Source organism: Ambystoma mexicanum, chromosome 2q (assembly GCF_040938575.1).
Source record: "Ambystoma mexicanum isolate Mex_15411 chromosome 2q, UKY_AmexF1_1, whole genome shotgun sequence".
Taxonomy (NCBI): domain Eukaryota; kingdom Metazoa; phylum Chordata; class Amphibia; order Caudata; family Ambystomatidae; genus Ambystoma; species Ambystoma mexicanum.
In genome coordinates, this window is record NC_090924.1 from 169332347 (window position 1) to 169476525 (window position 144179).

A 144179-nucleotide genomic window follows, 5' to 3' on the forward strand; every position below is an offset into this window, starting at 1 on the left:
TTTATTGTGCTTTGCTATATTCTTTTCTACTAACAGAGTATTGAAAAAGCATTAAATACAAACAGCATTGGCCAGAAAATCTGGTGAAATGGAAGCAAAATTCATGTTATACTCCGTCCAAACTTTTCCCATAATTTCATCCAATTACCCGCGATCCTGTCAGCAAAAGTTACATACAATTTACTTTTCACTAATAGGTTACATTGATTTTTATCTATAAGGGCGAGGTTGTGCTCCAGGGCTTTTGCATCAAAGTTCTCTCCCCACAGCTACACTAACATGTTTGTAAATTGTAATTGTCAATATTGGTTAAGGTTGTTGTTTTTGTCCTATTGTTGAGCAGAGAGTGTGGGGAATGTTCCTCTCACTGCCATTGACCAGCAGCACAGAAGGGCTACGGGAGCACATATCAGAAAGTTGACACATTATGCGTTCCTCTGAGTGAGAACTCAGGGGGAGAATAATGTTCTGATTCACAGCGGATATTCCAGTGGGGTTTTGCGATTATAAAACGCTTCTTTGAATTAGGCCCCAAGGACCAGTCTCAAGACCATTTGGGTAAAGTGCATACAGCTTTTATGACTGGGGCAAACAGAAGGGCAGCTACAGCACTCTAAAGCCATTCAATGCTTGATCAGAAAAAGTCAAAGGAAACATGTCAAATTTCGTTTGATTGTAGCAAATCCATCATTTCGTCCAGTAATGTTCAAGTGATGGTCAAATGACTGCTATTATTAAAGCACAAATTATTGACAAATATTGGGCTGCACTCACTCCATCAGGATCCGACAAGGCTCCATTATTATGGGTCAGGAAAAAGAGGCTACCACAGTGCAGGCTTATACAGGGGCTACCAAAGTGCAGGCTTATACAGGGACTACCACAGTGCAGGCTTATACAGGGGCTAACCACAGTGCAAGCTTATACAGGGGCTACCACAGTGCAGGCTTATACAGGGGCTACCACAGTGCAGGCTTATACAGGGAATACCACAGTGCAGGCTTATACAGGGGCTAACCACAGTGCAAGCTTATACAGGGGCTACCACAGTGCAGGATTATACAGGGGCTACCACACTGCAGGCTTATACAGGGGCTATCACAGTGCAGGCTTATACAGGGGCTACCGCAGTGCAGGCTTATACAGGGGCTAACCACAGTGCAGGCTTATACAGGGGCTAACCACAGTGCAGGCTTATACAGGGGATATCACAGTGCAGGCTTATACAGGGGATATCACAGTGCAGGCTTATACAGGGTCTACCACAGTGCAGGATTATATAGGGGCTACCACAGTGCAGGCTTATACAGGGGATATCACAGTGCAGGCTTATACAGGGGCTACCACAGGGGCTATCACAGTGCAGGCTTATACAGGGGCTACCACAGTGCAGGATTATATAGGGGCTACCACCGTGCAGGCTTATACAGGGGCTAACCACAGTGCAGGCTTATACAGGGGCTACCACAGTGCAGGATTATACAGGGGCTACCACAGTGCAGGCTTATACAGGGGCTAACCACAGTGCAGGCTTATACAGGGGCTAACCACAGTGCAGGCTTATACATGGGCTACCACAGTGAAGGTTTAAACAGGGGCTACCACAGTGCAGGCTTATACAGGGGCTAACCACAGTGCAGGCTTATACAGGGGATATCACAGTGCAGGCCTATACAGGGGCTACCACAGGGGCTATCACAGTGCAGGCTTATACATGGGCTACCACAGTGAAGGTTTAAACAGGGGCTACCACAGTGCAGGCTTATACAGGGGCTACCACAGGGGCTATCACAGTGCAGGCTTATACAGGGGCTACCACAGTGCAGGATTATATAGGGGCTACCACAGTGCAGGCTTATACAGGGGCTACCACAGTGCAGGATTATATAGGGGCTACCACAGTGCAGGCTTATACAGGTGCTACCACAGTGCAGGCTTATACAGGGGCTATCACAGTGCAGGCTTATACAGGGGCTACCACAGTGCAGGCTTATGCAGGGGCTAACCACAGTGCAGGCATGCAGGCTAATAAACACTGAGCAGACATGCTCCCAGTTTTCTAACACTAACTTAAAACAGCAGCCATGTTGTTAGTACTGGCAATGAGTAAAGAACTCTGAAGCATGAAAAACAATATTTGATCCCATAAACCGAGATGCATTAACACGTGCACTGAGAATATCAAACGTTAAACGCATCCCCTATCCACACGTTACAAAAAGTGCACAAGTTAAGAAAGATGTTAAAAAAGTTCAAAATACAAAATTGTAGATCTCGACTCTGCTGATCCTTTAAATTTGCAGAGGTCCATGCAAATATGCATATGTTGATGAAAACAAAGTGCAAAGGTGATTATTCCATTTACATGTGAGTTTCCGTAGTTGGAGATTCAAGTTGCCTTTCAGATTGCAAAGGGGATTCCCTCAAAACTGAAGTACACACATACGTGCAGTTTCTGAACTGTAGACATTTCCAAAATGTTTAGACATGGAATAAGAGATGTAATGGTCATGAATTGTGTGGATGTGTTTCGAATGATATATTATTAATATGCATATAACCAACCTACGTTGTGCCACATGGCCAAGCAAGCAGATACATTGCGTGGTACAAGAGGCAATTAACCATCAGAATCATCCAGTATTTTTTAGACTGCTAATATTGAACAAACAGCTTAGGTTGATCTGCAAAATAGCATGCTGAACAAGGGCCAGGCTTACACAAATCAACCAAGCGCTTGGTATGCCAGGTTGAGCCTTCTAGATTGGGTCTGGGACTTGTGAATCAACTGTAAAACTTGTTGCCAGTTGTTGGTAATTTATGATACATGATTAAATCCCCCAATATCAATGTCAATCCTACATTTCATGTTAACATCTTCCAGTGAGCAGAAACAATATTATAAATGTACTGCCGTTGATTACTACCACTCGCAATTAAACAAGGATGTGAGGAGCACTCCAGTGGCACTTTGCGGTGTTCGGAGGACCGCATAATAGATATTTTACATTAAGGGAGTATGTCCTAGCCAAGAAAATATAACCTGCGCAAGTAAGCGAGAAACTGCTATAGGAGAAGTAGGGATGTGGTTTGATGCATTTTAACAATGGATTTCTCCCGCTCTGTTTCGTACTAAGGATACAGCAAATAATGAGAAATGTTTTGATTTAAATGGCCCATTTTCTGACAAGGCAAACAGTTGCGCAGTGTGGTGCTGACTGTGGCTGTGTGCACTGATCTAGTGACATCCAACTTGTTGTAAATGGACTGGATGCATACATGCAAGAAACCTTTGCAGCAATTCAGGAAAAAGGAGCACAAGTAATGTTGTCTTGCCCTGAAGAAGGCCTGGCCATAGCTTTATTGGCTTTGCTGGCCAAAACTTAAGTTGGCGATAAGTTAGTGGAAACAAAACAGTGCTGATTAACTCTGTTGAAAAGGCAATTGTAGTCACGCCTTCAATATGATTATGAAGAGAGTTAAACAAACTTGTTTTACAGAGGTCTAGATGAGTTTGTGGTGTTTACTTGTCTTATATGTTGCAGAGTGCCTTTTGACGTATATGTGATATGTTTCTTGTCAGTGATTGATGGTCAAATATCATTGCACTATGCACTTTCGTTTGTGTTTAAGTCACAATGAAATATTGCTATGGATTGTATTACTATGGACACATTTTTATCAAAGAATATTTTAATAAGAGTTAACAATATAAAAAATATACAACCTCTTTTGAGATAAATGATCTTTTCAGGAACCATATTTAGTTTTGTATAACCCATTGACTCAGGAACGCTCCTCCTTCTAAAGGAACATACAAGCAATTTCTTGTGTTCTTTACATTTCGCGTTGGCAGAAACCGCTTCTTTTAAGAAAAGGACCTTATCAGAATGGTATGCTCTTGGACAATTGGCGCAGAGGAACACTCTGAAAATAGAAAGTTGAATGACAAGCTGTTAGATTATGAAAGGCAGTAGTACTCAAATTCCTATTTTATAAACAGATCTCAAGTATTATTAGCTTCATTGTTGTTAAGCTCTTTATAATGCTATTAAGGGGCCAGCACAAACAACAAACAAAAGGTCTGTGGTACAAATCTAGAACGTTGCCCACAGATGTAAATAAGACAAATGCCCATGTAAATAAGACAAATGCCCAGACCTGACGCACGTCCTCTCCCACTAAGTCATAAGAAGGTTTGTTGAGAAGGGCAAACACTGGCCCCCGAAACTGTACCCTGCACTTTTAAATAATAATAAGCATCAAACAGAAAAAACATTGTTGAGCAAAATTAGTGAAGACATCTTCAACAGCATGTCATTGAGCCATGATAGGTTGCAGACAGTGGGTTGAGAAAGGTTACCGAGGATTGAAGTCTCAGACAGTAAGAAATGCAGGCCTAACTCGAAGTGCCATAAAAGTCAGCCTTTCTCCCATGTTGTTTGTTTTTATACGTGTGTCCCTCATATTAGTGGGCAAGTGAAAGACTTTTTTACGAGCGCGATAGAAATAAAATATCAATATATATCAAGGAGGTCACCAAAAACATATGTAAAACATTCCCTGCCATCTCCCTGTTCCAGCAATGATGGGGCATTTGTATCTTATGGTTCTTTGGGAGGATGTATAGGACAGAACAGCGGGAGAAGGAAAACTGATCATTGCAGAAGACCACCTCCCCCTGATTGTGTTGTATTTTCGAAAGCAGCAATAGCATTTAGGTGTCTGTGGGCCTCATTACACGGTAGGCGGTAACCATGGCGCTATTAGCGCCATGGTTGCCGCCGGTATTTTACCGTGTCCGCCTTGGTGTATGGCGGAATTACCGCCCTACTCCAAGGTGAGCGGGGGCGGTAATTCCCCATTCACCATGGCTCTTCCCCATTCCCATTTTTGCCCCCATAGGGCATAATGGGAATGGGGAAGGTGTTAATTACGGTACCGCAAATTGCGGTACCGTAATTAGCTCCGAGGTCCCTTTGCGGCACCCTACTTTAACGGCTGGTAAAACCAGCCGTTAAAGTCAGGTCCCGCAAAGGGAACTCGTAGTAAGGCGGTAGGGGTTTACCGGTACCGGTAAACCCATACCGCCTACCGTGTAATGAGGCCCTGTATCTTTTGCCTGGGAGAAACCGTAGCATGTGCATCATTTCAAGCTTTGGAGGTGTTATAGTGTCGATCCTTCTAAGATGAAGTGGTTTGAAGGCACTTTCTTTCATCTTGCATGTATCATGGTTTCCATGGGACACGCAGTTTGTGCTCCCCAAAAGCAGAGATTTCGCGTTCAAATGGATCAGTAAACAACTGTCTGAAAGCGGGAAATAGCAGAGACATGGCAACATGGTACACCTAGCAGCAACCTTACATTTCCCACATATTAATGCATTGCAGCACAGAGATCTAGAACACACTCGGAATCCAGTGAGGGTAGTTGCACAGATCAGAGGGTGTGGGGGCAGCTTTTGGTCAAGGGAATCAGCAGCAGGTATGACAAAAACAGCCTTTTAAGGAATAGACTCACAGACGCTATATGCATGTGACTGGCCTGTCTGATGAGCAGGCACTGAAGGCCTTCTGACTAGAGAGAAGCAGCATTATATACATGTCGATATAATTGAATCAAATTTGATGCCCCAAGATACATTTTGTACTTCAACATTCCCATTGGTTGAGCTACTTGTTCTACACTTCTGTGTCCCTGAGTACTTCTGAGGTAGCGTCACAATGACATCTAGCACGTTGCATTTAGCCTTTTCCGGTGCTTCGCAGAAGATGGTGACAGCCATTTTGAAATGGCTGAACATTTTCATTGTGTTTTCTAAAACCGTTGTGGTGCTTATCTAGATCAAAAGAGTGGTTGATGAATCATTGCCCAATGTTGTTGTAGATGTTTACGGAACACATGTCTGGTTTGTGCTATTCATTATTTGGAGCAGACCATCCAGAACAGAAATCTGCAACACTAAGTAAATCTTCTTATACAAGGGGAATTCGCCAGAATCTACCTATGATGGCTCCATCATGGATAGCTGCCTTCCTGAATTTATGAGCGTTTTTATGAATTTAAGCGATAAACGTGAAATAATTTCACAAATGTACTTCATACAAATGTCTGGTCCAGTGTGACAAAAGCAGCGATAGTTCCGTCATAAAATGAAGCGTGCTCCTTGATTATAAAACATTCTGTGACATACATGTTTTTAAGAATGGGTGTGGACTGGTCAATATTGCAATTGTAAGAAGAGTTGTCACTGAAATAATAGGTGCTGACTTGTTTTCTCAGAATGCCTCTTGTTGATTACACAGCAACGTGACACCGTTTAAGGTATGAATACCTACTTCACTTCACATGTGACAGTGCAAAGCCTTGGCTCATGAACCCAATAGTTAAGATATGCCATATTGAGAAATTAAGATAATGGGCCTGAATAATGAATGATTTGCGCACTGAAAATTTACTTTGCATACTTCTCACCACGCAAAACTCGTTTTCCCGATTCATGGATCAGACTTAGCATCAGGGTAGTTGCTAGGTCTGGAACAGACCCGGGGCTATGCTGATGTCAGAACTGTTGGGACTGGGGGCTAGCTAGTCTTTTGGCTGTAGCGCCTGAGATTCTATCCAGCGATACAACCAAAAGATCGGGGGGTATAGCCCCCATAGCCCCCCCTAGCAACGCCCCTGCTTAGCGTATATTTCCGGGGCTTTGCTTGGGTCTATCACGTCTTTGCGTGCGGTCGAGCCGTTTGTACGACACTCCAAGTAAAGTGTGTTAGAGCCCTACGCAAATAAATGAATGGCAGGCAGAACATGCATATTCCCCATTCTGCCGGCAAAATGAGGAGTAATGTCGGCATGTTGAGGGACGAGCCATGCAGTGAAATTGCGTGCCCAGTCAAGAGCAAACCTAACCGAATACATGGAACTCAACTCGCAACCTCATGTTGGAAAAAGCTACATGCAAACCTTGTGGACTTACCACCACAAGATAGGAAGAGCAGAGCACTGTACGCATTGGATGCAATGCACAAAGGTGGGGTTAACATAGCAATTTAAGGGTGACGGCACATAGCTGAGGTGCTACTTGGAGATAGGGGTGATCGTAGGCAGATTAGCAGAGTGCAGTCTTGAATTACAGGGGTTCGTAAGTGGTTAAATATGTGATAAAAACGGTGTCCCAAATGAAAGGCTCCTCGCTGCAGAGCTATCCCTGCCCAGCCATCACAAGCAAAAATAATATTAACACCCTTGCTCCTGCCTCAACCAACTTTCTCATTTAATCCTTCTCCCACGAGAGAAGTGCCTCTTGACCCTAGGAAAGCCATCATTGTCTCAGGAGGATAGCTCGAGTGCAACGTGCTCGCCTTGAAAGCAAAACGACACAGAACAACATGGGTTCGATCCCCGGGTCTGCACTTAGAAACCTCTGGGTATTAAGCGCGTTATAAATAACATATCATATCATTGTGCCCACCCTGAAAAAATAATTAGTGGGCCCTTCAGCACTGGCAAACTATCGACCAAATAAATAATGAATTCATGGGGAAGTTCGTGGATCGTGGAACAATGTCTGCAAAATAGCTCAGGGACTACAGCAAACCATAGAGTCTCCTACACAACTTCCAGTCGGGGGTTACACACACAGGCCCTTATTCATGGAATTTATATGCATGTAAAATGGGGATTTGCGTGGCATTCTGCCCGCAAATCCCTGTTTGACTAATCGGGATTTGCTGGCAGAATGGCACACAAATCCCTGTTTTACACGCAAATAATTCCATGAATCAGGCTACCGTACAAAGCACAGAATCTGCATGGATACCTTTTTCCGATCATGTACGGATCCTTACTATCCATGGCATACAAAACCTTGCCAGCAGGACTTTCTTTTTTTAAAAATAAGTTTGACTGCCGCCCTTGACATGGTGAATCACATTACACTGCTCCTAAGACTACAGCACTGCATGGGCATGCAATTTCTAGCGCTGCAGGACAGAACCTCTCAGGCTCCAAACCCTTCACCACTACATTTGGTATCCCCCAAAGCTTAGCCATTTCTTGACTTCATGCCTCTTTTACCTGAAACCTCTTGCAGACATACTAGAGCTCTTCAGTATTGTTCCCCAGTGGATGCTGATACACAAATCAGCTTAAAGTCGAAAAGCCTAGACAACTAGTTTATTTATTTATTTACATTTTTATAACGCGCCACACACCCGTAGGTCTCAGGGCGCACAGAACATCACTAGGGGCCTGATTCCTCTGCCCTCACCCATTTGCCTGGCCTCCCTCCATGCACCCTATCCCCACACCTTTCCCTGAAGCTACAACCCTTGGCATCTTCTTCGACTGCAAACCCTCCTTCTGCAGGCAGGTCCAGGAATGTTCAAATCAGCTCACTTCTACCTGCACATGCTCAAACGATGCTGCCCTCTTTGAATATGCACCAGAACCCAGACGTTACCAGGGTGATGGTCTTGGAAAGGCTTGACTATTGCCACAAATTATACCTGGGCATTTCACAAAATACCTCATCCGCATCCTTCAGCTTATCCAGAACCATGTAGCCAGGCACATTCCTACACTTAAAGTGCTTGCTCAGATCAAACCAGCCTTGGAGACTTGGGCCTCATTACAAGTTTGGTGGTATCTCAGAGGTAAATCTGCCCAGATACCACCACCAAACTGTATTACTGTTACTGCCACTTGGTCCGGCGGTATTACCAGAGATATAGCGGCATATATCTCTGGTGGAAACTACTTCTAGGATTTTGTCCCACATGCAGGTTTGTGTGATAAAGAACAATATTTTGGCATAAGTGCAGTATGACCGGTAAACAGCAGAGGCTGTTTATTGCTTTCAGGGATCTAAACGCTGCCTTCAACACTATTAACTGATCCAATCTCTGTCACCAGATTTAGGTGTACATAATGTTCAGATCTAAGCAATTCATGATTTGTATTCTTCAAACATGATGGATGTACATTTTGGATATCTGACCTGCTCACTAAGACCTTTCCATCACCAAAGGGGTGGTGAGGTGTTTCAGCCTCCTTATGCTTAAATAAATAATAAAATAATAAAAGCACCATCTTTAAAAGGTCTTTCCACCTCCAAAAGGGTCTTCAACTGGGCTGAGAGTACCATCGAGCTCATAACAACTAGAGGCACTCATTACATCTGCCCACGTCTCCTGCTGCTAATCTGAGAATGTCTCCCTCCATCCAGCCTGCTTTCCTCAGACACTGCACCAGCAACAATTGACTGACAGGATGGCCAGGACTCCACCTCCCGGCCATCCCTGATCAATAGCTGCAGGATGGTGCTCCCACTTCCCCTTCCCACGCACCATTGGATGCTCCTCACCACTTCCATTACTTGGTCCAGTAAACGGCAAACAGCTGATGGCCAACCTCCAAACTTTCCTCCAGCTTCTTTGCCTTTTCACCTTGAGCTATTGCTTTGCTGTGTCCTGCTTCTTGCTTGAGAGTGCCAAGTGTGTCTTGGCTCAGCCCCACTCTCACCATACACTGCTCTTACAATCTCTTCCTTTCTCTTCTACTCCTCTTGTCAGTCTCATTTGCACAAAACCATGTCAACTCTCTTCCTATCACTATCATCTCTTTTCCTCGATGTCGCCCCTGTTCTCCCTCACCCACTCTTGCTATTCACAAAACCACCAACCCTAACGTTCATCACACTTCCTCTTCTTGCATCTGCCCCCAATGCCTCTGTACTTCACAGACTCAACATGAGTATGCTTCTACATCTCACTCTCGTTATAGTGCCCTTTTGAATGCACAATCTGGCTTTAACAAGTCTTGCTTTACCTCCTACATCCTTCTTTCCCATTCTACCTCTTGTGACCTGATTCTCCTTACAGAAACCTACTGGCAGGGGTGGCGGTGTAGGCCTGTTTGCACCTTCCAAACTTCCTATCTCTCCTACTCCCCTATCTCCTGCTAGTTCTCCCTATTTTGAATCCACTTCCTCCACAATCACTGCTCCGTATTGGCATTCAAATCCAACTCTCTGTTGTCTACCTGTTCCCACTGGCCAATTTATTGACGGTCTCTCTCAAGTAATTGACTCACTTCCTCCCATCATCATCTCATTATGGGCCTCATTAAGAGCATGCCGATCCGGAAATAAGGGTTCCAGTAGCAACGTACCGGCACCCTTTCCAGACCAGCAGACTACAACTCTGCCTGCCGGAGCAGATGCACCCAGCAGGTCTGACTTGCCGGGCGCATCGTCCCCGGTAGGCAGGGTTGCCATGGAAGCACCGGCACCGCTGACAACGGTGCCAGTGTTTCCGTGCACCTATTCCTGTGGAGTCCTATGGGACTCAATGCAAATGGGGCCCACCATTTTCCGCAGTATGATATCCTGGTGGCACCGGGATCTCAGGCAGCGGAAACAGTGTTATGGGTTTGGTGGCAACACGCCATTGGTACCGGTGGATTAGCGCCAACCTCATAATGACGCTCTCTTCTCTCTCTACTGCTCTATCCAATGAGTTTAGCTCTTTTCTATTTAACCACTCGCTCTCTTCTTTCCACTCTCTGGCCACCCATTCAAATGATAAACCTCTTGACTTTATTCTCATATACATGCAACTCTCTGCCTCTAATATCTCCACAGGCCCTTCTCCCTCTGATCATTCATCATCTTTGCCTCAATCTCCACTCCTGCTTCCACCAACTCTCTGTATCTATCACTTCCATAACCAAGCACAAGTTTCCCTCCTCCAAATTCCCTACCTGCCTCTATGACCTACACCACTCTTTATTCTCCATTGCAAAATTCACTGTTTCATCGAGTGATAAAGGATTCACTAACCTTACCACTGGTCTTAATGCCCCCATCTCTTCTGACTTCCCTCTTACTACATTCACTCATAAACCATCCCCTCCAGTGCCATGGATTGCCCCTACCATCTGCATCCTTAAAACAACAATGAAGAAAAACCTTCATACTTGTCAAAGATCTGGACACTCCTCGAATCTCTAACACTACCTGACTGCTCTTCAAAACTACTCCTATGCTCTCGACTCTGCCAAGCAGGACTTCAATCTCTCTTAAGTGCCTCCAAAAAACAGTTCCCTCACCTGCTAAATCCTCTCCTATCTCCTCTACTCTTTCTGCTAATGATCTATCTCTCTATTTTGCTTCACAAATTTCCAACATGCAAATTACGTTGTATCCCCCACCTGCTCAATTTTTTCTATCTACCACCTCTACCATCCTTTCCTGCGACAATATCTTCTTTGACCCCACTAACCCTGATGAGATTCATGACTTGCTCCTCAGGGATAACCCTTGATGTACCCCCATCAACCCTCTAGCCTCACACATACTGAAACATATAGCTCCCAGTAATGCTTCATATCTTACTCCCCTCTTCTACTCCTCTCTTAACAGTACCACTTTTCCATATATTTGGCTAACTGAAATCCTTATTCTTAAGAAACCTTGCCTGGATCCAAACTGCCCTGCCAACGTTTGTCCTGTCTTTCTTCTATCTCACTATTCTAAAATCCTAGAGTGTGCCGTTTTCAACCGGCTAACTGAGTTCCTTGAAACACAAAACCTCCAGGATCCTCTTTAATGTGGCTTCCAACCTGTGCACTCTACTGAGTCAGCTCTCCTCAATGTCAGCAACTACATCTTTTCCACTCGTCATGCTAGCCGTTCATCTATTCTTAAACTTGTCAACCTCTCTGCTGTCTTCGATACCGTTAACCATTCTAACCATCTCTCAACACTATCTCTCCTAGGCATCAGGGACAAGACCCTTGCTTGGTCTGCTTCACAACTCACCCTCGGACACCTGCAGGTGTTCTGGAACAGCCTTTCGTCTGCACTCACCCTCTTACTGTTGGTGTTCTGCAAGGGTCAGCTATGGGTCCACTCCTCTTCATTCTCTATACCTCTGCTCTTAGAACCTTGACCTCCTCCCATGGTTTCTCCTATCAATTCTTTGCTGATGACACTCACATCTTCCTCTCCTTTCCCTCCTTATCTGAGCTATGGTCAAAAATGTCTAAATGTCCACTATCAAATACTAGATGATATCTCACTTGCTCCGGCTCAACTCCACCAAGACTGAATTTCTCTACTTCCCATCCAAACAGGCTATATCTTTCTCTTCCTCTCTTCCATTCTTCTCTCCTAACTACCTTCAGGACTCTGCTTCTGCTCGCAGCCTTGGTGTTGTCTTTGACCCATCTCACAACTTCTTGTTCTTTATCTCCAAATCTGCCACTGCAGTCAAACTTAATTTCCTCAACATCAGTAAAATACTGATGAGCATCTAATTTCTTCTTTAGTACCTAATTTCTTCTTTAGCACTCTCTCAGTCTGACAAATGAGCCAGTCTATTCTATGGCCTTCCCAACTATGCTTTTTCACCTCTAGACAAAATCCTCATCTTTGCTGTCTGTACACTCTTCGTCCTTCCCCACTTCACCTCCACCTCCCCAGTCTATTGTCAGTTAGGCTGGTTATCTATGAGAAAGAAGGCAAAGTAAAATCGAATTCTCATCATCTTCAAAATTATACACAGACTTGCCCACCACTACCTATCAGCCCATTTCACTCCATAGTCTCCCCCCTCAATCACTACGATGATCTTGGGCTCACTTCTTGCCTCTTCTTGTGCCCCTTGAGCTCCCTCTCATTTCCTCTCTCTTCCTCTTCTTGCTCCCTTACTCTGGAATGCTCTTCCTCTCCCTCTATGCACTACTCCCACTCCATCTGCATTTAAATCCAGCCTTCTAGATCTCCTCCTTTCTGAAGAACCACTTGCATAGCCTTCTATGCCACCACATCTCCCTGTTCTCTCTATAAAAACTCCACGTCACTTATCCCTCAGCCCTTCATCCTAAAAGTTAGCATTTCTTCTACCATCCCAATCCTATATCATGCTCTACTGTCCATGTCTATGGTACACGTTTCTACTGCCCTTACATTATCTGGTATTACATCCACATCCTCTCACCCATTGATAAGGGCCCTGCTCCTCTGCACTGTAAACAATGTTAAACAGTTTTGGACGAATTTTTGTTCCAAAAATACATTATTTTTTTGCTTTAATTGGATTGATTTGGTCCTCTCAAGTATTAATAGGATGTCACAAACAAAAGATTGAAGATCACCTTCAGAGACAATGGACCTCATTACGAGTCTGCCAGTCTGGAAATAAGGGTGCTAGTAGCAATGTACCGGCACCCTTTCTGGACTGGCAGACTCCAACTATGTCTGCCGGTGCAGATGCACTCGGCAGTGGCAGGTCTGACTTGCCCGGGTGGATCGGCCCCTGTAGTCAGGGTTGCCATGGAAGCACTGGCACCACTATGGGACTCCACGGGAGGATGGGGCACAACATTTTCCACCGCCTGATATCCGGCATGCCAGGACTTGTAAGGTCCCAGTGGCACCGGGATCTCAGGCGGCGGAAACAGTGTTACGGAGTTGGCGGCAACCCGCGGGTGGCACTGATGGATTACCGCCAACCTAGACTACGGCCTTAGAGGCCTCCGGACCCGTGCAGATGCCATTGTTCCAGGCGCTGCACAGGTAAGTAATGGCCCCGCACGAGACCCTCCAGGGCCCGCTCATTGCAGCATCAGAGGCCCGGTGTGCCTCCTGGTACCGGCGCCCACGTGGTCCCAGCTCCCTGTTCCCCCATCGGCTTCCCCCTATCCCTCCCCTCCCTCCTCCCACCTCCCAGACCGCCCCCGTTCCTTGATTGGCCCAAAGGCCGTGTTTACTACGGCCTTAGAGGCCGCCGGACCCGTGCAGACGCCATTGTTCCAGGCACTGCACAGGTAATTAATGGCCCCGCACGAGACCCTCCAGGGCCCACTCATTGCAACATCAGAGGCCCGGTGTGCCTCCTGGTACCGGTGCCCACGTGGTCCTAGCTCCCTGTTCCCCCATTGGCGTCCACCTATCCCTCCCCTCCCTCCTCCCGCCTCCCAGACCGCCCTCATTCCTTGATTGGCCCAAAGGCCATGTTTACTACGGCCTTAGAGGCCGCCGGACCCGTGCAGACGCCATTGTTCCAGGCGCTGCACAGGTAAGTAATGGCCCAGCACAAGACCCTCCAGGGCGCGCTCATTGCAACATCAGAGGCCCGGTGTGCCTCCTGGTACCGGCGTCCATGTGGTCCCAGCTCCCTGTTCACCCATCGGCTTCTTCCTATCCCTCCCCTCCCACCTCCCGCCTCCCGCACCGCCCCCGTTCCTTGATTGTGCCCAACGGCCGTGTTTACTACGGCCTTAGAGGCCGCCGGACCCGTGCAGACGCCATTGTTCCAGGCGCCGCACAGGTAAGTAATGGCCCCGCACGAGACCCTCCAGGGCCCGCTCATTGCAACATCAGAGGCCCGGTGTGCCTCCTGGTACCGGCTCCCACGTGGTCCCAGCTCCCTGTTCCCCCATCGGCTTCCCCCTATCCCTCCCCTCCCTCCTTCCGCCTCCCAGACCACCCCCTCACCCTGATTGGCTCATTCTACACTATTAAAGCCATCTCCCCATGGCAGCCCTCTGCCCGGCAGCCCCTGCGGCGAAGGACCCCAAGGCAAAGGGCGGCTCCTACAGTGGCGGCTCCAAGATGTATCTGCAGGTGTCCGCAGGGGACGCCAAGGAGGCCTGCAGCCAACAGACACCAACAAAAAACTGTGACTGTGGCATGGGTGGGGAGTAGAGCAATCACTCTACTCCAGAAAACCCCGCCACTCTATCTTACCTACCAATAACATAGAGTGCCATAATACTAGCATGTCCACTCTTAGACGGAACTGTGAATGTTAGCATGCCCACTCTTAGACGGAATTGTGATTGTTAGAATGTCCACTCTTAGACGGAACTGTGAATGTTAGCATGTTAACTCTTAGACAGAATTGTGATTGTTAGCATGTCCACTCTTAGACGGAACTGTGAATGTTAGCATGTCCACTCTTAGACGGAATTGTGATTGTTAGCATGTCCACTCTTAGACGGAACTGTGAATGTTAGCATGTCCACTCTTAGACGGAATTGTGATTGTTAGCATGTCCACTCTTAGACGGAACTGTGAATGTTAGCATGTCCACTCTTAGACGGAACTGTACATGTTAGCATGCCCACTCTTAGACGGAACTGTGAATGTTAGCATGTCCACTCTTAGACGGAATTGTGATTGTTAGCATGTCCACTCTTAGACGGAACTGTGAATGTTAGCATGTCCACTCTTAGACGGAACTGTGAATGTTAGCATGTCCACTCTTAGATGGAACTGTGAATGTTAGCATGTCCACTCTTAGACGGAATTGTGATTGTTAGCATGTCCACTCTTAGACGGAATTGTGAATATTAGCATGTCCACTCTTGGATAGAAGCACCAAATCTAGACAGAAGTGTGATTGTTAGCATATGCCACACTTAGATGAATTCTCAAATTTAGCCTGAGCCAAATCTAGACAGAAGTGTGATTCTTAGCATGTGCCACACTTAGATGGAATTCTCAAATTTGGCCTGCGCCAAATCTAGACGGAACTGTGATTGTTAGCATGTCCACTCTTAGACGGAACTGTGAATGTTAGCATGTCCACTCTTAGACGGAACTGTGAATGTTAGCATGTCCACTCTTAGATGGAACTGTGAATGTTAGCATGTCCACTCTTAGACGGAACTATGAATGTTAGCATGTCCACTCTTGGACGGAATTGTGATTGTTAGCATGTCCACTCTTGGACGGAATTGTGATTGTTAGCATGTCCACTCTTAGACGCAATTGTGAATATCAGCATGTCCACTCTTAGACGGAATTGTGATTGTTAGCATGTCCACTCTTAGACGGAATTGTGAATATTAGCATGTCCACTCTTGGATAGAAGCACCAAATCTAGACAGAAGTGTGATTGTTAGCATATGCCACACTTAGATGAATTCTCAAATTTAGCCTGAGCCAAATCTAGACAGAAGTGTGATTCTTAGCATGTGCCACAATTAGATGGAATTCTCAAATTTGGCCTGTGCCAAATCTAGACAGAAGTGTGATTGTTAGCATATGCCACACCTAAATGGAGTTCTCAAGTTCGGCCTGCGCCAAATCTAGACGGAGATGTGATTGTTAGCATGTATCACACTCAGATGGAACTTCAGAAATGTGATTGTTAGCATATGCCACACTTAGATGAATTCTCAAATTTAGCCTGAGCCAAATCTAGACAGAAGTGTGATTCTTAGCATGTGCCACAATTAGATGGAATTCTCAAATTTGGCCTGCGCCAAATCTAGACAGAAGTGTGATTGTTAGCATATGCCACACCTAAATGGAGTTCTCAAGTTCGGCCTGCGCCAAATCTAGACGGAGATGTGATTGTTAGCATGTATCACACTCAGATGGAACTTCAGAAATGTGATTGTTAGCATATGCCACACTTAGATGGAATTCCCAAGTTTAGCCTGCGCCAAATCTAGACAGAAATGTGAAGGTTAGCATATATCACACTTAGATGGAATTTCAGAAATGTGATTGTTAGCATTTGTAACTCTTAGCATGCACCACACTTAGAATTGTGAACCTAGCTTGTGCGGCATCCAGATAGAAATGTGACTGTTAGCATGTACCGGACCTAGATGGAATCCCACAATTGCAAGGACAGCAATGCCAACTAACCAACCAACTAACAATTCCATTCCTCTGCATACACCTCTCAAACTATAACCAAACACAACCACAAGCCTTAAACGCAGCTTTCCGCACAAACTTCACAACAACGCAACAACAAAACAAACCACACATAGACTTGCACAACAGCACACGACGACTACGGACCATAAAACACCCCAAGCCCAGCCGACGGACCCACCGGGCTGAGGCTGCCAACAGCACATCACTGCTCTCTTGCACTTTTCCAGCTTACTCCCACTAACCCACCCCCTCTCCTCCCCTTTTTCAGAGCCGCCAGAGCGCCAGGGGACCACTTCGGTGGTGATAGTGCGCGGTACAAATGTCCTTTAACATTAACATTAACATTAACCTCGTAATGATTCCCACCACTGCAGAATATAGTCTTCATCACCAGCTAAACAATCATGATGATTTCTGTAAGCAACATAACCTGTTAGGGAATGTGGCAAAATAAAAAGTCATGGACATGTGTCTCAAATAATCTTTTAGATTTATTGCTAACATTTAGGCAAGATATGCTTGAGCAAATAATTGTCTTCGACTATCTTTGGTTAAGATTCTTTAATTCCTTATTATGGCAACACAAGTTAGCAAAGGCTGACCGCTGATTATCAGAGGCCACCCATGGGCTTGCCTGTTTTAGTTGCAATATGAGGATAACATTGTGCACCTGATCTTTATAGTGAAGGACTTGCAATATCTCCTGTGCCCAAATCAGGGAAAGCATGTTTTTGATTAATCTTTTAAATATCCTTGTCTCAACCTGTAATTACCTTATTTAGCAACACATAGGTGTAATAACAATTGAGATATGATGGGCACCATTCCATATTTGTTATGGGAATAGATCTGCTGACACTTCTTAACTCATTAGAGATGTCCTTACAGACATCTTGTCATCTAAAGGAAAAAGGCATGCAGGACCCCTTGGATATGTAATGTCAAAAATATGTTTTGGCTGTCAAGATCTTGACATGCATGACTGCCCTTACCAAAGTCCTGTTTACACACTACTTATCTGTTGAAGTCACAATGGACCTGTACCCAATATTATATGTCCTATGTCTTATGTTCCCAACAATGATATTTCTTTACAAAGTTGAGGTTTAAATTAGCTCCCAGTAAAACAATGTTTCTATCAAGGTGCAATGGAGGCTAAGATCTCTATTACTAGCAACTTCCTAGAAACAGCTGAACATATTCTGCAATATTGTCATTTGCATTCAGTAGCAAGTTGACACTGTCGAAGACCCCTTCTGCTAAACCTTAAGCAACATAAGTGGGATGGAGCATGTATCTTCTTTTTGCAAATGAAAGATTAAGATTTTGTTTATACCGTTTCCAAATGAATTGTGACAGACAGATGGATGTGTGCTAGACTGAGAACTTCTTGGGCAGACTTGCTGGTGAAGAGGAAGTGTCGAGTATTGCCCCCACTCCAGTTGCCCCACTCCCATTGCCTGGTGCATTCACACCAAAGTATGTGACGTCTGAAGAACAGTTAAATCAGCAGAGAGCAGCACATGGGCTCTGCCCAGTACCTATCAATGTAACAGCACCTATTAATATACCGACACCTAGGGAAACCTGGACAGTAAGGTATCCATTAAAAAAGCCATACCTACATTCAAAACAATATGGCGGTTGTCTGAATAAAATATTCGAAGAAGCAAAAAAGACAATGAAGGAAGATGAACGGTGACGTCATAAGAAATCGAACTGACGCACATATAGAATATATAATGACCTGAGAATACTGACAAGAGACAGGGAGATACCACGGATAAGTAACATCTTGGGTTCAAGATGAAGAAACATATGCCACATACATGATGAAGATATTTAGTTAATTTAAATGTGTACAGATGCATTAACTGCAAGGGGCAAAGAAATTGTGAAGCTAGCCTATGCTAAATAGTCAATATATTGCGGCAAGCGCCAACGTTTACAAGTATATACTTCAAGAAGCACTTTATATATGAATACAAATCCACTATGCACATGAGCAGAATTAAACAAAGGTTACAAAAGGCCTCAAATGGAGTGTGTTGCAGCAAGAAAATCAAGAATCGAGACAGAGCAAATCTCAGCTAAGGATAACCATGCCAAGAAGCCAAGGTCTTATCTGGCTGGAATGGGCTGGCATTGGATACAATTAAGGAGAAAATAGAACAGAGGATCCTGTTCAGAAAGGTCAAGATAAGCCACAGATGTCAGAGAACTGGTAGAATTAAATCAAATATATGAAACGACACTGAGAAAGGGCGATTTCAAGGTGTCCAGACACGTGACAAAGACAGGCTGGAAGAGTGAGACTTTCACACCAACGCATGGATCCCTGCCATGTCCATACTCCTTAAAAGTTCTCAGTGCACAGAGCAGACTCAAGACCTAACTACAAAGAAGTAATTGACACATGACTACTGAGGTGATGATTGATAGTAGCATAATTGGTGGGAAGCTGGGGTGCAGACAAGCTTCTCTGCTCCTCGATGTTCTTTCTGCGTGCTGCTAGACGTAGGTGGAAAAGTATGAGTGGGGTTGATGCCAACCCAATCATAGTGGACCATGTAATCTAGGGTTCTATAGTGAGTAGAGCCAATGGGACGTCGTACTTTTAGTGACGTTCATAGTGGCCATTTTAAAGGGAGGGCTTAGTTGCCCCACCTGACATTGATTATCCAATCCCCTCTCCCTGTTACCATATATAGATACAGTACCTATATTAAGTAACCTTCCTATAACCAATCACGTTGCATGTTAGGTTTTTAAGGTTACCACGTAGAATGACGTTAGTACGTGCACAGGTTGTACATATTGTGTTTTTTCTGAAAGTAGAAAGAGCGAGAAGATCGAGCGATTGCTGATGTTCGTTGTACTCCCCGTTTTATGAACTTGTCATTAAACGGACTCACTTTGCCAAACTATTGAGTTGTCTTGATTATTTGAGTATGAAGCTGCATCCCCATCTATCTCGAGGGTACTGCTCCTCATCTTAAAGGGCTGTTTTGGAGATCATCCAGTTCACTGGTAAAATGCTCTATTTTTGAGTTTGTTGTACTGAACTAGTGTGGTGATTATTATTATTTTTTATCTTTGTGTTTTATGCATGATTAATGGTGTTTTTACATGTTTGATGATTTTGGCAGAATAAACATTGATTAATTAATTCAATGTGAACATAGACCAATATGTATTAAAACATTTTCAGGAAAGAAACTTTGAGTTCTTTCATGGAGATAAAGAGGGCTTTTTAAAGGGCCTTTCAGTGTATTGGGGGTGTCAGATAGTAGCAAGCCTGATCAGCTCTTGATGGGAGTGAATCTCTTGGTCTTTTGATGGTTCGTGATCGATCCAACAAGTGTATCACAAGAATCGCTTTCCTACACACGGTATGTGCTTGACGTTGTTGCAGACTTCAGAACATGGCCTCTGGCGAGCATCAATGCTGGGTTTTGGAAACAGGTTTAGAGTTTTCATGCAGTCTCCAATATGTGATGAGTACATTATCGACTTGGTGCATCTTGACTCGAGGTCGAAGAGGGTTTAATTTCCTGCCTACTTAAAGTGGATGTTTGCATCTGTATGACATGCCTTAGAAATAGCTTCCATGGGTAGTGGCATGGGCCATAGTGGACCTTCTGTGAGCTTAGAATCTGTTTTCTCCTCACATATGCAATCTGAAAGAAATCCCATGCTCGAGCTGGAAGCAGAAAAAACTCCTGATGTTCTGCCGTTGTATGGCATATATTATTTAGTGACACATCATGAAGGATGGATGTTTGTGGTCGCTAACAGTATTTATGTGATATGACTTTAAAAAAACAAGTTGAATCACATTTCTTCAATGCCCTACTCATCAAATACCACCCGGCATACTCCTCTCCCATGCTCTCACCCATCAAATCATATTTCCTCGAATCCCCTAAACCTTCCCTTACTCTCTGTGCCACCTTGTGCTCCCTAATGGTGTATTTCACCCCCATATACCCTCCCTTATCCACCCACCTCCCTACCATATGTGAACATAATGTTGGGCTTTGCACCCATGTCCACAGCCCTGTGGCCCAGCACACACAATGCCCACTGAACTGCAATCTACTCAACCCACCCCTAAGCCCTCTAACAGCACCTAATGCACCCAACCCCACTCCCGTCCACCCAATCTCCTTACCAGCCCTTCCCCAGCACACCCTGCTTCACTTACTGGGTTTTTGCACAGTTAATGCTGGTTAAATAAAGTGGACAACAAGTTTGTTTATCCAGTATTCAATGCGCAGATCAGACGGTTGCCCATGGGCTCAGTCCATCTTTGCCAAATATGAGCATAACTCACTAATAATATCCAGTATTGAAAATAAGAATGGGAGCCCCACTACTGAGAACAAACGTGGGTCAAATACCTTTGAACCCATAGGCCCTTTAAGACGAAGTAACAGTATCTGAGATGGATGGGGATGCAGATCTCACTCATACATCAATAAACAGACCGACTCAGGAAGCTGGCAAAACATAACTGTTTTTTAATTGCAATTGTCTAAAACAGGGAGATTAACAGATGCCGCACAAATATTCACTCAAAGCATTTAATAAAAAACCATTCTTTTATAGCAGAACCTTGTCATTACTGATGTCATATCACGTGGCAAAATAAGAAAACCTAAAATGGACTGTGGTAGGCTTAAAGGAAACTATATACTTTCCATGGGGTATGGAATCGTGATTGGATGTCTAGGTCAGGTGTACAGCTATGCCCACCCCTACTGCAAGTGATTTTCTGCATCATGAAAATACACTGGGCCTCATTACGACCCAGGCGGTAAGTTACCCCCTGGGTCGTACCCTTACCACCATGGTGTAAACTACGTTTACACCATGGTGGATGGCGGATTTACCGCCACATTCCAAGGTGAGTGGGGCAGTAAATCCCCATTTCCCATTTACCCTTCCCCATTCCCATTTTTGCCCCATAGGGCATAATGGGAGTGGGGAAGGCGCTAATTACGCCACCGTAAATTACGGTGGCGTAATTAGCACCATAATCCCTTAGCGCCATGGTTTTTAACGCCTGCAAAAAGCAGGCGTTAATTTCACCATGGCGCTAAAGGACCTTGTAATCAGGCGTTAAGGGTTGGCGCCGTTTACGGTGCCGTTAACCCCTTAACGCCTGATTCGTAATGAGGCCCACTATGTTTTATTGACTTTCAAACTATAGGGCTCTCTGCTACGTGGCCCTCTACAATTGGTTGGCACTTGTGTACGCTCCTGGAACATACCACTCGCTAGCAGCACACAATCTGGTACCCCAGGTGCTGGTGGGTTGGCCTAACCAAGCCTCCCCACCCAATGAACCCAACATCCATCATCACTCCTGCAGTCTGCCTTTCAATTAGTCCTTTGAACTCCGCCTTGCAAAGTATCACTGTGCCTGAGAATAAAAGGGAGTGAGAGCCTGGCCTTATCTTCTGGTCTCGGTGTAGCTCTCCCAAAGTCTATTAACATCTGACCATGTGACAGGCAACCGTGTTTTGAGCTCCTTCTTTGCATTTAACACTATTAAATTAATAAAACCTAGCACTTCTAGTGTTTTTCCATTACACCTCAACAAGAACACGTCTTGCTTCTCACGTTCATTGTATCTCCTCTCATAGAACACCAGGTTCTTGGTGGCCCCAACTCTTGACACTGAGCCACGCAAGCCTTCTTGAATCTTCCTTCAGCATCAGCTGTTTTATTCAACTGCGCCACACTTTGAGCCCTGCTATTCATGGCGTCTTAGCTTGCTAAAATGTGTCGTGGAACATCCAGATTCTATACACACTTATATAACACATCATTATCATTATTATTATATATTTTGGCAGCACTGCCTGCAGTCCATTCAATATGTATTGCCAGCCTTATGTTTACTTAGTCTACGTGCGTTACTGCATCTGTACAATTATAAAACGGTTTTGCATTTTCGTCAGTGCTTCTCCTTTCGTGCAGTTTTCATTTTGCTCCCAAAATGTTGCTCAATTCTTTACTTTGCCATCAGATTCTGTAAGCTTTATATACTCTCTTTATTGACATCTATTCTAGGTGCATCATTTCTGCCTCATGTGATGTCACCAGTCTTCTCTTTCATTCATCTTCACACTTCTTCTGGAACTTCCTGCAGAAGAACGTCATTTCTTCGTGGATACATCATATAGGGTTTTCTTAATGGATACCTTGTTTCAAGGTCACTTGACGGTATAGGTACCATTACTGGCATTGCGCATGTCAAAATTTCCAGCTGCCAACAATAGGAAAAATGGGGGCGGGACTGATGGTAGAGGTACTTGGCTCCTCCTCTACACCTTGTTCTATGGAATTTCTTCCACTCAGGAGGGTCCACAACCGCGTTTTAGCTCATTGCACTCTACACAGAGGAGAAGTATCAGTTTGCATTTCAGTTTTTGTCCCACCCAAAAGGGCAGTCCAGCCCGACTAGGCCAAAACACGTGTCTAGGGTTGGTGTTGGAATTCTTGTTCAGAGGAGAATTCCCTAGCATTTTGGTGCTGAACTGCCCAAGAGGGTGGGACCAGAGTGATATGCAAATGGTTATTTCTCCTCTGTGAAAAGTACAATGAGCTAAAACATGGTTGTAGATCCTCCAGAGTAGGCAGCTACCCATAAAACAGGTTATTTGGCTGTGTTTGTTCTCAGTAGAGGCGCTCCCAGACCTTTTTGAATGCTATTCAGTAGTTAACAGATTGATCCATTATGAAATGTTGTTGTTGACTGTGTATTGATGTCATAAAATGTGCAGCTTTTTAAATGAAACATAGAATCTTCTATCATGACAGAATAGTTCAAGATGTGACATGATAGTTTATTTATATAGCGCCTATACACAATGTGTCTCAAAGCGCTTCAAGGCAAGGGAGGAAACAAGCGAAAATACAATGACATTCTTACAGGCCATGAACAGTAAGGATGTAAAATTAATTATCATACTCAGCCTTACGATATTTTAGATAGTGCAAGAGCTAAGAGATAGATAAGGAGGGGATGGGGAGAGTGGGAAGGAAATGGAAACAGACGGACGACTACCGTACTAGGCCTGATCAAATTTCTGGTAGAGCACGAGAACAACAAAAGGTGAGTGAGAGGGGTGCGGAAAGGTAGGGGAGGAACAAAACAAGCGACTATCGCACTAGGCCTGGCAACATTTCAGATAGTGCTGGGGGGCAGGGGGAGTAAGGAGAGGCTCATGTGCGCATGTTACAAAATAACTACTGCTCTGCATGAGTACAGGGAAGAGTATTGACTAACATGCCTACTCCGCCATGCACTTCAACTAAGCAAGCAGTGATCCCAATCATAAAAGTAAAACAGACACAGCCCGAAAGGGTACACCTGATTCTCCTCTTTTGCTAAGGTGGCCGAGGGCAGGCTATACTCTTTGGAAAGGGTGTGAGCTGAAACAGTTGCAACACAAACAACAATAATACAGTAGAAACAACCAAGGTTATATAAAAATAAGAACTTTAATAAAACCCAATAATGCAAACAATTAATGAAAACACTAAAGACCCACCCCTGTAAATGAAATACAAAGAATGCAGACTTTGAGATCGAAGGTGACACTCTGGGTGAAAGCAGGGATGCAGGCAATCGATTGGAGCAGCAAATGTCTAAAGTACTTCAAGGTTTCTTATAAGACTCTAGGGCCCTTAAAGGTCCACTGAACATTCCTATATTACATGTTTTGGAAACAGAACAGCATTGAGCCAGGCTTCTTGGTGCTTTTCTACAATCAAGGCGGTCTCGAGACAATAAAGTTGTTTTGCTCCAGTGGTGAGTTGGTGTCCAGTTGGCTTCAAGACGGAGCTGTCTATGGATTCATTTGGTGCTCGAGACAGGTTAAGTTATGGTTCCCAGCAGGACCATTCAGGAGTTGTTATGGGTTGAAATGATTCATCAACTGTGTTATGTCAGCAATTTAGCTTAGCATGTTGATGGCTTCCACCAAGTCGGGTCAGCTTACAAGTCGGGTCGAGATGTTGCTTCTGTTGGGTTGTGTTGGGTTGTGTTGGCACTCGGGATATGGCGAGTTGGGTGAATCCACAGTAATAATCTTCTGTCTTCACATCTACGTCCAAGGACTTTGAAATAGACTGTATCTCCAACAGAATTCCACGTTGCTCCTTCTCATAGTGCATTCCAAAGATGAATCAACTAAGGGCAGGGTCCCCCCACGACCCTTATAAACACAATCGAATGGAGCAGATTGGTCCAAAGAAAGCCTGTTGTCAGGGCTCCATTACAGGCTGCAGTGTCCTTTGCCTTCTGATATCACACCAAGAGTGCTTTGTCTTCAGGAAGTGGAACCCCTCTCTTGGTCTAACCCTCTTTCTGGGCTACTTTAAGTCACCCTCTTCGCATGTCTGCCACTACAATAGGACTACAGTGATCAGCATCCTGGTGTGACAGTGGCTTTTTTATGCCAGGACTCTCTTTGAAGCACTGATTCCTGGGGGACCTTCAGCTGAGTGTGCATGTGCCCTGGAAGAAGGTGTTTGCCTTCCTCAGAGCATACAAGAAGTAGCATGGGCAGGGTTCTACATGGATGTTGTGGGACACCAAAGCCATGAGTGAGTTACCTCACCAAGCTCATACTAATATGACAACCAAATGCTGTGGCTGCATTATAGTTTGATCCCAGCAGCCACCATGCCATAACCAGGCTTGGCTTATATGTACAGCTTAACGTGACATGAGGCTGATTAGGCTACACAATTATAATGTTTCTAATGAAAGGTGCAGACAATTGAAAAGCTACCTCTGCCTGTTGGAATTTTCTGTCCAGCCACTGTCAGAATTGCACATATGAACTTTGAACCTACCCTGCTCCCAATTCATAGAGGTCAGGAGGCAGTCACAGCAAAGGCACACTAGGGCCTATGATTTTCGAATGGAAAGGTGGTTTGATCGAGAGATTCTGATGCTTTCCTCCTAACACCTCCTTCTGTCTTCTGTAACACCATACCTTGTGTCAAGTCTTTGGCCTGCTGGAAGCTCAGCAAGGCTGATGCCCTAGAGTTGATGACCACAACCTGACACCCCCCTAGTGAAACAGCTTGGGACACACTGGGTAAGAGTGTGTCTCCATATAGGACCACAAAGGGGTGGGCTATTTAAGAGTGCCCTTTGATGACCCACTTCTAGTCTGGAGTATTGGAATAGCTTCTTCCTGTGGGAAAGAGAGAACAGTGATCAGCACTTGGACATATGATGTACACAAATTCTTCCCCTCCAGTGACCTTCAATTACCTTAACGTATTTCTGAAGTCTAGATGGGTTTCCAAGCCGTGTTACTCCATTCGTGCTGGTAGATGGTAAGAAGAGTTGCTTCACTCTTTTTGCTTTCTTTGGATGGGTTGAGTTGATGGAACTAAACCGGGCACTCTACAGGCCACCCATGATTCTTTGCTTTAGTGCCGATTGGCTATGCTGAAATTCAATTTCGAAGGTGCTATCAGGAGCTTATCTGTTAGAATCTCAAAAGTGGTGAGTAGTTTCATGTGCTTTCCTATGTTATAAAGTCTCAGTTTGATGTTGCTTATCAGGAGGTGTATGGCTAGTATCATAACCGCAGGTGGTAACTAGTTCCATGCATTTTTTCTATGTTATGGAATAAGCTCTCTTAGGTATCAACATTAACCTGGATGTGCAGATTCATGCAAATATCAGGTTAGCTGTCTTTGTTCAAAATGTGTTTCCCCATACTATTATCTTATCCTAGTCAGGTTTTGGCAGTGAAAGGTTGAAATCAGAATCGACAATTCAGCTGGATGACAGCAGGCTCAATTATGTAGTTGGAGGTGATGGAATTGGAGCCGTATCGATGGTGCAGCAGAACTTGATGGTCCAGAGAGGAACAGCAACTAACATGTTTTCTGGCATAGGAGCTATTGCCAAGTATGTGCTAAAAGTGGATGGAGCCTTTTATCCCACAAGAACAACTACAAAAACCCAGTGACTGTCTGGGTATTGTCTGGGTATTGCAGTTGTTCCCCTTGTAACTGCTTCAGTACATGTTAGGGCAGTTGATAATTGCTTGGAAACCCCTTTGTGGCTCCTGTCCCTGGTGGAGGTGCCTGATCCTTTCTTGGTGTGTGACTACCTGCACTAGCGCCAAGCCCCTTATGGTGTTTTACTCTACCATTCCTAACTATTGCTTCCTGATATCTTCCTCCTTTGACTCTTGATGTCTCCCTCCTCCCAATTCCTGATGGCTCCCTCTTGCGATCTCCTCAGGTCTCCCTCCTGCCACCCCTGGGTGTGTCTTCTCGCTCTTTTGTATCCAGCTTCCTCCTTACAACTCAGACTCTCTCCAAACTCCTTCCACTGTTTCCTTACTGAATGGCCAACTTGCTCCAAACTCCAGCAACATCCACTTCCTCTGAACACCCACACCTTCCCTTTTAGCGGGTCCTCCCATTGGGCCATTCTGGGTGTTAGGGCTCGTGTGTGTGTCACCTTATTGCGCTGCCATGTGGTTAGGTGTTGTGAAATTGCTTTACTCCCACAGGTGTAGCAAATGTCTGGTCATGTAATTCGAGAGGTGATAAGACTGTTTCCTTTAGAAGCCATGCCATCATCTTTGATTTCTTATCTGTGTGAGTCTGCAGCACAACCCACGGTTAGGATTGTCAGTGCTTCAAAGTGAGGTTGGGACTTGTAGTCTGGGTTGGGGACAGCATGATGTCGAAGGTCTCCTGGAAGGCACTTAAAAGGCCAGTACCAATTCTGTCCTGCATGTGACATACCAACCCCATTTTTCTTATTTTTTATTGTGATATAGCTGACATGTTTCGGTTTTACACATAGAAAAATACAGACAATAAAGCATTTAATTCCTAATGCATTAGAAAGAGTATTAAAAAAACAAAACAAATCCCAAGTAAAATCGCATAAGTCAAACAACATATACATTCCACCAATTATCAAAAATAATAAACATTATATTCCGATTATTTAAATGTGATAAAACCCACAGTTTGTAAAACCTTTAAAAGTTCAATCGTAAGGCATCTTTCATGGCCCGCTATTAACCTTTCGAGAAGGAATTCATTGATAGCCAATCCATATTCGTTACAAAAGTGCCCAGTAACTTCTTTCTGATTTCTTGTGTGCCCCTGCAGACAATGAGGAGATGATAGAGCGTTTGAACAACATTATCCCCACAGAGAGCACACCCCGTATTTCTCATCACAGACTTATCTCGTATTGACTAAATCTCCCCTGTCTCAATCAGATTGAGCCTTAGTCTTAGAAATTCAGATCTCATTGCTTGATTCGGGAAACAGGTCAAATAGTTTGCAAAGAAAACCCTGGGTTTATCGAAATTGATAATGAGCTGTCAATCTTCAAAGCTTGCATTTGTTCAATAGTTAATATCCAATCTGCATGAGCCAAGGCGAGCTTCACACCAACAGGATTGTCCACCAATTCCTGAATGGATCGATCTTAAGTTTCCAGAAGTTGTACTCCACAGCCATGCAATTTTGAGAGAACCAAACTAATATCATTGTTTAAATCTGTAAAAAGATCCTCATACATAGGGCCTCATCACGACTTTGGCAGTAACCCTTAAATCCGGCAGTAGCGCTATTACCACTGGATTTAAGGGTCCGCCAAATCAGGACTTCGGTGGACTCTTAGCTGGGGGGAAATCCGGCGAAAATCCACTGGCAGTATTAGCGTGAAAATTCCCCATTGAGCCCAATGGGGAATGGGGCATTCCCGAATGGGCTCAATGGGGAATGGGGATTAATATTACCGCCAAACTCGTGATCCGGCGCTATTAGCGCCAGGGAGTTTGGCGGTAGGGCTAATACCGCTGGCGGTAAAACCGCCGGCGTTACCGCCCAAGTCGTGATGAGGCCCATAGAGTACTTAACCAGAGTCAGTATTGATCTTAGTAAGGTTAGATTTTTCCAATCCAGGGACATCGTTAACGATTGCAGTCCCAACTTATTCCTCAGACTAACTATGGGACAACTCATAGGTTAATGCAATACCTGTTCCCATATGTTGACTTCATAACACGCCCAATTTATCTTCTGTGAATGATAAAATACTTCCACTCCATATAGCAAAGACGGGATCACCTTTGCTTTATAAAAATCTATCAATGGACGAATTAAGAATTTACAGTAGGTACTATGGATTTTCCTCATTTGTGCAATTAACAGGATCATTTTAAGATTTAAGTCTGCTTCCAGAGCACTATGTGTTTGAAATGTGCAGAACCTAAAAACCAGATAGGTCAGTTCAGTTACCACCAGAATCACCTGACCATTAATCATTCATTTATCACTGGGTCTGGCCTTATGAAATTTTTTGAAAATCAGTATCTTGGATTTTGCTGGATTAACCTGGAGCTAATTCAGGTCAGCATACTGACCAAAAGCAGACAAAAGGCATTGCAATCCTCTTGGAGTATAGTCCTACTGGACAATATCGACTGCATAGGCTATCCAAGAAGCAGATTTCTTATGTATTTTCGGGCCGACAAATGCGTGTCCTGCCAAAGCCTGGGCCAGATCTGCCAAGTAGAGGTTAAAGAGGCAGGAGACTAAAGTGTACCCCTGCCTCACACCTCTTTCAGCAATGGTTACCTCACCAGTTGGTTACTGCCTGAGCAAGCCGCCGAACACGAAATGGAAGAGGAGACCGAGATCGTGGAAGCAGATGAGGCGTGCAATTGTGACGCCTCTGAGACGGATACAGCATTAAGACAACCAATAGTGCTGGAAGATTCAGCAATTAAAGTAGCTGCCATTATGGAAAACAAAAGGGAGACGAAAGGAAGTCGTATATGCCTGATCAAGAATATATATCAGAGTAAGAATAACAAATGGCTATCACGCTCCGAACTCTTGACAAGACTTTACTCTGTTCCACAATTACGAGTGCCCAAATCAGATGACTTTCAATTTGTGGAACCCTTGAAAGGCCCAAATCCTAATGTTTCTGCGTTACACTGTAAATTCTTAGCCACTGCTGAATTGCTAAGAAGTTATAAGGAGGAATTAAAAACAGTGGACGTGGACGTGGAAGTGGATGCCAATCTAAATGAAATTGATCTGAGTTGTCCGGAGGAAGTGGCAGCTATCTCTTTGGCAACAGCAGCTTGCCCGATTATTCCAAAGGACAAGAAGTTAGAAGCAGCGGATGTCCAGCAAGTGTTAAAATGGTTGGTAGATGCTCTTCCCGAGATTATATCGAAACAATGAGATCTATCCATCTTCTCTTGGAACACTCTGGGCTTTGCGCATCTTCTCTCATCGGAGGGCTCTATGAAACTGCTGGACAAATGTAGCTGCTTCTGTCTACAAGAGACATGGGCCATAGACCCCCTGATGTTAGATGGCTATAAATTGTACCATTCGGCTGCCAAAAGAGGAGAAAAAGGCAGGCCTTTTGGCGGACTGATCACAGGGGTGACTAATACTTTGGGCTCGAAACAGATTGACTGTAATCTCGAAAGCAATATGCTTGCAGTTGAAGTGATCCTTGATGGTAAGGACCCTATGGCCTCATTCCTGCTGGTAAACCTATATAATCCACCTGGGTCAAAACTAAGTGAACAATTGCAAGACTCGCTTCAAGATCTTCTGGCGAATTGGTTGCCCATAACCACTGACACAGGGATAAATGTTGTTGGAGACTTTAACTGCCATATGACAGGGCGGGAGTGTAAAATGTTGAATCTTAAATTGAAAGAAATCGGAACCATGGTTCACAATAAAAAAGTCCCTGAGGGTAGTGTATGGGAATTTCTGTTTGAGTCCTGGGATATGGTAATGCTCAACGGCAGAACTATTAGTGACCATCCTGGGCAACATACATGGTCAAATGGCAGCTCCTTTAGTACATTGGATTATGTATTTGTATGCCCTAGGTTCCAAGCACATGTGGAAGATGTGACAGTTATTCCCAATGAATGGAGCAACCATGCGGCTCTAAAATGTGGATTGTGTACTCCCAGAGAACAGCTCCTACCCAGTAATCTAGGTATGGTGAAAACCAACAACACGGGTACTAGGATTTCCTGGTCGGTTAAAAATATATCACTTGCCACTGAAGTTCTGGGGGCAGTAGAATCCAACTTGTTGCCTAATCTTAACGCGATGTCCATCGACTCCATAGAGGATTGGATTTATAATTTTGTAGGTAAACACGCAGCAGTACCTATGGGGTGGATGTTGGCCCCTAAGGGGAAAAAACTGCCATTTGATAAAATAATCAGAGATATGAAACGAAATCTCAGAGCAGAGTTAAGAAAAGCCAAAAAAACAATGGCCCTGGGAGAAGGATATTTTATAAAGATCAGGGAGATTAAAAATAGGTACCGGTCAGCTATTAAGGCTAAAAAAAGGGTAGACAAGGCACTCTCTTGGCAAAGATTGGTCAAGACCATATGCGAAGGAAAGAGCCGGATCATTTGGTCCATCTTGGGTGAGGCACGAGGTGCTCAGAAGGGGGCTTTAGTCAACCCCATTGAAGCTAGAGTGTGGGTAAAATTCCTGGAAAATAGAAATATTAAGGATGAGGAACTAACAACATTGGGCAGTCCCCCTTTAGAGGCCCCGTTTTCTATCTCACATGAACTCATCTTGAATAAAATTAAAGAGATAAAATCTTCTCGTGCACCGGGTCCTAACGGACTGGCCAATGTAGTTATGAAAGCATACCCTGAATTTTGGGCGAGTTTGTTGGGCATATTATTTGAGAAAGTTCTAAATCAGGAAAAATACCCCACTCTTGGCAAACGGCAATATTAATCCCTGTGTTTAAAAAGGGAAATAGACTTGACCCAAGTAATTATAGACTGCTCTCAATGCTAGACGTCACAGGGAAGATATTTGCCTTATTTCTATTGCATGAGCTACAATCATGGGCTGAGGGTTCTGGGGTACTGTCGAAATTCCAAAGTGGGTTTAGACAGGGATATGCTACATCCCATAATATTATGGTAATGGATATTTTACAAACCAGAGCACTAAAAGGAGGGGCGGCTCCGCTCTACGCCCTATGTATAGACTTCACAGTGGCTTTTGATTCCATACCTAGAAGCCGATTGCGGAGAAAATTGCAATTAATGGGATGTCCGGATGGTTTAATTTATTACCTAAGATCATTACATCAAAACAACTCAGTCAAATTAAAGCTAGATCAAGAAGGTCATACAACAGAAAAGGTCGTTCAAAATAGGGGAGTAAAACAAGGTTGCGTCACAGCACCTTTAATATACAATCTATATGTCTATGATATACCCGAAGCAATAACTGTTGCTAGCAACTGCCCCCCTAAAATAGGTAAAGCCACTTGTCCCATATTAGCGTAGGCAGATGATCTGGTGATACTAGATTATACCATCAGCGGGATGCGTAGATCAGCGGTTGCACTATGGGAGTATGCAGAGGAGAATGGCCTTAGTATTAACCTAGGAAAAACGAAGGTCATGAGATATTCTAAAAAGAAGATATCTCGTGTACAACTTAAAGTAGGCTTGGTGAACATCTCTTATGTTCCCCAGTACCACTATCTGGGCATAGACTTTGAAGTCCTTGGAGACTATGTGGCCTGCAAAGCTTCACGTAGCACCAGAGCGGCACAATTGACTGCCCTGTTCTATAGGTTTACTGTTAAACAGGGTGGTTTTACATTGTGGGGTACACGCAAACTTTATGTACAAGCGTTTGCCCCTGCCATAATCTATAGATTGGAAGCACTCCTTGAGTCTGACCTAAAGTGGTTACAGGTGATAGAAGGCAAAATTTGGCATTGTATTCTTGGCCTACCTTCCTGTGTCTCTATGGCCATTGTTACATTAGAACTCGGCCTGACTTCATTAAAGGCATTAGTATTAAAGAAGCGGGCCTCGTTATATCTAAAAATGACCCGTGACACAAGCAATGGATTATTAACAGCTGTCTATCAAGAAATGGCTAAGGAGCACTTGGTTTGCTCAACCACTGATCAGATGATTAAGCTGTTTCGTGAAATAGGTTGGCAAAATAGGGATGGTTGCTACTCAGAGGAAGAAAATAGAGCGCTGAGCAAACGCATAGATCTCTGGGACTGGTTAGAGAATTTTGAACATTTTAGGAGCCTGAGAAGCTATCAATTTGTGCCATACAGATTATATGAGTTTGGGAATCCCTAGAGATATTTGAACATCTGCCCATCAGCCAGACTCAGACGGATTATCCTACTACTCAGACTGGAGCAACTACCTACAATAATGATTACGGGGAGAAAAGATAGGATTGCTGTCGAACTACGAATATGCCGCTTATGTAAAATTCAAGATCAGCTGGAGACGGCAAAGCATCTCTTTACTAAATGCCCAGTGAAGGCCAATACATTCATTCCCCTCCTTGAGAGCCATGTCCATGAAACCAGTTACATTAAGGACGATCTGCTCTGGCATCATTGTATGAATTCCAACAGTATGCACTTGTTGACAGCATTATATACCATCTGGCTGATAGTTGAAGCTAGATTGGGCATAACTCTGTAGGTGATCATCTCAAGCTATGTATGCAGCTGAATGTATGCAATTTATGTGGCTAGATTTTATATGTTAGTTTTCTGTATGTATATCTAGCTATGTATTTGGAATATGTATTAATTGAATATGTTATTTCTTTTTAAGGTTTGTGTAAAGTTTATAATTTAAACTATAACACAATAAATAATTATATGTTGAAACTTCACATGACAGGTCCCCCTGAGCATTCAGCCAAACACGAAAAGTTGATTCTTGATTCAATGCCACTAATATGGCTAGTAGACCTTTCAGAATGTCCCACCGATGGAGCTTGGCCCAGAGCCGTTCCCTACTAATTGTATCAAACGCTCAAGATAAATCCAGCCAAGCTCCATACAGGGTACGCCCATCTATGCTCACCGATTTTTCAGCAACCACTGACACCACCAGCCCATTAAGAAAAGTAGAGTGACCTCTGCAGAAGCCCATTTGTTCCTTTTGAAAGAATGCTCTCCTTCTGAATCCATGCTTTCAAATGTCTAAGTATTACAGCTGCAAATATCTTCACATCTGCATCTTGTAGATGGGAATCATAGTAGCTGTCTTCCATGAAAGGGGAATTTTTGAGAACATCAGGATTTCCACAAAAACAATCAAGAGAACTGGGGCCCATGGGTCAATATTAGATTTGAAAACTGAGTTAGTTAGACTGTTGGGTCCAGGGGCTCTAGATGCTCTAGATGGTGATGATTTTTTTATCAAATCTACCAGCACTTCTCTATCGAAAGACAGTTGCCAAGGAACTGATAGATCATCCTTCCTCTCCTCCTGTGATTTCCTCTTAAATATAAGCTAAACATACTCTGTGCAGCCTCCTAGATGATATTGCTCTGAAAATCCCTTTGATGCTGATTCAAATTATTAATTAAACTCCAGAAATTGCAGGAGTTCTTACAAAAAAGTGTATTCAGCATTGCTTCTCCATCTTGCAGATGGTGTAGAAACATACATACGGGACCAGTTCCTATAGTTGTTTTGCAGTAATTCTACCTGTGTTTTGTACTCCAGATTCAATAACTGTTTATATTTTAGCTCTTTAATCTCCTTCCTTAAGATTCTCTTTCTTTACCGGTTTCTTCATCGAATACATGTTCATCATGTTTACTACTAAAAGTGTGCTGCGGTTCTGGCTGATTCAGGTCCCACAACCCCAGTGATATAATTTTTTAACCGGGGAGGTCCCCGGGCCCAACGGTCAACGCACTCTATTTTTAAAAAATAAGGCAGAGGGTTTCATCTCAATCATTACTGCTCACAAGCAGGTTATTTTCATACCATATGGATTTTCAAACTCATAATAAAATGGAATGTCAGAACGGGTCGTGTAACAAGGTCTGTAGCAATCAAAGTTACTGCATGTGGTATCCTAAGAAATCTGCACTCCTTCTGACTTTTTGTCTGGTAGCATAGTGAATGTATTATGGGCATGCAGTTTTTCATATTCAGTACATACAAAACATCTGGTAATTACATTAAACCAATTCATTTACATCTGTGGGTCAGGAATTGATATGCACATGGGGTAAGAATGAGAGCATCAGATAAATGCTCACATTCTCCAGCACTTTAGCGCCCCCAGCACCTGTTTGGTGCTAAAGTGAAGAAGATGTGCTAGGCAGTGGGTCTTGAGCTGAGGGGGCAAACATGTTTTCAGCTCCACCTTTATGTGGAAATATATTTAATTTTGAGAAGGTATTTACACCCCTGATGCGGTGCATGCACGTTTATGATCATAATAATTTCCGTCATTACAAACAGGCAATGAGCCTCCTGGCTTTGAACCGTGTGCATTCAAGTGACCAACATTAATGTGATGCTGGGCAAATCTCCTAATCTTCCTTAGTAAAAGTGTGTACAGTTATGCAAATATGCAGGAACCAACTACAAAGTCTGGCTTCTAGCAATGCCCCACTTACATATTCTGTCATCACATCCTGATATTTACAATCTGCTCTCAAGAAGCATCTACAGCAACACATGTGTTCTGTAATGATGTCTAGATCTCCTTAAAAAGAGGCTGCTGCCATATACAACCTGTGCATAAAAATAGCCACGACATTGTCTATGACGTGGAACCCAGAGAGGAATGCCCTAAATATACTTGTAACTGATTTCTCATATAACCGCTAGCCCCATATTTACCGTTATAAGGACCTGCCCAGTATACTACAAGTGCCATTAATATATTTGAAGGCACTCCTTCTTAAAACAAATTCCTTAGGTCTGCTGAAGCCACTGAGCATATGGCCATTTTAATAACTTGCATGCAATGGATGGGGATGCCGAATAACTCTGACACCAAATAATCGAACCGACACATGAAGATGGCAAATGTGCTGTTTTATTAATAATTATCTAAAACAGGGAGTTTCTCACAAAAACATCCTTATATGCAGAAAATATGTCAGACCTGACGTCATATTACGTGGCAAATAATAGAAAATCTATCAAAGTCTGTGATAGGATTAAGGGGAACATCTAAGTATACATTGCATTGGAACTAGGATTGTGTTTGGCTGCCCACTGTCAGGTGGACAACTTATGCCTACCTCTAAAAACATGTTATCTTGAACACTGTTAAATACACAGTTTATCATTGGTCTTTAAATGATAAGGCCCTTCCGTATACTGCCCTCTATAATTGGTCAGCACGCTCATGCCATGTCTGGAACATTCGGGTCCCTTAGCAGCACATAAGCTCAGACCCAGGTGCCAGGAGGTGGACTTGACTTTACCTCCCCACCCAATTAGCCCAACATCTCTCATCACCCATGCCTTCTGCTATGAAGATTGTCTTTGAACTTGGCCTTGCAAAGTATTCTTGTCTCTGGGTATATATGGGTGTGCGAGCACTCACTATCATTTTTCTAGACCTCCACACTCAACTCTTTTTCCATCCTTGGTTCACGTGACAGGAGACCACGATTTGGTCCATTTTGCAGCATTTAAATGTTTGAAATGAATAAAAATTGGCATGCTTGGTGTTCTTTCTTTGCACCTTAACAAGGGATGATTCAGCTTTGCACGTTGACTGCCTTCAAGAATAGATATTATTCTTGCTGCAATACAGTTCTCGCCTTTTCTCTCCATGGGTCCTGGCTTGCTAAATTCATGACACTGATGTCCAGTTTCCATACAATGGCGGCTTTGTCTGCAGTCTATTGCCTACGTATAGTCAGCTTCTAAGATTACTTAATCTACTTGCATTACAGCATCTGTACAGTTATTGAACGGCTTGCATCTCCTGCAATGCTTTGCACACATGCAATCTTCCTTTTGTATATGAAAGTGTACATGATTCTTAACTTCGTCATCAGTTTCTGTAAGGTCCATGCATTCTCTTCTGCCAGTATTCACAGGGCGTCACACTCACCTTTTGCGACGTCACCAGCTCATCTTTTTGCTCCTTTTCATATTCCTTCAGGGAGATCCTCCCTCAGATTATCATCTCTTTGGGGATACATTTGGTAGGACTATCTCAGTGGGTACCTTCTTTCGAATACTCGCCGTGGTATGGTCACAACTGCTGGTGTTAAGCATGGCACAATCTTCCAACATATAGGAGGTAGGCGGCGTGATTTCCTGCATAGGCATGTAACTGCTCCTCTACATTCCCCCCTCTGGTCGAGTCCTCGTCCACCTTCTCAATTGTCTCCACATCTTGATATTGTCTCTTGAAAACGTGCTTCTTTGGAGTCCAGATTTTCATCACCCCCCTCAGCGTGGCAGCTGATCTGACATGCTCATCTACACTCCAGGTCATGTAGTTGCACTGTCCATTCAGATTACAATAGACCCATTGTCCCATGTACTTCATATGATTCTTTGGAATCAGGAACTTTGTTCCTTCAGGTGCTACAATGCTGGCCTTTATGTATTTTCTGACATCTTCATCAGTCAATTCCTTGGGTCCAAACCCAGATTCGACTTCGATCCTGATCTTCATTCCTACTGCTTTCTATACCATCTTCTTGGATTGGGTGATCACTATCCTGATTACACAGAATCCAAACATCACCATCACCAATATTGCTCCAAGAAACTTGAAGATGGTTGCCATCCACGGCAGAATCCATGAAAATATGGAAGCAAACCAACTGTCATCCTTAATGTCCTCTGTCTCGTCATCCATCTTGTTATGCAGGTTCGTTAGTAACGTTATGGCCTCCGTCATGGTCCCATTCTCATCACCGTGAGAAGGTATGAAGTATGAATGTGCAACATGATGGCCCAATTTTGGTGCCAACTCCTCCTTCCAACGCTTTGATCATATCAAGGACATATCTGTTCTGCAGGGTCATTAGTTGTATGGCCGTCAGCTATTCCTTGATAGCATTGAATCCCTTTATGGTGGTGTTAATTGTCTGCAGAAGCTCCCATTTCGTAATCTGCAACCACTTGGCATTGACCATCGTCTGGATCCCAGGCCAGGCATGACTATAGTTGTAAACATTGAAGCAGTCTTGCTGAACAACCTGTGTTCATAAGGGATGAAGTTTTATGCTTCTATTGACTTGGCAGAGAAGTAATTATCTCTTCTGGTTCGATTGAGAAATTCAAGCGATCTTTTTCTCAAAGGGAATTTACTTTTGGAAATTCTCCAATGTTCAGGTCACTCTGAGGAATCACTAATGCTAGAACATGGATGAGCACCAAGGAGCATGATCCCACCCAATCCTTGGGTAACTTCTTGTAGGCCCTAGGCCCACAAGCCCGATATCGATCCATGAGGACAGCTGTCCCTTCTCCCATCCTGGAAACATCAACTGTAGTTTTGCAGTCTTTGTTATCTCCCACACGATTCTATCCATGTCTTCTGAAGCACAATGTCACATTCGCCCATGGGATCACAACCATTGGACCTGATTCATCATCTACCCATGTCAGTAGTTTGGCATGTTTAGCCCATGACTTCAAACATCCATTGTTCACTCTCTGCACCTCTTGCACATATTCTGACTTCAGTAGATGAGCTGCACAGGACATCAGTCCTCCTCCCCATCCCTTCTTGGACTTCACTCATCCATAGACTAAGACTTGAGTTCATTCTCAACATCCAGGCAATCCAACTATTTCTGTTACATCAGGGCATACATCAGGGCAATTTGTTCTCTTCATGTCTTCAATGGCTACCTCTCCCTGTCCTGCTGCAGGATACACAAGCATCTTGCTCTTCCATCCAGGTTCCCTTTCCATCTGTGTAGTCTTGATATAATCATCCTGGAATGGAAACAACAATTCCGATCTCCATCATAAAGTGGTCCAACTTACCTGAAATCATTCTCTGGTCATACATGGCAAGATGAATGAGGCACCTGCCATTGTGTTCTGGGAATTCTATGCAGATGAAAGTTTTCACTGTATTCATGGCACAGGGGATGAGAGCGAAGATGTAGCAACTCTCCTTAGATGTTTTTTCCCGTATTTCCCTGATGTGCTGGTACCACATGTCATTACCAAAGTGTGCTGCGTTGTCGAGATAGGTACTTATATCCTCAATATCTTCCTTTGCATCTCTCCTGTGTCTTTTATAAGTCTTGTACCATTTATGAAGTATATCGAAGGAAGTTCCCATAGTAGGAAGAACCATTGGGGCCTCTACCACAGTGGAAGAACTAACATGATAGAGACTGTGAAAAATGAGGAACAGAAACACAAAGAGAATAATCGTATAGGCATATAGTATGCACAAAAACATAGGCATCCATTTTCTGCACCATCCTGGTACTTGTTGCACTTGTTCATTCTCTAGAACCTTGCCGGCTTCTACATTTCTCATCTTTAATACAATCATCACATTTCTTTATAGTTGCAACTGTAAAATCTGCTCAGTTATTGCAATGAGAAGCCTTCTTATCACTGGGCCATTTTTAGGATCCTGTAAAAAAGTACAAATATCAATGTCTCTTCTGACAAGAGCAGGATAAGCTTGAAGTATGAACACAAAGACGGCAAACACAAACCGATGAACATCACTGTCAGTAAATGCCATGTGTTTAATTGCTTAAAACAGGTATTCACCACAAAACGAATCTGGATACTGATCGTGTCTCCAATTTCTGATCAAGAACTGACATTTAGGCATAACTTTGATGCTTCGATGTGTTTCTAAAAATTCATTTTCAAAATTCCTGAAATTCTCGGCAAGTCTTTGCACTCCTGCTAAAATATCTATAAGGAGTGTCCACTGAATTTTAGTTCAATAAAAAATCTGTATTATCAGCTGGTTTCTTCATCGTCCTTCTTCGTCATCCATCGAGTCTGCACACACTGAAATTCTTCTTCGTGCCTTGCTTCTGGATCATCATTCTCACCTTTATAGGCTTTTATGTCACAGGTGAAGCCAATCACGTCTTCCTTGGACCTTTACAGCTGACGGTGTTATATTCTCAATGCAAAAGGGACCATTGAATGGTGGCTCATGCCACTTTCCAGTAAAGTTTTTAATGAGAACTAGGTCTCCAACATATAACTTAGGTGCCGATAGTAGTTGAAATGCGTTGATTGTTGAATTGTCTTCTTATGTGTTCTGGGACCCCATGCGCTTGACTTTATCCGCTTGACTTTATCCGAAATGAGAGAAATTCTAGAGGTCATACATGTCAAAGTCATGCATCTCATCATCTAAGGTTTTAGATACACTCTGGGCATCACTCTTACTTCTAGATGGAGGAGTGAGGGGCCCACCTTAAGTATTTTGGAATCCACCTCCTCTTCCTCTATAGCCTATACCTCTGCCTCGTTGCACAAACCCATATCCACCTTGATCCATCGGGCGCTGATTACTCACATATGAGGCACCCATTGCTTTATGCATTGCCAGCCTTCTGAACTTGTCAATACTGCCCCTTCTATGGCAAATGTAGATAAATTCTTCTGAACTAACTTGGCTTCCTCGAATTTCCTAGTCTCATCTTTCTTCCCATTTTTCTTTTGTAATAACCAACAATGGTGTACTATCATCATCTGTATCTCAGCCCATGGTTTTGCTTTGATCCCTACTTGGTTTTTCATCTGTCTCTGCAATGGCTCAGGCAACCTCTGGCATAAAATGTGGTAAAATAATGCCACTGTCTTTTCCCACAGCTTGCGAGATTCAAGTTGCCATTCTCCTGAATATCCTGATGTAAGCAATAGAGTCTTCATCTTCCTTCATCTTATGTGTCATAATTGCACCCATATCTGATGTATCATGGTACTGTACCCTGAGAGCCCTCCACACGTCTGCTCTACAATTATTAAACAGCGCTCCATCGTGCCTGTGTTTTGTGCTGTCACACTTGAATATCCTGCTCTCCTCCATATGTCATCAGCCCTTTCCCCAAGAATAGCTGCCAGGAGACCTTTTATGTCCCCTATAGCCAACGTGTTTCCTTCTGTCATTTTTTCTAATTCGTATATCCATTTCCCAGTCAAACTCGGGAGTGTACACCTTAAAGTGTCCTTGTCCATCTGCGGCCATGGGATATACTGTGGTCTTGCTCCCCCTTTTTCCAATAAGGGAAACTGTGTGAACCCCAACCCAGAGTTGGCTCCCATCATTAGTCTATCCATGGCAGGACAATCATCCCTGTCTGTCTCCTTGTCGGTGACAACCTTAACCTGCTCACATATGGCGGCGATTCTCCCTTCTCAGAATATGATCGTCTTCGGGGAAACTCTAGATATGCTATGGGATCTGGCGTCCTATCCTTAGGTTGTTCCAGATCCGACCATCTTACTTCTTTATCCATTTGCAGGCTTCCTTCAGGGGCGCACGCGCTCCCTCCTTCTACCCCAAGACTGAATTCCCTTTCCTCGTCTGACATGTCTTTGCCCCAACTAGTGTGACTATTATCTTCCTCGCCTTTGTCTATTTTCAGTCTGCTTAAAGACAATGGAATTTCTTCTTCGCTTCATGATTGAAATTCTAGGGATTGATCCCTCTTGCCTCGAATTCCATACTTGCTACCTTCCTCTAATTCTTAATAGGCTTTATCGATCTTTTCTCCAATGCAGTTGCCATTGCTTCCTTCATCAGAGAAAACTCTTCTATTCTGTCCCATCATATTTCGGGGCTTGGCCCTACTGATTCCTTACTAATGAGACTGGTATCAAGACCCTGCTGTCTTCTTCATCATTCTATTCCTTCATCTAGTTCTTTTCCCTTTCTCGCATCCCTTCTAATTCTTTCTCCCTCTTGCCTTTGTTCTTCTCTCCTTACTCCTTCCCTTCTTTCCTTTTCTTCCCTTTGTCTCTCTAATTGTTTGTCCCTTAGTCTTTGCGCTACCTCCTCTTCTCTTTTCCTTTGTCTTCTGTCCCTATCTTCTATCACTCTGTCTATTGTCATACTTTCTTTGTTCTTCTACATGTTCTTTTTTATCTTGCTCCTCCTGTTATATCTCTTCTCGTCGCTCCTTACTCTTCCTTTTCTGCTCGTCTTCTTTCAATCTCTTCTATCGTTCCTTGTCGTTTCTTTCTTGTTCGCCCTTATCTTCTCTTTGCCTAACTTCCTCAATGCTTTTCCCATCTATTTTAAGTAATATCTGTCCTCCCATCTAATCGTTCTGCACGAGTGCTATCTCGTCAGCTTTATCCTTCTCTCCTTTCCATCTCTCAATCTCACTGTCTATTTCTGTCGACAGATTTGATTGCTCTCTCCTTTTTTTTGTCTTGTATGATCTTATAAATCTCTTCTTTTCTCTTATTCTCCTCTGGACTAACATTGCAACTATAAGCGAGAGTTTGTATATTGGATTACTATACCCTGTGGCCGCTTTCAACTCCTTTAAAGGATATAACCCTATTTCTTCTGTACTAGCACCTTTTACTTTGGGTGAGGTAAGGGGAGCTGAGGGCTTAACACCTTCCTCTTTACTCTGACTAAGCATCCACTCCTCAGGTAGCGAATCTTCCCTTTCTTCTTGGAACATTTTCCAGAGCTCCAGAATCGCAAATCTTTTCTCTTATTTCTTCCCCGTGTATGCAGCGTGCAAGTATGTAGTCATGTGTTGCAATACCACTTTTGACAATGATCCTCTTTGTGGCCACGGCATGAACATTTTATCTGCTGTGCCTTTCACCAATTCCGAACCATACTGTTTGAGCTTGGGCATATACTTTGGTAACGTTTTACATAAGTGTGTCAGAGGAGTATCTCCCATAATGACAAGTATCAACTGACTGCCAATACTTACCAGACATATGAATTAACATTTATGCTTTTGCTTAAATCACCACTTTTTCAACGCCTTTAAAACAACAAATATGAGCATGCACCATCAATCACTGCTCAAGCCTCTAATTTCTTAATAGCCATCTCTACCTTTTGATTGGTACCAATCACTTTGCTATGCTCAATCACTATTGCTCCTCAACTTTTTCAATTACTTCACAACTTCTATCTCTCTTCGATATTTTTACTCAACAAACAACATACAGACTAGTCAACATTTACACATTAATAAACACTGTGATCACCTTTTTCTCTCTCGCCTTTCCTTTATACCCTATACAGGGTTTGAGACATCACCTTACGTAAACCTGTTTATGCATTATATGTTTCTGCTCTACCCCATTGGGATTTGAAACATCTCCCTCTGAAACTCCCTTGAGCCAGGACTTCTAGGTGCTACCTTTTCTTCACACAATATTTCCAATGTTTGAAAATGATCACAACCCCATCCCCTTCATTTGCCATTCCCGTTAGTCTACTCACCATTCATTCGTTAATCAACTCGAGGCCTTCGGTATCGACTCCTCCTCCAATCCAACCAATTCGCCTTTGGTTCGCAGTGTGCCCGTGGAAACCGGGCAGGGATTTCGTCAAAGGAGGACCTGCCCACCATCTTGGTTTTTCTTGAAAGTTTATTTCTATCGGCCGCTCTCCACAGGAATGCTGATAGTCTGAAAATCTGGAGACAAACTAGTTTGGATCTTTTCCAACCTTCTGCACTGCTACCACATGTGCATATGGCCCTTTTAGTAATGTGCAGGCAATGGATGGACATGCAGAATCACTCTGACACCAAATAATCAAACCAACTCAGGAAAATGGTGCTGTTTTATTAACAATTATCTAAGCCAGGGAGTTACAACAGACATCAACGGACATTCACTCGAGCTCTCAGTGCATTTCTCATGAGAACAATGTTATATGCAGTAAATACATCAGACGTGATGTCATACGACATGGCAAATAATAGAAAACCAATCAAAGGCTGTGATAGGCTTATGGGGAACATCTAAATATATATTGCATAGGAACTAGGATTGTGACTGTCTGCCCACTGTCAGCTTGACAACTTATGCCTACCTCTAAAAACATGTTATCTTCAACACTATTAAGTGCACAGTTTATCATTGGTCTTCAAACTATGAAGCCCTTTGTTTTATGGCCCTCTATAATTGGTTATCACGCTTGTGCCATGTCGCGAACATTCAGTTCACTTAGCAGCAGGTATGCTCGGACCCAGGTGCCAGGAGGTGGACTTGACTTTACCTCCCCACCCAATTAGCCCAACATCTCTCATCACCCATACCTTCTGCCATGAAGATTGTCTTTGAGTTTTGCCTTGCAAAGTATTTTTGTCTCTGGGAATACACGGGATTGTGAGCACTCATTATCGTTGTTCTAGAACTCCAAGCTCAACTCTTTTTCCATCCTTGGTTCACGTGACAGGAGACCACGATTTGGTCCATTTTACAGCATTTTAATGTTTTAAATGAATAAAACTTGGCACGCTTGGTGTTCTTTCTTTGCACCTTACCAAGGGATGATTCAGCTTTGAATGGTCATTGCCTTCAAGAATAGATAACTAACCTTGGCTGCATCAGCTTTGATACCAGGCCAAATAGCCTCGCCATTTGTTTCCACAACCTCAGCTTATTCTTGCTGCAACACAGTTCTTGCCTTTTCTCTCCATGGGTCCTGTTTTACTAAATTCACAACACTGATGTCCAGTTTCTATATAATGGCGGCTTCGCCTGCAGTCTATTCAATACATACAGCCAGCTTCTAAGATTACTTAATCTATTTGCGATACAGAATCTGTACAGTTATTGAACAGCTTACATTTTCTGCAGTGCTTCGTGCATGTGCAATCTTCCTTTCACATATGAAAGTTTACTTGTTTCTTAACTTCGTCCTCAGTTTCTGAAGGTCCATGCGTTCTCTTCAGCCTGTATTCTCAGGGCGTCACGCTTGTCTTTCGTGACATCACCAGCTCCTATTTTTGCTTCTTTTCATGTTCCTTCAGGGAGTTCCTCCCTCAGATTATCGTCTCTTCAAGGATACATTTGATAGGGCTTTCTCAGTGGGTGCCTTCTTTTGAATACTCGCTGTGGTATGGTCCCAACTGTGTTCGGCATGGCACAATCTCAGGCTTCCAACATATAGGAGGCAGGGGGCGGGATTTCCTGCACATGCATGTAACTGCTCCTCTACACCACTGTTGCTCGGTGAGCAATACAGGTCAGTGACAGCATTCACATGCTCATTCTCTTCATCGCTCACTCACACACGCACCCACTCAATTAGTTAATGTGGTTAGCATTCTTTACTAGTTATATATTATAGTTATTAGTAGGTCTATGCTCAGATAATTAACATGTGCCTCCGCTCTGCTAATTAATGGCTAAAAAGGGCGATCGAGCAATCCTACAACCACTCCCTTCTTGCTACAGTTAAAACAGAAAGACTAGGGAGCCGTCAAAAACGCGTATGTTCAGGTGTACATCAGGATGCCCGTAGAGGAAAACAGAAACAAAAAGCACAAAGCATCTGGAGGAGCTGGAGGAAGTAATCTTGACAAATCCACCACGGATGAGTTAAAAAGCTGGTCGACTCCATTTGTTGCCCTATGACCCTGTACTCAGGTGTGGAAACAGGCGTTGGCTAATACAATGAACCTCTTGCTCCAAGATGGGGTGTAGGTAAATAAACGCAGGCAGATGTGTGGATGTGATAGGTGTTTCTTTTTGATTCCCACTTCTTTTTTGTCGACCGCCACACTGTGGTCACCACACAATATGTGCTTGTTTGGTAACGTGGAGTGGAGACAGTGAATAGTGGCTCATTTTCCTAGTAATAAATGTAACATAAAGGTGTGAAAGCTAAGGATAGAAAACCAAGATCCGAGTATCTGACCTATCTGTGATGAAGATCCGAGTATCTGACCTATTTGTGATGAAGATGAAGATCCGAGTATCTCACCTATCTGTGATGAAGATCCGAGTATCTGACCTATCTGTGATGAAGATGAAGATCCGAGTATCTGACCTATCTGCGATGAAGATGAAGATCCGAGTATCTGACCTATCTGTGATGAAGATGAAGATCCGAGTATCTGACATATCTGCGATGAAGATGAAGATCCGAGTATCTGACCTATCTGTCATGAAGATGGTGGCTTTTATAGGCACACACTACAGAGGGGACGTTTCTGAAATATTCAGCATTTGCCTTAACCGAGATAGGATGAAATACCGGAGTGCACACTACAGAAAGGTTCCCGAGCAAGTGAGAAGTAATATCTCACGTACGTCATTCAGGCAGCTGAGATGCAATTTTATAGAGAGCTAAATGATATGATGGGTTATTTATAACACGCGCTTAATACCCAGAGGTTTCTAAGCGCGGACCCGGGGATCGAACCTGTGTTGCTCTGTGTTGTCTTGCTTCCAAGGTCAGCAGGTTGCCACTAAGCTATCGTCCTGGGTCAATGAAAAGGTTCCCTGCAATATCACAGAGAGTTTAGAGCAGCTAAGTAAACTAGAAAGCAATTATGGCCACCACAGCTCATTAGACGAAATAGGTGCAGGGTAGTGACAGGGCTCTTTTTGAGAGACAAGCAGCTCAGTCTGGCTTAGCAATGATAGCAGGCCGGTATACACGCATTTCGCCGAATGAAATGTCATCGTGGGACATTTCATCGCCGGAATTCTCATCGCCAGAAACCCTTTTTTTAAAAAAATATTTTTTGGGTGGTGTTTTGTGTGGGTTGGGGTATGATTATTAAAGTGGGGGGTCGTCTGGGGGGGCCAACCCCCCCATAAATAAAATTTAAAAAAATACAGCGTTTCTGGCGATGAGATTTCGGCGATGAAATGTCCCACGATGACATTTCATTCGCCAAAATCACGTAGAACCAGCAGGCCCTAGTGTGGATCGGCGAAGGAGAATCAGTCAGCTAAAAACACAATGAAGTGGTTAAAAGCAGGAGGAATCTGGCATGAAGTGCTACAAAAAAATAGCAATCATTATTATATCTACTATTGTGAGAGGCTCATCTCAAAATGGAGGCTGTGTTTGTAAAAATATGGAGATAGGGGTGTGATCAACTCTCATTGTGGCTCGCTCCATCAATTTGGCCTTCTTTAGCTAGATTAATTTTAAAAGGCATAATGAACATAGACAGAGCAGTACTGAGCAAGCAAATTGAGTCGTAGAAAATGAAACCTGCGCATTGAATTAAAAGATTACTTTTTTTTTTAAACTTTCTTCACTGATGCTAATGTGGGCTGACTATAAGGACGGTGGTTACTGGGGAATGAAAGAATGTACAGGGCGATGATTGTGGGAAGGAATGTCATGCTACTGAGAAGTATAACGAGCACAGCAGCCATTTGCAGTTCCGGATTACCAAATAGACAAAGTAGGCATCTAGCGGCTGACGTGCACACTACTTAGTTCAAGTTCAATGTTTTCTCACTAGACCACTGCGTGCGCATGAGAAACCTCCATAAACAAATTTTTTCTTGCAAGAGGTCCCGCCTACTCCAGACCCTGGTAGAATATGCACGAGTAGAAGTTTCCAGAAAACTGACGAGTATATATACGCATGGTTTGCCTTTCTATAAATTAGCTTTTCCTAAGTTATAATGCAGTTTGCTTAACTTCACTGTCTAATTTAACAGAACAAATCTATCTTGTTCAGGCCCTTTTACTCATTTTTGGCTAAGATGTAAGAATTCTTTCATTTTCGTGAACAAAGCATAAATATTGTTTGTCACCGCTCTTTTGACAACCCATAATGTCGGCGCCTGAAAGAAGAGGCACCAAAGAGCTGCAGAAAAACCAAAAAAACTGCAAGAGCCTGCAAAGAAGCTTGATGAACAAATATTAGCACCCTGGTGGGCGGAGCCAGCCAAGCGGGTGGCTAGGAACACAGAACGCCTGAGTTCCAACCCCCCCTAATGGCCGGCTCCCCCACCGCCATCTTCCCCCCACACCCGTCCTGTTTTTTGTTTTTTTTTAGTTTTGTGCCCCTTCCCACCTCCCACTTACCTTATTTCTGAGGTGGCAGCACTCCCCACTGGCGCTGCTCGTTCCTCTCCACTCCTGTAGGCTGCCATGAAAAGGGAAGAGGGGCTCTGTGGGGAACCCGGCTTCCCGTTCCATGGTGGCCATCTTGGAAAAGTATTTTCGGTCGTTCAATATGCGTGTCCCGTTCAACAAAGGAAAATACTTTTTTTTAGCACTCTGGGTTACCGCTTTGGCAACCCAGGGTGCTAATAGACTTAATCCCCTGTTCCAAAGTCTGGAACGGGGGTAACAGCCCAGTGCCCACATTATCCACCCACCCTTGGCTAAGCCCAATAACTTGTGCTGCCGGCCCATTACCCCAAGTTCCAGCCCTTGGAACGGGGGATTACCGCTATAAAAAAGGCACACAGTCTTCGGCAACTTGGCTTTACAATTGTTCTTATTTATTTATAACACACTTATTATCAGAGATTAGTTTCTAAGTGGAGAATCAGGATTCTTGCTTCCAATAAAAACACATTGCCCCTAAGCTATCCCCATCTAACTAAGTCAATGGAGGATCAACCTTAGGCCTTTTCAAGTGCATCTGGCACCGAAGTGACGGCAATAGACCTTTCCCCTGAACAGATTGCTGGGGAAAAGGATATTATTCAATTACTGGGTCCAGCTGAAAATGAGCTGATTGTTCAGTTACTTTATCAAAACAGAAATATCCTGGGACCAGAATATCAAAATGACATTGGTTTACGAAAAAAAATTACCAATGAAGTGAAGAATTGTTGGTGTAATAGAGACCTTGTGGAACGTCCACACTTTGCTGGTAATTCTTTGGCTTCAAGCAGGCACTATGAAGATCATAAAATACATTCTCCCCATTCCATGATCTTTCGAAAACATGTAAGTGGTAAACAAATTAAAAAGAATGGATAATTTACTCTCTGTCCACAGGAAATGTGTACTGTTTCCCATGCATCCCACGCGTCCTAGACAAAGGCCGAACTCCATTTTCAGACAGATTTTCTAATTGGAAAAATGCCTCGCAGCGAATGAAAATGCACAAGATCAGTGCAAGGCATCCGGCATGTCTACAGAAATTGATCAGTAGATGACGCACACATGGTTGCATCGACAGCTCTTTGGAAATTCAGTTCAACAAAGAAAAAGAATACTGGATTAAAGTTTTGCAAAGAGTAGTGTCAGTGATGAAATTCCTTTCATTGCGTGGATTAGCTTTTCACAATGATACAGAACTCCTTGGTTCTCAACATAATGGCAACTACTTGTGAATTTTAGAGTTAATCTCTGAGTACAAGCATTTTCTAAGTTCTCAATTAGCCAAATATTGTAATGAAGGCTGAGCAAAAGCATCCTATTTGTCTTCCACAATTTGCTAAGAAGTAATCAAAATAATGGGAAATAAAGTTCTGAAAGTTATTGTAAAGGAAATCCAGAAAGCCAAGTACTTTTCTCTGAGCATTGATTCAACACCAGCCATATCTCACTTTGACCAACCGACTGTAGTGCTTAGATATGTTAGCGTGCCAGATGGTGAAGTGGTAGAGTGCTTTGTCACATTCATCCTCATAGCTAGCCACACTAGAGAAGTGCTTGCCACCACTGTTTTGACCTTAAACAAATGCGGCACTGGAATCAAAAACCTGAAAGGACAGTCTTATGACAATGCAGCAAACATGTCAGGGTTCCACAATGGTCTTCAAGTGCATATTGCCAAAATTAATTAGCTTGCACATGACATTCTGTGCGCAGCACACTCACTCAAGTTGGTTGGAGTATGTGCTGTAGAAAGATGCATTGGAACACTCTCATTCTTCGGGATTGTGCAAGAAATGTACAACTTTTTCTCAGCATCAACCCACTGCTGGGCAGTTATGCTTGAATATCCTGAGTACAAAAATTGCAAACGTCAGAAAAGTGGGCACTAGTTCTAAAAAGAGTGACTGGCACAAGGTGGTGTGCAAGGGCTGATGCGACCAAGGCGTTTATCCCACAGCTACAGCAGCTTTCAGCTTTGCAGGTCATTGCTGAAGATGTGAATCAGAAGCCAGAGACCATTTACGGGGCCAAATGTCTGCTAAATGACCTGTTAAAGAAGGAAAATGTCTTCATGGCAGGCTTTTGGCTGTAATCCTAGATCGGATCAACAGAGTCAGCACATTCCTACAAAAGGAAAAAATAGAACTTCAAACAGCTGTCGATCTTCTGAAATCACTGCTTGATTTTTTTTAACATCACAAATAGAAATGTTTGATGACTAGAAGAGGGAGGCAAATGAGAAAATCGATGCGCAATACACTGATGCAAGCAGGCGTGTCCGCGTAAGAGAAAGACATCACAACTATGGTGACCCAGAAGAGGTTGTGCTTCGGGGAGAGAAGCGTTCAGGATTGAAACTACTGACCTATTAATATTGGATACATTTTGTGCAGCGCTTTCCCGTCCTGTGGAAGCATATAACAAAGTTAATTCCCTATTTGGGTTCCTTATTGAGTTCCCATCGAAGACAGACATCGAAATTAAAGAAGCTGCCCGAAGATTTCGAGAGAATTATCCTGAGAAAAACGAGTTGAAGTTTTGAAGATTCTGATGAAACACTGCCAGCATTGCAATCATAAAAACGTATTCAGAAAAATAAGGAGCGATCAATGTTCCCAAATATTATGACAGCATTAAGATTGTATAGGTGTCTCATGATCATGAACGCTACTGGTTAACAAATCTTTTCGAATGTAAAACTACTGAAAAATTATCATCGATCTACAATGACGCGAGAACGACTGTACTCACTTGCCATTACAGTCACTGAATATGATGTCTGGCAAAAGGTAGACTTCCAAGATATCTTGAACGATTTCACCACAAACACATTGAGGAAAGTGAACATTTTCAAGTTTTGTTGATTTATAAAACATTTTTTGAATAAATGTTTGCTTAATAACATTAATAATGGTTAATGTTTCATTTTGTGTAATAAAATTGGTTTATTAAAATTGTTACTGTCTTTTTTTATTTTGCGTGTTCAGGAGGAGTTACTGGCTGCTTCAAAGGTGCTTGTACATTAAATATGTAAAGAAAAACATTATAATAAAACTGCAACATAATATAAAACGACCTAACCAGCTAGTAAAAAAGGAAATTGATATCCTATTTATTTTCATGTATTTTATTGTTTAAAGCATGCACCTAGTTCGAAAGCAGTGGAGCGCTGTAGAGAGTGTGTGTAGCCGGCATTTGTGCTGGCATCTTTTAACAGTGGCGCAGTATTGTGCCGTCTGTGCATAGGTATGTGCGTCCATTGGAATTAGTCCTTGGTCAGGTGTTGTTGAACGAGACATTTTTGAGACATTTTCAAAATTGGAGAATTGTGGGGGCATTCCGAGCCGACACCGGGATCGAGTTCCAGAAGGTGGGTGCATGACACGAGAATAATTGTTTCTGGGCCATCTCTTTGTGAACGAGTTGTGATTCAAGCTGGTTGGTTGATTTGCTGCACAAGGAGCATGTGCGAACAGATATGTGGAGCTTAGCCACCAGGTACGCCTATTCTACCCACTCCGCCACCACGCCAAAAGGGGTGAATGAGTACATAGAAAGGCATGTAAAAAACAAAAAACAGTAGCATTCAACTTGATTCTAGTAAAATTGCATTAAGCATTGGGAAAATAATGCATTGATCCCAACAGAACAAGACATTGCACAATATGTTTCTGCAGCTTAAAAACACAGCATTACGAGGCATTATATGACACATTCTAACAGACAAAACAGGGCAGTGCAGGCAAATAGCAAAACATGCCATTGCCAAGCATTCCAAACAAATAATGATGCATTTCAGCAGAAACGGCATCACAAAGTAGGTTTCCCCCAGACATATATTAAACAAATTGTAGTAGTTGCGCACACACAACTTAGACACACCCTCTGTCCCAGACTCACTGTTTCTGGAGTTTAAATGTGTGGGTGACTCTGATGACTGATATGTTTTGAAAAGGCAGATCCACCATATTTCATTGTGGAAAATTGCTTGATCTCAGGATTCCTTTTGGTCTATAAGTGGACAGGTGTTCTTGCAGGAATTCTGCTCTTTGGGCATGTATTGGTTGTAAAGATCCTGATGCAGGCGTGATGGGCTCCCTCCTGCAAAGTCTGAGAGGCAGTCTTGCTGATGGGTTCTGTATGCGTTGTAGTTGTTTGGTGATGTATTCCAGCATTCTAAGGTGGATACATTTGGTGTACTCTGATCTTGATATGACAAGAGAGATGATGGCAAGTTTTCTGTGTGGGAAGCTGAGAAAGGGTAATCTCTGCTTGATGGTGCGTGAATGGAAGACACATTTCTTCACTACTGTGTTGAATTGGGGATGTATTATTAGTTTGTTGTTCATCAGAATTCTGAGACTTTTAACTAATGCTTCTGGTCTGTTTCCCATTTCAGTAGGCCACGGTATATGCCATTGTATAGAGAGGTTGAGCGTGATCATAACTTTAGTTTTATCTGGGTTGAGTTTAAGGCTATTGCTGCTCACTCATCCATTGATTTGTGAGAGGAAGTTAAAGAGCTCGGGCTAAGTCCTCGCTGGTATTGATTTTATAGAGGAGTGAGCATCATCTGCATAGTTGTAGCATGTGAGTCCAGGTCCTTTGAGTTTCATGAGTAGGGCCATGTAAATGTTGAAGAGAATTGGCAAGAGGAATGAGCCTTATGGAACCCCACAGGTGGGTGTGCATGATCTTGAGACGGATCGTAGCCACAGGATTTCCATTCTGTCGGGAAGGACTGTATCCACTATAATGCAGTGTTGCTTATCCCTACTTCTTGGATCCTTTTGATGCAAGATACTCTTTACAATACATTTGTTTTTATAACAAAGCATTCATGGATACATTGGTAAGTATGTAAACCCTTCAGTTTACAACTAATATGGAAAAACAGTCAACATTATTTTTTAGAAATAAATAGAGTATGGATTGAAAGAAGGAGAAAAACAACCGTCAGTTAAACCTAATTCACACCCGGGGAAGGGTGCTCAGCCAATCAGGTTTCTGGAAACACAGGTGAACACACAGTGTACCGCTCTTGTTTTCCCACCCACGTCAGGCCCTTTCCCGGGTACCAGCATTTTATTTTGGCACCTCCTTGCCCATCCCCGACCTGCCGCACCCTCTCCCTGCCCCCACGTGATCTCTGAACCTCCACTCCACCCTGCCCAACCCAACCACTTACATGCTAGGGCTCCCTGAACTGCTGCTCCTCTTGATGCCTTTGCTACTTTCTATGGTGGAGGCAATTTTATTTTCTAAATTAGATTGTGCCTTGACAATACTTGTGGAGTCTGTCTCCTGTTAAAAAAACGATTCGCACCCCAGATGAACCCCAGAGCGCAAATAGCAATCACCCCTGCTGAGGGGGGGTGTACATGGACGGTAATGTCTCTGACCCTCGCGGAGGCATTGCTTTGCTCAGGCCTAATGTGGCTCAGGCTTGCGGGATGTTACCTGCCCTGTTTGCCCCCCTTAGTGGGGGTGATTGCTGCAGAGTACTGTCTCAAGGTTTATCAATGATATCTTTATAGCTGAGATGCATAAAGACACCAATAGCACACCATCAATCACCAATCACACAGAGCCAAGCATCTGTGTCATATCTCATCAAATTGTTCCCCTCTTGCATAGTGTCCCGGGAGGATAGCTCAGCGGCAGCGTGCTCGCCTTGGAAAGAAGACAACACGAAGCAACACAGGTTCGATCCCCGGGTCCGCGCTTAGAAACCTCTGGTTATTAAGTGCGTTATAAATACGCCACTAAGAGACATATTCTTGTAACAGCGCCTCGATGCCCACACTTTGAAAATGCACAAAAAAAATTAAATTAAATGAAAAGGGAGACTCTTTTCATAGAAATAGGGGCTGTCATCACGTCCATCCAACCCTCCTCCTTAACCGTTCTGTTCGATTTCAAGGTTCGGCGCAAATTCCCTTACAAATTTAGGGCCTAGTTCACAGAAGCGTTTTATAATGGCAAAACCCCATTGGAAAACGTTCTGTGAACTATGCCCTTAGTGTGTCAGGGAAAACTTTATGCTTTTCATGTGCTGTTTAATTTGCATAGCCTTAAGGTTAGTAAGATGTATAGCTCTAAGACTTCAAGTTGCACAGTTAAGATTTCAAGAAGCCTTTTTGAAATGGCCATAGATACATACCAAAACATTAACGGCTTGCTCACAAGTCCCATAATCTTTGTAGAGCTCTTTGGTCATCTACTAAATTGGACCGGGTTAAGCAGGAGCGTAAGGCAATATGAGCACTCGGCTGATGTTGCGAAGAAAAAACGGAGAGTTTCAGTAGATATGCGCCAGTTATAGGCTCAGTTCTGCCAATAGTCATTTTCACACCTAATTGTAAAGTAAGTTCATAGCCCCTGTCATTACTGCACCTAATTGTAAAGTAACTACAAAGGGTCTGCCAGTAAATGCATATCCCACTTCACAAGCGCGTACATAAAGCATTCTCAATATGTCATCTAGTGCATTGCAGCTCATGCATGACAACCCCAAGATAGCGGCGGGCACTTACCATCTCTTTGACTTGTAAGTAGAAGCTCCGGTATCTTTTGCAAGAAGTATGGGAAGACACCAGGACAGGCAGCTGACCCGGGAGATGGGGGGGGTCCCTCACCAGAATTACCAACGTTTCCATGCTGGGTGCACAAAGGGAAGGGGAGTTGGATTGTTCAGTGGCTGCAGATGGTATTGGCAATTATGCCATGGTGTTAATGGACGCATTGCATCGAACTGTCATGTTGGTTGGGCATGCTATTATGGAGACTGAGGTTGCCGCTGGCCCTGTGGGTTTGGTGCGTGGGAGAAGACGTGTGTGGTTGTGTTGGCATTGTTCTTTGAGAGTGACAGGTTGGAGGACATCCTTCGCTCCAGATGCATAATGCTGTGAAAGCCCAAAGAGGTGGCCCTTACCGTTGAAACGACATGCCAGATCATATCCTCTTTGCACAGTTCCTTTTGCACAGTCTCTTTTAAAAGACACATTGGGGCAAATTCTCAAAATACGTTTTGACGCCATTAATACATTGTAGATCAAATGCTTCAAGGTGCATATCTTGAGCTATTGTTGGCAGTGGTCGAAGTGTGCGAAAAGAAGTAGTGTAACTATGTTCCCTGCCGGGCTGTCCCCGGTCCCCACAAACCCCATCGACATGCCCCTGCCACACACAATCCAAACCCCCAAACAAACGTGCCTGCTGTTAAGGAAACATTCAGTGCAGTGCACTGAACTGCAAGTTTCAACTTCTTCCAGAACAGTTTCTTTTTAACATAAAAGTATAGAAACTGTGAAACTTAATTACAAAAAGTATAGGAGCACCTCTCCCAACCACTCCCACCCACTTTGACCATGGATTGTTGGACACGTTTTTTTTAGTGGTGCACCAATGAGGACGTGTTCGGTCTTGGCTGGTATAAGTTTGAGGTAGGCCGTCGACATCCAGGACTGGACGATGGCAAGGGATTTGCATAGACGACTCATGTCTTGTGGGATTTTTACTCTCATGTACAACTGAGTATCATCCACATATTGACAGATTACTATATTGGGGTCTTTGTGGGATGTACCCAGATGTGTCATGCATGTAAAGGTTTAAAAAGGATCGGTGGAATATGGAGCATGGAGGAAGGAAAATAGAGCCAGTTACATTCACTGTTCATCATATTTGCACACACACATTTGGGTTCCTTTCTAATGAGAAAGGACCCCACTAAATAACCAGTTCTCTGGGAAGATATCCGCACACTTTCCATCATGTATCATCACAAATTCAGATATGCATCTCAATGAAAACCCAACATTTGCAAAGTTGAATACTCACAGTCCAAAATGTGTGTGCCTCCTTCAAGCGAGCCAGTGAGTCAATGTTAACATATCAGGTTTAACATCCCTATAAAACTCAAATCTTTAAAGTGTGGGCCTAGCTGGAGGGCAGCAGAGTACTGTACAGGGTGTGGGTAGCCAGCGTTTGGTCTGGCATCTTCACAGTAGCGCAGTACTGTGAGTTGTGGTCTGTGCGTCCAGTGGGATTAGTTCTTGAGCAATTTCCTTGGCTACCATGAAGCTGAACAGAGGGCTAAGAAATACGGATTATGGTACACAAAGTCCCTTTCGAATTGAGCTCATGTTTCAGGGGTATACAAACATTGTTCCCATTCAATAATCTAAATCATCCCACACAGAGTCTGCGAACATAAGTCTGGGCAGGATAGCTCAGGGGCAACATGCTTGCCTTGAAAGCAAGACAACACACAGCAACACAGATTCGATCCTTGTGTCCGTGCTTTCCGTGCTTAGAAACCTCTGGGTATTAAGCACATTATAAATAACCAATTACATAAATGTCAAATGCTAAATGTCTCTGTTTTTTAACATCTTCATTGGCTCAGCACCCCGTGGGATTCCCTCAACAATTTTCAACAGCCTGCATCTGAGCTGATCCACTGTGAGCTGGCTTACATTAAAATAATGGGCAGGATATTTCTCCTCTGTGAAAGGGACAGTGAGCTAAAGACTTGGTTGAGACTCTCCCAGGGGCCATCCACCCTAGAACAGGTCAATGGGCCGTGTTTGTGCTGGTAGAGAGACTTCCAGAACCCCCTTTGTTTTACATTAAAATAAGCCACTGATGAGTTAGCAGAGCAGTTGCTCATGTTGGATGTATGCCTTATTATCCTTAGCCTCAACTTGTGGGTCGCCTCGCCGGTCGCTCCTCCCACTTATGATATTGCATTGTATCATGTATATCAAATATTAATTAAGGCACGTTGCATAATGTTTTCATTATACTCCTTTAACTGCTCTAAAATGCTATTACATATACTTTAGTTTGAACATAAGAGCGTACATTGTTTTGGCATACAAAGATTGTTAGATTATCAGTGATAAATAGATCTGTGTTAATCAATACACTTGGTGTGTATTCTTTCTGATCGATTTTGGTCTCCATTGTGTACAAATAAGTTTAATTTGATGTCATTATTTCACTACCTCATTCAGTGTCAAGATTTCCATTCCTTTAGTATAATTATTTTCACCTTGTTAGGCAATTGTCAGATTTTGGAAGTATCAATTTTAGAAGCTTGAGGAGCGATGTGAGCTGCAGAAAGGCGTGTCTTCGGACTGCATTGAAAAGAGATGAAGTGTAAAGAAAGTCAAACTTCTTTGAGGATGGGAACAGACGTCGACAGGCCGGTGAAAGAGGGACATGTACATTGGCAAGCAGAGCAGAGGTGGACCAAGTGGAACATATGTCGGAAGTGTTAGATCATCAATACCTGTTACTCAAGGTATTAGGCACTAGATTACAGCATTCGTTACTACTGTGAGCTGTAATAGGTCTGTAATCCAGAGGAGTTGCTAGGGATAGCCCAGGTGAACAAGAACATCTGTGATTGAGCAGAGTGGGAGACTTACGTTGCCAAAGTAGCTAGTGAAGAAATGTATAAGCCTAAACAAATGCACTTCTTACCAGAGGAACTCAAGGAAGCTCACCAACTCCAGTGGCATTCCAGTTGGTTAAGTGTGAGATGGAAAATGGTCTGCTCCGATGTTCTCTGAAGCACGAGTGTGCTCCGAATACCTGGGCCACTCTGGGTCTCTGCATTACTACCATCTGGCCTACTAACCCTCAGTTTGTGATTGGGTTGCACTCATCTGAGTCTCACAGGTGGCTGAATGATAAACGTGACAAGTTATAGGCTACAAGGTCTAAGCCAACCTGCCACCTTGCAAAAAACGGCACAATGGAATTTCCGAGCCTTTACCGCCCCTTGCCATGACAATCTCCAATGTGGGAAACAGGTTAAGTCTTAAAGGCATGAATTGCAATCTGAGGTAGCTATGAGGACATTTCCAGATATAAGTTGGTGTCTTTCCAAGAGATCTCACTTAATTTGGCAAATGTCGGAATTACTTACATGTATTTGCTACCTCACAGGTCATAATCCAATCCCTTTCCCATAGCTTTTAAAAAAAACTTTGTGTGGGTTGGACATCAAATCTTCCAGGGTTGATCCCAGTTCCTCCAGTAGGAGTCGACAAGCCTGATCCCACAGGCTCCATGACTTGATAGTCCCACAGACCACTTCAGCTTTAATTAGTGTGAACATCATTGAGGAGAGGCCAGCGAGTATTTACGAAAAAATGACAAGGACTTCCACTCCACCGCTCCCTTCAAGGAGGTTAGCCCCAGCTCTCTTCTGATAATTTGAATTGGCGTAGATTTGGGGAGACCAAGGATTCTCTTCCAAAACAAACCCTCCAATCGGGGCCATTGTTTATTTGCAATGGAAATCAACACCTCGACACTGTAGGTCACTGCAGGAATTACTTTCGTTTTATAGAAGTTTATTAGGGGTTGCAGTGAGAATCCACAGAATCTGAGCTTTAGGATTAGAGCCTGAGTTGATGGTGCAATCGTTTTTTGTTTTAGCTTCAGGGCAATTTTTGATTGCGTTGGGCTTTTACAGATCTGCACTCCGAGGTATTCAAAGGCATCAACCATCTCAATACTTTCAGACCCTAGTCGCCAAGTATCTCATTCCTTCCCTTTCCCTTGACGCTTTTGAAATACTAAGATCTTTGTTTTTCCTGTGTTCACCTGTAGGTCATTAGCTGCAGTGTATTCTTCCAGTTTCGACAGCTGTGTCTGTAGGCCAATCAATGTGGTTTCCAGCAAAACCAAATTCTCTGGGTAAAGCAGTCGACTGACTGTTACTCCTCTGATTTTTGGGGGAAAACATCTAACAGATGTCATGGAGTCTGCCAAATCCGAAACATACAGCTTTAAAAGGGTCAGAGCTAGAGGGCAACCTTGTTTTACCCCACGTCCTATCGGGATCGTGTTACTCAATATGCCTGAGGCCTTTAGTCGGATTCGGCAAGAAGAATCTATATGATGTGCTTTTATCTCGTCCACCAGATCTATTGGGCAGTTCCACGATAGTAACTTGTTCCATAGTCTTTTCCTGCAAATTACATCGAAAGCCTTAGAAAAATCTACAAAGGCTATGTAAGTCTTCCGGGTTGTTTGTTGGACTATTTTGCGATAATAATGAGAGTAAGAATATCGGCGGGGATGTCCGTAGGCCCTTACTAAAGCCTGACTGGAAAAGGTCTTGTTGTCCACTTCTTGTGATCTTCGCAGCAGCAGTGTATCATAGAGTTTCCCCATAATATCCAGTAGTGCGATTGGCGGTAGTTGTTTGGATTACTTCTGTCACTGCTCTTAAAAATCGGGATGATGCTGGCTTCCTTCCAAGAGCTTGGTAGCAATCTGGGAACCAAGATGTTTTTCAGGATCTGATCTACTTCATATGCCGACTGTTCTGGGTTTTCTTTAAGAGTCATGTTGGACAGACCGTCTGGGCCTGGAGCTCTAGAAGATTTTGAGCATTTTATTAAGTCAATCAAATCAGACTGATCTTAGGCCAGGGTCCAGATCGATTGGTAATAAATAGTTTCCACCACTTTGAGCCCAAGCATTTTCTGCTACTCTTTTTATCAATGAAAGTTGTCTAGGAGTGCCTGTTGAGTGGATAATAGCCTACATTTCTAATACATTTTCTTGTTCTAGCACTCACAGTGTTTGTTGAGGGTCTGACCAGATAATTTCCTTCTTGTGGCCCCTGATACAGCTGTTGTAGACTTTCTTTAGCTTCCGCACATCCTCACGAAGAGATGATGGTTTAATCCTTTTTACATTGGCAATTGATTGTTTTAGGATTCTCTTTCTCTTAACGACTTATCTATCAAACTTGTGCTAGTGATCAGGTCTCTGTGTTCCCATGTATTCTACCAGTTGTTGGTGGTCATAGAAGTTTGCTGTTAGATTATTTCTGAAAGCAAATCTCCCACACTCTCCACATCTTTCTTGGTCATCTTCTGTCTCAGGCCCTTATTTGTGGGTTCTACTTGCGCTGGAGTGAAATGGGAGGACCTACTCAGGCCCCCTTCCCATCTCACTCCCAGCAGGTTGTGACCACTTTCCATAGTCAGAATTACTTTGAAAGATGATATTAGGTTTATCAGGTCTCGTGATAAAAAGATGAAATCTATTACTGATGCTCAAGTCCCTCGCTGCCATGTTGGAGTGCAGCGGTTTTGGTCCTCCAAATTGTCATTTAGCAGATGCAGGTTCTGTGACTTCTTCAATAGATCCCATTTTTGCCCTATCAAGATCTGTTGGATGCGGAGGATCGTAGTTGTGGATGTCTGCCCTACTTGGCCTTGTCCACATAAAGAATTCAAATCACCACAGATGATGGTTGATGTGTTCTCATAAAGGCTTCCTCAATGACTTCAGTTGTGTCAATAATCGTCTTTTTTATTCCAACCTTTGTGGGATTCCAGTAAATGATAATTAAGCACAGATGATTAGTGTGAGTTGCCTGACACTTCTCATCATGCTGTTTTTTTTTTGAGGATTTCTAGCTGTATAAACGGCCCATGGTTAGTGGATTTAACCGTCTCCAAATTCGAGCCTGACCAGGGTTAGGCGTCCCGCCATGGGGCGGCCAGAGCCTGTTGCAATTGCTGGGTTTAAAAAGCCAGCAAAGCCATCCAACATCGTCTTTTCGGTTAGCCAGATTTCTTGCAGGCATATACAGTCTGCGTTTGACCAGACTGTTTCCCCTTATTTCAACAAATGAGTAAAACCCAGCGTGTTCCACGAGGTAAGGGACAAGCTGGTTGACTCCAAGTTTTCTCTTTTTTGCTATTCATGGTCATCCGAGATCAGGGCTACCGCTAGCCAGGACCACAAGGTCTCCTCTGAAAATTCAGACGCTTTATTATCTCTTATTTTGTCCCCCTCTTATCCCCACAAGGTTAGCCCTGAGAGGGTTATTGTAAGAGTTATATTTGGTCTTTTGTTTAATGATACCTGCTGTGCCTCGAGTCCTGGTCTAACTTTCCCCCCTTTGTCAGCTAAGCTAACGCTTTCTTTAGCCAAAGGTTTACCTCTCTCAGGATTGTTGTAAGTAGGCCTTGAAAGCAAAGGTATGTCCGTATAGGCTGTACGGGACTGATTCGAAAAAGACAATTTGCTTGACCCTTCGTGTGTAGGGCCTCTTACTTTGGTTATGTCAAATGCCAGTAACAGGAGGCTATTTGCTGAAGATAGCAAAAGGCTCTTTACCATGGATGAATGAAGATGAGTGCATTCTTCAATGGGGAACTTGATAATAGCAAAATCATCAGATGTCAGTTGCCTCAACGGGAGAATGCAGTGACAGAGATTTAACACATTGGCCCTCAGTACGATTTCGGCGGTAACCATGCCGCTATTGATCACGTCGGGGTCCGGGTCCTCGGAAGGAGGATTTACCAGGCCATTCCGAGTTCGGAAGGCCCGGTAATTCCTCCCTCCAAGGACCCGGACACGGTCCTTCCCCATTTCCATTCAGCCCGCATAGGGCTGAATGGGAATGGGAGAGGGAGCAAACAACGGGCCATTACGAGATGGCCCGTTGTTTGCTCCCTCTTCCCCTCGCGGGACCCGGTAAGCACGCCTGGTTTTCGTAATGCGGCAGTACGGAGTGAACGGCGCCGGCAGCTTTTACGGCGCCGTTCACTCCGTACCGCCAGGATCGTAATGAGGCCCATTGTCTCTGTTCAGGATGCATTCCATCCCTTGGTCGACCACTCTCTCCAATCTGAGACGCTGTGTATATCCAATGGCGTCTAACTTAACCTCAGCATATCCTTCTGCTGGTGTTGCTCCCTTTCCATAGTCTGTACCGGACTGCTGGTTCATTCCACGCTTTGGCTCTGTCAGATTTCCCTTTAAACCTTTTGGTTTAAAGAAGTCTGGCAACCTCAGGTTAGGAGCAGTAAGGTCCCTATTTTCTTTCCTCCAAGTGGCCCCATTGGACTGTGGCACCAGGCCTGGTGATAAATGGTCATTGTGATTACTTGTTGCTGTGTTTTTTGAACAGCTGGGATGTTCCAGGTGTGTGCCATTTGGATGGTGTTTTCTTATGCCAATCTCTCTTTTCTCTGCGAGAGTCAAAAAAGATTGCACCGTTAAGGAGGGAGCTTTCTGTTGTAATGGCTTTTCCGGTTTAGCCTCTCTTCACGAGCGTGGAATGCACCTGAGGATTCTACGCTCGTGCCGGGAGGTTGGCGGTTGGAAGAGGATTAAGGGGAGACGTGGGGAGAGCGGCTAGGACACGGCTGTTCAGGTTGATGATTAAAGTTGTTCCTAACTTACCTGGCTCCATCTCGTCATTACACTGGCGACGAGCATCAACCTGGTACCCACGCGCCTGACGAAGCCGTGTGTCCTGTTGTCGTGGAGGCTCTCCTTCAGCCCAGCAGCCTGGTCGCACTCTCCTCAGCAGACGGTCTGTTGTGCCTGATACTGGTGCCTTCCGTGCCGTGCTCCCGGACGTGGTCGAGCTCGGTCCACAACGGCCACCACTGTTGTTGCTGTCAGCTGACGGTCTTCTGTGCCTGGAACTGGTGCCTCCCGTGCCGCGCTCCCGGACGTGGTCGAGCGCGGCCCATTCCAGCTACCACTGTTGTTGCTGTTGCCGCGCTCCCGAGCTGGGTTGAGCGTGGCGTTGATAGCCTTCAGCTTCCTCGCAGGTGAGGCCGCGCACGCTCGGGTGGGGATCCGACCCGGGTGGGTTCCCCCTCCTCGCCGCTTCTCCTGGCGGTTTGCCAGCGTGACTGTGCCGCGTCAGGGATTTTACCGTCCCGCCCCTAGAGGAGGAGAAAACGGCCCCTGCTGCTGTGAAGGGGCGGATTTGACTGCAAAGGGGCGGATTGACTTGTCTCCACCACAGTTAACCCCTAAGATCCCAGGAGTGCCAACAGGCCCTTCTGAACTAATTCTCCACGTTCTATCAGCAGAAGAGTTTTTGTTTTTCTTCCTCTTACTACTTCTGCTGAAATTGCCATTAACCCTGTTCAAGTGTCCTTGGGCCCGCATCTGTACTGCCGACTGTGCTCTTCTCTTGTGTGGTTTCTACCAGTTTCTCGTTGCAAGTTTGCCTTCTACAGCATTGTTCAGTCATGCAGCATAGCAATGCTCGTCCTCCCCCCGCCTTTTACCCAACCCGGGTGAGCCTCCCATTGCATGGGAGCTTTGGGTGGACAGTTTCAAAGTGTACCTTAGAGCCTCAGGGGGTTCCAGGTTGTCAGATGACGATAAGGAGGCGGCCCTACTTAACTGTCTCGGCACGGAGGGCCTGAGGATCTTCAGACATCATCCAGGAAATAACGTGTTGGCGTTGCCCACTGGCGAGGGCGAAGGGGAGGGGGGCCAGGTGGTGGTGTTGGCTTATGAAACTGCTCTCAAGAAGTTGGAGGCCCGTTTCGGCAAGAGAGCCAACATAGTGTTGGAGAGGTATCACTTTTTCTCGAGAGCGCAAGGTCCTGGTGAAAGCATTGACTCCTACGTGACGGCCTTGCGCACCCTTATTTCGACCTGCAAGTTCACGGGCCTTATAGAGGAGTACATTCGCGACCAGATCATGATGAGGACAAGTGATTCCAAGGTTAGGGAGAGGTTATGGACGGAAAGGGACCCTCCTTTGGATAAAGTGATTGAGATAGCCCGCGCCCTGGAGGAGTCCAGGAAGAGCGTCAAGGAAATGACTGAAAAAGTGGATGTGGTACACATGGTTCAGCCACGCAAGGCAGAGGATAACCGTGCCAGGGACAAGGACCAAAGAGGAACGTTTAGCGCCAAAGACCTTTGCAAGAAGTGTGGCTGGCGAGGACATGTTGCAGGGTCCAAGGAGTGTCCTGCTTCTGCGGTTGTGTGCAGGAAGTGCAAGGGGAGGGGGCATTACGCCCGCATGTGCAGGGGTGGTCCGCAGAGGGAGAGTGTGCGCATGGTGGACCCCGACGGGGCCGATGAGGATGTAACTGTTGTTGGGTACGTCAGTCCTTCGCAGGTCCCGGGTGTGCGCGCCAAGGAGGGGGCGCTATTGAGTGTGGGACCCACCAAGAAGAGCGCGTGGGCTACCCTCAGTGTGAATGGGGTTCCCCTTAGTGTATTAGTCGACACTGGCTCTCCCTATACCATGGTCTCTCCCGAGCTGTACAAGGCTAAGTTTCAGAAAAAGGTGTCCGACTTGATTCCACCTGACATTAAAGCTTGTGCTTATGGGCGTGTCCCCATTAAAGTGTTTGGTTATGACTGGGTTGACATAGAGTTCCACGGGCGAAGGACTAGAGGCAAACTTTATGTGGCACACAAGGGTGATCCTGTTATTGGTTGGGATGAACAGGCAGCTCTTGATATCGAGGTTCGCCCGGGTAAGGCGGTCCCAGTTTTGTGTGTGAGCAAGGAAGGTGGGGATGAGTGGAAGGATGCTAGTCCATTGACGGCTGATGTTCTCCAGGCCAAATTTCTCTCAGTGTTCTCCTCTACTTTGGGCAAGTTGCGTGGTTTTTCCCACAAAATAGTTTTGAAGAGGGGTGCTATCCCGGTGGTGCATAGGGTCAGACGGGTGCCCATTGTCGCACGGGAGCCACTCAAGGCAGAACTGGACAAACTCTTGGAGGCTGGTGTGATTGAAGAGGTGGAATCCTCAGAGTGGCTGGCTCCTATTGTATTGGCGCGCAAATCTGATGGAGGCATGAGGATGTGTGTCGATCTCAGGGATTTGAATTGCAATATCTGGATCGACAGACATCCCTTGCCTAACATCAACGAAATGCTCTCTCTGGTGGGCGGAGCGTCTCATTTTTTCACCCTTGATCTATCCTCCGCATACCACCAGGTGGACCTTCATGTCGAATCGCGCCCCCTCACCTCATTCATCACACCGTTTGGGGCCTTTCGTTTCCGGCGAATGCCTTTTGGTTTAGCCTCCGCCTCTGCTGTTTTCTAGCGAGTGATGCAGAAGTTGTTCTCCGGTGTGGGAGGCGTAGAGTATTTTCAGGACGATATTTTGGTGTGGGGCAGGTCGCACAGGGAGCATGATGAGAGGCTTTTGCAAGTTCTTGGCATATTGGAGAAGAGTGGTTTGACAGTCAAAATGAGTAAATGTAAGATTGGAGTGGGAAGCGTCACTTATCTAGGACACACCTTAGATGCTAAGGGGATACATCCCAAGGCTGATTTGGTGAAGGTGTTGTGTGAGGTGTCACCACCCATCAGCAAGGACCAGCTGAGATCATTCTTAGGGTTGGCCGAATATTACAGCAGGTTCATTCCCACGTACTCTGACAAGACTGTTGCCATGAGAGCGTTACTCAAAAAGGGTGTTCGTTTTGACTGGTCTGAGTTGTGCCAGCGCGAGTTTGAACATTTGAAGGTTCTAGTCGATCAGGCTCCTTCTTTGGTTTCCTTTTGTCCCTCTAGGAGGACGGTTTTGACTGTAGATGCGAGTGAATACGGTGTGGGTGCTGTACTTGAGCAGTGGCTTGAGGGGGCTTTCCGCCCTGTTGCCTTTGCCTCCAGGGTACTCAGTGAGACAGAGCGCAGATACGCCGTGATAGAGAGGGAGGCCCTGGCTGCGTCTGGGCATCGAAGCACTTTAGGACGTTTTTATGGGGTGTGGAATACACTTTGCGCACCGATCACAAACCGTTAGTGCACGTTTTAACAACCAAAGGATTGGCCCAAGCATCTTCCAGAGTGATGCGTTGGATGGCTGACATGGGGGAGTACAATTTCAAGGTCGAGTATGTGCCTGGTGAGAAAAATGCAGTGGCGGACTGTCTCTCTTGTTTCCCACGCCAAGATTCGTATGTTGGGGATCCGGTCCAGAATGTAGCAGGGGACGAGTGCACCTTCGTGGCCAAAGTGTTCCTGCAATCAGTGAACAGGAGTGGGATATTGAGTGTGGTCGGGATCCCGTTTTGAACAGTATTAAGTCAGCTCTCGCGACTGGTGCGGGTAAGGAAGATTTGAGTAAGTCATTTGGTCAAGTGTGGTCAGAGTTGTCGGAAGGTCCATGGGGCATCGCTAGAGGTTCTAGGTTAGTCCCGCCAGAGTCTCTAAAGGCTAGGCTTGTGGAGTTAGCGCATGAAGGTCACATCGGAAGATCTATGACGAAAAGGAGGCTCCGAGAGGGGTATTGGTGGCCCAAGATGGATGAGGAAGTTGAAAGGGTTGTTAAAGACTGTGCAGCCTGTTCCGTCAGTGATAAAAGTAAGACGACCCTAGCGCAGCCAATCCACCCCGTGGAGGTGCCCCGAGATGTGTGGTCCAAGGTAGCGGTGGATATCATGGGGCCCATAGATGCCTTGGGTGGTGGGTTGAGATTTTTTGTGGTATTAGTTGACTTCACCTCCAGGTGGGTGGAGGCCACGGCTTTGTCTTCCGCAACTACGGAAAAGGTAATTGAGTTTTTGGCATCAGTGTTTGACAGGGAGGGTGTACCTGCAGGAGTTGTCACCGACAATGGTCCTCAGTTTGTATCAAGTGCCATGCAAGAATTTTTCTCTAAGTTAGGGATTCGTCACCACAAAGTGGCTTTGTACAACCCAGAGGCCAATGGGTTAGTGGAGCGCATGAATAGATTTGTGAAAGGAGCGGTTCAGTTGGCAATCGCTAATGGGTTGCCGTGGTGCAGTGTGGTGTCCGAAGCACTCAAGGCATATAGGCTTACCCCTTCGTTCCTTACGGGTTTGTCTCCGTTTGAGCTTATGAGGGGAAGGAAGCCTGGGTCCAAGCTGAGGGTGGCTGCCTTGGGGGGTGGGGTTCAAACTCCTGTGAACATGCAACAAGTTCTCGATAGAGTTCGCGCCAAGCAGGATGTGTTTTGGCAAAGTCAACTTAAACGGAGGAGGCACTTGCGTGTGAAAGTGGGTGACCATGTAGTCGTGAAGAATCCCAGGTTCGTGGCCAAGGGTTTGAGCAAGTTCATGCAGCCATGTGTGGTGACCAAGGTTGGTCGTGGCTATGTAAAGTTACAGGACGGTACCAGATGGAGTTTGAGACGTGTGGTTCCTGTGGAAAATCCTGGTGGCATCTGGCGGGAAGAAGATACCCTCTACGCGGGGGGGCAGGATAGGAGTTTTGATGGGAATTGGACAGCTGCTCCTTGTGAGGAATCGTGTGGTTCCGCGAATGACAGTAGTGGTGATGGTACGGTTGCAGGTGGCGAGGGAATGGTTAGGTCTGGTGATGATGCGACTGGTTGCATTGCGTCCGTTCCGGGGTCCACGGGGGCCAATAGTAAGGTGGTAGTGCCAGCACCGATGGGTGCAGGAGTCGGTGAGAGTATGGTGGTCTCTTCCCCGGAATGTGAGGGTGTTGCACCTCGGGGTGGGGGAGTTGATGAAGTTTCCCAAGGTACTTCGCAGGATTCTGTGCTGTTTCCAAGGGAAGTGGGGCCTACTGAGCATAATTCTTCTGGGGAGACTAACAATGACACAAGTATCTGCCCAAGGAGAGTGAAGAAAGTGCCAGCTAAGTATAAGGACTTTGTCCTAGAGTTTGCCGATGATTGAGGATTTTAATTATGTCTTTCTTTAGGCCAATCTTCTTCTTCTCCTTCCTTTTAGGAAGTATTCTTTCTCTGTGTTCCCTTTGTTTTTTCTTCCAGTTCCTTCATGTGGTGTTTGCGGCATGTTCGCGCTCTTTTCCTGTGTGTGTGTGTGTGTGTGTGTGTGGTGTGTGTGACGGGGGGAGAAGTGTTGTAATGGCTTTTCCGGTTTAGCCTCTCTTCACGAGCATGGAATGCACCTGAGGATTCTACGCTCGTGCCGGGAGGTTGGCGGTTGGAAGAGGATTAAGGGGAGACGTGGGGAGAGCGGCTAGGACACGGCTGTTCAGGTTGATGATTAAAGTTGTTCCTAACTTACCTGGCTCCATCTCGTCATTACACTTTCTCAAGTACTGGCAAAGGCTGGTCGCCTGTGAGGGTCCTCCTTAGAATCTCAGTATGTTGCATGTTTGCAGCATCTTTGTCGTCATCTGTGGGATGGATTGTAAGGTTTAACAATAGCTCTGTGTCATCTTCATCCATGCTTTGCACTTCCTCACTCTCGAGTTTAGAATTCAGAGAGGAGTCTCCAAGTTTCTCCTGTGTGTTAATTGCTTTGCTGTCGCCCAATGATAAAATGTTGATTTTTTTTCTCAAAAACTTCTGGAGTCCTTTGGGTGCATTGTCAGAAGATAATTTGATTGTTTAGGCCTTTTGGACAACACTAGGGAAAGGTTATTTGTTTTTTCAAAAACTGGTAAGGCTTTTGGAGCCACCTTTTTAAGTAGAGATATTTTCTGTTCAGACTTTTTTCACCAAGCAGGGGTGAGAGCTGTACTTCTGTGATTCAGCCCAGCTTTCCTCGATTGCTATGATATCTGGCTCCAGTGAGTGCGATAGATTCTGCTGAGGTGGTTCTGTGTCTATTATATCACAATCGTGAGCGTCTTCCATTAGACCACATTCCACCATGCTTGCGGAAACTAATGACTTTGCAGCCTTTCCGCTGTTTGTCGAATGATGATTTTTTGAGGATCTTCATACAAAACTCTCTGTTCCTCCGGCTGTTTGATTGCAGTCGCAAAACATTCTATATAGGACATTTTAGTGTGGAGCGTTGTTTGGTCCTTTAAGGTGTTGTTCAAAGCCTTGTAAGGTTTCGTAAATGGACCCATTGTAATTGTTACCACTGACATTTGACTAAAGACCTTGCTACCCGTTTTTTTGTCTTGTACATTCTTGTCCATTGTATGATGTTTCAGGCTGTCCCCCTCCTGTTTCACGCGAGACGAAGAACAGATCTCTGGAGGTCTGGTCTGGCAAATCTGCGTGAGTTCTTCTGGAAGTCTGGTTGTTCTGGTTCAGAATTAACATAAGATTGACGGTTATCAGAACTTGGGTCAATCTCGACCTCCACAAAGGATCACCTCTATTTGCTAGGTCTGTCACCATATGGTCTCCCCAGGTTAAAGGGCCCTTATTATGCATAGCACCCTTAGATAGATTTGCAGCCCCCATCAGTCTGTTCATTTTTTCATTTAGAATATCAATGTCATGACGTACACTGTGATTGATTTATCCTTTGAGAACTTCGATCCTCAGAGGGATGACCGTTGTCATATTGAGCACCAGATGTGTCCGTTGGGAGTCGGTTAAGTGATTTAGGTGTATTAGCCGAGCCCTCAGCATCATTTTCCTTCCTTAGAAGGAAGTCTGTGCTTAGCTGAGGTCTTTTTTGCATGGGCATTCGTTCTTCAGAGTTTGTATTTATGGCGTAAGTATTGGGATAGGTTGGAATCCAACAATCAATGGCTCTCAGGCCATCTAACAGTTAGCCATCTAACAAATCTCTGCCTGGTAAATCAGATGCAACTATTGTGTTCATCCCAGGCCTTAAACGAGCAATTAGAGCCTCCAATCGCCTCGGTATCACCCAGCCCCCCAATCCAGAGCTCTGCGAAATCTTGCCATTCCATTTCCATCTAGGCTGGGTTTGCCTCTTCGTAGAGGTTGCGGCCAAGCTAACTGATTTTGTGGGTCTGTAGTTTATTTTTTCAAATCAGAGAAGGAACCTATCTCAATTGGACCACACATCTCAGAGGGTGCTCTTAAGGGGGCCGTTGTTGTCAGTGTCATTTGTAGGCCATCCTCTTCTTATGTTAAAGTGGCAATTGGGGCCAAAGTCAATTATACATTTATTTCCGGGTCTTCTGGACAAATTAAATCAGCGCTTGCTTAAGTAATGAAAGCATTTCCTGTCGTGCAGAAGTTGCTGCTGAACGTACTAAACGAAATGGAGAGCCAGTAGGCTCTCCATTTCGTTTAGTACGTTCAGCAGCAACTTCTGCACCTAATGGGGGGGAGAAAGATGCAGTTGGTCATGAGTCATTACATGATCCCTTGCAGATGTACAGGGGAGAGCAGGGTAGGCACTCGGTGGGCTGCTCTCGCTCTCATATGACAAAATCACATAGGTACGGCAAGGGACGTGCGAGGGCCTCAGCCTCGACCTCTTCAGAATCAATCAGGGATGATTCAACGTCTGCAAAAGAAGAATCAGAAGGGTGAATAAGCACATTGCTTTTTTCAGTTGGGAATGAGGTTGTCATTGCAGTTGTGTCTGCAACCGCAGCCACAATTGTAGATTCAACTGTATGCAGTCCTGTATGCCCTGTAATAAGGCTCCCAAACCTGCTGCGAACTCGGGATCCTCCTGAACGGCCGCCATGCTTGGCGTGGAATCTGCCGACATATAAGAGAGGATGGGCGGGACTAAGGGGGAGGAACCTGATGCCAACCATGGGGGCTCAAATGGCAATGGGGATTGACATTTTCAATGGGGACTTACCGGTCCCGCAAAGGTCAGACTAGACCGGTAAGTCCCCATTGAACCAGGGTGGACACGGTACTGGTAATGGTGCTAGTCATAGCGCTAATAGCGCCATGACTAGCACCAACCTCGGAATGAGGGCCACAGACACATTGTGACCTTTTCTCGGGATGGAGAAGAGAGAGAGAGAGAGGGAGAGAGAGAGAGAGAGAGAGAGAGAGAGAGAGAGAGAGCGAGAGAGAGAGAGAAGTCAGAAGAAATGCGCCACTTTTGGAATACATGTGGCGGTTGCTAGGATGGGTTGGAAACCAACCTAGCAACCGCCACATTGGTAAACTGGCTTTTTGGAAGCCTATTCTTGTGGGGCACTCCTCCAGTTTAATATGTGCGCTAAACTAGCCCTTTTGGTGCCGTTAAACTGGAGGAGTGCTACCAGTGTAAATGGAAGTGTCCATACACCCGTGTTGTATATGGACACTTTCATTTACACCAAAGCAAGCAGCTTCAATGTTGCAACGTTGAAGCTGCTCGCTTTAAATGAAAGTGTTCATATACACCACACGGGTGTATATGAACACTTTCCTATACAGTAAGCAGCTTCAACATCCTGCAATATTGAAGCCGCTCACTTTGGTGTATAGGATCGGCAGCATGTTCGTTAAATAACGATTCCCTCGTTATTTAACGAAAATGCTGCCAGCGAAAGCACTGTTATGCTTTGCGATGACGCCCAGGCCCACTTCAGAATAGCAGTGGTGCCTGGGCGTCACAAAATGGCACCGTGAATTGTGCTATTTAACACGCTCACTGCTCCAAGATGAGAATCGGGCCCTCAGAGAGAAGACGAGTTGGGCTCTGTGTGCTGTGAAGGGGCCCATCGTGACCCAGGGATCAGAAAAGACACTTCACCTTGACCCCCTAACCAATCTCACCTCAGAATAAAGCGATACACAAGCACTTCATGCTTTGAAGCGTTCCCTGCCGAGCATGTCCTCGGGGGCAGCTCCTTGTGTGCTAGACACTCGTGCATTTGCTGGCAGGCAGTAAATGAAAGGTGAGAGACTCGTATAAGGCCTGCATTTAGCAGAGGCAGGAATTAAAATGATGTGTGTGTGTAACGACTGGTGGTACAACAGCTTCAATTTCTTTGTAAAGCTCGGAGGTGCCTGCTTCGTATACACATGTATCCTTATGTATTTACAATTTGCTGTACTGATTGTTGTTAAGCATATTTTGTGTCACTCTACTTCTGCCTAGGCGCAGTTATCTGGTTGTTACTACTCCTACCTTTTTTCACCTCTCATGTGCCCCCACCTCAGCCCCTGCAAGTCAAATCCGAGTAAGATCATTTTTCCCATGTGCATTGCACGGCCGTAAATTCGTGAATCTAATCAGTAGTTTCCGATAAGAGGAATAGGCTCTTTAAAAGAAATTGCACAGTCCGACACTGACCTCTCCTGGAAAATGAAAACATTGCACATTTCTAATTGTGTGCCATAACTAGATCTACTTCAAGAGATTATCTACCAGGCCTGCCCAAGCGTTCTTCTTTATTGCCTACCCCTCACGAACACAGATTTCTCCATGCATTTCCCACCATTTCTGTGAAAACGCGTTTTCTAATGTTATATTGTGACTACCAGCTAAAGGGTAGGATTCCCTTTGGAAATGCACGTCTTTTGTAATGTCATGCTTCACATGGCATACGTCTAAGAAACGCTTCTCCTGATCACTTCGCCATTATAATGCTTCTTTAGATATGTTAACGGCACCCTATTTAACCTGAGGATTAAACTGTGCACATTGGGATGAATGCGACTCCCATCCCTTCATTTCCCTTAATTTCTCCCCTTAACAGTCAATTACCTTTCAGAGAAAGACTCTAGTGTGCAACCAGCATCAAAATTATACTTTGGGCCTCATTACGAGGTTGGAGGCAAAACCGTTCTGACTCCGCCCTGGTGAATGGAGCAATTACCGGTCCATTCCGAGGTCGGAGGGACCGGTAATTCCCCATTCACCAGGGCCATTCCCCATTCCCATTTGAACCCCCATAGGGCTCAATGGGAATGGGGAAGGCGCTAATAACGGTACTGCAAATTGCGGTACCTTTATTACCTCTAGAGTCCCTTTGCGGGGTCCCGTCTTTAACTCCTGCAAAAACCAGGAGTTAAGGAAGGACCCGCAAAGGGAACTCGTAGTAGGGAGGTAAGGGATTACCAGCACCGGTGCCCTTACCGGTGCCAGTAATCCCTTACCTCCCACCTCGTAATGATGCCCTATATCTTTGAAAGGCATAATAGGGCCTCATTCCGAGTTTGGAGGTAACCACGCCGCTATTTGCGGCATGGCTGCCTCCAAACCTGTTCCGATTCCACCCTGGTGAATGGAGCAATTACCGGTCCATTCCAAGGTTTGCGGGACCGGTAATTCCCCATTCACCAGGGCCCTTCCCCATTCTCATTAGAGCCCCCATAGGGCTCAATGGGAATGGGGAAGGCGCTAATAACAGTACCGTAAATTACGGTACCGTTATTAGCTCTAAAGTCCCTTTGCGGGTCCCGTCCTTAACACCTGCTAAAAGCAGGCATTAAGGAAGGACCCGCAAAGGGAACTCGTAGTAGGGCGGTAAGGGTTTAACGGCACCGGTCTCGTTACCGGTGTCCTTTAACCCTTACCGCCCTACTTGTAATGAGGCCCATACAGTCTGGAAAAAGGCCAATTTTTACTCAATAATGCTAAATTCTAAGTGCATTCTAAAAGTTTCTAGTTAACAGGCCAGAGAAAAGCGAGGTGCTTTAACCAGAGACATTACCAATTGATAATAGCTCAAATAGGAGGGCATTGTTGCTCTTGGATAATAACCCAGAGAGTTTATAATGCTCCATTTCCAATAAGGAAGGGTAAACGGGAAATGTTGCAACAGAAGGCTTATACGAGACATTATTGCCCTCTGCCAACGCATTGTCTAGGCTAGAACTGACAACAAGCCTATACTGAAAGACAATTTCACATGGTAATGTAACATAATTATGTTATGAAAGGAACGTGCCATCATTTTGCCATTAAATATGGAAATATTTCAGTCCAGTTTTCTTTCGCCATTATATTTTGAAAGTTACTTTTAAAGGATTGTAGATGTAACACGCTACAAATCTATTTATCCATCCAAACGTTGACAGTAGTTCCAAGTGGATGAGGTGTACTGCATTATAATGGCTAAACTGGAAATATGTCATTTCCTGCAATCCACTTGAAGGCTTTTCCTGCCAATAACACATGGGATGAATAATGTACATCAATACTAAACGCTTCATGTGTGCTGTAGAGTGGGAAGGGAAGGAAGGGAAGGGAGGGAAGGAAGGGAAGGGAGGGAAGGGAAGGAAGTGGGGAATGAAGGGAAGGAAGGGAAAGGAGGGAGGAAGGAAGGGAAGGAAGGGAATGAAGGGAAGGAAGGGAAGGGAGAGAAGGAAGGGAAGGGAAGGGAAGGGAAGGGAGGGAGGAAGGGAAGGAAGGGAACGAAGGGGAGGAAGGGAAGGAAGGAGAGGAAGGAAGGGGGAAGGGAAGGAAGGGAAGGGAGGGAAGGAAGAGAAGGGAGGGAAGGGAAGGGAAGGGAAGGAAGGGAAGGAAGGGAAGGGAAGGAAGGGAGGGAAGGAAGGGAAGGGAGGGAAGGGAAGGAAGGGAGGAAGGAAAGGAAGGGAAGGAAGGGAAAGGAGGGAGGAAGGAAGGGAAGGAAGGGAATGAAGGGAAGGAAGGGAAGGGAGAGAAGGAAGGGAAGGGAGGGAGGAAGGGAAGGAAGGGAACGAAGGGGAGGAAGGGAAGGAAGGAGAGGAAGGAAGGGGGAAGGGAAGGAAGGGAAGGAAGGGAAGGGAGGGAAGGAAGAGAAGAGAAGGGAGGGAAGGGAAGGGAAGGGAAGGAAGGGAAGGAAGGGGAAGGAAGGGAGGGAAGGAAGGGAGGGAAGGGAAGGAAGGGGGGAAGGAAAGGAAGGGAAGGAAGGGAAAGGAGGGAGGAAGGAAGGGAAGGAAGGGAATGAAGGGAAGGAAGGGAAGGGAGAGAAGGAAGGGAAGGGAAGGGAAGGGAGGGAGGAAGGGAAGGAAGGGAACGAAGGGGAGGAAGGGAAGGAAGGAGAGGAAGGAAGGGGGAAGGGAAGGGAGGGAAGGAAGAGAAGGGAGGGAAGGGAAGGGAAGGGAAGGGAAGGAAGGGAAGGAAGGGAAGGGAAGGAAGGGAGGGAAGGGAGGGAAGGGCCAGGGGGGAAGGAAGGGATGGCGGAAGGAAGGAAGGGGGGAAGGGAAGAAAGGGAGGGAAGGGAGGGAGGAAGGAAGGGAAGGAAGGGAAGGAAGGGAAGGAAGAGAGGAAGGAAGGGAAGGAAGGGAATGAAGGGAAGGAAGAGAAGGCAGGGAAGGGAAGGGGAGGGGAGGGAAGGGAAGGGAAGTGAAGGAGGGAGGGAGGGAAGGAAGGGGAGGAAGGGGAGGAAGAGGAGGAAGAGGAGGAAGGGAAGGAAGGAAGGAAGGAAGGAAGGAAGGAAGGAAGGAAGGAAGGAAGGAAGGAAGGAAGGAAGGAAGGAAGGAAGGAAGGGAGGGAGGGAGGGAGGGAGGGAGGGAGGGAGGGAGGGAGGGAGGGAGGGAATGCCGATATGGGCTTTCTGGATGTTCTTGCTTGGACCTTTAAGGGAATGTGTATACTTGTGTTTAAAGGCTAATACTGGCGGTTTATGGGAGATAATTTGCATAATCACGCTTTTGGCTAGCCTCACCGTGGGCTGCAGTTACTGTGTCGTGCTACTAGATGGCATCATATGAATGTTAGGTAAAAATAGGAGTGTAAGGTCTAGTTAATAAATAATGTTTACTGAACTACCTTCAGTTCTTGTTTTTATGTTTTTTGTGTGTTTAGGGGGTTAGTTGTGCATTACTTTACGTAGAAGTAATATTCTTTTTTTAAGTAGAAATGTACATGTATATGGTAAAACATTGGTAATTGTAAATATTTAAACAAATGTACATACATTATTAAGTGCATTTACATTACGTTCTAACAATATTTATGCACAACATACGTAGTAGGACATTTAATTTGTTTGAAACAAAGTTTTGTAATTTTATGTACTTTTTTCCTTTTCTTCTAGGTTGAATATAACAAGTGGCAGGTTCCTTCTAGATAGGAACCCTGGAACGTCTGGCAGGTGCTGCCGGGAGGTGTGGCCTTATATAGGCTCAGGAAATCTCGAGCTTCAATGGGAGTGTCGCCTCTGACCTCTCCTGTGCTGGCTCATGGTCGGAGGTGACTGGACAACCCCTGTCTCAGCAGTGTTTACCCCTGGCTGACCACGTTCCCTTTCTAGCCTGGTGAGTCTGGTGATTGCAGTGCTAGGGGTAGTCCTCCCAAGGGCACCTATGACAGTACCACCCCCCAAAACCTCTTCCTGATGTGTGCAGGTCTTTGTCTGGATGCTGTAGATGGAATCAACCTTGAAGCTTGGATATTACTTGGGGCGCTCCTGGGATCTACACTCAGGGCCACATTGTGGCCAATCTACAAGGTAATATATTCTACACATAATACCTTTTAAATCCAAAGCAAAAACAAAGAGGTGATGGCTGGAAGGTTTAGAATGAATCTTAACCTCTGGCATTGCTCTGGGCAACCCTCCAGACCATCGTTCTTTGCAGCCAAAGCCATTACAGAAGGGGAAAGACCATATGCAAATCAGGCTTCGTCCCACCCCAAAAGGGGCAGTCCAGCCCGAACTGCTAGGTCACATCCCTTCTGCACGAGACCACAAGCATCCCCAAACATGTTTCGGCCTTGTTGGGCCTCATCAGTAAGGAGTATCTTGGGTCTCTAGGCCCAGCAGGCACGGGACCCACATCTGGGCATACCCTTCCCACTTGGGGTGACAAAGCAAAAACAAAGAGGTGATGGCTGAAAGGTTTAGAATGAATCTTAACCACTGACATTGCTCTGGGCAACCCTCCAGACCATCATTCTTCGCCTGCCAAGCCATTACAGAAGGGGAAAGACCATATGCAAATCAGGCTTCGTCCCACCCCAAAAGGAGCAGTCCAGCCCAAACTGCTAGGTCACATCCCTTCTGCACGAGACCACAAGCATCCCCAAACATGTTTCAGCCTTGTTGGGCCTCATCAGTGAGGAGTAGCTTGGGTCTCTAGGCCCAGCAGGAACGGGACCCACATCTGGGCATACCTGTCCCACTCGGTGTGACAAAGCAAAAACAAAGAGATGATGGCTGGAAGGTTTAGAATGAATCTTAACCACTGGCATTGCTCTGGGCAACCCTCCAGACCATCGTTCTTCGCCTGCCAAGCCATTACAGAAGGGGAAAGATCATATGCAAATCAGGCTTGGTCCCACCCCAAAAGGGGCAGTCCAGCCCGAACTGCTAGGTCACATCCCTTCTGCACAAGACCACAAGCATCCCCAAACATGTTTCGGCCTTGTTGGGCCTCATCAGTGAGGAGTAGCTTGGGTCTCTAGGCCCAGCAGGCACGGGACCCACGTCTGGGCATACCCGTCCCACTCGGGGTGACAAAGCAAAAACAAAGAGGTGATGGCTGGAAGGTTTAGAATGAATCTTAACCACTGGCATTGATCTGGGCAACCCTCCAGACCATCGTTCTTCGCTTGCCATGCCATTACAGAAGGGGAAAGACCATATGCAAATCAGGCTTGGTCCCACCCCAAAAGGGGCAGTCCAGCCCGAACTGCTAGGTCACATCCCTTCTGCACGAGACCACAAGCACCCCAAACATGTTTCGGCCTTGTTGGGCCTCATCAGTGAGGAGTAGCTTGGGTCTCTAGACCCAGCAGGCACTGGACCCTTGTCTGGGCATACCTGTCCCACTCGGGGTGACAAAGCAAAAGCAAAGAGGTGATGGCTGGAAGGTTTAGAATGAATCTTAACCACTGGCATTGCTCTGGGCAACCCTCCAGACCATCGTTCTTAGCCTGCCAAGCCATTACAGAAGGAGGAAAGACCATATGCAAATCAGGCTTGGTCCCACCCCAAAAGGGGCAGTCCAGCCCGAGCTAATAGGTCACATACCTTCTGCACGAGACCACAAGCATCCCCGAACATGTTTTGGCCTTGTTGGGCCTCATCAGTGAGGAGTAGCTTGGGTCTCTAGGCCCAGCAGGCACGGGACCCACGTCTGGGCATACCCATCCCACTCAGGGTGACAAAGCAAAAACAAAGAGGTGATGGCTGGAAGGTTTAGAATGAATCTTAACCACTGGCATTGCTCTGGGCAACCTTCCAGACCATCGTTCTTCACCTGCCAAGCCATTACAGAAGGGGAAAGACCATATGCAAATCAGGCTTGGTCCCACCCCAAAAAGGGGCAGTCCAGCCCGAACTGCTAGGTCACATCCCTTCTGCACGAGACCACAAGCATCCCCGAACATATTTTGGCCTTGTTGGGCCTCATCAGTGAGGAGTAGCTTGGGTCTCTAGGCCCAGCAGGCACGGGACCCACGTCTGGGCATACCCGTCCCACTCAGGGTGACAAAGCAAAAACAAAGAGGTGATGGCTGGAAGGTTTAGAATGAATCTTTCCAGACCATCGTTCTTCACCTGCCAAGCCATTACAGAAGGGGAAAGACCATATGCAAATCAGGCTTGGTCCCACCCCAAAAAGGGGCAGTCCAGCCCGAACTGCTAGGTCACATCCCTTCTGCACGAGACCACAAGCATCCCCAAACATGTTTCGGCCTTGTTGGGCCTCATCAGTGAGGAGTATCTTGGGTCTCTAGGCCCAGCAGGCACGGGACCCACATCTGGGCATACCCTTCCCACTTGGGGTGACAAAGCAAAAACAAAGAGGTGATGGCTGAAAGGTTTAGAATGAATCTTAACCACTGACATTGCTCTGGGCAACCCTCCAGACCATCGTTCTTCGCCTGCCAAGTCATTACAGAAGGTGAAAGACCATATGCAAATCAGGCTTCGTCCCACCCCAAAAGGAGCAGTCCAGCCCAAACTGCTAGGTCACATCCCTTCTGCAGGAGACCACAAGCATCCCCAAACATGTTTCGGCCTTGTTGGGCCTCATCAGTGAGGAGTAGCTTGGGTCTCTAGGCCCAGCAGGCACGGGACCCACGTCTGGGCATACCCGTATCACTGGGGGTGACAATGCAAAAACAAAGAGGTGATGGCTGGAAGGTTTAGAATGAATCTTAACGACTGGCATTGCTCTGGGCAAAACTCCAGACCATCGTTCTTCGCCTGCCAAGCTATTACAGAAGGGGAAAGACCATATGCAAATCAGGCTTGGTCCCACCCCAATAGGGGCAGTCCAGCCCGAACTGCCAGGTCACATCCCTTCTGCACGAGACCACAAGCATCCCCAAACATGTTTCAGCCTTGTTGGGCCTCATCAGTGAGGAGTAGCTTGGGTCTCTAGGCCCAGCAGGCACGGGACCCACATCTGGGCATACCTGTCCCACTCGGGTGACAAAGCAAAAAAAAAGAGATGATGGCTGGAAGGTTTAGAATGAATCTTAACCACTGGCATTGCTCGGGGCAACCCTCCAGACCATCGTTCTTCGCCTGCCAAGCCATTACAGAAGGGGAAAGATCATATGCAAATCAGGCTTGGTCCCACCCCAAAAGGGGCAGTCCAGCCCGAACTGCTAGGTCACATCCCTTCTGCACAAGACCACAAGCATCCCCATACATGTTTCGGCCTTGTTGGGCCTCATCAGTGAGGAGTAGCTTGGGTCTCTATGCCCAGCAGGCACGGGACCCACGTCTGGGCATACCCGTCCCACTCGGGGTGACAAAGCAAAAGCAAAGAGGTGATGGCTGGAAGGTTTAGAATTTATCTTAACCACTGGCATTGCTCTGGGCAACCCTCCAGACCATCGTTCTTCGCCTGCCAAGCCATTACAGAAGGGGAAAGACCATATGCAAATCAGGCTTGGTCCCACCCCAAAAGGGGCAGTCCAGCCCGAACTGCTAGGTCACATCCCTTCTGCACGAGACCACAAGCACCCCAAACATGTTTCGGCCTTGTTGGGCCTCATCAGTGAGAAGTAGCTTGGGTCTCTAGGCCCAGCAGGCACGGGACCCACGTCTGGGCATACCCGTCCCACTCGGGGTGACAAAGCAAAAACAAAGAGGTGATGTCTGGAAGGTTTAGAATGAATCTAAACCACTGGCATTGCTCTGGGCATCCCTCCAGACCATCGTTCTTTGCCGCCCAAGCCATTACAGAAGGGGAAAGACCATATGCAAATCAGGCTTGGTCCCACCCCAAAAGGGGCAGTCCAGCCCGAACTGCTCGGTCACATCCCTTCTGCACGAGACCACAAGCACCCCAAACATGTTTCGGCCTTGTTGGGCCTCATCAGTGAGGAGTAGCTTGGGTCTCTAGGCCCAGCAGGCACGGGACCCACGTCTGGGCATACCCGTCCCACTCGGGGTGACAAAGCAAAAAAAAAAAGAGGTGATGGCTGGAAGGTTTAGAATGAATATTAACCACTGGCATTGCTCTGGGAAACCCTCCAGACCATCGTTCTTAGCCTGCCAAGCCATTACAGAAGGAGGAAAGACCATATGCAAATCAGGCTTGGTCCCACCCCAAAAGGGGCAGTCCACCCGAGCTGCTAGGTCACATACCTTCTGCACTAGACCACAAGCATCCCCGAACATGTTTTGGCCTTGTTGGGCCTCATCAGTGAGGAGTAGCTTGGGTCTCTAGGCCCAGCAGGCACGGGACCCACGTCTGGGCATACCCGTCCCACTCAGGGTGACAAAGCAAAAACAAAGAGGTGATGGCTGGAAGGTTTAGAATGAATCTTAACCGCTGGCATTGCTCTGGGCAACCTTCCAGACCATCGTTCTTCACCTGCCAAGCAATTACAGAAGGGGAAAGACCATATGCAAATCAGGCTTGGTCCCACCCCAAAAAGGGGCAGTCCAGCCCGAACTGCTAGGTCACATCCCTTCTGCACGAGACCACAAGCATCCCCAAACATGTTTCAGCCTTGTTGGGCCTCATCAGTGAGGAGTAGCTTGGGTCTCTAGGCCCAGCAGGCACGGGACCCACGTCTGGGCATACCTGTCCCACTCGGGGTGACAGCGCAAAAACAAAGAGGTGATGGCTGGAAGGTTTAGAATGAATCTTAACCACTGGCATTGCTCTGGGCAACCCTCCAGACCATCGTTCTTCGCCTGCCAAGCCATTAAAGAAGGGGAAAGACCATATGCAAATCAGGCTTGGTCCCACCCCAAAAAGGGGCAGTCTAGCCCGAACTGCTAGGTCACATCCCTTCTGCACGAGACCACAAGCATCCCAAAACATGTTTCGGCCTTGTTGGGCCTCATCAGTGAGGAGTATCTTGGGTCTCTAGGCCCAGCAGGCACGGGACCCACATCTGGGCATACCCTTCCCACTTGGGGTGACAAAGCAAAAACAAACAGGTGATGGCTGAAAGGTTTAGAATGAATCTTAACCACTGACATTGCTCTGGGCAACCCTCCAGACCATCGTTCTTCGCCTGCCAAGCCATTACAGAAGGGGAAAGACCATATGCAAATCAGGCTTGGTCCCACCCCAAAAGGGGCAGTCCAGCCCCAACTGCTAGGTCACATCCCTTCTGCACGAGACCACAAGCATCCCCATACATGTTTCGGCCTTGTTGGGCCTCATCAGTGAGGAGTAGCTTGGGTCTCTAGGCCCAGCAGGCACGGGACCCACGTCTGGGCATACCCGTCCCACTCGGGGTGACAAAGCAAAAACAAAGAGGTGATGTCTGGAAGGTTTAGAATGAATCTTAACCACTGGCATTGCTCTGGGCAACCCTCCAGACCATCGTTCTTTGCCGCCCAAGCCATTACAGAAGGGGAAAGACCATATGCAAATCAGGCTTGGTCCCACCCCAAAAGGGGCAGTCCAGCCCGAACTGCTAGGTCGCATCCCTTCTGCACGAGACCACAAGCATCCCCAAACATGTTTCGGCCTTGTTGGGCCTCATCAGTAAGGAGTATCTTGGGTCTCTAGGCCCAGCAGGCACGGGACCCACATCTGGGCAAACCCTTCCCACTTGGGGTGACAAAGCAAAAACAAAGAGGTGATGGCTGAAAGGTTTAGAATGAATCTTAACCACTGACATTGCTCTGGGCAACCCTCCAGACCATCATTCTTCGCCAGCCAAGCCATTACAGAAGGGGAAACACCATATGCAAATCAGGCTTGGTCCCACCCCAAAAGGGGCAGTCCAGCCCGAACTGCTAGGTCACATCCCTTCTGCACAAGACCACAAGCATCCCCAAACATGTTTCGGCCTTGTTGGGCCTCATCAGCGAGGAGTAGCTTGGGTCTCTAGGCCCAGCAGGCATGGGACCCACGTCTGGGCATACCCGTCCCACTCGGGGTGACAAAGCAAAAACAAAGAGGTGATGGCTGGAAGGTTTAGAATGAATCTTAACCACTGGCATTGCTCTGGGCAACCCTCCAGACCATCGTTCTTCGCCTGCCAAGCCATTACAGAAGGGGAAAGACCATAGGCAAATCAGGCTTGGTCCCACCCCAAAAGGGGCAGTCCAGCCCCAACTGCTAGGTCACATCCCTTCTGCACGAGATCATAAGCATCCCCATACATGTTTCGGCCTTGTTGGGCCTCATCAGTGAGGAGTAGCTTGGGTCTCTAGGCCCAGCAGGCACGGGACCCACGTCTGGGCATACCCGTCCCACTCGGGGTGACAAAGCAAAAGCAAAGAGGTGATGGCTGGAAGGTTTAGAATTAATCTTAACCACTGGCATTGCTCTGGGCAACCCTCCAGACCATTGTTCTTTGCCGCCCAAGCCATTACAGAAGGGGAAAGACCATATGCAAATCAGGCTTGGTCCCACCCCAAAAGGGGCAGTCCAGCCCGAACTGCTAGGTCACATCCCTTCTGCACAAGACCACAAGCACCCCAAACATGTTTCGGCCTTGTTGGGCCTCATCAGTGAGGAGTAGCTTGGGTCTCTAGGCCCAGCAGGCACGGGACCCACGTCTGGGCATACCCGTCCCACTCGGGGTGACAAAGCAAAAACAAAGAGGTGATGTCTGTAAGGTTTAGAATGAATCTTAACCACTGGCATTGCTCTGGGCAACCCTCCAGACCATCGTTCTTTGCCGCCCAAGCCATTACAGAAGGGGAAAGACCATATGCAAATCAGGCTTGATCCCACCCCAAAAGGGGCAGTCCAGCCCGAACTGCTAGGTCACATCCCTTCTGCACGAGACCACAAGCATCCCCAAACATGTTTCGGCCTTGTTGGGCCTCATCAGTAAGGAGTATCTTGGGTCTCTAGGCCCAGCAGGCACGGGACCCACATCTGGGCATACCCTTCCCACTTGGGGTGACAAAGCAAAAACAAAGAGGTGATGGCTGAAAGGTTTAGAATGAATCTTAACCACTGACATTGCTCTGGGCAACCCTCCAGACCATCATTCTTCGCCAGCCAAGCCATTACAGAAGGGGAAAGACCATATGCAAATCAGGCTTCACCCACCCCAAAAGGAGCAGTCCAGCCCAAACTGCTAGGTCACATCCCTTCTGCACGAGACCACAAGCATCCCCAAACATGTTTCGGCCTTGTTGGGCCTCATCAGTGAGGAGTAGCTTGGGTCTCTAGGCCCAGCAGGAACGGGACCCACGTCTGGGCATACCTGTCCCACTCGGTGTGACAAAGCAAAAACAAAGAGATGATGGCTGGAAGGTTTAGAATTAATCTTAACCACTGGCATTGCTCAGGACAACCCTCCAGACCATCGTTCTTCGCCTGCCAAGCCATTACAGAAGGGGAAACATCATATGCAAATCAGGCTTGGTCCCACCCCAAAAGGGGCAGTCCAGCCCGAACTGCTAGGTCACATCCCTTTTGCACGAGACCACAAGCACCCCAAACATGTTTCGGCCTTATTGGGCCTCATCAGTGAGGAGTAGCTTGGGTCTCTAGGCCCAGCAGGCACGGGACCCACATCTGGGCATACCCTTCCCACTTGGGGTGAAAAAGCAAAAACAAAGAGGTGATGGCTGAAAGGTTTAGAATGAATCTTAACCACTGACATTGCTCTGGGCAACCCTCCAGACCATCGTTCTTCGCCTGCCAAGCCATTACAGAAGGGGAAAGACCATATGCAAATCAGGCTTCGTCCCACCCCAAAAGGAGCAGTCCAGCCCAAACTGCTAGGTCACATCCCTTCTGCACGAGACCACAAGCATCCCCAAACATGTTTCGGCCTTGTTGGGTCTCATCAGTGAGGAGTAGCTTGGGTCTCTAGGCCCAGCAGGAACGGGACCCACATCTGGGCATACCTGTCCCACTCGGTGTGACAAAGCAAAAACAAAGAGATGATGGCTGGAAGGTTTAGAATGAATCTTAACCACTGGCTTTGCTCTGGGCAACCCTCCAGACCATCGTTCTTCGCCTGCCAAGCCATTACAGAAGGGGAAAGATCATATGCAAATCAGGCTTGGTCCCACCCCAAAAGGGGCAGTCCAGCCCGAACTGCTAGGTCACATACCTTCTGCACAAGACCACAAGCATCCCCAAACATGTTTCGGCCTTGTTGGGCCTCATCAGTGAGGAGTAGCTTGGGTCTCTAGGCCCAGCAGGCACGGGACCCACATCTGGGCATACCCGTCCCACTCGGGGTGACAAAGCAAAAACAAAGAGGTGATGGCGGGAAGGTTTAGAATGAATCTTAACCACTAGCATTGCTCTGGGCAACCCTCCAGACCATCGTTCTTCGCTTTCCAAGCCATTACAGAAGGGGAAAGACCATATGCAAATCATGCTTGGTCCCACCCCAAAAGGGGCAGTCCAGCCCGAACTGCTAGGTCACATCCCTTCTGCACGAGACCACAAGCACCCCAAACATGTTTCGGCCTTGTTGGGCCTCATCAGTGAGGAGTAGCTTGGGTCTCTAGGCCCAGCAGGCACGGGACCCACGTCTGGGCATACCTGTCCCACTCGGGGTGACAAAGCAAAAAAAAAAGAGGTGATGGCTGGAAGGTTTAGAATGAATCTTAACCACTGGCATTGCTCTGGGCAACCCTCCAGACCATCGTTCTTAGCCTGCCAAGCCATTACAGAAGGAGGAATGACCATATTCAAATCAGGCTTGGTCCCACCCCAAAAGGGGCAGTCCAGCCCGAGCTGCTAGGTCACATACCTTCTGCACGAGACCACAAGCATCCCCGAACATGTTTTGGCCTTGTTGGGCCTCATCAGTGAGGAGTAGCTTGGGTCTCTAGGCCCAGCAGGCACGGGACCCACATCTGGGCATACCCTTCCCACTTGGGGTGACAAAGCAAAAACAAAGAGGTGATGGCTGAAAGGTTTAGAATGAATCTTAACCACTGACATTGCTCTGGGCAACCCTCCAGACCATCGTTCTTCGCCTGCCAAGCCATTACAGAAGGGGAAAGACCATATGCAAATCAGGCTTCGTCCCACCCCAAAAGGAGCAGTCCAGCCCAAACTGCTAGGTCACATCCCTTCTGCACGAGACCACAAGCATCCCCAAACATGTTTCGGCCTTGTTGGGCCTCATCAGTGAGGAGTAGCTTGGGTCTCTAGGCCCAGCAGGAACGGGACCCACATCTGGGCATACCTGTCCCACTCGGTGTGACAAAGCAAAAACAAAGAGGTGATGGCTGGAAGGTTTAGAATGAATCTTAACCACTGGCTTTGCTCTGGGCAACCCTCCAGACCATCGTTCTTCGCCTGCCAAGCCATTACAGAAGGGGAAAGATCATATGCAAATCAGGCTTGGTCCCACCCCAAAAGGGGCAGTCCAGCCCGAACTGCTAGGTCACATCCCTTCTGCACGAGACCACAAGCACCCCAAACATGTTTCGGCCTTGTTGGGCCTCATCAGTGAGGAGTAGCTTGGGTCTCTAGGCCCAGCAGGCACGGGACCCACGTCTGGGCATACCCATCCCACTCAGGGTGACAAAGCAAAAACAAAGAGGTGATGGCTGGAAGGTTTAGAATGAATCTTAACCACTGGCATTGCTCTGGGCAACCTTCCAGACCATCGTTCTTCACCTGCCAAGCCATTACAGAAGGGGAAAGACCATATGCTAATCAGGCTTGGTCCCACCCCAAAAAGGGGCAGTCCAGCCCGAACTGCTAGGTCACATCCCTTCTGCACGAGACCACAAGCATCCCCGAACATGTTTTGGCCTTGTTGGGCCTCATCAATGAGGAGTAGCTTGGGTCTCTAGGCCCAGCAGGCACGGGACCCACGTCTGGGCATACCCGTCCCACTCAGGGTGACAAAGCAAAAACAAAGAGGTGATGGCTGCAAGGTTTAGAATGAATCTTTCCAGACCATCGTTCTTCACCTGCCAAGCCATTACAGAAGGGGAAAGACCATATGCAAATCAGGCTTAATCCCACCCCAAAAAGGGGCAGTCCAGCCCGAACTGCTAGGTCACATCCCTTCTGCACGAGACCACAAGCATCCCCAAACATGATTCGGCCTTGTTTGGCCTCATCAGTGAGGAGTAGCTTGGGTCTCTAGGCCCAGCAGGCACGGGACCAACGTCTGGGCATACCCGTACCACTGGGGGTGACAAAGCAAAAACAAAGAGGTGATGGCTGGAAGGTTTAGAATGAATCTTAACCACTGGCATTGCTCTGGGCAACCCTCCAGACCATCGTTCTTCGCCTGCCAAGCCATTACAGAAGGGGAAAGACCATATGCAAATCAGGCTTGGTCCCACCCCAAAAGGGGCAGTCCAGCCCGAACTGCCAGGTCACATCCCTTCTGCACGAGACCACAAGCATCCCCAAACATGTTTCAGCCTTGTTGGGCCTCATCAGTGAGGAGTAGCTTGGGTCTCTAGGCCCAGCAGGCACGGGACCCACGTCTGGGCATACCTGTCCCACTCGGGTGACAAAGCAAAAAAAAGAGATGATGGCTGGAAGGTTTAGAATGAATCTTAACCACTGGCATTGCTCGGGGCAACCCTCCAGACCATCGTTCTTCGCCTGCCAAGCCATTCCAGAAGGGGAAAGATCATATGCAAATCAGGCTTGGTCCCACCCCAAAAGGGGCAGTCCAGCCCGAACTGCTAGGTCACATCCCTTCTGCACAAGACCACAAGCATCCCCAAACATGTTTCGGCCTTGTTGGGCCTCATCAGCGAGGAGTAGCTTGGGTCTCTAGGCCCAGCAGGCATTGGACCCACGTCTGGGCATACCCGTCCCACTAGGGGTGACAAAGCAAAAACAAAGAGGTGATGGCTGGAAGGTTTAGAATGAATCTTAACCACTGGCATTGCTCTGGGCAACCCTCCAGACCATTGTTCTTCGCCTGCCAAGCCATTACAGAAGGGGAAAGACCATATGCAAATCAGGCTTGGTCCCACCCCAAAAGGGGCAGTCCAGCCCCAACTGCTAGGTCACATCCCTTCTGCACGAGACCACAAGCATCCCCATACATGTTTCAGCCTTGTTGGGCCTCATCAGTGAGGAGTAGCTTGGGTCTCTAGGCCCAGCAGGCACGGGACCCACGTCTGGGCATACCCGTCCCACTCGGGGTGACAAAGCAAAAAAAAAAAGAGGTGATGGCTGGAAGGTTTAGAATGAATCTTAACCACTGGCATTGCTCTGGGCAACCCTCCAGACCATCGTTCTTAGCCTGCCAAGCCATTACAGAAGGAGGAAACACCATATGCAAATCAGGCTTGGTCCCACCCCAAAAGGGGCAGTCCAGCCCGAGCTGCTAGGTTACATACCTTCTGCACGAGACCACAAGCATCCCCAAACATGTTTCAACCTTGTTGGGCCTCATCAGTGAGGAGTAGCTTGGGTCTCTAGGCCCAGCAGGCACGGGACCCACGTCTGAGCATACCTGTCCCACTCGGGGTGACAAAGCAAAAACAAAGAGGTGATGGCTGGAAGGTTTAGAATGAATCTTAACCACTGGCATTGCTCTGGGCAACCCTCCAGACCATCGTTCTTCGCCTGCCAAGCCATTACAGAAGGGGAAAGACCATATGCAAATCAGGCTTGGTCCCACCCCAAAAAGGGGCAGTCCAGCCCGAACCGCTAGGTCACATCCCTTCTGCACGAGACCACAAGCATCCCCATACATGTTTCGGCCTTGTTGGGCCTCATCAGTGAGGAGTAGCTTGGGTCTCTAGGCCCAGCAGGCACGGGACCCACGTCTGGGCATACCCGTCCCACTCGGGGTGACAAAGCAAAAGCAAAGAGGTGATGGCTGGAAGGTTTACAATTAATCTTAACCACTGGCATTGCTCTGGGCAACCCTCCAGACCATCGTTCTTTGCCGCCCAAGCCATTAGAGAAGGGGAAAGACCATATGCAAATCAGGCTTGGTCCCACCCCAAAAGGGGCAGTCCAGCCCGAACTGCTAGGTCACATCCCTTCTGCACGAGACCACAAGCATCCCCAGACATGTTTCGGCCTTGTTGGGCCTCATCAGTAAGGAGTATCTTGGGTCTCTAGGCCCAGCAGGCACGGGACCCACATCTGGGCATTCCCTTACCACTTGGGGTGACAAAGCAAAAACAAAGAGGTGATGTCGGGAAGGTTTAGAATTAATCTTAACCACTGGCATTGCTCTGGGCAACCCTCCGGACCATCGTTCTTTGCCGCCCAAGCCATTACAGAAGGGGAAAGACCATATGCAAATCAGGCTTGGTCCCACCCCAAAAGGGGCAGTCCAGCCCGAACTGCTAGGTCACATCCCTTCTGCACGAGACCACAAGCACCCCAAACATGTTTCGGCCTTGTTGGGCCTCATCGGTGAGGAGTAGCTTGGGTCTCTAGGCCCAGCAGGCACGGGACCCACGTCTGGGCATACCCGTCCCACTCGGGGTGACAAAGCAAAACAAAAAAGAGGTGATGGCTGGAAGGTTTAGAATGAATCTTAACCACTGGCATTGCTCTGGGCAACCCTCCAGACCATCGTTCTTAGCCTGCCAAGCCATTACAGAAGGAGGAAACACCATATGCAAATCAGGCTTGGTCCCACCCCAAAAGGGGCAGTCCAGCCAGAACTGCTAGGTCACATACCTTCTGCACAAGACCACAAGCATCCCCGAACATGTTTTGGCCTTGTTGGGCCTCATCAGTGAGGAGTATCTTGGGTCTCTAGGCCCAGCAGGCGCGGGACCCACATCTGGGCATACCCTTCCCACTTGGGGTGACAAAGCAAAAACAAAGAGGTGATGGCTGAAAGGTTTAGAATGAATCTTAACCACTGACATTGCTCTGGGCAACCCTCCAGACCATCGTTCTTCGCCTGCCAAGCCATTACAGAAGGGGAAAGACCATATGCAAATCAGGCTTGGTCTCACCCCAAAAGGGGCAGTCCAGCCCCAACTGCTAGGTCACATCCCTTCTGCACGAGACCACAAGCATCCCCATACATGTTTCGGCCTTGTTGGGCCTCATCAGTGAGGAGTAGCTTGGGTCTCTAGGCCCAGCAGGCACGGGACCCACGTCTGGGCATACCCGTCCCACTCGGGGTGACCAAGCAAAAGCAAAGAGGTGATGGCTGGAAGGTTTAGAATTAATCTTAACCACTGGCATTGCTCTGGGCAACCCTCCAGACCATCGTTCTTCGCCTGCCAAGCCATTACAGAAAGGGAAAGACCATATGCAAATCAGGCTTGGTCCCACCCCAAAAGGGGCAGTCCAGCCCGAACTGCTAGGTCACATCCCTTCTGCACGAGACCACAAGCACCCCAAACATGTTTCGGCCTTGTTGGGCCTCATCAGTGAGGAGTAGCTTGGGTCTCTAGGCCCAGCAGGCAGGGGACCCACGTCTGGGCATACCCGTCCCACTCGGGGTGACAAAGCAAAAACAAAGAGGTGATGTCTGGAAGGTTTAGAATGAATCTTAACCACTGGCATTGCTCTGGGCAACCCTCCAGACCATCGTTCTTTGCCGCCCAAGCCATTACAGAAGGGGAAAGACCATATGCAAATCAGGCTTGGTCCCACCCCAAAAGGGGCAGTCCAGCCCGAACTGCTAGGTCACATCCCTTCTGCACGAGACCACAAGCATCCCCAAACATGTTTCGGCCTTGTTGGGCCTCATCAGTAAGGAGTATCTTGGGTCTCTAGGCCCAGCAGGCACGGGACCCACATCTGGGCATTCCCTTCCCACTTGGGGTGACAAAGCAAAAACAAAGAGGTGATGGCTGAAAGGTTTAGAATGAATCTTAACCACTGACATTGCTCTGGGCAACCCTCCAGACCATCATTCTTCGCCAGCCAAGCCATTACAGAAGGGGAAACACCATATGCAAATCAGGCTTCACCCACCCCAAAAGGAGCAGTCCAGCCCAAACTGCTAGGTCACATCCCTTCTGCACGAGACCACAAGCATCCCCAAACATGTTTCGGCCTTGTTGGGCCTCATCAGTGAGGAGTAGCTTGGGTCTCTAGGCCCAGCAGGAACGGGACCCACTTCTGGGCATACCTGTCCCACTCGGTGTGACAAAGCAAAAACAAAGAGATGATGGCTGGAAGGTTTAGAATGAATCTTAACCACTGGCATTGCTCAGGACAACCCTCCAGACCATCGTTCTTCGCCTGCCAAGCCATTACAGAAGGGGAAAGATCATATGCAAATCAGGCTTGGTCCCACCCCAAAAGGGGCATTCCAGCCCGAACTGCTAGGTCACATCCCTTCTGCACAAGACCACAAGCATCCCCAAACATGTTTCGGCCTTGTTGGGCCTCATCAGTGAGGAGTAGCTTGGGTCTCTAGGCCCAGCAGGCATGGGACCCACGTCTGGGCATACCCGTCCCACTCGGGGTGACAAAGCAAAAACAAAGAGGTGATGGCTGGAAGGTTTAGAATGAATCTTAACCACTGGCATTGCTCTGGGCAACCCTCCAGACCATCGTTCTTAGCCTGCCAAGCCATTACAGAAGGAGGAAAGACCATATGCAAATCAGGCTTGGTCCCACCCCAAAAGGGGCAGTCTAGCCCGAGCTGCTAGGTCACATACCTTCTGCACGAGACCACAAGCATCCCTGAACATGTTTTGGCCTTGTTGGGCCTCATCAGTGAGGAGTAGCTTGGGTCTCTAGGCCCAGCAGGCACGGGACCCACGTCTGGGCATACCCGTCCCACTCAGGGTGACAAAGCAAAAACAAAGAGGTGATGGCTGGAAGGTTTAGAATGAATCTTAACCACTGGCATTGCTCTGGGCAACCTTCCAGACCATCGTTCTTCACCTGCCAAGCCATTACAGAAGGGGAAAGACCATATGCAAATCAGGCTTGGTCCCACCCCAAAAAGGGGCAGTACAGCCCGAACTGCTAGGTCACATCCCTTCTGCACGAGACCACAAGCATCCCCGAACATGTTTTGGCCTTGTTGGGCCTCATCAGTGAGGAGTAGCTTGGGTCTCTAGGCCCAGCAGGCACGGGACCCACGTCTGGGCATACCCGTCCCACTCAGGGTGACAAAGCAAAAACAAAGAGGTGATGGCTGGAAGGTTTAGAATGAATCTTAATCACTGGCATTGCTCTGGGCAACCCTTCAGACCATCGTTCTTCGCCTGCCAAGCCATTACAGAAGGGGAAAGACCATATGCAAATCAGGCTTGGTCCCACCCCAAAAGGGGCAGTCCAGCCCGAACTGCCAGGTCACATCCCTTCTGCACGAGACCACAAGCATCCCCAAACATGTTTCAGCCTTGTTGGGCCTCATCAGTGAGGAGTAGCTTGGGTCTCTAGGCCCAGCAGGCACGGGACCCACGTCTGGGCATACCTGTCCCACTCGGGGTGACAAAGCAAAAACAAAGAGATGATGGCTGGAAGGTTTAGAATTAATCTTAACCGCTGGCATTGCTCAGGACAACCCTCCAGACCATCGTTCTTCGCCTGCCAAGCCATTACAGAAGGGGAAAGATCATATGCAAATCAGGCTTGGTCCCACCCCAAAAGGGGCAGTCCAGCCCGAACTGCTAGGTCACATCCCTTCTGCACAAGACCACAAGCATCCCCAAACATGTTTGGGCCTTGTTGGGCCTCATCAGTGAGGAGTAGCTTGGGTCTCTAGGCCCAGTAGGCATGGGACCCACGTCTGGGCATATTCGTCCCACTCGGGGTGACAAAGCAAAAACAAATAGGTGATGGCTGGAAGGTTTAGAATGAATCTTAACCACTGGCATTGCTCTGGGCAGCCCTCCAGACCATAGTTCTTCGCCTGCCAAGCCATTACAGAAGGGGAAAGAATATATGCAAATCAGGCTTGGTCCCACCCCAAAAGGGGCAGTCCAGCCCGAACTGCTAGGTCACATCCCTTCTGCACTAGACCAGAAGCGTCCCCTAACATGTTTCGGCCTTGTTGGGCCTCATCAGTGAGGAGTAGCTTGGGTCTCTAGGCCCAGCAGGCACGGGACCCACGTCTGGGCATACCCGTCCCACTCGGGGTGACAAAGCAAAAACAAAGAAGTGATGGCTGGAAGGTTTAGAATGAATCTTAACCACTGGCATTGCTCTGGGCAACCCTCCAGACCATCGTTCTTCACCTGCCAAGCCATTACAGAAGGGGAAAGACCATATGCAAATCAGGCTTGGTCCCACCCCAAAAGGGGCAGTCCAGCCCGAACTGCCAGGTCACATCCCTTCTGCACGAGACCACAAGCATCCCCAAACATGTTTCAGCCTTGTTGGGCCTCATCAGTGAGGATTAGCTTGGGTCTCTAGGCCCAGCAGGCACGGGACCCACGTCTGGGCATACCTGTCCCACTCGGGGTGACAAAGCAAAACAAAGAGATGATGGCTGGAAGGTTTAGAATGAATCTTAACCACTGGCATTGCTCTGGGCAACCCACCAGACCATCGTTCTTCGCCTGCCAATCCATTACAGAAGGGGAAAGATCATATGCAAATCAGGCTTGGTCCCACCCCAAAAGGGGCAGTCCAGCCCGAACTGCTAGGTCACATCCCTTCTGCACAAGACCACAAGCATCCCCAAACATGTTTAGGCCTTGTTGGGCCTCATCAGTGAGGAGTAGCTTGGGTCTCTAGGCCCAGTAGGCATGGGACCCACGTCTGGGCATACCCGTCCCACTCGGGGTGACAAAGCAAAAACAAAGAGGTGATGGCTGGAAGGTTTAGAATGAATCTTAACCACTGGCATTGCTCTGGGCAACCCTCCAGACCATCGTTCTTCGCCTGCCAAGCCATTACAGAAGTGGAAAGACCATATGCAAATCAGGCTTGGTCCCACCCCAAAAGGGGCAGTCCAGCCCCAACTGCTAGTTCACATCCCTTCTGCATGAGACCACAAGCATCCCCATACATGTTTCGGCCTTGTTGGGCCTCATCAGTGAGGAGTAGCTTGGGTCTCTAGGCCCAGCAGGCACGGGACCCACGTCTGGGCATATCCGTCGCACTCGGGGTGACAAAGCAAAAACAAAGAGGTGATGGCTGGAAGGTTTAGAATGAATCTTAACCACTGGCATTGCTCTGGGCAGCCCTCCAGACCATTGTTCTTCGCCTGCCAAGCCATTACAGAAGGGGAAAGACCATATGCAAATCAGGCTTGGTCCCACCCCAAAAGGGGCAGTCCAGCCCGAACTGCTAGGTCACATCCCTTCTGCACGAGACCAGAAGCATCCCCAAACATGTTTCGGCCTTGTTGGGCCTCATCCGTGAGGAGTAGCTTGAGTCTCTAGGCCCAGAAGGCACGGGACCCACGTCTGGGCATACCCGTCTCACTCGGGGTGACAAAGCAAAAACAAAGAGGGGATGGCTGGAAGGTTTAGAATGAATCTTAACCACTGGCATTGCTCTGGGCAACCCTCCAGACCATCGTTCTTCACCTGCCAAGCCATTACAGAAGGGGAAAGACCATATGAAAATCAGGCTTGGTCCCACCCCAAAAAGGGGCAGTACAGCCCGAACTGCTAGGTCACATCCCTTCTGCACGAGACCACAAGCATCCCCGAACATGTTTTGGCCTTGTTGGGCCTCATCAGTGAGCAGTAGCTTGGGTCTCTAGGCCCAGCAGGCACGGGACCCACGTCTGGGCATACCCGTCCCACTCAGGGTGACAAAGCAAAAACAAAGAGGTGATGGCTGGAAGGTTTAGAATGAATCTTAACCACTGGCATTGCTCTGGGCAACCTTCCAGACCATCGTTCTTCACCTGCCAAGCCATTACAGAAGGGGAAAGACCATATGCAAATCAGGCTTGGTCCCACCCCAAAAAGGGGCAGTCCAGCTCGAACTGCTAGGTCACATCCCTTCTGCACGAGACCACAAGCATCCCCAAACATGTTTCAGCCTTGTTGGGCCTCATCAGTGAGGAGTAGCTTGGGTCTCTAGGCCCAGCAGGCACGGGACCCACGTCTGAGCATACCTGTCCCACTCGGGGTGACAAAGCAAAAACAAAGAGGTGATGGCTGGAAGGTTTAGAATGAATCCTAACCACTGGCATTGCTCTGGGCAACCCTCCAGACCATCGTTCTTCGCCTGCCAAGCCATTACAGAAGGGGAAAGACCATATGCAAATCAGGCTTGGTCCCACCCCAAAAAGGGGCAGTCCAGCCCGAACTGCTAGGTCACATCCCTTCTGCACGAGACCACAAGCATCCCAAAACATGTTTCGGCCTTGTTGGGCCTCATCAGTGAGGAGTATCTTGGGTCTCTAGGCCCAGCAGGCACGGGACCCACATCTGGGCATACCCTTCCCACTTGGGGTGACAAAGCAAAAACAAAGAGGTGATGGCTGAAAGGTTTAGAATGAATCTTAACCACTGACATTGCTCTGGGCAACCCTCCAGACCATCGTTCTTCGCCTGCCAAGCCATTACAGAAGGGGAAAGACCATATGCAAATCAGGCTTGGTCTCACCCCAAAAGGGGCAGTCCAGCCCCAACTGCTAGGTCACATCCCTTCTGCACGAGACCACAAGCATCCCCATACATGTTTCGGCCTTGTTGGGCCTCATCAGTGAGGAGTAGCTTGGGTCTCTAGGCCCAGCAGGCACCGGACCCACGTCTGGGCATACCCGTCCCACTCGGGGTGACAAAGAAAAGCAAAGAGGTGATGGCTGGAAGGTTTAGAATTAATCTTAACCACTGGCATTGCTCTGGGCAACCCTCCAGACCATCGTTCTTCGCCTGCCAAGCCATTACAGAAAGGGAAAGACCATATGCAAATCAGGCTTGGTCCCACCCTAAAAGGGGCAGTCCAGCCCGAACTGCTAGGTCACATCCCTTCTGCACGAGACCACAAGCACCCCAAACATGTTTCGGCCTTGTTGGGCCTCATCAGTGAGGAGTAGCTTGGGTCTCTAGGCCCAGCAGGCAGGGGACCCACGTCTGGGCATACCCGTCCCACTCGGGGTGACAAAGCAAAAACAAAGAGGTGATGTCTGGAAGGTTTAGAATGAATCTTAACCACTGGCATTGCTCTGGGCAACCCTCCAGACCATCGTTCTTTGCCGCCCAAGCCATTACAGAAGGGGAAAGACCATATGCAAATCAGGCTTGGTCCCACCCCAAAAGGGGCAGTCCAGCCCGAACTGCTAGGTCACATCCCTTCTGCACGAGACCACAAGCATCCCCAAACATGTTTCGGCCTTGTTGGGCCTCATCAGTAAGGAGTATCTTGGGTCTCTAGGCCCAGCAGGCACGGGACCCACATCTGGGCATTCCCTTCCCACTTGGGGTGACAAAGCAAAAACAAAGAGGTGATGGCTGAAAGGTTTAGAATGAATCTTAACCACTGACATTGCTCTGGGCAACCCTCCAGACCATCATTCTTCGCCAGCCAAGCCATTACAGAAGGGGAAACACCATATGCAAATCAGGCTTCACCCACCCCAAAAGGAGCAGTCCAGCCCAAACTGCTAGGTCACATCCCTTCTGCACGAGACCACAAGCATCCCCAAACATGTTTCGGCCTTGTTGGGCCTCATCAGTGAGGAGTAGCTTGGGTCTCTAGGCCCAGCAGGAACGGGACCCACTTCTGGGCATACCTGTCCCACTCGGTGTGACAAAGCAAAAACAAAGAGATGATGGCTGGAAGGTTTAGAATGAATCTTAACCACTGGCATTGCTCAGGACAACCCTCCAGACCATCGTTCTTCGCCTGCCAAGCCATTACAGAAGGGGAAAGATCATATGCAAATCAGGCTTGGTCCCACCCCAAAAGGGGCATTCCAGCCCGAACTGCTAGGTCACATCCCTTCTGCACAAGACCACAAGCATCCCCAAACATGTTTCGGCCTTGTTGGGCCTCATCAGTGAGGAGTAGCTTGGGTCTCTAGGCCCAGCAGGCATGGGACCCACGTCTGGGCATACCCGTCCCACTCGGGGTGACAAAGCAAAAACAAAGAGGTGATGGCTGGAAGGTTTAGAATGAATCTTAACCACTGGCATTGCTCTGGGCAACCCTCCAGACCATCGTTCTTAGCCTGCCAAGCCATTACAGAAGGAGGAAAGACCATATGCAAATCAGGCTTGGTCCCACCCCAAAAGGGGCAGTCTAGCCCGAGCTGCTAGGTCACATACCTTCTGCACGAGACCACAAGCATCCCTGAACATGTTTTGGCCTTGTTGGGCCTCATCAGTGAGGAGTAGCTTGGGTCTCTAGGCCCAGCAGGCACGGGACCCACGTCTGGGCATACCCGTCCCACTCAGGGTGACAAAGCAAAAACAAAGAGGTGATGGCTGGAAGGTTTAGAATGAATCTTAACCACTGGCATTGCTCTGGGCAACCTTCCAGACCATCGTTCTTCACCTGCCAAGCCATTACAGAAGGGGAAAGACCATATGCAAATCAGGCTTGGTCCCACCCCAAAAAGGGGCAGTACAGCCCGAACTGCTAGGTCACATCCCTTCTGCACGAGACCACAAGCATCCCCGAACATGTTTTGGCCTTGTTGGGCCTCATCAGTGAGGAGTAGCTTGGGTCTCTAGGCCCAGCAGGCACGGGACCCACGTCTGGGCATACCCGTCCCACTCAGGGTGACAAAGCAAAAACAAAGAGGTGATGGCTGGAAGGTTTAGAATGAATCTTAATCACTGGCATTGCTCTGGGCAACCCTTCAGACCATCGTTCTTCGCCTGCCAAGCCATTACAGAAGGGGAAAGACCATATGCAAATCAGGCTTGGTCCCACCCCAAAAGGGGCAGTCCAGCCCGAACTGCCAGGTCACATCCCTTCTGCACGAGACCACAAGCATCCCCAAACATGTTTCAGCCTTGTTGGGCCTCATCAGTGAGGAGTAGCTTGGGTCTCTAGGCCCAGCAGGCACGGGACCCACGTCTGGGCATACCTGTCCCACTCGGGGTGACAAAGCAAAAACAAAGAGATGATGGCTGGAAGGTTTAGAATTAATCTTAACCGCTGGCATTGCTCAGGACAACCCTCCAGACCATCGTTCTTCGCCTGCCAAGCCATTACAGAAGGGGAAAGATCATATGCAAATCAGGCTTGGTCCCACCCCAAAAGGGGCAGTCCAGCCCGAACTGCTAGGTCACATCCCTTCTGCACAAGACCACAAGCATCCCCAAACATGTTTGGGCCTTGTTGGGCCTCATCAGTGAGGAGTAGCTTGGGTCTCTAGGCCCAGTAGGCATGGGACCCACGTCTGGGCATATTCGTCCCACTCGGGGTGACAAAGCAAAAACAAATAGGTGATGGCTGGAAGGTTTAGAATGAATCTTAACCACTGGCATTGCTCTGGGCAGCCCTCCAGACCATAGTTCTTCGCCTGCCAAGCCATTACAGAAGGGGAAAGAATATATGCAAATCAGGCTTGGTCCCACCCCAAAAGGGGCAGTCCAGCCCGAACTGCTAGGTCACATCCCTTCTGCACTAGACCAGAAGCGTCCCCTAACATGTTTCGGCCTTGTTGGGCCTCATCAGTGAGGAGTAGCTTGGGTCTCTAGGCCCAGCAGGCACGGGACCCACGTCTGGGCATACCCGTCCCACTCGGGGTGACAAAGCAAAAACAAAGAAGTGATGGCTGGAAGGTTTAGAATGAATCTTAACCACTGGCATTGCTCTGGGCAACCCTCCAGACCATCGTTCTTCACCTGCCAAGCCATTACAGAAGGGGAAAGACCATATGCAAATCAGGCTTGGTCCCACCCCAAAAGGGGCAGTCCAGCCCGAACTGCCAGGTCACATCCCTTCTGCACGAGACCACAAGCATCCCCAAACATGTTTCAGCCTTGTTGGGCCTCATCAGTGAGGATTAGCTTGGGTCTCTAGGCCCAGCAGGCACGGGACCCACGTCTGGGCATACCTGTCCCACTCGGGGTGACAAAGCAAAACAAAGAGATGATGGCTGGAAGGTTTAGAATGAATCTTAACCACTGGCATTGCTCTGGGCAACCCACCAGACCATCGTTCTTCGCCTGCCAAGCCATTACAGAAGGGGAAAGATCATATGCAAATCAGGCTTGGTCCCACCCCAAAAGGGGCAGTCCAGCCCGAACTGCTAGGTCACATCCCTTCTGCACAAGACCACAAGCATCCCCAAACATGTTTAGGCCTTGTTGGGCCTCATCAGTGAGGAGTAGCTTGGGTCTCTAGGCCCAGTAGGCATGGGACCCACGTCTGGGCATACCCGTCCCACTCGGGGTGACAAAGCAAAAACAAAGAGGTGATGGCTGGAAGGTTTAGAATGAATCTTAACCACTGGCATTGCTCTGGGCAACCCTCCAGACCATCGTTCTTCGCCTGCCAAGCCATTACAGAAGTGGAAAGACCATATGCAAATCAGGCTTGGTCCCACCCCAAAAGGGGCAGTCCAGCCCCAACTGCTAGTTCACATCCCTTCTGCATGAGACCACAAGCATCCCCATACATGTTTCGGCCTTGTTGGGCCTCATCAGTGAGGAGTAGCTTGGGTCTCTAGGCCCAGCAGGCACGGGACCCACGTCTGGGCATATCCGTCGCACTCGGGGTGACAAAGCAAAAACAAAGAGGTGATGGCTGGAAGGTTTAGAATGAATCTTAACCACTGGCATTGCTCTGGGCAGCCCTCCAGACCATTGTTCTTCGCCTGCCAAGCCATTACAGAAGGGGAAAGACCATATGCAAATCAGGCTTGGTCCCACCCCAAAAGGGGCAGTCCATCCCGAACTGCTAGGTCACATCCCTTCTGCACGAGACCAGAAGCATCCCCAAACATGTTTCGGCCTTGTTGGGCCTCATCCGTGAGGAGTAGCTTGAGTCTCTAGGCCCAGAAGGCACGGGACCCACGTCTGGGCATACCCGTCTCACTCGGGGTGACAAAGCAAAAACAAAGAGGGGATGGCTGGAAGGTTTAGAATGAATCTTAACCACTGGCATTGCTCTGGGCAACCCTCCAGACCATCGTTCTTCACCTGCCAAGCCATTATAGAAGGGGAAAGACCATATGAAAATCAGGCTTGGTCCCACCCCAAAAAGGGGCAGTACAGCCCGAACTGCTAGGTCACATCCCTTCTGCACGAGACCACAAGCATCCCCGAACATGTTTTGGCCTTGTTGGGCCTCATCAGTGAGGAGTAGCTTGGGTCTCTAGGCCCAGCAGGCACGGGACCCACGTCTGGGCATACCCGTCCCACTCAGGGTGACAAAGCAAAAACAAAGAGGTGATGGCTGGAAGGTTTAGAATGAATCTTAACCACTGGCATTGCTCTGGGCAACCTTCCAGACCATCGTTCTTCACCTGCCAAGCCATTACAGAAGGGGAAAGACCATATGCAAATCAGGCTTGGTCCCACCCCAAAAAGGGGCAGTCCAGCAAGAACTGCTAGGTCACATCCCTTCTGCACGAGACCACAAGCATCCCCGAACATGTTTTGGCCTTGTTGGGCCTCATCAGTGAGGAGTAGCTTGGGTCTCTAGGCCCAGCAGGCACGGGACCCACGTCTGGGCATACCGGTCCCACTCAGGGTGACAAAGCAAAAACAAAGAGGTGATGGCTGGAAGGTTTAGAATGAATCTTAACCACTGGCATTGCTCTGGGCAACCTTCCAGACCATCGTTCTTCACCTGCCAAGCCATTACAGAAGGGGAAAGACCATATGCAAATCAGGCTTCGTCCCACCCCAAAAGGGGCAGTCCAGCCCGAACTGCTAGGTCACATCCCTTCTGCACGAGACCACAAGCATCCCCAAACATGTTCCAGCCTTGTTGGTCCTCATCAGTGAGGAGTAGCTTGGGTCTCTAGGCCCAGCAGGCACGGGACCCACGTCTGGGCATACCCGTACCACTGGGGGTGACAAAGCAAAAACAAAGAGGTGATGGCTGGAAGGTTTAGAATGAATCTTAATCACTGGCATTGCTCTGGGCAACCCTTCAGACCATCGTTCTTCGCCTGCCAAGCCATTACAGAAGGGGAAAGACCATATGCAAATCAGGCTTGGTCCCACCCCAAAAGGGGCAGTCCAGCCCGAACTGCCAGGTCACATCCCTTCTGCACGAGACCACAAGCATCCCCAAACATGTTTCAGCCTTGTTGGGCCTCATCAGTGAGGAGTAGCTTGGGTCTCTAGGCCCAGCAGGCACGGGACCCACGTCTGGGCATACCTGTCCCACTCGGGGTGACAAAGCAAAAACAAAGAGATGATGGCTGGAAGGTTTAGAATGAATCTTAACCACTGGCATTGCTCTGGGCAACCCTCCAGACCATCGTTCTTCACCTGCCAAGCCATTACAGAAGGGGAAAGATCATATGCAAATCAGGCTTGGTCCCACCCCAAAAGGGGCAGTCCAGCCCGAACTGCTAGGTCACATCCCTTCTGCACAAGACCACAAGCATCCCCAAACATGTTTGGGCCTTGTTGGGCCTCATCATTGAGGAGTAGCTTGGGTCTCTAGGCCCAGTAGGCATGGGACCCACGTCTGGGCATATTCGTCCCACTCGGGGTGACAAAGCAAAAACAAATAGGTGATGGCTGGAAGGTTTAGAATGAATCTTAACCACTGGCATTGCTCTGGGCAGCCCTCCAGACCATAGTTCTTCGCCTGCCAAGCCATTACAGAAGGGGAAAGAATATATGCAAATCAGGCTTGGTCCCACCCCAAAAGGGGCAGTCCAGCCCGAACTGCTAGGTCACATCCCTTCTGCACTAGACCAGAAGCGTCCCCTAACATGTTTCGGCCTTGTTGGGCCTCATCAGTGAGGAGTAACTTGGGTCTCTAGGCCCAGCAGGCACGGGACCCACGTCTGGGCATACCCGTATCACTGGGGGTGACAATGCAAAAACAAAGAGGTGATGGCTGGAAGGTTTAGAATGAATCTTAACCACTGGCATTGCTCTGGGCAACCCTCCAGACCATCGTTCTTCGCCTGCCAAGCTATTACAGAAGGGGAAAGACCATATGCAAATCAGGCTTGGTCCCACCCCAATAGGGGCAGTCCAGCCCGAACTGCCAGGTCACATCCCTTCTGCACGAGACCACAAGCATCCCCAAACATGTTTCAGCCTTGTTGGGCCTCATCAGTGAGGAGTAGCTTGGGTCTCTAGGCCCAGCAGGCACGGGACCCACGTCTGGGTATACCTGTCCCACTCGGGTGACAAAGCAAAAAAAAAGAGATGATGGCTGGAAGGTTTAGAATAAATCTTAACCACTGGCATTGCTCGGGGCAACCCTCCAGACCATCGTTCTTCGCCTGCCAAGCCATTACAGAAGGGGAAAGATCATATGCAAATCAGGCTTGGTCCCACCCCAAAAGGGGCAGTCCAGCCCGAACTGCTAGGTCACATCCCTTCTGCACAAGACCACAAGCATCCCCATACATGTTTCGGCCTTGTTGGGCCTCATCAGTGAGGAGTAGCTTGGGTCTCTAGGCCCAGCAGGCACGGGACCCACGTCTGGGCATACCCGTCCCACTCGGGGTGACAAAGCAAAAGCAAAGAGGTGATGGCTGGAAGGTTTAGAATTAATCTTAACCACTGGCATTGCTCTGGGCAACCCTCCAGACCATCGTTCTTTGCCTGCCAAGCCATTACAGAAGGGGAAAGACCATATGCAAATCAGGCTTGGTCCCACCCCAAAAGGGGCAGTCCAGCCCGAACTGCTAGGTCACATCCCTTCTGCACGAGACCACAAGCACCCCAAACATGTTTCGGCCTTGTTGGGCCTCATCAGTGAGGAGTAGCTTGGGTCTCTAGGCCCAGCAGGCACGGGACCCACGTCTGGGCATACCTGTCCCACTCGGGGTGACAGCGCAAAAACAAAGAGGTGATGGCTGGAAGGTTTAGAATGAATCTTAACCACTGGCATTGCTCTGGGCAACCCTCCAGACCATCGTTGTTCGCCTGCCAAGCCATTAAAGAAGGGGAAAGACCATATGCAAATCAGGCTTGGTCCCACCCCAAAAAGGGGCAGTCTAGCCCGAACTGCTAGGTCACATCCCTTCTGCACGAGACCACAAGCATCCCAAAACATGTTTCGGCCTTGTTGGGCCTCATCAGTGAGGAGTATCTTGGGTCTCTAGGCCCAGCAGGCACGGGACCCACATCTGGGCATACCCTTCCCACTTGGGGTGACAAAGCAAAAACAAACAGGTGATGGCTGAAAGATTTAGAATGAATCTTAACCACTGACATTGCTCTGGGCAACCCTCCAGACCATCGTTCTTCGCCTGCCAAGCCATTACAGAAGGGGAAAGACCATATGCAAATCAGGCTTGGTCCCACCCCAAAAGGGGCAGTCCAGCCCCAACTGCTAGGTCACATCCCTTCTGCACGAGACCACAAGCATCCCCATACATGTTTCGGCCTTGTTGGGCCTCATCAGTGAGGAGTAGCTTGGGTCTCTAGGCCCAGCAGGCACGGGACCCACGTCTGGGCATACCCGTCCCACTCGGGGTGACAAAGCAAAAACAAAGAGGTGATGTCTGGAAGGTTTAGAATGAATCTTAACCACTGGCATTGCTCTGGGCAACCCTCCAGACCATCGTTCTTTGCCGCCCAAGCCATTACAGAAGGGGAAAGACCATATGCAAATCAGGCTTGGTCCCACCCCAAAAGGGGCAGTCCAGCCCGAACTGCTAGGTCACATCCCTTCTGCACAAGACCACAAGCATCCCCAAACATGTTTCGGCCTTGTTGGGCCTCATCAGCGAGGAGTAGCTTGGGTCTCTAGGCCCAGCAGGCACGGGACCCACGTCTGGGCATACCCGTCCCACTCGGGGTGACAAAGCAAAAGCAAAGAGGTGATGGCTGGAAGGTTTAGAATTAATCTTAACCACTGGCATTGCTCTGGGCAACCCTCCAGACCATCGTTCTTTGCCTGCCAAGCCATTACAGAAGGAGGAAAGACCATATGCAAATCAGGCTTGGTCCCACCCCAAAAAGGGCAGTCCAGCCCGAGCTGCTAGGTCACATACCTTCTGCACGAGACCACAAGCATCCCTGAACATGTTTTGGCCTTGTTGGGCCTCATCAGTGAGGAGTAGCTTGGGTCTCTAGGCCCAGCAGGCACGGGACCCACATCTGGGCATACCCTTCCCACTTGGGGTGAAAAAGCAAAAACAAAGAGGTGATGGCTGAAAGGTTTAGAATGAATCTTAACCACTGACATTGCTCTGGGCAACCCTCCAGACCATCGTTCTTTGCCGCCCAAGCCATTACAGAAGGGGAAAGACCATATGCAAATCAGGCTTGGTCCCACCCCAAAAGGGGCAGTCCAGCCCGAACTGCTAGGTCACATCCCTTCTGCACAAGACCACAAGCATCCCCAAACATGTTTCGGCCTTGTTGGGCCTCATCAGCGAGGAGTAGCTTGGGTCTCTAGGCCCAGCAGGCACGGGACCCACGTCTGGGCATACCCGTCCCACTCGGGGTGACAAAGCAAAAGCAAAGAGGTGATGGCTGGAAGGTTTAGAATTAATCTTAACCACTGGCATTGCTCTGGGCAACCCTCCAGACCATCGTTCTTTGCCGCCCAAGCCATTACAGAAGGGGAAAGACCATATGCAAATCAGGCTTGGTCCCACCCCAAAAGGGGCAGTCCAGCCCGAACTGCTAGGTCACATCCCTTCTGCACGAGACCACAAGCACCCCAAACATGTTTCGGCCTTGTTGGGCCTCATCAGTGAGGAGTAGCTTGGGTCTCTAGGCCCAGCAGGCACGGGACCCACGTCTGGGCATACCCGTCCCACTCGGGGTGACAAAGCAAAAACAAAGAGGTGATGTCTGTAAGGTTTAGAATGAATCTTAACCACTGGCATTGCTCTGGGCAACCCTCCAGACCATCGTTCTTTGCCGCCCAAGCCATTACAGAAGGGGAAAGACCATATGCAAATCAGGCTTGATCCCACCCCAAAAGGGGCAGTCCAGCCCGAACTGCTAGGTCACATCCCTTCTGCACGAGACCACAAGCATCCCCAAACATGTTTCGGCCTTGTTGGGCCTCATCAGTAAGGAGTATCTTGGGTCTCTAGGCCCAGCAGGCACGGGACCCACATCTGGGCATACCCTTCCCACTTGGGGTGACAAAGCAAAAGGTGATGGCTGAAAGGTTTAGAATGAATCTTAACCACTGACATTGCTCTGGGCAACCCTCCAGACCATCATTCTTCGCCAGCCAAGCCATTACAGAAGGGGAAAGACCATATGCAAATCAGGCTTCACCCACCCCAAAAGGAGCAGTCCAGCCCAAACTGCTAGGTCACATCCCTTCTGCACGAGACCACAAGCATCCCCAAACATGTTTCGGCCTTGTTGGGCCTCATCAGTGAGGAGTAGCTTGGGTCTCTAGGCCCAGCAGGAACGGGACCCACGTCTGGGCATACCTGTCCCACTCGGTGTGACAAAGCAAAAACAAAGAGATGATGGCTGGAAGGTTTAGAATGAATCTTAACCACTGGCATTGCTCTGGGCAACCCTCCAGACCATCGTTGTTCGCCTGCCAAGCCATTAAAGAAGGGGAAAGACCATATGCAAATCAGGCTTGGTCCCACCCCAAAAAGGGGCAGTCTAGCCCGAACTGCTAGGTCACATCCCTTCTGCACGAGACCACAAGCATCCCAAAACATGTTTCGGCCTTGTTGGGCCTCATCAGTGAGGAGTATCTTGGGTCTCTAGGCCCAGCAGGCACGGGACCCACATCTGGGCATACCCTTCCCACTTGGGGTGACAAAGCAAAAACAAACAGGTGATGGCTGAAAGGTTTAGAATGAATCTTAACCACTGACATTGCTCTGGGCAACCCTCCAGACCATCGTTCTTCGCCTGCCAAGCCATTACAGAAGGGGAAAGACCATATGCAAATCAGGCTTGGTCCCACCCCAAAAGGGGCAGTCCAGCCCCAACTGCTAGGTCACATCCCTTCTGCACGAGACCACAAGCATCCCCATACATGTTTCGGCCTTGTTGGGCCTCATCAGTGAGGAGTAGCTTGGGTCTCTAGGCCCAGCAGGCACGGGACCCACGTCTGGGCATACCCGTCCCACTCGGGGTGACAAAGCAAAAACAAAGAGGTGATGTCTGGAAGGTTTAGAATGAATCTTAACCACTGGCATTGCTCTGGGCAACCCTCCAGACCATCGTTCTTTGCCGCCCAAGCCATTACAGAAGGGGAAAGACCATATGCAAATCAGGCTTGGTCCCACCCCAAAAGGGGCAGTCCAGCCCGAACTGCTAGGTCACATCCCTTCTGCACAAGACCACAAGCATCCCCAAACATGTTTCGGCCTTGTTGGGCCTCATCAGCGAGGAGTAGCTTGGGTCTCTAGGCCCAGCAGGCACGGGACCCACGTCTGGGCATACCCGTCCCACTCGGGGTGACAAAGCAAAAGCAAAGAGGTGATGGCTGGAAGGTTTAGAATTAATCTTAACCACTGGCATTGCTCTGGGCAACCCTCCAGACCATCGTTCTTTGCCTGCCAAGCCATTACAGAAGGAGGAAAGACCATATGCAAATCAGGCTTGGTCCCACCCCAAAAAGGGCAGTCCAGCCCGAGCTGCTAGGTCACATACCTTCTGCACGAGACCACAAGCATCCCTGAACATGTTTTGGCCTTGTTGGGCCTCATCAGTGAGGAGTAGCTTGGGTCTCTAGGCCCAGCAGGCACGGGACCCACATCTGGGCATACCCTTCCCACTTGGGGTGAAAAAGCAAAAACAAAGAGGTGATGGCTGAAAGGTTTAGAATGAATCTTAACCACTGACATTGCTCTGGGCAACCCTCCAGACCATCGTTCTTTGCCGCCCAAGCCATTACAGAAGGGGAAAGACCATATGCAAATCAGGCTTGGTCCCACCCCAAAAGGGGCAGTCCAGCCCCAACTGCTAGGTCACATCCCTTCTGCACGAGACCACAAGCATCCCCATACATGTTTCGGCCTTGTTGGGCCTCATCAGTGAGGAGTAGCTTGGGTCTCTAGGCCCAGCAGGCACGGGACCCACGTCTGGGCATACCCGTCCCACTCGGGGTGACAAAGCAAAAACAAAGAGGTGATGTCTGGAAGGTTTAGAATGAATCTTAACCACTGGCATTGCTCTGGGCAACCCTCCAGACCATCGTTCTTTGCCGCCCAAGCCATTACAGAAGGGGAAAGACCATATGCAAATCAGGCTTGGTCCCACCCCAAAAGGGGCAGTCCAGCCCGAACTGCTAGGTCACATCCCTTCTGCACAAGACCACAAGCATCCCCAAACATGTTTCGGCCTTGTTGGGCCTCATCAGCGAGGAGTAGCTTGGGTCTCTAGGCCCAGCAGGCACGGGACCCACGTCTGGGCATACCCGTCCCACTCGGGGTGACAAAGCAAAAGCAAAGAGGTGATGGCTGGAAGGTTTAGAATTAATCTTAACCACTGGCATTGCTCTGGGCAACCCTCCAGACCATCGTTCTTTGCCTGCCAAGCCATTACAGAAGGAGGAAAGACCATATGCAAATCAGGCTTGGTCCCACCCCAAAAAGGGCAGTCCAGCCCGAGCTGCTAGGTCACATACCTTCTGCACGAGACCACAAGCATCCCTGAACATGTTTTGGCCTTGTTGGGCCTCATCAGTGAGGAGTAGCTTGGGTCTCTAGGCCCAGCAGGCACGGGACCCACATCTGGGCATACCCTTCCCACTTGGGGTGAAAAAGCAAAAACAAAGAGGTGATGGCTGAAAGGTTTAGAATGAATCTTAACCACTGACATTGCTCTGGGCAACCCTCCAGACCATCGTTCTTTGCCGCCCAAGCCATTACAGAAGGGGAAAGACCATATGCAAATCAGGCTTGGTCCCACCCCAAAAGGGGCAGTCCAGCCCGAACTGCTAGGTCACATCCCTTCTGCACAAGACCACAAGCATCCCCAAACATGTTTCGGCCTTGTTGGGCCTCATCAGCGAGGAGTAGCTTGGGTCTCTAGGCCCAGCAGGCACGGGACCCACGTCTGGGCATACCCGTCCCACTCGGGGTGACAAAGCAAAAGCAAAGAGGTGATGGCTGGAAGGTTTAGAATTAATCTTAACCACTGGCATTGCTCTGGGCAACCCTCCAGACCATCGTTCTTTGCCGCCCAAGCCATTACAGAAGGGGAAAGACCATATGCAAATCAGGCTTGGTCCCACCCCAAAAGGGGCAGTCCAGCCCGAACTGCTAGGTCACATCCCTTCTGCACGAGACCACAAGCACCCCAAACATGTTTCGGCCTTGTTGGGCCTCATCAGTGAGGAGTAGCTTGGGTCTCTAGGCCCAGCAGGCACGGGACCCACGTCTGGGCATACCCGTCCCACTCGGGGTGACAAAGCAAAAACAAAGAGGTGATGTCTGTAAGGTTTAGAATGAATCTTAACCACTGGCATTGCTCTGGGCAACCCTCCAGACCATCGTTCTTTGCCGCCCAAGCCATTACAGAAGGGGAAAGACCATATGCAAATCAGGCTTGATCCCACCCCAAAAGGGGCAGTCCAGCCCGAACTGCTAGGTCACATCCCTTCTGCACGAGACCACAAGCATCCCCAAACATGTTTCGGCCTTGTTGGGCCTCATCAGTAAGGAGTATCTTGGGTCTCTAGGCCCAGCAGGCACGGGACCCACATCTGGGCATACCCTTCCCACTTGGGGTGACAAAGCAAAAGGTGATGGCTGAAAGGTTTAGAATGAATCTTAACCACTGACATTGCTCTGGGCAACCCTCCAGACCATCATTCTTCGCCAGCCAAGCCATTACAGAAGGGGAAAGACCATATGCAAATCAGGCTTCACCCACCCCAAAAGGAGCAGTCCAGCCCAAACTGCTAGGTCACATCCCTTCTGCACGAGACCACAAGCATCCCCAAACATGTTTCGGCCTTGTTGGGCCTCATCAGTGAGGAGTAGCTTGGGTCTCTAGGCCCAGCAGGAACGGGACCCACGTCTGGGCATACCTGTCCCACTCGGTGTGACAAAGCAAAAACAAAGAGATGATGGCTGGAAGGTTTAGAATTAATCTTAACCACTGGCATTGCTCAGGACAACCCTCCAGACCATCGTTCTTCGCCTGCCAAGCCATTACAGAAGGGGAAACATCATATGCAAATCAGGCTTGGTCCCACCCCAAAAGGGGCAGTCCAGCCCGAACTGCTAGGTCACATCCCTTCTGCACGAGACCACAAGCACCCCAAACATGTTTCGGCCTTATTGGGCCTCATCAGTGAGGAGTAGCTTGGGTCTCTAGGCCCAGCAGGCACGGGACCCACGTCTGGGCATACCCATCCCACTCGGGGTGACAAAGCAAAAAAAAAAGAGGTGATGGCTGGAAGATTTAGAATGAATCTTAACCACTGGCATTGCTCTGGGCAACCCTCCAGACCATCGTTCTTAGCCTGCCAAGCCATTACAGAAGGAGGAAAGACCATATGCAAATCAGGCTTGGTCCCACCCCAAAAGGGGCAGTCCAGCCCGAGCTGCTAGGTCACATACCTTCTGCACGAGACCACAAGCATCCCTGAACATGTTTTGGCCTTGTTGGGCCTCATCAGTGAGGAGTAGCTTGGGTCTCTAGGCCCAGCAGGCACGGGACCCACATCTGGGCATACCCTTCCCACTTGGGGTGAAAAAGCAAAAACAAAGAGGTGATGGCTGAAAGGTTTAGAACGAATCTTAACCACTGACATTGCTCTGGGCAACCCTCCAGACCATCGTTCTTCGCCTGCCAAGCCATTACAGAAGGGGAAAGACCATATGCAAATCAGGCTTCGTCCCACCCCAAAAGGAGCAGTCCAGCCCAAACTGCTAGGTCACATCCCTTCTGCACGAGACCACAAGCATCCCCAAACATGTTTCGGCCTTGTTGGGTCTCATCAGTGAGGAGTAGCTTGGGTCTCTAGGCCCAGCAGGAATGGGACCCACATCTGGGCATACCTGTCCCACTCGGTGTGACAAAGCAAAAACAAAGAGATGATGGCTGGAAGGTTTAGAATGAATCTTAACCACTGGCTTTGCTCTGGGCAACCCTACAGACCATCGTTCTTCGCCTGCCAAGCCATTACAGAAGGGGAAAGATCATATGCAAATCAGGCTTGGTCCCACCCCAAAAGGGGCAGTCCAGCCCGAACTGCTAGGTCACATACCTTCTGCACAAGACCACAAGCATCCCCAAACATGTTTCGGCCTTGTTGGGCCTCATCAGTGAGGAGTAGCTTGGGTCTCTAGGCCCAGCAGGCACGGGACCCACATCTGGGCATACCCGTCCCACTCGGGGTGACAAAGCAAAAACAAAGAGGTGATGGCGGGAAGGTTTAGAATGAATCTTAACCACTAGCATTGCTCTGGGCAACCCTCCAGACCATCGTTCTTTGCTTTCCAAGCCATTACAGAAGGGGAAAGACCATATGCAAATCACGCTTGGTCCCACCCCAAAAGGGGCAGTCCAGCCCGAACTGCTAGGTCACATCCCTTCTGCACGAGACCACAAGCACCCCAAACATGTTTCGGCCTTGTTGGGCCTCATCAGTGAGGAGTAGCTTGGGTCTCTAGGCCCAGCAGGCACGGGACACACGTCTGGGCATACCTGTCCCACTCGGGGTGACAAAGCAAAAAAAAAAGAGGTGATGGCTGGAAGGTTTAGAATGAATCTTAACCACTGGCATTGCTCTGGGCAACCCTCCAGACCATCGTTCTTAGCCTGCCAAGCCATTACAGAAGGAGGAATGACCATATTCAAATCAGGCTTGGTCCCACCCCAAAAGGGGCAGTCCAGCCCGAGCTGCTAGGTCACATACCTTCTGCACGAGACCACAAGCATCCCCGAACATGTTTTGGCCTTGTTGGGCCTCATCAGTGAGGAGTAGCTTGGGTCTCTAGGCCCAGCAGGCACGGGACCCACATCTGGGCATACCCTTCCCACTTGGGGTGACAAAGCAAAAACAAAGAGGTGATGGCTGAAAGGTTTAGAATGAATCTTAACCACTGACATTGCTCTGGGCAACCCTCCAGACCATCGTTCTTCGCCTGCCAAGCCATTACAGAAGGGGAAAGACCATATGCAAATCAGGCTTCGTCCCACCCCAAAAGGAGCAGTCCAGCCCAAACTGCTAGGTCACATCCCTTCTGCACGAGACCACAAGCATCCCCAAACATGTTTCGGCCTTGTTGGGCCTCATCAGTGAGGAGTAGCTTGGGTCTCTAGGCCCAGCAGGAACGGGACCCACATCTGGGCATACCTGTCCCACTCGGTGTGACAAAGCAAAAACAAAGAGGTGATGGCTGGAAGGTTTAGAATGAATCTTAACCACTGGCTTTGCTCTGGGCAACCCTCCAGACCATCGTTCTTCGCCTGCCAAGCCATTACAGAAGGGGAAAGATCATATGCAAATCAGGCTTGGTCCCACCCCAAAAGGGGCAGTCCAGCCCGAACTGCTAGGTCACATCCCTTCTGCACGAGACCACAAGCACCCCAAACATGTTTCGGCCTTGTTGGGCCTCATCAGTGAGGAGTAGCTTGGGTCTCTAGGCCCAGCAGGCACGGGACCCACGTCTGGGCATACCCATCCCACTCAGGGTGACAAAGCAAAAACAAAGAGGTGATGGCTGGAAGGTTTAGAATGAATCTTAACCACTGGCATTGCTCTGGGCAACCTTCCAGACCATCGTTCTTCACCTGCCAAGCCATTACAGAAGGGGAAAGACCATATGCTAATCAGGCTTGGTCCCACCCCAAAAAGGGGCAGTCCAGCCCGAACTGCTAGGTCACATCCCTTCTGCACGAGACCACAAGCATCCCCGAACATGATTCGGCCTTGTTGGGCCTCATCAGTGAGGAGTAGCTTGGGTCTCTAGGCCCAGCAGGCACGGGACCAACGTCTGGGCATACCCGTACCACTGGGGGTGACAAAGCAAAAACAAAGAGGTGATGGCTGGAAGGTTTAGAATGAATCTTAACCACTGGCATTGCTCTGGGCAACCTTCCAGACCATCGTTCTTCACCTGCCAAGCCATTACAGAAGGGGAAAGACCATATGCTAATCAGGCTTGGTCCCACCCCAAAAAGGGGCAGTCCAGCCCGAACTGCTAGGTCACATCCCTTCTGCACAAGACCACAAGCATCCCCGAACATGATTCGGCCTTGTTGGGCCTCATCAATGAGGAGTAGCTTGGGTCTCTAGGCCCAGCAGGCACGGGACCCACGTCTGGGCATACCCGTCCCACTCAGGGTGACAAAGCAAAAACAAAGAGGTGATGGCTGCAAGGTTTAGAATGAATCTTTCCAGACCATCGTTCTTCACCTGCCAAGCCATTACAGAAGGGGAAAGACCATATGCAAATCAGGCTTAATCCCACCCCAAAAAGGGGCAGTCCAGCCCGAACTGCTAGGTCACATCCCTTCTGCACGAGACCACAAGCATCCCCAAACATGATTCGGCCTTGTTGGGCCTCATCAGTGAGGAGTAGCTTGGGTCTCTAGGCCCAGCAGGCACGGGACCAACGTCTGGGCATACCCGTACCACTGGGGGTGACAAAGCAAAAACAAAGAGGTGATGGCTGGAAGGTTTAGAATGAATCTTAACCACTGGCATTGCTCTGGGCAACCCTCCAGACCATCGTTCTTCGCCTGCCAAGCCATTACAGAAGGGGAAAGACCATATGCAAATCAGGCTTGGTCCCACCCCAAAAGGGGCAGTCCAGCCCGAACTGCCAGGTCACATCCCTTCTGCACGAGACCACAAGCATCCCCAAACATGTTTCAGCCTTGTTGGGCCTCATCAGTGAGGCGTAGCTTGGGTCTCTAGGCCCAGCAGGCACGGGACCCACGTCTGGGCATACCTGTCCCACTCGGGTGACAAAGCAAAAAAAAAGAGATGATGGCTGGAAGGTTTAGAATGAATCTTAACCACTGGCATTGCTCGGGGCAACCCTCCAGACCATCGTTCTTCGCCTGCCAAGCCATTCCAGAAAGGGAAAGATCATATGCAAATCAGGCTTGGTCCCACCCCAAAAGGGGCAGTCCAGCCCGAACTGCTAGGTCACATCCCTTCTGCACAAGACCACAAGCATCCCCAAACATGTTTCGGCCTTGTTGGGCCTCATCAGCGAGGAGTAGCTTGGGTCTCTAGGCCCAGCAGGCATTGGACCCACGTCTGGGCATACCCGTCCCACTCGGGGTGACAAAGCAAAAACAAAGAGGTGATGGCTGGAAGGTTTAGAATGAATCTTAACCACTGGCATTGCTCTGGGCAACCCTCCAGACCATTGTTCTTCGCCTGCCAAGCCATTACAGAAGGGGAAAGACCATATGCAAATCAGGCTTGGTCCCAACCCAAAACGGGCAGTCCAGCCCCAACTGCTAGGTCACATCCCTTCTGCACGAGACCACAAGCATCCCCATACATGTTTCAGCCTTGTTGGGCCTCATCAGTGAGGAGTAGCTTGGGTCTCTAGGCCCAGCAGGCACGGGACCCACGTCTGGGCATACCCGTCCCACTCGGGGTGACAAAGCAAAAACAAAGAGGTGATGTCTGGAAGGTTTAGAATGAATCTTAACCACTGGCATTGCTCTGGGCAACCCTCCAGACCATCGTTCTTTGCCGCCCAAGCCATTACAGAAGGGGAAAGACCATATGCAAATCAGGCTTGGTCCCACCCCAAAAGTGGCAGTCCAGCCCGAACTGCTAGGTCACATCCCTTCTGCACGAGACCACAAGCACCCCAAACATGTTTCGGCCTTGTTGGGCCTCATCAGTGAGGAGTAGCTTGGGTCTCTAGGCCCAGCAGGCACGGGACCCACGTCTGGGCATACCCGTCCCACTCGGGGTGACAAAGCAAAAGCAAAGAGGTGATGGCTGGAAGGTTTACAATTAATCTTAACCACTGGCATTGCTCTGGGCAACCCTCCAGACCATCGTTCTTCGCCTGCCAAGCCATTACAGAAGGGGAAAGACCATATGCAAATCCGGCTTGGTCCCACCCCAAAAGGGGCAGTCCAGCCCGAACTGCTAGGTCACATCCCTTCTGCACGAGACCACAAGCACCCCAAACATGTTTCGGCCTTGTTGGGCCTCATCAGTGAGGAGTAGCTTAGGTCTCTAGGCCCAGCAGGCACGGGACCCACGTCTGGGCATACCCGTCCCACTCGGGGTGACAAAGCAAAAACAAAGAGGTGATGTCTGGAAGGTTTAGAATGAATCTTAACCACTGGCATTGCTCTGGGCAACCCTCCAGACCATCGTTCTTTGCCGCCCAAGCCATTAGAGAAGGGGAAAGACCATATGCAAATCAGGCTTGGTCCCACCCCAAAAGGGGCAGTCCAGCCCGAACTGCTAGGTCACATCCCTTCTGCACGAGACCACAAGCATCCCCAAACATGTTTCGGCCTTGTTGGGCCTCATCAGTAAGGAGTATCTTGGGTCTCTAGGCCCAGCAGGCACGGGACCCACATCTGGGCATTCCCTTACCACTTGGGATGACAAAGCAAAAACAAAGAGGTGGTGGCTGAAAGGTTTAGAATGAATCTTAACCACTGACATTGCTCTGGGCAACCCTCCAGACCATCATTCTTTGCCAGCCAAGCCATTACAGAAGGGGAAACACCATATGCAAATCAGGCTTCACCCACCCCAAAAGGAGCAGTCCAGCCCAAACTGCTAGGTCACATCCCTTCTGCACGAGACCACAAGCACCCCAAACATGTTTCGGCCTTGTTGGGCCTCATCAGTGAGGAGTAGCTTGGGTCTCTAGGCCCAGCAGGCACGGGACCCACGTCTGGGCATACCCGTCCCACTCGGGGTGACAAAGCAAAAACAAAGAGGTGATGTCGGGAAGGTTTAGAATTAATCTTAACCACTGGCATTGCTCTGGGCAACCCTCCGGACCATCGTTCTTTGCCGCCCAAGCCATTACAGAAGGGGAAAGACCATATGCAAATCAGGCTTGGTCCCACCCCAAAAGGGGCAGTCCAGCCCGAACTGCTAGGTCACATCCCTTCTGCACGAGACCACAAGCACCCCAAACATGTTTCGGCCTTGTTGGGCCTCATCGGTGAGGAGTAGCTTGGGTCTCTAGGCCCAGCAGGCACGGGACCCACGTCTGGGCATACCCGTCCCACTCGGGGTGACAAAGCAAAACAAAAAAGAGGTGATGGCTGGAAGGTTTAGAATGAATCTTAACCACTGGCATTGCTCTGGGCAACCCTCCAGACCATCGTTCTTAGCCTGCCAAGCCATTACAGAAGGAGGAAACACCATATGCAAATCAGGCTTGGTCCCACCCCAAAAGGGGCAGTCCAGCCCGAGCTGCTAGGTCACATACCTTCTGCACGAGACCACAAGCATCCCCGAACATGTTTTGGCCTTGTTGGGCCTCATCAGTGAGGAGTAGCTTGGGTCTCTAGGCCCAGCAGGCACGGGACCCACGTCTGGGCATACCCGTCCCACTCAGGGTGACAAAGCAAAAACAAAGAGGTGATGGCTGGAAGGTTTAGAATGAATCTTAACCACTGGCATTGCTCTGGGCAACCTTCCAGACCATCGTTCTTCACCTGCCAAGCCATTACAGAAGGGGAAAGACCATATGCAAATCAGGCTTGGTCCCACCCCAAAAAGGGGAAGTCCAGCTCGAACTGCTAGGTCACATCCCTTCTGCACGAGACCACAAGCATCCCCAAACATGTTTCAGCCTTGTTGGGCCTCATCAGTGAGGAGTAGCTTGGGTCTCTAGGCCCAGCAGGCACGGGACCCACGTCTGAGCATACCTGTCCCACTCGGGGTGACAAAGCAAAAACAAAGAGGTGATGGCTGGAAGGTTTAGAATGAATCTTAACCACTGGCATTGCTCTGGGCAACCCTCCAGACCATCGTTCTTCGCCTGCCAAGCCATTACAGAAGGGGAAAGACCATATGCAAATCAGGCTTGGTCCCACCCCAAAAAGGGGCAGTCCAGCCCGAACCGCTAGGTCACATCCCTTCTGCACGAGACCACAAGCATCCCAAAACATGTTTCGGCCTTGTTGGGCCTCATCAGTGAGGAGTATCTTGGGTCTCTAGGCCCAGCAGGCACGGGACCCACATCTGGGCATACCCTTCCCACTTGGGGTGACAAAGCAAAAACAAAGAGGTGATGGCTGAAAGGTTTAGAATGAATCTTAACCACTGATATTGCTCTGGGCAACCCTCCAGACCATCGTTCTTTGCCGCCCAAGCCATTACAGAAGGGGAAAGACCATATGCAAATCAGGCTTGGTCCCACCCCAAAAGGGGCAGTCCAGCCCGAACTGCTAGGTCACATCCCTTCTGCACGAGACCACAAGCACCCCAAACATGTTTCGGCCTTGTTGGGCCTCATCGGTGAGGAGTAGCTTGGGTCTCTAGGCCCAGCAGGCACGGGACCCACGTCTGGGCATACCCGTCCCACTCGGGGTGACAAAGCAAAACAAAAAAGAGGTGATGGCTGGAAGGTTTAGAATGAATCTTAACCACTGGCATTGCTCTGGGCAACCCGCCAGACCATCGTTCTTAGCCTGCCAAGCCATTACAGAAGGAGGAAACACCATATGCAAATCAGGCTTGGTCCCACCCCAAAAGGGGCAGTCCAGCCCGAGCTGCTAGGTCACATACCTTCTGCACGAGACCACAAGCATCCCCGAACATGTTTTGGCCTTGTTGGGCCTCATCAGTGAGGAGTAGCTTGGGTCTCTAGGCCCAGCAGGCACGGGACCCACGTCTGGGCATACCCGTCCCACTCAGGGTGACAAAGCAAAAACAAAGAGGTGATGGCTGGAAGGTTTAGAATGAATCTTAACCACTGGCATTGCTCTGGGCAACCTTCCAGACCATCGTTCTTCACCTGCCAAGCCATTACAGAAGGGGAAAGACCATATGCAAATCAGGCTTGGTCCCACCCCAAAAAGGGGCAGTCCAGCTCGAACTGCTAGGTCACATCCCTTCTGCACGAGACCACAAGCATCCCCAAACATGTTTCAGCCTTGTTGGGCCTCATCAGTGAGGAGTAGCTTGGGTCTCTAGGCCCAGCAGGCACGGGACCCACGTCTGAGCATACCTGTCCCACTCGGGGTGACAAAGCAAAAACAAAGAGGTGATGGCTGGAAGGTTTAGAATGAATCCTAACCACTGGCATTGCTCTGGGCAACCCTCCAGACCATCGTTCTTCGCCTGCCAAGCCATTACAGAAGGGGAAAGACCATATGCAAATCAGGCTTGGTCCCACCCCAAAAAGGGGCAGTCCGGCCCGAACTGCTAGGTCACATCCCTTCTGCACGAGACCACAAGCATCCCAAAACATGTTTCGGCCTTGTTGGGCCTCATCAGTGAGGAGTATCTTGGGTCTCTAGGCTGTCATGTCCTCAGATCATTCCTTCGGCCATGTCCCGCCAACCACTCAGATAACCACCTTCTCCCAGTCACCTGTTTCCAGGGGCTCACGCAGGCATTCCAGTTTGGCTCGCGCGCTGGCGAAGCAATCGCCATACACCCTGCAGTCGCGCTTGCGGCCGTTTCTCCATTGGCAGTTGCCATGGAGATTAGGCAGCCGCTCGAGCAGAAAGACAAGTGCTCGTTCCGTTGCGACCCGATCACGTGACGTTATGCGGTCATGTGCCCCAGGCTCACGGTCACGTGATTCCATTCCGTGTCATATGACCAGGAAGTAACTGTATTTAAGCCGGGCAGTGCTGGTATACCGCGCTTCACAGCTGTTTTCCTCGGAGACCCTGTTTTGGCTGAATAAACCCGCTTACCTGGCTTCCTTGAATCTGGCTCTTGTTTTTGGACTTCTTGTGGATCACGTTCGACTACGGCGACTTCGGCTCTTCTGTTTCTCACGGCTTCTGACCTCGGATTGAATCACGGACTTCTTCTGGATCTTGCTCTTTGTTCCTCCACTGGATTCGGACTGCCTTTTCCTGGCTTCATACCTTGTTTTTGCTCAACGGACACCTTTTGGATTTCCCAGGCCGCATCCTTGTACAATAAATCATACTTCCCAAGTGGTAGTTGTCACCCAACTATCGAGGGACCACAACACTCTTCAGGTGGAGATTGGCTGAAAAACATCCTGACCTATCCTTTAGGGTGGATTCCTTGCCTACGTGAGTCCCGGAACCATCTCTCAGGTCCATCTTCCCTTTCATCAGATATCTGGTAAGAAACTGGCCATTCTTTGTTTTATGCATATAGTACCCTGCTTGCTTGGTATTTAATCATTGTATTTTTTACAGCTGCCTTGGGGCTCCTAGTACTTCGGTTCCGGCCTCGGATCTCTCCACCTGTGGCCTCAAAGGTTGCACAGGGAGTGATTAGTGATTCTCCCTGTGCGGCACTTGGGGACGGAGGTCTCTTATATCTTCACGACTATCAACGTATAACATAGGCCCAGCAGGCACGGGACCCACATCTGGGCATACCCTTCCCACTTGGGGTGACAAAGCAAAAACAAAGAGGTGATGGCTGAAAGGTTTAGAATGAATCTTAACCACTGACATTGCTCTGGGCAACCCTCCAGACCATCATTCTTCGCCAGCCAAGCCATTACAGAAGGGGAAACACCATATGCAAATCAGGCTTCACCCACCCCAAAAGGAGCAGTCCAGCCCAAACTGCTAGGTCACATCCCTTCTGCACGAGACCACAAGCATCCCCGAACATGTTTTGGCCTTGTTGGGCCTCATCAGTGAGGAGTAGCTTGGGTCTCTAGGCCCAGCAGGCACGGGACCCACGTCTGGGCATACCCGTCCCACTCAGGGTGACAAAGCAAAAACAAAGAGGTGATGGCTGGAAGGTTTAGAATGAATCTTAACCACTGGCATTGCTCTGGGCAACCTTCCAGACCATCGTTCTTCACCTGCCAAGCCATTACAGAAGGGGAAAGACCATATGCAAATCAGGCTTGGTCCCACCCCAAAAAGGGGAAGTCCAGCTCGAACTGCTAGGTCACATCCCTTCTGCACGAGACCACAAGCATCCCCAAACATGTTTCAGCCTTGTTGGGCCTCATCAGTGAGGAGTAGCTTGGGTCTCTAGGCCCAGCAGGCACGGGACCCACGTCTGAGCATACCTGTCCCACTCGGGGTGACAAAGCAAAAACAAAGAGGTGATGGCTGGAAGGTTTAGAATGAATCTTAACCACTGGCATTGCTCTGGGCAACCCTCCAGACCATCGTTCTTCGCCTGCCAAGCCATTACAGAAGGGGAAAGACCATATGCAAATCAGGCTTGGTCCCACCCCAAAAAGGGGCAGTCCAGCCCGAACCGCTAGGTCACATCCCTTCTGCACGAGACCACAAGCATCCCAAAACATGTTTCGGCCTTGTTGGGCCTCATCAGTGAGGAGTATCTTGGGTCTCTAGGCCCAGCAGGCACGGGACCCACATCTGGGCATACCCTTCCCACTTGGGGTGACAAAGCAAAAACAAAGAGGTGATGGCTGAAAGGTTTAGAATGAATCTTAACCACTGATATTGCTCTGGGCAACCCTCCAGACCATCGTTCTTCGCATGCCAAGCCATTACAGAAGGGGAAAGACCATATGCAAATCAGGCTTGGTCCCACCCCAAAAGGGGCAGTCCAGCCCCAACTGCTAGGTCACATCCCTTCTGCACGAGACCACAAGCATCCCCATACATGTTTCGGCCTTGTTGGGCCTTATCAGTGAGGAGTAGCTTGGGTCTCTAGGCCCAGCAGGCATGGGACCCACGTCTGGGCATACCCGTCCCACTCGGGGTGACAAAGCAAAAGCAAAGAGGTGATGGCTGGAAGGTTTACAATTAATCTTAACCACTGGCATTGCTCTGGGCAACCCTCCAGACCATCGTTCTTCGCCTGCCAAGCCATTACAGAAGGGGAAAGACCATATGCAAATCAGGCTTGGTCCCACCCCAAAAGGGGCAGTCCAGCCCGAACTGCTAGGTCACATCCCTTCTGCACGAGACCACAAGCACCCCAAACATGTTTCGGCCTTGTTGGGCCTCATCAGTGAGGAGTAGCTTAGGTCTCCAGGCCCAGCAGGCACGGGACCCACGTCTGGGCATACCCGTCCCACTCGGGGTGACAAAGCAAAAACAAAGAGGTGATGTCTGGAAGGTTTAGAATGAATCTTAACCACTGGCATTGCTCTGGGCAACCCTCCAGACCATCGTTCTTTGCCGCCCAAGCCATTAGAGAAGGGGAAAGACCATATGCAAATCAGGCTTGGTCCCACCCCAAAAGGGGCAGTCCAGCCCGAACTGCTAGGTCACATCCCTTCTGCACGAGACCACAAGCATCCCCAAACATGTTTCGGCCTTGTTGGGCCTCATCAGTAAGGAGTATCCTGGGTCTCTAGGCCCAGCAGGCACGGGACCCACATCTGGGCATTCCCTTACCACTTAGGGTGACAAAGCAAAAACAAAGAGGTGGTGGCTGAAAGGTTTAGAATGAATCTTAACCACTGACATTGCTCTGGGCAACCCTCCAGACCATCATTCTTTGCCAGCCAAGCCATTACAGAAGGGGAAACACCATATGCAAATCAGGCTTCACCCACCCCAAAAGGAGCAGTCCAGCCCAAACTGCTAGGTCACATCCCTTCTGCACGAGACCACAAGCACCCCAAACATTTTTCGGCCTTGTTGGGCCTCATCAGTGAGGAGTAGCTTGGGTCTCTAGGCCCAGCAGGCACGGGACCCACGTCTGGGCATACCCGTCCCACTCGGGGTGACAAAGCAAAAACAAAGAGGTGATGTCGGGAAGGTTTAGAATTAATCTTAACCACTGGCATTGCTCTGGGCAACCCTCCGGACCATCGTTCTTTGCCGCCCAAGCCATTACAGAAGGGGAAAGACCATATGCAAATCAGGCTTGGTCCCACCCCAAAAGGGGCAGTCCAGCCCGAACTGCTAGGTCACATCCCTTCTGCACGAGACCACAAGCACCCCAAACATGTTTCGGCCTTGTTGGGCCTCATCGGTGAGGAGTAGCTTGGGTCTCTAGGCCCAGCAGGCACGGGACCCACGTCTGGGCATACCCGTCCCACTCGGGGTGACAAAGCAAAACAAAAAAGAGGTGATGGCTGGAAGGTTTAGAATGAATCTTAACCACTGGCATTGCTCTGGGCAACCCGCCAGACCATCGTTCTTAGCCTGCCAAGCCATTACAGAAGGAGGAAACACCATATGCAAATCAGGCTTGGTCCCACCCCAAAAGGGGCAGTCCAGCCCGAGCTGCTAGGTCACATACCTTCTGCACGAGACCACAAGCATCCCCGAACATGTTTTGGCCTTGTTGGGCCTCATCAGTGAGGAGTAGCTTGGGTCTCTAGGCCCAGCAGGCACGGGACCCACGTCTGGGCATACCCGTCCCACTCAGGGTGACAAAGCAAAAACAAAGAGGTGATGGCTGGAAGGTTTAGAATGAATCTTAACCACTGGCATTGCTCTGGGCAACCTTCCAGACCATCGTTCTTCACCTGCCAAGCCATTACAGAAGGGGAAAGACCATATGCAAATCAGGCTTGGTCCCACCCCAAAAAGGGGCAGTCCAGCTCGAACTGCTAGGTCACATCCCTTCTGCACGAGACCACAAGCATCCCCAAACATGTTTCAGCCTTGTTGGGCCTCATCAGTGAGGAGTAGCTTGGGTCTCTAGGCCCAGCAGGCACGGGACCCACGTCTGAGCATACCTGTCCCACTCGGGGTGACAAAGCAAAAACAAAGAGGTGATGGCTGGAAGGTTTAGAATGAATCCTAACCACTGGCATTGCTCTGGGCAACCCTCCAGACCATCGTTCTTCGCCTGCCAAGCCATTACAGAAGGGGAAAGACCATATGCAAATCAGGCTTGGTCCCACCCCAAAAAGGGGCAGTCCGGCCCGAACTGCTAGGTCACATCCCTTCTGCACGAGACCACAAGCATCCCAAAACATGTTTCGGCCTTGTTGGGCCTCATCAGTGAGGAGTATCTTGGGTCTCTAGGCTGTCATGTCCTCAGATCATTCCTTCGGCCATGTCCCGCCAACCACTCAGATAACCACCTTCTCCCAGTCACCTGTTTCCAGGGGCTCACGCAGGCATTCCAGTTTGGCTCGCGCGCTGGCGAAGCAATCGCCATACACCCTGCAGTCGCGCTTGCGGCCGTTTCTCCATTGGCAGTTGCCATGGAGATTAGGCAGCCGCTCGAGCAGAAAGACAAGTGCTCGTTCCGTTGCGACCCGATCACGTGACGTTATGCGGTCATGTGCCCCAGGCTCACGGTCACGTGATTCCATTCCGTGTCATATGACCAGGAAGTAACTGTATTTAAGCCGGGCAGTGCTGGTATACCGCGCTTCACAGCTGTTTTCCTCGGAGACCCTGTTTTGGCTGAATAAACCCGCTTACCTGGCTTCCTTGAATCTGGCTCTTGTTTTTGGACTTCTTGTGGATCACGTTCGACTACGGCGACTTCGGCTCTTCTGTTTCTCACGGCTTCTGACCTCGGATTGAATCACGGACTTCTTCTGGATCTTGCTCTTTGTTCCTCCACTGGATTCGGACTGCCTTTTCCTGGCTTCATACCTTGTTTTTGCTCAACGGACACCTTTTGGATTTCCCAGGCCGCATCCTTGTACAATAAATCATACTTCCCAAGTGGTAGTTGTCACCCAACTATCGAGGGACCACAACACTCTTCAGGTGGAGATTGGCTGAAAAACATCCTGACCTATCCTTTAGGGTGGATTCCTTGCCTACGTGAGTCCCGGAACCATCTCTCAGGTCCATCTTCCCTTTCATCAGATATCTGGTAAGAAACTGGCCATTCTTTGTTTTATGCATATAGTACCCTGCTTGCTTGGTATTTAATCATTGTATTTTTTACAGCTGCCTTGGGGCTCCTAGTACTTCGGTTCCGGCCTCGGATCTCTCCACCTGTGGCCTCAAAGGTTGCACAGGGAGTGATTAGTGATTCTCCCTGTGCGGCACTTGGGGACGGAGGTCTCTTATATCTTCACGACTATCAACGTATAACATAGGCCCAGCAGGCACGGGACCCACATCTGGGCATACCCTTCCCACTTGGGGTGACAAAGCAAAAACAAAGAGGTGATGGCTGAAAGGTTTAGAATGAATCTTAACCACTGACATTGCTCTGGGCAACCCTCCAGACCATCATTCTTCGCCAGCCAAGCCATTACAGAAGGGGAAACACCATATGCAAATCAGGCTTCACCCACCCCAAAAGGAGCAGTCCAGCCCAAACTGCTAGGTCACATCCCTTCTGCACGAGACCACAAGCATCCCCAAACATGTTTCGGCCTTGTTGGGCCTCATCAGTGAGGAGTAGCTTGGGTCTCTAGGCCCAGCAGGAACGGGACCCACTTCTGGGCATACCTGTCCCACTCGGTGTGACAAAGCAAAAACAAAGAGATGATGGCTGGAAGGTTTAGAATGAATCTTAACCACTGGCATTGCTCAGGACAACCCTCCAGACCATCGTTCTTCGCCTGCCAAGCCATTACAGAAGGGGAAAGATCATATGCAAATCAGGCTTGGTCCCACCCCAAAAGGGGCATTCCAGCCAGAACTGCTAGGTCACATCCCTTCTGCACAAGACCACAAGCATCCCCAAACATGTTTCGGCCTTGTTGGGCCTCATCAGCGAGGAGTAGCTTGGGTCTCTAGGCCCAGCAGGCATTGGACCCACGTCTGGGCATACCCGTCCCACTCGGGGTGACAAAGCAAAAACAAAGAGGTGATGGCTGGAAGGTTTAGAATGAATCTTAACCACTGGCATTGCTCTGGGCAACCCTCCAGACCATTGTTCTTCGCCTGCCAAGCCATTACAGAAGGGGAAAGACCATATGCAAATCAGGCTTGGTCCCAACCCAAAACGGGCAGTCCAGCCCCAACTGCTAGGTCACATCCCTTCTGCACGAGACCACAAGCATCCCCATACATGTTTCAGCCTTGTTGGGCCTCATCAGTGAGGAGTAGCTTGGGTCTCTAGGCCCAGCAGGCACGGGACCCACATCTGGGCATACCCGTCCCACTCGGGGTGACAAAGCAAAAACAAAGAGGTGATGTCTGGAAGGTTTAGAATGAATCTTAACCACTGGCATTGCTCTGGGCAACCCTCCAGACCATCGTTCTTTGCCGCCCAAGCCATTACAGAAGGGGAAAGACCATATGCAAATCAGGCTTGGTCCCACCCCAAAAGTGGCAGTCCAGCCCGAACTGCTAGGTCACATCCCTTCTGCACGAGACCACAAGCATCCCCAAACATGTTTCGGCCTTGTTGGGCCTCATCAGTGAGGAGTAGCTTGGGTCTCTAGGCCCAGCAGGAACGGGACCCACTTCTGGGCATACCTGTCCCACTCGGTGTGACAAAGCAAAAACAAAGAGATGATGGCTGGAAGGTTTAGAATGAATCTTAACCACTGGCATTGCTCAGGACAACCCTCCAGACCATCGTTCTTCGCCTGCCAAGCCATTACAGAAGGGGAAAGATCATATGCAAATCAGGCTTGGTCCCACCCCAAAAGGGGCATTCCAGCCAGAACTGCTAGGTCACATCCCTTCTGCACAAGACCACAAGCATCCCCAAACATGTTTCGGCCTTGTTGGGCCTCATCAGTGAGGAGTAGCTTGGGTCTCTAGGCCCAGCAGGCATGGGACCCACGTCTGGGCATACCCGTCCCACTCGGGGTGACAAAGCAAAAACAAAGAGGTGATGGCTGGAAGGTTTAGAATGAATCTTAACCACTGGCATTGCTCTGGGCAACCCTCCAGACCATCGTTCTTAGCCTGCCAAGCCATTACAGAAGGAGGAAAGACCATATGCAAATCAGGCTTGGTCCCACCCCAAAAGGGGCTGTCCAGCCCGAGCTGCTAGGTCACATACCTTCTGCACGAGACCACAAGCATCCCTGAACATGTTTTGGCCTTGTTGGGCCTCATCAGTGAGGAGTAGCTTGGGTCTCTAGGCCCAGCAGGCACGGGACCCACGTCTGGGCATACCCGTCCCACTCGGGGTGACAAAGCAAAACAAAAAAGAGGTGATGGCTGGAAGGTTTAGAATGAATCTTAACCACTGGCATTGCTCTGGGCAACCCGCCAGACCATCGTTCTTAGCCTGCCAAGCCATTACAGAAGGAGGAAACACCATATGCAAATCAGGCTTGGTCCCACCCCAAAAGGGGCAGTCCAGCCCGAGCTGCTAGGTCACATACCTTCTGCACGAGACCACAAGCATCCCCGAACATGTTTTGGCCTTGTTGGGCCTCATCAGTGAGGAGTAGCTTGGGTCTCTAGGCCCAGCAGGCACGGGACCCACGTCTGGGCATACCCGTCACACTCAGGGTGACAAAGCAAAAACAAAGAGGTGATGGCTGGAAGGTTTAGAATGAATCTTAACCACTGGCATTGCTCTGGGCAACCTTCCAGACCATCGTTCTTCACCTGCCAAGCCATTACAGAAGGGGAAAGACCATATGCAAATCAGGCTTGGTCCCACCCCAAAAAGGGGCAGTCCAGCTCGAACTGCTAGGTCACATCCCTTCTGCACGAGACCACAAGCATCCCCAAACATGTTTCAGCCTTGTTGGGCCTCATCAGTGAGGAGTAGCTTGGGTCTCTAGGCCCAGCAGGCACGGGACCCACGTCTGAGCATACCTGTCCCACTCGGGGTGACAAAGCAAAAACAAAGAGGTGATGGCTGGAAGGTTTAGAATGAATCCTAACCACTGGCATTGCTCTGGGCAACCCTCCAGACCATCGTTCTTCGCCTGCCAAGCCATTACAGAAGGGGAAAGACCATATGCAAATCAGGCTTGGTCCCACCCCAAAAAGGGGCAGTCCAGCCCGAACTGCTAGGTCACATCCCTTCTGCACGAGACCACAAGCATCCCAAAACATGTTTCGGCCTTGTTGGGCCTCATCAGTGAGGAGTATCTTGGGTCTCTAGGCTGTCATGTCCTCAGATCATTCCTTCGGCCATGTCCCGCCAACCACTCAGATAACCACCTTCTCCCAGTCACCTGTTTCCAGGGGCTCACGCAGGCATTCCAGTTTGGCTCGCGCGCTGGCGAAGCAATCGCCATACACCCTGCAGTCGCGCTTGCGGCCGTTTCTCCATTGGCAGTTGCCATGGAGATTAGGCAGCCGCTCGAGCAGAAAGACAAGTGCTCGTTCCGTTGCGACCCGATCACGTGACGTTATGCGGTCATGTGCCCCAGGCTCACGGTCACGTGATTCCATTCCGTGTCATATGACCAGGAAGTAACTGTATTTAAGCCGGGCAGTGCTGGTATACCGCGCTTCACAGCTGTTTTCCTCGGAGACCCTGTTTTGGCTGAATAAACCCGCTTACCTGGCTTCCTTGAATCTGGCTCTTGTTTTTGGACTTCTTGTGGATCACGTTCGGCTACGGCGACTTCGGCTCTTCTGTTTCTCACGGCTTCTGACCTCGGATTGAATCACGGACTTCTTCTGGATCTTGCTCTTTGTTCCTCCACTGGATTCGGACTGCCTTTTCCTGGCTTCATACCTTGTTTTTGCTCAACGGACACCTTTTGGATTTCCCAGGCCGCATCCTTGTACAATAAATCATACTTCCCAAGTGGTAGTTGTCACCCAACTATCGAGGGACCACAACACTCTTCAGGTGGAGATTGGCTGAAAAACATCCTGACCTATCCTTTAGGGTGGATTCCTTGCCTACGTGAGTCCCGGAACCATCTCTCAGGTCCATCTTCCCTTTCATCAGATATCTGGTAAGAAACTGGCCATTCTTTGTTTTATGCATATAGTACCCTGCTTGCTTGGTATTTAATCATTGTATTTTTTACAGCTGCCTTGGGGCTCCTAGTACTTCGGTTCCAGCCTCGGATCTCTCCACCTGTGGCCTCAAAGGTTGCACAGGGAGTGATTAGTGATTCTCCCTGTGCGGCACTTGGGGACGGAGGTCTCTTATATCTTCACGACTATCAACGTATAACAGACTGTGAAGCCTGTCGTGTAAGATATGGAGGGTGCCGCCGAAGACCCCCTGGCCGCTGTCATCCAAGCACTTACGGTACTACGGGCCGACATGGTGGCTGCTAATACTGTAGTTCATCAGCGTCTCGACCTATTACAGAGCGCCCAACACCCCTTACCCGCAGATCCGGAACTCGGTGACGCCAATCCAGCACCAGCACCCCTTGCACACCCACTCCCGGCTCCCCCAGCACCCGTTCCGGTGGTTCTTCCCTCTCCCTTTCCTTTGGCCGCCCCTGAAAAGTTCCATGGGGACCCGAGGAAGTTTAGGACTTTTCTTAATCAGTGCAAACTGCATTTTTTGTGCCGGTCCCTTGCTTTCCCGGATCCTACCACCAAAGCGGCGTTTACTCTGTCCCACCTAGCCGGTACGGCTGCTGCTTGGGCAAACCCCCTGTTAGAAACAGATCATCCGGCCCTCTATGATTTTGACCAGCTAGTATCAGAAATGTCCAGAGTATTTGACACTAGATATAAAGCTCAATCACATGATCTAGAATTGCTGGACTTGTCCCAGGGTAAGGGCTCCCTCATTGAGTATATCACACGATTTAATCAACTGGCCGCTGAGACCTCATGGCCTGAAAGCAAAAAAGCGGTTGTATTCTACAGAGGGCTAAGTGACCCTATGAAAGACGCTCTAGCCATGGTACCATCCCTACCTGTTCAGTTTCCAGCTTTGGTGGATTTAGCTCTCCAAGTGGACGCACGGCGTTCTGAACGCAGGGCTGAGGCCGGGTTTTCCCAGACTACCAGCTCTGCTGTTACTTCGTCTTACAATGAGTCCGGTGAACCTATGCAAATAGGGGGTGTTAGGAGTCCCATCACCTCAAGAGAAAGGGAGCGCAGAAGGGCTGAGAACGCCTGTTTTTATTGTGGCTTGGGAGGTCATTTAGTAAAGGAATGTCCCCGAAAGCCCAAACCCAAGAAGCAGGATTTTCGCCCAGCTCGATCCTAGATGCGGGGGTAGGATCGAGTTCTCCATGCCCTTCCCCGGATATCACCCCATCATTTGGTCAAATCAGGCCTATACAAGTAGAAGCCACCATACAGCCTGCCCCGGGTATCATTCATCCCGTACAAATCACTATTGACTCCGGGGCCTCTGGTAACTATATTGACATCACTCTAGCCCACACATTAAACCTACCTTTGATCAACAAATCCCGACCCGAACCAGTGCAAGCAGTCGACGGGACAGAGCTTGTTTCTGGCCCCGTCAAGCAGCAGACCGCCCCTCTCACCCTGAATATCCAATCAGTCCATAAAGAAACCCTCCACTTTGATCTAATATCCATGCCTCAGTTTGGCATCATCGTAGGAATACCTTGGTTACGGGAACATAACCCGCACATCGATTGGGGAACAGGACACGTACATTTTGAGTCCGAGCTCTGTCAGACCTTTTGCCTACCTATGGACAGAGAAACGGACACCCCAGCATTGGCCCTTGGTGCTGTTGCCCAACTGGCAATACGGGGCGACGAAATTCCCCCTATTACACACATAGTGGGTTTAGTCACCAATCACATACCTATGGACTATCAGGATTATGGTATGCTATTCGATCAGGGCTCCTCCGAAGTACTCCCTCCTCACCGCCCATACGATTGCCCGATTGATTTGGTTCCCGGGGCGGTGATACCTTCAGGCCGTATCTATTCCTTGTCCCTGTCGGAGGATCTGACCCTCAAGGATTACATCGATAAAGCGCTGCGTCTGGGCCACATACGACCGTCTAAATCATCTGCAGCGAGCCCCATATTCTTCGTGCCCAAAAAGGAGGGCGATCTTCGTCCTTGTGTTGATTATCGTCGGCTCAATGCCGTCACTATTAAGAACCGTTACCCAATCCCTCTCATTTCTCCTCTTTTGGATCGGTTGACCCATGCCTCCGTTTACACCAAGTTGGATTTGCGGGGGGCTTATAACCTCATCCGCATCCGAAAGGGAGACGAATGGAAGACCGCCTTTTGTACGCGGTATGGCCTTTATGAGTATACGGTCATGCCTTTTGGTTTATGCAACGCCCCGGCCACTTTTCAACATTTCATGAATGACATCTTCTCGGATATATTAGACATGTTTGTGGTGGTGTATCTTGATGATATACTCGTTTTTTCTCACACTCTGAAAGAACACATACAACATGTACGGGAAGTGTTGTCCCGGCTGCATAAGCATTCACTGTTTGTGAAACCCGAGAAATGTTTGTTCCATGTATCCAACGTGGAGTTTTTGGGGTTTAACATCACACCTGGTGGCCTAGCCATGAATCTCACTAAAGTACGAGCGATCCTCGAATGGCCAACACCTAAAACCCTAAAAGCCTTGCAATCCTTTTTAGGTTTCGCTAATTTCTATCGGCGTTTTATCTCTGGGTTTTCTTCTCTTGTATCGCCTCTCACATCCCTTACCAGTCCTCTTGTCCCATTCGAGTGGCAGGAAATACACCAGCAGGCCTTTGAGGCATTAAAAAACGCCTTTACCACAGCCCCGGTGCTCCAACACCCCGACCCTGATCAACCGTACGTTGTCGAGGCGGACGCCTCTTCTTTCGCATTGGGGGCGATCCTGTCACAAGCCTGTCCCACTACCGGGCGGCTTCATCCTGTAGCTTTCCATTCACGCAAGTTCAACCCTGCAGAAACCCACTATACCGTCACCGAAAAAGAGCTACTGGCGGTAATGGACGCTTTTCGTACCTGGCGTCATCACCTGTTAGGGGCCAAACACAAAGTTACGGTTTATACCGACCACAGAAACCTGCAAGACCTGGCGGCATTAAAATGCGTAAACAGCAGACAGGTCAGATGGCACCTGTTCTTCGCCGCTTTTGACTTCCAGATTAAACATCGTTCTGGCTCTGAGCATAGCAAGGCCGACGCTTTGTCCCGCTCCCCCGGAGGGGTTTCGTTACCAGTGTTCCCTGATACACTCATACCTCGGGGACATGTCATCTGCACTTGTACACCCCCTATGACGCTATTGGAGGAGATCCGTTCGTGGGTCAAAAAACACCCCGACCAACTGTCGGAATGGGATCCCTCCTATCACAACGGTCTGCCATATGTACAGGACCGTCTAGTTCTCCATACCACTGACACCAGAAACCTAGCCCTGGAGTGGTCTCATGACGCCCCGATCAATGGACACCCGGGCCAGGCCCGTACCCTAGACCTCTTGAAACGCTGGTGTTGGTGGCCTTCCATGAGACGTGACGTGGCTTGTTACGTGGACTCGTGCTCAGTCTGTGCTCAGGGCAAACATCGTAGGGGTCGTCCATTGGGTCTTTTGCGCCCCTTGCCTTTGCCACCAAAACCCTGGCACACCCTGAGCATGGACTTCGTGACCGATTTACCCAAAATCCATGGTTATGACACTATATGGGTGGTGGTCGATGTTTTCACCAAGATGGCCCGTTTTGTCCCTTGCCGAGGAATTCCTTCTGCCCCTACCTTGGCCAAGCTGTTCTTTGACTCTGTTTTTTGTCTTTATGGCCTTCCATCTGTCCTAGTGTCCGATCGTGGCTCTCAGTTCACTTCCCGTTTCTGGCGTGCCTTGGTCACTCTGCTAGGCATCGATGCACGGTTCTCCTCCGCTTACCATCCGGAAACCGATGGTCAGACGGAGCGAACAAATCAATCCATGGAACAGTATCTGCGTTGTTTGTTGTTACAACAGCAATCGTCCTGGTTGCAGAACATCCGGTATGCTGAGTTTGCCTATAACAACGCTACGCATTCTGCAACTGGTTTCTCTCCATTCTACACCATGTATGGCCAGCATCCCCGAGTCCTTCCTGTTCCCGACGTTTCTCCCTCCGATAACCCCGCCGCAGCCACTTGCGTTAGGGATATGGAGTCCCTCCATGCCCAGGTCCTCATTCATTTGCAGGAAGCGCAGGCTTCCATGAAGGCCTCCTCAGACGCTAGGCGCACCGTGGCCCCTTTGTATCCCGTTGGTTCCCGAGTTTGGTTGTCCTCCCGGCACCTCCACTTGAAGGGTTGTCGAAAGCTGTTGCCCCGTTTTGTGGGTCCCTATGTTGTTTCCCGGGTCATCAATCCGGTGGCCTATCGCCTGGTTCTCCCATCGTCCTGGCGGGTTCATCCTGTGTTCCATACTTCCCTCCTCAAGCCCTTTCCCTCCTCGACTCGTCTCCGCCCTTCTCCTGCCCCTGTTTCCCTGGATTCTCCTGATGTTTTCGAGGTCTCGGATATTCTGGGTTCACGTTTCCATAGGGGTCGACTGCAGTACCTGGTCGATTGGTTAGGTTATGGTCCGGAGGAGCGTTCTTGGGTCCCTGCCTCTGATGTCCAGGCCCCCCGATTGGTTTCTCGTTTCCATCGGGAGCATCCTTCGTGCCCACGAGGTCGTGGGCCTTTGGGGGGGGGCTCTGTCATGTCCTCAGATCATTCCTTCGGCCATGTCCCGCCAACCACTCAGATAACCACCTTCTCCCAGTCACCTGTTTCCAGGGGCTCACGCAGGCATTCCAGTTTGGCTCGCGCGCTGGCGAAGCAATCGCCATACACCCTGCAGTCGCGCTTGCGGCCGTTTCTCCATTGGCAGTTGCCATGGAGATTAGGCAGCCGCTCGAGCAGAAAGACAAGTGCTCGTTCCGTTGCGACCCGATCACGTGACGTTATGCGGTCATGTGCCCCAGGCTCACGGTCACGTGATTCCATTCCGTGTCATATGACCAGGAAGTAACTGTATTTAAGCCGGGCAGTGCTGGTATACCGCGCTTCACAGCTGTTTTCCTCGGAGACCCTGTTTTGGCTGAATAAACCCGCTTACCTGGCTTCCTTGAATCTGGCTCTTGTTTTTGGACTTCTTGTGGATCACGTTCGGCTACGGCGACTTCGGCTCTTCTGTTTCTCACGGCTTCTGACCTCGGATTGAATCACGGACTTCTTCTGGATCTTGCTCTTTGTTCCTCCACTGGATTCGGACTGCCTTTTCCTGGCTTCATACCTTGTTTTTGCTCAACGGACACCTTTTGGATTTCCCAGGCCGCATCCTTGTACAATAAATCATACTTCCCAAGTGGTAGTTGTCACCCAACTATCGAGGGACCACAACACTCTTCAGGTGGAGATTGGCTGAAAAACATCCTGACCTATCCTTTAGGGTGGATTCCTTGCCTACGTGAGTCCCGGAACCATCTCTCAGGTCCATCTTCCCTTTCATCAGATATCTGGTAAGAAACTGGCCATTCTTTGTTTTATGCATATAGTACCCTGCTTGCTTGGTATTTAATCATTGTATTTTTTACAGCTGCCTTGGGGCTCCTAGTACTTCGGTTCCGGCCTCGGATCTCTCCACCTGTGGCCTCAAAGGTTGCACAGGGAGTGATTAGTGATTCTCCCTGTGCGGCACTTGGGGACGGAGGTCTCTTATATCTTCACGACTATCAACGTATAACATAGGCCCAGCAGGCACGGGACCCACATCTGGGCATACCCTTCCCACTTGGGGTGACAAAGCAAAAACAAAGAGGTGATGGCTGAAAGGTTTAGAATGAATCTTAACCACTGACATTGCTCTGGGCAACCCTCCAGACCATCATTCTTCGCCAGCCAAGCCATTACAGAAGGGGAAACACCATATGCAAATCAGGCTTCACCCACCCCAAAAGGAGCAGTCCAGCCCAAACTGCTAGGTCACATCCCTTCTGCACGAGACCACAAGCATCCCCAAACATGTTTCGGCCTTGTTGGGCCTCATCAGTGAGGAGTAGCTTGGGTCTCTAGGCCCAGCAGGAACGGGACCCACTTCTGGGCATACCTGTCCCACTCGGTGTGACAAAGCAAAAACAAAGAGATGATGGCTGGAAGGTTTAGAATGAATCTTAACCACTGGCATTGCTCAGGACAACCCTCCAGACCATCGTTCTTCGCCTGCCAAGCCATTACAGAAGGGGAAAGATCATATGCAAATCAGGCTTGGTCCCACCCCAAAAGGGGCATTCCAGCCAGAACTGCTAGGTCACATCCCTTCTGCACAAGACCACAAGCATCCCCAAACATGTTTCGGCCTTGTTGGGCCTCATCAGTGAGGAGTAGCTTGGGTCTCTAGGCCCAGCAGGCATGGGACCCACGTCTGGGCATACCCGTCCCACTCGGGGTGACAAAGCAAAAACAAAGAGGTGATGGCTGGAAGGTTTAGAATGAATCTTAACCACTGGCATTGCTCTGGGCAACCCTCCAGACCATCGTTCTTAGCCTGCCAAGCCATTACAGAAGGAGGAAAGACCATATGCAAATCAGGCTTGGTCCCACCCCAAAAGGGGCTGTCCAGCCCGAGCTGCTAGGTCACATACCTTCTGCACGAGACCACAAGCATCCCTGAACATGTTTTGGCCTTGTTGGGCCTCATCAGTGAGGAGTAGCTTGGGTCTCTAGGCCCAGCAGGCACGGGACCCACGTCTGGGCATACCCGTCCCACTCAGGGTGACAAAGCAAAAACAAAGAGGTGATGGCTGGAAGGTTTAGAATGAATCTTAACCACTGGCATTGCTCTGGGCAACCTTCCAGACCATCGTTCTTCACCTGCCAAGCCATTACAGAAGGGGAAAGACCATATGCAAATCAGGCTTGGTCCCACCCCAAAAAGGGGCAGTACAGCCCGAACTGCTAGGTCACATCCCTTCTGCACGAGACCACAAGCATCCCCGAACATGTTTTGGCCTTGTTGGGCCTCATCAGTGAGGAGTAGCTTGGGTCTCTAGGCCCAGCAGGCACGGGACCCACGTCTGGGCATACCCGTCCCACTCAGGGTGACAAAGCAAAAACAAAGAGGTGATGGCTGGAAGGTTTAGAATGAATCTTAACCACTGGCATTGCTCTGGCCAACCTTCCAGACCATCGTTCTTCACCTGCCAAGCCATTACAGAAGGGGGAAGACCATATGCAAATCAGGCTTGGTCCCACCCCAAAAAGGGGCAGTCCAGCAAGAACTGCTAGGTCACATCCCTTCTGCACGAGACCACAAGCATCCCCGAACATGTTTTGGCCTTGTTGGGCCTCATCAGTGAGGAGTAGCTTGGGTCTCTAGGCCCAGCAGGCACGGGACCCACGTCTGGGCATACCGGTGCCACTCAGGGTGACAAAGCAAAAACAAAGAGGTGATGGCTGGAAGGTTTAGAATGAATCTTAATCACTGGCATTGCTCTGGGCAACCCTTCAGACCATCGTTCTTCGCCTGCCAAGCCATTACAGAAGGGGAAAGACCATATGCAAATCAGGCTTGGTCCCACCCCAAAAGGGGCAGTCCAGCCCGAACTGCCAGGTCACATCCCTTCTGCACGAGACCACAAGCATCCCCAAACATGTTTCAGCCTTGTTGGGCCTCATCAGTGAGGAGTAGCTTGGGTCTCTAGGCCCAGCAGGCACGGGACCCACGTCTGGGCATACCTGTCCCACTCGGGGTGACAAAGCAAAAACAAAGAGATGATGGCTGGAAGGTTTAGAATTAATCTTAACCACTGGCATTGCTCAGGACAACCCTCCAGACCATCGTTCTTCGCCTGCCAAGCCATTACAGAAGGGGAAAGATCATATGCAAATCAGGCTTGGTCCCACCCCAAAAGGGGCAGTCCAGCCCGAACTGCTAGGTCACATCCCTTCTGCACAAGACCACAAGCATCCCCAAACATGTTTGGGCCTTTTTGGGCCTCATCAGTGAGGAGTAGCTTGGGTCTCTAGGCCCAGTAGGCATGGGACCCACGTCTGGGCATATTCGTTCCACTCGGGGTGACAAAGCAAAAACAAATAGGTGATGGCTGGAAGGTTTAGAATGAATCTTAACCACTGGCATTGCTCTGGGCAGCCCTCCAGACCATAGTTCTTCGCCTGCCAAGCCATTACAGAAGGGGAAAGAATATATGCAAATCAGGCTTGGTCCCACCCCAAAAGGGGCAGTCCAGCCCGAACTGCTAGGTCACATCCCTTCTGCACTAGACCAGAAGCGTCCCCTAACATGTTTCGGCCTTGTTGGGCCTCATCAGTGAGGAGTAGCTTGGGTCTCTAGGCCCAGCAGGCACGGGACCCACGTCTGGGCATACCCGTCCCACTCGGGGTGACAAAGCAAAAACAAAGAAGTGATGGCTGGAAGGTTTAGAATGAATCTTAACCACTGGCATTGCTCTGGGCAACCCTCCAGACCATCGTTCTTCACCTGCCAAGCCATTACAGAAGGGGAAAGACCATATGCAAATCAGGCTTGGTCCCACCCCAAAAGGGGCAGTCCAGCCCGAACTGCCAGGTCACATCCCTTCTGCACGAGACCACAAGCATCCCCAAACATGTTTCAGCCTTGTTGGGCCTCATCAGTGAGGATTAGCTTGGGTCTCTAGGCCCAGCAGGCACGGGACCCACGTCTGGGCATACCTGTCCCACTCGGGGTGACAAAGCAAAACAAAGAGATGATGGCTGGAAGGTTTAGAATGAATCTTAACCACTGGCATTGCTCTGGGCAACCCACCAGACCATCGTTCTTCGCCTGCCAAGCCATTACAGAAGGGGAAAGATCATATGCAAATCAGGCTTGGTCCCACCCCAAAAGGGGCAGTCCAGCCCGAACTGCTAGGTCACATCCCTTCTGCACAAGACCACAAGCATCCCCATACATGTTTCGGCCTTGTTGGGCCTCATCAGTGAGGAGTAGCTTGGGTCTCTAGGCCCAGCAGGCACGGGACCCACGTCTGGGCATATCTTTCCCACTCGGGGTGACAAAGCAAAAACAAAGAGGTGATGGCTGGAAGGTTTATAATGAATCTTAACCACTGGCATTGCTCTGGGCAGCCCTCCAGACCATTGTTCTTCGCCTGCCAAGCCATTACAGAAGGGGAAAGACCATATGCAAATCAGGCTTGGTCCCACCCCAAAAGGGGCAGTCCAGCCCGAACTGCTAGGTCACATCCCTTCTGCACGAGACCAGAAGCATCCCCAAACATGTTTCGGCCTTGTTGGGCCTCATCAGTGAGGAGTAGCTTGGGTCTCTAGGCCCAGCAGGCACGGGACCCACGTCTGGGCATACCCGTCCCACTCAGGGTGACAAAGCAAAAACAAAGAGGTGATGGCTGGAAGGTTTAGAATGAATCTTAACCACTGGCATTGCTCTGGGCAACCTTCCAGACCATCGTTCTTCACCTGCCAAGCCATTACAGAAGGGGAAAGACCATATGCAAATCAGGCTTGGTCCCACCCCAAAAAGGGGCAGTCCAGCAAGAACTGCTAGGTCACATCCCTTCTGCACGAGACCACAAGCATCCCCGAACATGTTTTGGCCTTGTTGGGCCTCATCAGTGAGGAGTAGCTTGGGTCTCTAGGCCCAGCAGGCACGGGACCCACGTCTGGGCATACCGGTCCCACTCAGGGTGACAAAGCAAAAACAAAGAGGTGATGGCTGGAAGGTTTAGAATGAATCTTAACCACTGGCATTGCTCTGGGCAACCTTCCAGACCATCGTTCTTCACCTGCCAAGCCATTACAGAAGGGGAAAGACCATATGCAAATCAGGCTTCGTCCCACCCCAAAAGGGGCAGTCCAGCCCGAACTGCTAGGTCACATCCCTTCTGCACGAGACCACAAGCATCCCCAAACATGTTCCAGCCTTGTTGGTCCTCATCAGTGAGGAGTAGCTTGGGTCTCTAGGCCCAGCAGGCACGGGACCCACGTCTGGGCATACCCGTACCACTGGGGGTGACAAAGCAAAAACAAAGAGGTGATGGCTGGAAGGTTTAGAATGAATCTTAATCACTGGCATTGCTCTGGGCAACCCTTCAGACCATCGTTCTTCGCCTGCCAAGCCATTACAGAAGGGGAAAGACCATATGCAAATCAGGCTTGGTCCCACCCCAAAAGGGGCAGTCCAGCCCGAACTGCCAGGTCACATCCCTTCTGCACGAGACCACAAGCATCCCCAAACATGTTTCAGCCTTGTTGGGCCTCATCAGTGAGGAGTAGCTTGGGTCTCTAGGCCCAGCAGGCATGGGACCCACGTCTGGGCATACCTGTCCCACTCGGGGTGACAAAGCAAAAACAAAGAGATGATGGCTGGAAGGTTTAGAATGAATCTTAACCACTGGCATTGCTCTGGGCAACCCTCCAGACCATCGTTCTTCACCTGCCAAGCCATTACAGAAGGGGAAAGACCATATGCAAATCAGGCTTGGTCCCACCCCAAAAGGGTCAGTCCAGCCCGAACTGCTAGGTCACATCCCTTCTGCACGAGACCACAAGCATCCCCAAACATGTTTCAGCCTTGTTGGGCCTCATCAGTGAGGATTAGCTTGGGTCTCTAGGCCCAGCAGGCACGGGACCCACGTCTGGGCATACCTGTCCCACTCGGGGTGACAAAGCAAAACAAAGAGGTGATGGCTGGAAGGTTTAGAATGAATCTTAACCACTGGCATTGCTCTGGGCAACCCTCCAGACCATCGTTCTTCGCCTGCCAAGCCATTACAGAAGTGGAAAGACCATATGCAAATCAGGCTTGGTCCCACCCCAAAAGGGGCAGTCCAGCCCCAACTGCTAGGTCACATCCCTTCTGCACAAGACCACAAGCATCCCCAAACATGTTTAGGCCTTGTTGGGCCTCATCAGTGAGGAGTAGCTTGGGTCTCTAGGCCCAGTAGGCATGGGACCCACGTCTGGGCATACCCGTCCCACTCGGGGTGACAAAGCAAAAACAAAGAGGTGATGGCTGGAAGGTTTAGAATGAATCTTAACCACTGGCATTGCTCTGGGCAACCCTCCAGACCATCGTTCTTCGCCTGCCAAGCCATTACAGAAGTGGAAAGACCATATGCAAATCAGGCTTGGTCCCACCCCAAAAGGGGCAGTCCAGCCCCAACTGCTAGGTCACATCCCTTCTGTACGAGACCACAAGCATCCCCATACATGTTTCGGCCTTGTTGGGCCTCATCAGTGAGGAGTAGCTTGGGTCTCTAGGCCCAGCAGGCACGGGACCCACGTCTGGGCATATCCGTCCCACTCGGGGTGACAAAGCAAAAACAAAGAGGTGATGGCTGGAAGGTTTAGAATGAATCTTAACCACTGGCATTGCTCTGGGCAACCCTCCAGACCATTGTTCTTCGCCTGCCAAGCCATTACAGAAGGGGAAAGACCATATGCAAATCAGGCTTGGTCCCACCCCAAAAGGGGCAGTCCAGCCCGAACTGCTAGGTCACATCCCTTCTGCACGAGACCAGAAGCATCCCCAAACATGTTTCGGCCTTGTTGGGCCTCATCCGTGAGGAGTAGCTTGGGTCTCTAGGCCCAGAAGGCACGGGACCCACGTCTGGGCATACCCGTCTCACTCGGGGTGACAAAGCAAAAACAAAGAGGGGATGGCTGGAAGGTTTAGAATGAATCTTAACCACTGGCATTGCTCTGGGCAACCCTCCAGACCATCGTTCTTCACCTGCCAAGCCATTACAGAAGGGGAAAGACCATATGAAAATCAGGCTTGGTCCCACCCCAAAAGGAGCAGTCCAGCCCGAACTGCTAGGTCACATCCCTTCTGCACGAGACCACAAGCATCCCCAAACATGTTTCGGCCTTGTTGGGCCTCATCAGTGAGGAAGGTTTAGAATGAATCTTAACCAATTCAAAACAAGTATTGAATGCAATACTTATTTTTACCTCAAATTCCGGTATCCCTTGTGTCAGGTGGTGGATAGGTTGAGGTCGTAGGTCATGATGTGCTTTCTTAAGTAGGTATACATGGAAAACATTGTATTGGAAGTGTCAGCTATAGGGTTAATCTGAAAGCTACAGGCCATATGTTCTTTCCTACCAGCAAAGGACCAATGCAGTGCGGCTGGAATTTGTGGTGCCCTTTCAGTCGTAATGTCTTGTGGCAAGACACACCTTATCACCAGGTTCAATGATCATGGCGGGTCTGTGGTGCTTGTCAGCTTGTCTCTTGCAAGCTTCTCTTAAACTGAGTCATTGTGGATAGCATATGGGCATAATGTTGGCCATCTTTAAAAGTTGACCAAAGACCACTAGTATTGTCATCTATATCCAGGTAAGTACACAATAAAGACCAATGATATGGTATGCTCGGGTGAAGGGGGCATGGCTCATGGTTATAAGAGACCTTGGGGATGTTGATGACAGCTTTTATAGCCAACACAACTAGCACAAATAGCACATATCTGGGCCTACGCATGCTGCTTCATTGCAGGCCAATAACAATATTGCCAGCAATAACAGTGTAACAGTTCAGTTTTCTTTGTAATGCCAGGATGCCTGGTGAGTGGAGTATCATTTAGCTGGCGTAGAGGAGTAAGTTGCAAGTCCTTAGCAGGCAAGTAAAGTCACTCCTGACAACAGGGTGATCTGCCTTTCAGAATGCCATCTGCAGTTTAAGCAATCCATTCCCCTGGAGTGTGTGGGGTAAAATGTTCCAAGACCTCCTTTAGGAGGGAATCCTTGTGGTATCCGGTCGTTGCATCGAATACAAAGCATCGACAGACCATACCATTGAAAAAAATGCATTGAAAAAACCATCGAATGCATTTTTTTCAATGGTAAAGGGTTTAGTTTAGTGAAAATGTGTTTTAATGGTTTAAAAAGAGGGGTTGGGCCCCATTAAAAAAATGCATTAGATATTTTTTTTTTAGATGCTTTTTTGTCAATGGTATGGTTGTCGATGGTTTGGCTGTCGAAGCAATCCCTAGGAACCATCCTTGTTTATCAAAGCTCCAGCAAAGCAAGCAGGTAGCAGAATAGGTGGTGGTTGCTTTTCTTTTTTGAGCTCATCAGATTTCTCACCCAAACGTGATAGAGCATCTACTTTTCTTTGCTCCCGGGCTATATGTTTTGATGAAGTCCGACACTGAGAAAAACAGCTTCCACCTCAATTGACAAGCTGCTAGACCTATGGCTGAATGTAAGAATTGAAAATTACGATGGTCAGTTAGTATTGTGACTGTATGGCTGTTTCCTAGAAGGTAATGCAGCCAATGCTTAAAAGCAGATTTTATTGCCAAAATCTCCCTTTCTGTGATGGTGTAATTGAATTCTTCCAGTGTGAATTTTCTGGACCAAAGTGTGTTGTTTATTGGTTTGATGATCTCTTTGCGACAATACTGCTCCCATTGCAAGACTTGAGGCATCAGATATAGCTTCCACGGCATACGAGTAGGAAGGTTTTGCATGTTGCAGGAGAAGCACATTTAGCCTTTGAAAGGATCCATCCACATACAACGTTTTCCTTTCTTCAGGAAGTCTCTAATGGGTTGCATCGTTGAGGAGAATTCTGGGATGAAACGTCAATACCGTTTTGAAAATCCCCAGAAGCTTTGGATCGCTTTGATTGAAGAAGGTAAAGCGCTTCTACCTTTTTTGGGTCTATGATGAATCCTTCTGGTGTGAAGATGAACCCCATGAACTACACACATTGCCATGGGAATGTTAACTTCTCCAGCTTTACGATTAAGCAATATTTCCTAAACTGTGCACAGATGGCCTTCATCTGCTGTGTGTGTTCTTTTGTCTTTGAAAACACCAGAATGTCGTCTCGTCTATGCAAACATCAGTTAGTTCATGAAGCACCTCATTAATAAAGTTGTGGAATTTTGCTGGCACATTGCACAACCCAAATAGCATCACAATCTAGTCAAATGGGCCATATTTCTCATTCATTTGTCATCGGCAAATCAACTTAGGAACACCAGAAAGAGTACTATGGGGTATTTATTCTTGACTGTGATTTTATGCAGCCCTTGGCAGTCAATTCAGGTACGCAGATCTCCTTCCTTTTTTGGGTAAAATAAATAACAGAGATGCCGCTGGAGACTTGGGGGGCATAAAAATACATTTACCAAGTACTCGTCTAGTTATTGTTGCAGGTGTTTTTGCACTGGTTCAGTCAACACATAGACTTGACTGCACAATGACTGGGCTTCGGGTTTCCATCTGGCATTTGTACGGCTGGTCAGGAGGTAATGTGTTCACCATCCCTTTGTTGAACACATCTTCATGCACATGGTATTCAATAGGAAGTCCTTCGAGTGCTCCCAAAGCAGGATTACTTGAACCTTCTTGGGCAAATAGACAGTGTGCTGTGGCCTTCCATTCGCAAAAGCATCTATGGAGATGGGTTGAGGCTGAAAACTCTAATGATCTATCCCTCCAAGAGATCTGTGGATCATGTTCTGCCAGCCATGGAATCCCTAATGTCCTTTTCAATCTTGTAGCATCAATAAGATTGCATGTTATGAGTTTGGTGAGCCCGTTCATTTACTGTAGATGGATTTGTTCAGTTTGATACTGGACTGGTCCTTGGGTTAGGCTAGTAACGTCCACAGCGCATATGTCTTCTAGCCACTCCTTGGGGATCAATTTGACTCACAGGCTGCTTGCATAGAGCCTATTCATGTAATTCCCTGTTGCTCCAAAATCAATGATTGCCACAGATTGAGTCACGGCCGCTGGCGCTTACATTTTGCTACTGTCACCACTACTTGTAAAGTTAGATGCAATTAGTTCCTGTATGAGGACAGAGAATGACAGTCAGTCAGTCAAACAAGTTTAAACGACATAAAATGAATACACACCGCCAAAAAATTACACAATTCATATATAGTTTCTAAAATCCTGTGCAAACGACAATTAAAAACATTTTGAAACACGGGGAAAAATAGGATAAAAATAATAAATGTTGCATAATCACTAATCCATAAAATCCAGTATTTACAGGAACGCTATTAACTCATTGTAGACAGAATAATTCCTCCAATGTTATACTTTTCATTAGTGGCTTCCATCTCCCTGAAGCCTCATCAGTCTTTTTGCTAAAATACATTGCTCTTTTTAAAAAAGTGAGCAAAGCCCAAGCCGTAAAGACAGTGTCTGCACTCAGAAGAAAAGCGAGTGCAGCTTTATAATGACGTATCTGAGACTTCTTTAGGGCTGGTAACAGAGTTACTCTGCGAATGCCTGCATAACCAGTACAGAAAAACATTAGGTGAGCCAAGTCTTCCAGCTGATGACCACAAACTGGACAGCCAGCCGAATCTGTGAATCCTTTCCAATTGGCTGTATTCCCTTGCAAGAGAAGGGAATCAAACCGCACCCTCGTTATTAGCCACCTGTCTTTTTTGTAAGGACTCCAGGTTAAATAGGGTTGGATCCCAGAGGGCCTACTGATCATGGTATGGAATTTGTCAGATTTATTACCATACTCCAAGAGTATTCTTTTCCTCACTACAGCCTCACCTTCCACAGATTTGTGGCTGGACCCCTCCGTCTTAGTTATAAGTACGGCTCGTGGGAAAAGAGCACTAAGGTTGACCTCCCCAAGGGTGTTAGAGATGTAGGCAAGCCATGGAATTTTTTGCCACCCCACTCTGCCCAACACAGTCCGAATAATAAAATGACACAGGGAGGCAAATTCGTTGGCCCACAACCGGACCCAAAATAAAATCGGGGCAAACGCCCAATGGTCCCCCCAAAACTCTATTCCCAGTTCTCTATGTATTGATATGCAGGCTGCTGAATTCAGGAGCCCCAACAATTGCCTGAAAAATGTGTTCTCTTTAGTTTGAATTTCTGCAGCCCTTTGAAAACCCCATATAGGGTCACCATACATAGTAACGGCCAAAGTTTGGGCACCATAAATCTTGGCAATCACTTCCAGAGGCTGGCCCTTACACCTTGACATAAATCGAAAAATGCCCCCAAATTGCTAGCTCATTTTGGCCAATTGTTCAGCCACATGTGCCCTGCCAGTCAAGGCTTCCGAAAAGCTGATTCCCAAATAGTCAAAAGTCTTAACTCGGAGTATAATTTCTTCAGCACAGAGCATCGGTTTCATAGCCCTGGCCGTTTTCTGCCCACACATGCCATCACTCCGATTTTTTGGTGTTGATTTTTAAACCCAGTTCACACATGAAGGTTGTGCAGGCAATAATCAGCGCCTGTAATGCTCTTGGGGTTCTGGCTAGCAACACTGTGTCATCAGCATATGCTAAAACTGAGAAACTCTGTTCCCCCCAGGACTAAAAAATCCACCAAGATATTAGTGAGATCCAGTGCGAGGCCATTAATGTAAAGGCAGAAGCAAATAGGGGCCAGCACACAGCCCTGCCATACACCACACCCGACCCTAAAACAGGCCGTGCAGTGTCCCCCTGGACCACTACGCACACACGCCTCATTATCTGAGTGTAGATCAACCAATGCCCTCAAGATATCCCCCGGGAACCCCAAGCACCCGAGCACGGCCCAGAGCTTTGCCCTGTCCACCTTATCAAAGGCTGTGCTCAGGTCCATAAATGCCAGATATACTGCCTCTCCCCTGCAAAAAAAGAGTTGGCCACTAGGAGATATAAGTTAAGACTCTGTTCCATTGTGCCAACCCCAGGACGGAATCCAAATTGAATATCCGAAAGAATCTATTGTTCCCCCAACCAAGATTCAATGCGAGCCAATAGGATTCTCCCGAAGATTTTAAAGGAAGAGGCCAGCAGAGAAATTGCTCTGTAGGCACTAGGGCTGGCCATGTCCCCTTTTTTAAAGATTGGGAAAATAATTGCCCTTTTCCACAAAGGGGGGTAATTCTCTGATTGCATGCAGGCATTGAACACCACCGTTAATAGTGGTGCCCACATATCCAGCGGGTCTTGAACCAAATCTGAGGGGATCATGTCCGGTCCTGGTGCCCGATTATGAGCTTGGAGGTTGATGGCCTTTCTGACCTCCTCCACCTCAAATTTTAGACCAGACACTGCAATTTCTACACAGTCCTCAGTATTCACCACCCCAAACAGGCTGTCACGATGCCTGCCCCCGGAAAGCCAGACCAGGCCCAGCAACCCCGGAAGCAGGCATCATGCCACTTGAAGCATGCCCAAAAACCCCAGTTAGGGGCTCTTTGGCTACAGTCCGGGCGCCTATGGCGCCAGGCTCATAAGAATAAAGTCAGTCCTGGCGCCATGGGTGCCAGGCTCATTACAGAAATCTTACCTGTTGCAGACCATGCTGCATACCTACCTGATGCAGACCATGCTGCACAAAGCCACAAGCCAAATGAGGCTTAAAGGGACTACTTTACCTCAGGGACTCCTTTCCTCTCGGGTGGGGCTGTGGAAGAATGCTTACCTGGGACTTCTTCCAAGGCTATTTAAGCCACACCCGGACAGCCACACGTGCTTCACGTTATTCTGCTTGCTGCAGCATAACGCTCACCGTGTCTTCAGCAGCTCCAGTCTTCAGCCACGCCTGCTTCAGCCCTGGAACACCTTGGAACAAGAAAAGGAGAAGGAGAAGAGGTCAGAACAAAACCCTTACCTGAATCCTTGATCCAGCACATCATCGATCTGGAGGAGAGAAGCCTTCTCAGGTGCATTGCCACGCACCTCGCAGAGCCGCGCTGAACTCACCAACCGAGGCTGCATTCCTTTACTCCATCGCGAATCCAGCATCTCCAGGCCATTCTTCAACACCTGGGGGAGACAAGAACAGATAGGTGAGCAAGGGCAATACAAACCACCCCCAAAGACCTACCTGATTTACCATAGGGGGGTGCTCACCTCATCTCGGGTCGGCGTAGTCAATTCTGCATCACTGCCGCACCCCGGCCCCTAAGGGGAAAAACAAGGACAATACAAATCACCCCCAAAGACTTACCTGATTACCACAGGGGGGTACTCACCTCATCTCGGGTCGGCACAGTCAATTCCGCATCTCCGCCGCACCCCGGCTCCTAAGGGGAAAAAACAAGGACAATACAACCTAACCCCAAAGACTTACCTGATTTACTACAGAGGGGTACTCACCTCATTTCGGGTCGGCGCAGTTAATTCTGCATCATCGCTGTACCCCGGCCCCAAAGGGGAGAACCACAATAGACTTACCAGGATCTTACCAATTGCCACTTGGAACTCTTCTGGTGGTTTAAATCCGCAACCTGCAAGGAATCTGGCAGAGTGAAGATCAGACTTTTGAACTCTTACGAACAATTGGACTTAGAGTCAATACTGGAACTCACCAATTCCTCCACGCCAGTGAAGTAACTTGTCGTCTACGCGCCCCTGCGCTCGACGCAGGATGGAGAGCTCATCTTTCCAAATCTTCAGGTGAGATTAAGAGGGAACTTCAGGAGTGTTCTGTGGGCAGACAAGGGGAGTGGGAAGGCGGGTTAACGCTCAGATTACGGGAGGTTAATTCCCTTTCTCCATTGCAGAAAGATATTCGTACGAGTCCAACAAACGAAGCTAAGTGGGTCTGTCCAGTCTGTCATCTCGGCTCTATGTGTTACTCTGGTGGAAGCAACAGTGGGCCAGTCCAGATCGACACCCCCGTGGGAATCAGGTGAGCGTAACACAGGCTCCCAAAATGTTTTAGCCAAGCCCCTTCCTCCACGTGTGTGCCACTGCCCACGTTCGACCAGCACCCTTTCGGACCACCCTTTACAAATTCCCAAAATGCCTTCTGGTCTCTTCTGTTGGCTGCGTTTAGGAAGCCCTCCCAGGCCACACCTTCGATTTCCTGCTTTCTTCTCTTGAACTCCCTCTGGTAGACAGTTCTGGCTTGAGTTATCACTCTTCTACTGGATGTAGGGTCCTTGAGTATCAACAATAAGGCTCGCTTGGCCCCTTTGCAAGCCACATCGAACCACCCCCTCTCCGGTGATCTCCCCTTAACCTCAAATGCTGTAGTAAATTTCAATGTAAGAGCAGCCACCAGTTCCACAAATTTGGCAACGACCACCCTTGGGGATAGACTGTTTCCCAGTATATCCGCCAAAAGGGATTCATTCTCCCTGATTGAATTAAAGTGTAGTTCCTCCTCTAGAATGGTCCCCCATTTGATTCTTCGGGAGCCAGTGGACACACCCAACATTGGACAAGGCGCAATAACCTTGGAGAACCCCACCCCCAACAGACCCTTCAACGACAAACAGATAGGGTGGTGATCACTATGTACGTCAGCGATCACCACA